The 144,179-nt window shown below is 39.2% G+C and overlaps 1 protein-coding gene and 1 pseudogene across 1 annotated transcript; both read right to left on the bottom strand.

The window, feature by feature from the left end:
- Window positions 1-4,793: 4,793 nt before the first annotated feature.
- Window positions 4,794-103,228, bottom strand: LOC105864411 (ubiquilin-1 pseudogene; annotated as a pseudogene).
- A 12,409-nt stretch (window positions 103,229-115,637) lies between these two features.
- OR14L1 (olfactory receptor family 14 subfamily L member 1) lies at window positions 115,638-116,609 on the bottom strand. The gene has a single exon (XM_012752282.2). The coding sequence runs from the start codon at window positions 116,607-116,609 to the stop codon at window positions 115,638-115,640; it is 972 nt and encodes a 323-aa protein (XP_012607736.2).
- Between the last annotated feature and the right edge of the window lie 27,570 nt (window positions 116,610-144,179).

Here is a 144,179-nt window from a genome sequence, read left to right on the forward strand (position 1 = left end):
ATTAATTACTTCTTTAATTGGTATCTCACAGGAAAGCAGAGCAGGCTCCTCAAACAGGTAAAACGTACTTTTGCGAGCTAGGAACACAGCCTGGCCTGGGTTTCTCAAAGAAAGCTACAGAATGGGCCAGAGTGAGAGTTATGGCAAAAGGTCAGGGGCGTCAGTGGTTCGAATCTTCTGCCATGGCCAGGAGGGAGCACCCAGGCTTGTCCAGGTGTGGTGCAGAAGAGGAAGAGGGACAGGTGAGGCTTTACCTCTCAGAAGTCAAACATGAAAAATGGAGTCTGACTACTCACTACAAGAACAAAAAAAAGTAGGAAAGAAAAAGTTTGCATGCACAATGGCTCTATTTTCACATAAAGAGCAGTAACAACTGAATGAGAAATTATTAAAACTTGTCATTTGCAGGTGGCTAACACGAGAGTGAACAATGAAGTGCTGGCAGGGAGTTTGACTTTCCTGTCTTATGGATTTTTCTAAACTTTGATTCAGAGGTAGCTCTTTACATATCATGGTTATGAATGTGTAAACCATAAAAAAAAAAAAACCTTTTCTACTCTCTAAAGTGTCAGGTAATATCATACTTTCCCTTCCACTTTATCTCGCAAAGGACAAGGGGTACTTTTAGGAATATGTAGCATGTTATAACACATTAGGGGTCTGAGATGAGTACATTAAATGTATTTATTTGGATTTTCAAGAATTTATATAACTTTTATTTTTCTCATCACTGTTAAAATAGCAATTCAATTGCCTCTGTAATAGTATAGTCTTATAAATTTGAACTTCTAGGGACATGCACATACAAAAACTGATGAAAAATTAAAAAATAACCCTGAAAACTTAAATATACCCATATCACATCTTGAGGTTCTCTTGTCTCACAAAAGCAAAACTTGTTATCATCCCACGTTCTCTTGCCTTACTCAAATCATCTCTCCTTAACCTCTCTTCAATCCTGTCATCCACAAAGCTAAAAATATTACATGATCACAAAAGGGACTAAAATTATAAAGTGCTTTGGGAAACTAGTGTTAAAAGGTAGTAACATTCAATTAAGGAATCCAAAGGAAAGAAATACAAACATTTAAATCAGCTCAAGTTAGAAGCCATATGCACAAACAGTTCACTAGAAAAAGCCATTCTGACAGGGGTAAGGCAATATCTCATTGTCTCTTGATGGAGTCTTTGGGATTTTCTAGATACAAGGCCATATCATTAGCAAACCATGAAAGTTTGACCCTCTCTTTTCCAATTTGGATACCCTTTATGTCTTTCTCCTCTCTGATTGCTCTGGGTAAGACTTCCAGCACTATGTTGAATAGAAGTAGTGACAGTGGGCACTCTTGCTTTGTTCCAGTTCTTTGGAGGAATGCTTTCGACTTCTCTCCATTCAGTATGATGTTAGATGTGGGTTTGTCATATATGGCTTTTTATAACTTTTACATATGTTCCTTCTATGCCTAGGTTTTTGAGGGTTTTATCATGCAAGGGTGCTGGGTTTTGTGGAATGCTTTTTCTGCATTGTTGAGGTGATCACATGGCCTTTGCTTTTGCTTCTGCTTATGTGGTGAATCACATTTATTGATTTACATATGTTGAACCATCTTTGCATCACTGAGGTGAAGCACACTTGGTCATGGTGGATTATTTTTTTGATGTGCTATTGAATTCATTTTGCTAGTATTTTATTGAGGATTTCTCACATTATTTTAATTTCTTCTTCAACTGTCAAGTTAATTTATAGTACATAGCATCCAAATTCATTCTACTCGTTTTCTCTCAGACCTGATAGACTATGCAACCTAAGTAAATCTCACCTCTTCAGCTTACTGTGGCTAGTAGAGCAAGATGACTGAGGTAGTACTGTAATGATTGAATACAGACAGTGGATGCATGTACTTACAGCTTTAGAACAATGCTGAGGTTTCAAGGTAATGTAGGTGAAGGTATAAAAGCTTTCCTAATTCATTTTGTACTGTTTATCACAATCTAACAGGTCCTAACAGTTTAAAGCCAAAGAATATTTGCAACTAGCCTGAGTGTTTCTTTCATGAGGAAGAGGGAGACCAGCAAGTAGAGCTCAGTAGACATACCCCATCTTGATCTCCTGACTGTGATCTGGTATGTTTGACTATGAATACAACCTTTGTCGTTTGTGGTGCTCAGGGTTAACTGCAGCGTCTATAATATTTATGTATCAGGATACTTCATTTCAGGAAGCCTCTAACATAGTCACCTGAGGGATATTTCACTTGTCAGGAAATACAGACTTGACAAAAAATGACCACTTCATTTTATGAGGACAATTTAAGACTGCAGACCTTCACCACCAAAATTTAGCAGAGGAATTAAGACAAAGAATCAGATTTTGCTGTCTGACTCTCCCAAATAGGATATTGTAACCCCTATTAAGTTTTCTAATTGTTTTGATGATATAAGCAATCAGAAGGCATCAATCACAGGCCAAGCAAAGTGAGGTTGGGTACACCAAGGACTGATTCTTAGACCCGTCCATTCTGAATTAATGTCATACTTTCTGGCTCAGGGTAATAGATGAAGATTCTAAGTGACATGTGGGCTATCACATACAACAAGGGGACATTTGGATTTTGAAATACATATTTTATACTCAGATATTTTCATGTCTTATACAACACTTGCATAACATGACTCATAAATCCAGGTTTGTTGACCAGGGATAGCCTATGAAAGGAATTCCAAGATAAAATCCCTCCTTCTAGTAAATTTTTTAAGTCTATATACCTGAAGATTAAAAAATGACATTTTCCCCAAGGGCATGTGTTTGTAGGAATAGAAAGTAAAAAAGTTGCTTTAATTCCTTTCTCCCCACAGGGAAAAGATAGATGTCCATTGCAGAAGTGACCCATTTGATTAAAGTCCATCCCAGGAAAGGAGTGAAGAAAGATTTCCTTACAACCCAGATAATTTAGAGTCTGGTTCTCAAAAATGGTGAGACAGAAGGAAAGGCTATTGCTAGAAGGTAATATCCCAGCTTGGCAAAGTGAGCTCCAAAACAACACACTAAAGACATCGCTGCAGGCTAAGAAGCTCAGTCATTGAGAAAACTAACATAAAAGCCAAGAAACTCTTAGTGAACTTAACAAGTGCCCAAGTCCAAGGTGCTTAGAATTCTCGGACTTATATTTATACTTATTCTCCAAGTATACCAGTTTGGAAGAAAAAACAGAACAAACAAGAAACAAAATGCATAGTAAGAAATATACCTTGTTTGAGAGGAGGCCAAAGAATCCAGCTACAGTAGTTATCAGAAAAAAAAAAATCTGCTATTCCCCTACCAACCCATAACACAACAGGTGCTCTATCCTTCCATCCTCCTGAAATTGGAAGAAATGTCTGTCATCTCTTTGTGATATGGAACCAGCGGTGTTAGAAACTACTTTCTCTTCTCTTTTTCCAAATGCACAGAATTGACCACTTCGCCCTTCGGACACCACTGCAACTGCTGACAACTGGAAAAGCTTAGCGGCTCTGTACTTGCTCATTAACTCCACCTCGTTGGAAAAATGGCAGAGTAGGGGTGTCCTCCTGGCTCTCTGCCCCCAGAGCAAAAAGTGAAGAAAGCAGACAGCCACACGTGAGCAACCTGCACTTCCACAGGACCAGCTTCGCAAGCCTGCAGACATCCACCGGGAAATGGGGGGATAAGACAGTCTACAGCCGCAATTAAAGGTGAATCGGACATTCTTCCGCAAAAAAACCTGGGGAATCGGAAATATACAACAGGGAGGGAGCGAGGTGCAGTTTGAGCAGCTGCCAGCCGGCAGTGGCATCAGCCCTACCTGGCATTGGGAGACACCCGCCCCTCCACCGAGCTCCACACCCACGTAGGCCAGGAAGTGCTGGAAGTTGCTGGGAAGTGGTAGCACCATGCAAAGCTTTATAGAGAGGAGACTATAGCAGGGAACACTTTGAACTCTCCTTAGTGCCCAAAAGAGGCAATTTCCATTGGTGGAGGGTCTGAACCCAGCGGTGGCTCCCCCCCACTTGGCAGGAACGAGAGCCTGCTGCTGCATTTCTCTGCAGGGCACTTCCAGGTCCAGGTTGAGGAGAGCATACATGAAAGAAGGCTTTGACCTTGGATATAGTCAAGGTTTTGGCTGGCGCTGAGTAGACAGAGAGCGCAAAGCTAGGTTCCTTGATCTGTCGGGACTCTGCAAGTTGGGGGAAGTCCCTCTGTGCCTCCAACACCGATCCCATATCCCCATCCCTGCTCTTTGACTTGGACTTCGTGTTTGGAGGAGGGTGGTGAGGGAGTGGTGATATGCGCTGCTGCCCCACCAGACTGATATTGGACGGTCTCTCACTACACAAGTAGCCCACACTCTGTGTTCAGAGAGCAGAGACTGTCTGGGCAAAGTCGAGCTGCGAAGGAGCCTGCTTTTCTGTAACCTATAGCAACATTTAACATATAACCTACAGCAACATTTTCACCCACACCCTCCTGCGACTAGGGACTGGGCACTTTGTGCCAAAGGTTCCAACTTCTCCTTGGGGTGGAGCTGAGAATGAAACTGCTCCCATTCCTGCCACTTGTCTCCAATTCTGTATTTAAGGAAACAGAAGGCGGAGACTGGCAGGTCTGGCTATCCCGACAGTCTGATTTTGGACAGTCTCTCACTGCACAAGTCACCCGTGCTCTGTGGGCAGAAAGCAGAGCCCGCCTGGGCAAGGCCAAGCTGTGAAGGAGGCTGCTTTTCTAGATATAACCTGGAGAGACATTTTCACCCACACTGTCCTGCAACTTGGGACTAGGAGCTTTGCACCAAAGGTTCCAACCCTGCCTTGTGGCAGAGCTGAGAAAGAGACTGCTCCCATTCCTGCCGTTTGTCACGAATTCTGTGTTTAAAGGGGTAGAAGGTGGAGAGTGGTGTCTCATGCGGCTGCATCACCAGATTGATCTTGGGTGGTCTCTCGCTGCACAAGCCACCTGCGCTCTGTGTTCAGAAAGCAGAGCTGGTCTTGGCAAGGTGGAATGGTGAAGGAGATTACTTTTCCAGATATAACCAGGGGTGATACCAACACCCACAGTCTCCTACGACTTGGGTCCAGGCGCTTCACACTAAAAGGTTTGACTCTGCCTCTGGGCAGTGTTGAGAAAAGGACTGTTCAGCCTGAAACCCAGTTGCAAGACTGTCCCAGCTGGTGCTGGCCACAGAAAGGTGGCTCTAACAGCCTATTAGGACAGCTAATCAAACTGAGTCCCCTCTTTACTCTTTACTGTGGCCTGTTAGCTGGTGTCTACAGCCAAAGGGGAAGCTCCATTATCAGGAAATATAGAGGGGTGAAGGAATCTGTTGTCTGGACTGAGATTTTATGGGGCTGAAGAATATCCCTAGTGGTGACCAACCAACTGGGATTTTGTGCAGAAGGAACTGACCTTATCCTGGCAGGAGATAAGCAACGTGGCAGGTCTCTGTCTGGTTTGGGACTCTCAGAGTCCTCAGAAAACAAAAGAGAGAGTAATCTCAGATCCTATCATAGTGCCTCCCTCTACAACCTAGGGGTTGACAGCAAACTCACGCTCACATGAGTTATCTAACCTCTGAATCTCTAAGCAAGGGGCCTAACCTATAAATCTCAATAGACATAGGGTGAAGACATTAGATCAAAGATTACCCAACAGACTCAAACTCCTCTAAGACACTATAGGACCAGACCACATACTTCCAGCCCTTCCATAGATCAATCCTTAGGAATCCCAGAATTTAGCTTATAACCCAGTCCCAACAGCTCCAGTCCTCGACAAAACACCCAGATGAGAAAGAACCAGTGGAAGATCACAGGAAACATGAAGGAGCAGAGAGAAAATTCACCTCCAAAATATAATACTCGACCTCCATCAACTGACACCAACTTGCATGATATTATTAAACTGATATAGGAAGAATTTCGAATATGGATTGTCAGAAAACAAAAAGGAATTGAAGAGAAAATAGAATCACAACATAGAGAAAACACAAGAACAATCCAGGAAATGAATGAAAAATTATCCAAAGAAATTGAAATTATACAGAAGAAATAATCAGAAATCATGGCAATGAAGGAAACAATAAAGAATCTCCATAATACAGGACAAAGCATCAAGAACAGGATGGACCATGCAGAGGAAAGAATCTCAGAGCTTGAAGATTATGCCTATGTGCTAAACAAATCCAAGGAATAAAGGGAACACAGAAATAAGAGACAAAACCAAAGGTTACAAGAAGTGTAGGATTATGTACAAAAAGAACAAATCTCAGAGTGATCGGGATTCCAGAAGGGGGGAAGGAACAATCACCAGGGAGGGAAAACTTATTTCATGGAATACTCAAGGACAATATGCCAGGCGTGGACATAAATCTTGATATCCAATACGAGAAGCTCACAGAACTTCTGAGAGACTCAACATGAAAAGGCAATCAACCTCGTCACATGGTCATTAGGTTGACCAAAGTAAACATGAAAGTAGTAATACTCCATTCAGTGAGGTGAAAACAAAAATTAGCCTATAAAGGAAAACCTATCAAACTGACAGCAGACTTCTCATCTGAAACCTTACAAGCTAGGAGGGATTGGGTGCCTATCCTTAATCTTCTAAAACAGAACAAAGCCCAACCTAGAATTCTTTATCTGGCAAAATTAAGTTTCATCTATGAGGGAGAAATAAAGTCCTTCTCAGACAAGCAATCACGGAAGGAATTTGCAAAGTCCAGACCAGCCCTACATGAAGTTCTCTGAACCGCATTTCTAACTGAACAGGGCAATAGACACTCCTCCAAGTAAAATAGTCAAAGAATTAAAGTTTAGATCTCGAACTACATGATGGCTCAAGGACTAAGACAAAGCTACAAGTGTTCACCAACAATATGAATGGTAATCTTCCTCCAATTTCAATCCTCTCAATAAATGTAAATGGCTTAAACTGTCCTCCGAAGAGATATAGACTGGCAGAGTGGATAAAAATCCACAAACCTAATATCCGCTATCTACAGGAAATATATCTAACCCACAAAGATGCCTTCTGGCTGAAGGTCAAGGGATGGAAAGCTGCCATCCAGTATAATGGAAGTCAAAAGAAAGCTGGGGTATCTATTCTATTTACAGATAACATAAGCTTTAAAATATCAAAAGTGAAAAAGGAAAAAGATGGACATTTGATAATGGTGAAAGGGAAGATCCAACAAGAAGATTTAATAATTCTTAATATCTATGCACCCAATACAGGAGCTCCCAATTTCATAAAGCAAACCTTATCTAATCTAAATACCATGTTACATAACACTGCCATAGTAGCAGGAGACTTGAACACTCCACTGAATGATCTGGATAGATCCTTTAAACAAAAACTAACCAAAAAAATAATGGACCTGAACAGAACCCTTGATCAAAAAGGTCTGACAGATCTCTATAGAACAAATAAATTTGTTCCCTACCAAATAAAGTTGAATTTACATTCTTCTGAGCAGCCCATGGATCCTTCTCCAAATTTATCACATCATAGGCCTCAAATAAGATCTCAAAAAATTCAAGAAAATAGAAACCATACCTTGTATCTTTTCTGACCATAACGGTATAAAATTACATTTCAATTCCTATAGAAGCACTCAATGCTGTGCAAAATCATGGAAACTAAACAATCTATTAATGAAAAATTATTGGGTCAAGGAAGAAATTCAGAGGGAAATCAAGAGTTTCTTCAAACAAAATGATAACGGTGATACTAGTTACCAAAACCTGTGGGATACAGCAAAAGCTTACCTGAGAGGAAAACTAATAGCAATTAACACTCATATCCAAAAAACAGGAAGCTTACATACACACAACCTAATGAATAGGCTCAAAGAATTGGAAAAGAAGAGCAAACAATTTCCAATCCTAGTAAAAGAAAAGAAATAATGAAGATCAAAGCAGAACTTAATGAAATGGAGAATAAGAGAACTATATTAAAGATCAACATAACCAGAAGCTGGTTTTATGAAAAGATAAACAAATTTGATAGCCCTCTTGCTAGATTGACAAGGACTCGAAGGGAATGGACTCTAATAAACTCAATAAGAAATAAAAAAGGAGAGATCACAACAGATACCACAGAAATACAAAACATTATATTTGACTATTTGGGAAAAAAAACTATATGCACAAAAACTACAGAATGAAGATGAAATGGACAAATTCCTGGATTCGTATAACCTCCCTAAGTTTACCCAGGAGGAAAAAGAATTTCAGAATAGACCAATCTCAAGCTCAGAAATTGGAGCAGTAATTAAAAAGCTGCCCAAATGGAAAAGTCCTGGGCCAGATGGCTACACTGCAGAGTTCTACCAAACATACAAAGATGAACTCATACCTACATTGCAGAAACTATTCCACACCATTGAGAAGGATGTTATCCTTCCTAACTCTTTCTATGAAGCCAATATCACCTTGATACCAAAGCCAGGAAAGGCCACAACAAAAAAAGAAAATTACAGACCAATATCATGAATGTAAATGCAAAAATCCTAAACAAAATTTTAGCAAATAGAATTCAGCAGCACTCCAAAAAACATAATTCACCATGACCAGGTGGGCTTTATCCCAGGAATGCAAGGCTTATTCAACATACAGAGTCTATAAATGCAATAAACTGCATAAAAAAATCAAGAACAAAGTCCATATTATTCTGTCAATAGATGCAGAAAAAGTATTTGACGAACTCCAACAGAACTTTATGATAAAAACTCTTAACAAAATAGGCATAGAAAGATCAAACCTCAAATTTATCAAAAGCATATATGACATAAGGGGGTGGAGCAAGATAGCGGACGAATAACACCGCCAGACAGAGTGTCTCCGCAGAAAAGACAGATTCTAGCAGAAATTAGAGGAAAGAAGCAAGAATACGAGCATACAGCGGATGAGGGCCGGAAGGAGGGGTACTTGAGACCCCGGAAGACTCCACGGGAGGAGGCTGTGGAGGAGAATTGGAGGCTGATACCACCAGAGCAGCCCGGAGACCAGCAGCAAGTGTAGGTGGATTTGCTGTATCCCCTCCCCTGCATTTGGGGCTGCTGGTGGGCTCCACAGTGGGTAGAGAGACCTGCGGACACAAGCCCAGAGACCGCTGCCGCCAGCCAGTGGTGAGCCTGTAGCAGACGTGGCAACAGGTTCCCAACTTCCTCCGGGCACCTCCATGTGCACAGACCCGAGCCGCACGGCAGGCGCCATATTGCCTCCTCCTCCCCTCCGCCGACCCTACCCGCGGCTGCCCAGAGAGACAATACAGCCACCAGCCAGAGGCACCGCCAGGGAATGGGACCTTCCCTTTTGGGACCCTACAGCTAATTCAGGGGAACTAAGACTGTGAGCTCCCTAACCGCCCGCCCTCCCAGATGCTGCTGGCACCATGTTCCCAGGAGAACGGTGCCGATTCAGAGGCTCAGAGAAATAGACCCAGCTTGGGCTCCCTGTGGGTGAATTGGGACCGGAAATCCTCTCCCTGGTGGGGATACAGTTTGAACTCTGGGACCCAGAGGTCGGACCTGCAGACCACATGCCCTGCACCGAGGGCTAGCATTGCCCGGAGCACAGAAGGGTTATATGTGAACAGCCTACTGAGGTGTGTGTGCCTCCAGGGGCGGATCAGCATCCTAGAGGGCAACCCTCCTCCCAGGAGGAGGCCGAGCACCCAACCCAGGTGGCGTTCCTGAGAAGGGAACCTCCCCGCTGGCATCACAGTCTGGGGAGGCCTGGTGGCTTCTGGTTTGGCCTGCTGGCAGAGGCCCAGGAGTAGCTGCGGAGTTGGGAAGGGTGGAAAGAAGCGAGGCCCGCTACAGATTGCCTCAATATACAGGGAGTGGTCCAATTTCACCAACAGACACCACCTAACGCCTCAGAAACTAAACAAGGTGTGTGAATACCCAAACAATAACTTAAGGAAGAAACAACAACTGATCGACATGGGAAGAAATCAGTGAAAGAACACAGAAAATATGAAGAACCAAATGGTAAACACACCCCCAAAGAGGAGCACAAGCCCCCTAGAAACGGACACCAACCAAAATCAGGCAACCAATATGACAGAAGAGAAATTTCGTATGTGGATCATAAGAACACTCACCCAGCTGCAAACACAACTCAATAACCAACACAAAGAAACCACAAAAAACCTCCAGGATATGGGAAAAGAAATAGACCCAATGAAGAAAAGTGTAACCGAACTCCTGGAAATGAAGAATCAATTCAAGGAACTACAAAATACAGTGGAAAGTCTCAAGAACAGGGTAGATCAAACAGAAGAAAGAATCTGAGATCTCGAAGATAACACCCTCCAATTAAATAAATGAGTCACAGAAATAGAGCAGAGAAACAAGAGAAAAGAGCAAAGCCTACAAGAGCTGTGGGATTATGTGAAGAAACCTAATGTGAGGGTCATAGGCTTGCCAGAAGGGGAAGAAGACAATACTCAAGGGTTGGACAAGCTGTTTGAAGATATAATACAGGACAATTTCCCAGGCCTTGCTCAAAATCTTGATATAGAAGTTCAAGGAGCTCAAAGGACCCCTGGGAGATTCAATGCAAACAGAAAGATGTCACGACATGCAATAATCAGACTGACCAAAGTATCAACTAAAGAGGCCCTTCTAAGAGCTATAAGACAAAAAAAGGAAGTAACATACAAGGGAAAGCCAATCCAAATAACATCAGATTTCTCTAGTGAGACTTTACAAGCAAGGAGAGACTGGGGCCCCATTCTCATTCTATTGAAACAAAACAATGCCCAGCCTAGAATATTATTCCCTGCAAAACTAAGCTTCGTATATGAACGAGAAATAAAGACATTCTCAGACAAGCAAAGGCTCAGAGAATTCACCAAGACAAGACCAGCCCTACAAGAAGTACTTAAAACAGCGTTATGCACGGAACATCATAATAATAACCCACGAATATAAAAACAACCAAAACCCAAAGATATTAAAGGCCAGATATTACAATGGCTCAAGACAGAAATCATAGCAACAACATCCAACCCAACAGAATGATCAGTAATCTACCTTACCTATCAGTTCTCTCAATAAATGTGAATGGCTTAAACTCTCCACTCAAGAGACATAGGCTGGCTGAATGGATAAGAAAATACAGACCAAGTCTATGCTGTCTTCAGGAAACACATCTAAACTGCAAGGATGCATATAGATTAAAATAAATGTGTGGAGATCAATATTCCAAGCAAATAGAAGCCAAAAGAAGGCTGGTGTGGCAGTTCTAATTTCAGACGATTTAGTTTTTAAACCAACAAAAGTAGTGAAAGACAAAGAGGGTCATTATAATGGTGAGGGGCACAGTACAACAAGAAGAGATAACAATTTAAAATATATGTGCACCCAACTTAGGTGCACCCAGATTCATAAAGCAAACCTTACTGGAGCTAAGCAAATGGATTAATAGCAACTCCATAATTGCCGGAGATTTCGACATCGCACTGATGGCACGAGACAGATCCTCCAAACAGAAAATTAATAAAGAAATAATGGACTTGGACAGGATACAAGATGGCGGACGAATAACACCGCCAGACAGAGGGTCTCTGCAGAAAAGACCGATTCTAGCAGAAACTAGAGGAAAGAAGCAAGAAGACGAGCATACAGCGGACAAGGGCCGGAAGGAGGGGTACCTGAGACCCTGGGAGACTCCACGGGAGGAGGCTGCGGAGGAGAACTGGAGGCTGAGACCACCGGAGCAGTCCGGAGACCAGCGGCAAGGGTAGGTGGATCTGCTGTTACCACTCCCCTGCATTCGGGACTGCTGGTGGGCTCCCCAGCGGGTGGAGAGACCTGCGGACATCAGCCCAGAGACTGCCGCCGCCTGCCAACGGTGAGCCTGTAGCAGACGTGGCACCAGGTTCCCAACTTCCTCCGGGCACCTCCCTGTGCACGGAGAGCCGCGAGGCAGGCGCCATATTGCCTCCTCCCCCCCTCCGCCGACCCTACCCGTGGCTGCCCAGAGAGACAATACAGCCACCAGCCGGAGGCACCTCCAGGGAACGGGACCTTCCCGTTTGGGACCCCGCCCGCCCTCCCAGGTGCTGCTGGCACCGTGTTCCCAGGAAAACGGTGCCGACTCAGAGGCTGAGAGACATAGACCCAGCTTGGGCTCCCTGTGGGTGAATTAGGACCGGAAACCCTCTCCCTGGTGGGAATACAGTTTGAACTCTGGGACCCAGAGGTCGGACCTGCAGACCAGATCCCCTGCACCAAGGGCTAGCATTGCCCGGGGCACAGAGGGATTATATGTGAACAGCCTACTGAGGTCTGTGTGCCTCCAGGGGCGGATCGGCGTCCTAGAGGGCAACCCTCCTCCCAGGAGGAGGCCGTGCGCCCAACCCAGGTGGCATTCCTGTGCAGGGAACCTCCCTGCCGGCATCACAGTCCAGGGAGGCCTGGTGGCTTGTGGTCTGGCCTGCTGGCAGAGGCCCAGGAGTAGCTGCGGAGTTGGGGAGGGTGGAAAGAAGCGAGGCCTGCTGCAGACTGTGGGTCTCAGACAGCCCCACCCCCATACCCAGACTTTCTGGCTGAGCGGGACCATTCCAGCCCCGCCCTGACAGCAGAGAACAGAACTTTGACCCCTGCTAACGGCCTGAGGGCAGGCTTACCCAACCCAGCTCCGCCCAGAACGAGAGCTAATAACAGGACTCAAAATCAACACCATAGCCTGTTCCTCCAAGCAAACGCCACCTACTGACAGGGACGGGATCTTGCACAGCCTTTCCACGGCACCCACTGACTCAATATACAGGGAGTGGTCCAATTTCACCCACAGGCACCACCTAACGCCTCAGAAACTAAACAAGGTGTGTGAATACCCAAACAATAACCTAAGGAAAGAAACAACAACTGATCGACATGGGAAGAAATCAGAGAAAGAACTCAGGAAATATGAAGAACCAAACGGAAAACACACCCCCAAGGAGGAGCACCAGCCCCCTAGAAACGGACACCGACCAAAATCAGGCAACTGATATGACAGAAAAGGAATTTCGTATGTAGATCATAAGAACACTCACCCAGCTGCAACAACAACTCAATAACCAACACCAAGAAAACACAAAAAACCTCCAAGAAATGGAACAAAGGTTCAACAAAGAGATTGACACAGTGAAGAAAACTTTAACCGAAGTCCTGGAGATGAAGAATCAACTCAGAGAACTACAAAATACTGTGGAAAGTCTCAAGAACAGGGTAGATCAAGCAGAAGAAAGAATCTCAGAGCTTGAAGATAACACCTTCCAATTAAATAAATCAGTCACAGAAATACAGCAGAGAAACAAGAGAAAAGACCAAAGTCTACAAGAGCTGTGGGATTATGTGAAAAAACCTAACGTGAGGGTCATAGGTTTAGCCGAAGGGGAGGAAGACAACACTCAAGGGCTGGACAAGCTTTTTGAAGATATAATAGAGGAAAATTTCCCAGGCCTTGCTCAAAATCTCGATATACAAGTTCAAGAAGCCCAGAGGACCCCTGGGAGATTCAATGCAAACAGGAAGACGTCACGTCATGCAGTCATCAGACTGACCAAAGTATCAACTAAAGAGGACCTTCTAAGAGCTGTAAGACAAAAGAAGCAAGTGACATACAAGGGAAAGCCAATTCGAATAACATCAGACTTCTCTAATGAGACTTTACAAGCAAGGAGAGACTGGGGCCCCATTCTCACTCTTTTGAAACAAAACAATGCCAAGCCTAGAATATTATTCCCTGCAAAACTAAGCTTCATATATGAAGGAGAAATAAAAACATTCGCAGACAAGCAAAGGCTCAGAGAATTCACCAAGACAAGACCAGCCCTACAAGAAGTACTTAAAACAGCGTTATGCACGGAACATCATAATAATAATCCACGGATATAAAAACAACCAAAACCCAAAGATATTAAAGGCCAGATATTACAATGGCTCAAGACAGAAATCATAGCAACAACATCCAACCCAACAGAATGATCAGTAATCTACCTTACCTATTAGTTCTCTCAATAAATGTGAATGGCTTAAACTCTCCACTCAAGAGACATAGGCTGGCTGAATGGATAAGAAAATACAGGCCAAGTATATGCTGTCTTCAGGAAACACATTTAACCTGCAAGGATGCACATAGACTAAAAATAAAAGGGTGGAGATCAATATTCCAAGCAAATAGAAGCCAAAAGAAGGCTGGTGTGGCAGTTCTAATTTCAGACGATTTAGTTTTTAAACCAACAAAAGTAGTAAAAGACAAAGAGGGTCATTATATAATGGTAAAGGGCACAGTCCAACAAGAAGAGATAACAATTTTAAATATATATGCACCCAACTTAGGTGCACCCAGATTCATAAAGCAAACCTTACTGGAGCTAAGCAAATGGATTAATAGCAACTCCATAATCGCCGGGGATTTCAACACCCCACTGACGGCACGAGACAGATCCTCCTAACAGAAAATTAATAAAGAAATAATGGACTTAAACAAAACTCTAGAACAATTGGGTCTGACAGACATCTACAGAACATTCTACCCAAAATCCACTGAATATACGTTCTTCTCATCAGCTCACGGGACATTCTCTAAGATTGACCATATCCTAGGACACAAAGAAAATCTCAAGAAATTTAAAAAAATAGAAATCATACCATGTACCTTCTCAGATCACAGTGGAATAAAACTAGAAATCAACCCTAACAGAAACTCACATTTCTACACAAAAACGTGGAAATTAAACAACCTCCTACTAAATGATTACTTCGTAAATGAAGAAATCAAGACGGAAATAAAAAACTTCTATGAAGAAAACGACAATGGAGAGACAAGTTATCAACTCCTCTGGGACACAGCTAAAGCAGTTCTGAGAGGAAAGTTTATCTCCATAAATGCCTATAACCAAAAGGCAAGAAGATCACAAATAGACAATCTAATGAAACGACTCAAAGAGCTGGAAAAAGAAGAACAGACCAACCCCAAACCCAGCAGAAGAAGTGAAATCAACAAGATCAAATCAGAACTAAACGAAATTGAAAACAGGAAAGCTATTCAGGAGATTAATAAAACAAAAAGTTGGTTCTTTGAAAAAATAAACAAGATTGACACGCCGTTGGCTAAGCTAACGAAAAGCAGAAAAGAGAAATCTCTAATAAGCTCCATCAGGAATAAAAAAGGAGATATCACAACTGATCCCAAAGAGATACAAGATACAATTTATGAATACTACAAAAATCTTTATGCACACAAACTGGAAAATGTGGAGGAAATGGACAAATTTCTAGAAACACACAGCCTCCCTAGGCTCAACCAGGAAGTAATAGATTCCCTGAACAGACCAATATCAACAGCTGAAATAGAAACAGCAATTAAAAATCTCCCTAAAAAGAAAAGTCCCGGTCCAGATGGCTTCACACCTGAATTTTACCATACTTACAAAGAAGAACTAGTACCTATCTTGCAGAAACTATTCCACAACATCAAGAAGAACGGAAACCTCCCCGACACCTTTTATGAAGCGAATATTACTCTGATACCAAAACCAGGAAAGGATGCAACAAAAAAAGAAAACTACAGACGAATATCCCTAATGAATATAGATGCAAAAATTTTCAACAAAATCTTAGCTAACCGAATCCAGACACTTATCAAAAAAATAATCCACCACGACCAAGTGGGCTTCATCCCAGGGATGCAGGGATGGTTCAACATACGTAAATCTATAAATGCAATTCACCACATAAACAGAAGCAAAAACAAAGACCACATGATCCTTTCAATAGATGCAGAAAAAGCTTTTGACAAAATTCAACACCCTTTCATGATACGAACACTTAAGAAAATAGGCATAGAAGGGACATACCTAAAAATGATACAAGCCATATATGACAGACCCATAGCCAACATCATACTGAATGGGGAAAGATTGAAATCATTCCCACTTAGAACTGGAACCAGACAAGGCTGCCCACTATCTCCACTTCTGTTCAACATAGTGCTGGAAGTCTTGGCTACAGCAATCAGACAAGAAAATGGAATCAAAGGTATCCAAATAGGGGCAGAAGAGATCAAACTTTCACTGTTTGCTGATGATATGATATTGTATCTAGAAAACCCCAAGGATTCAACCAAGAAACTCCTGGAACTGATCAATGAATTTAGTAAAGTCTCAGGATACAAAATTAATACACAGAAATCAGAGGCATTCATATACGCCAACAACAATCTAATTGAGAACCAAATCAAAGACTCAATTCCCTTCACAATAGCAACAAAGAAATTAAAGTACCTAGGAATATATTTAACCAAAGAGGTAAAAGACCTCTACAGGGAGAACTATGAAACACTGAGGAAGGAAATAGCAGAGCATGTAAACAGATGGAAATCCATACCATGCTCGTGGATCGGCAGACTCAATATCATCAAAATGTCTATACTACCCAAACTGATCTACAGATTCAATGCAATACCTATTAAAATCCCATCAGCATTCTTCACAGATATAGAAAAAATAATTTTACGCTTCGTATGGAACCAAAGAAGACCCCGAATATCAAGAGCAATTCTAGGCAACAAAAACAAAATGGGAGGCATTAATATGCCAGATATCAAACTATACTACAAAGCTGTAGTAATTAAAACAATATGGTATTGGCACAAAAACAGGAATATTGACCAGTGGAACAGATGTGAGAATCCTGATATAAAACCATCCTCATATAGCCATCTCATCTTTGACAAAGCAGACAAAAACATACGCTGGGGAAAAGAATCCCTCTTCAATAAATGGTGCTGGGAAAACTGGATAGCCACCTGTAGAAGGCTAAAACAGGACCCACACCTTTCACCTCTCACAAAAACCAATTCACGCTGGATAACATACTTAAACCTACGATATGAAACTATTAGAACTCTAGAAGAAAAAGTTGGAAACACTCTCCTAGACATCGGCCTGGGCAAAGAGTTTATGAAGAAGTCCCCAAAGGCAATCACAGCAGCAACAAAAATAAATAAATGGGACATGATCAAACTACAAAGCTTCTGCACAGCCAAAGAAATAGTCATGAAAGTAAACAGACAGCCTACAGAATGGGAGAAAATTTTTGCATCCTATGCATCCGATAAGGGACTGATAACTAGAATATACTTAGAACTCACGAAAATTAGGAAGAAAAAATCAAATAACCCCATTAAAAAGTGGGCAAAGGACTTGAACAGAAATTTTTCTAAAGAAGACAGAAGAATGGCCAACAAACATATGAAGAAATGCTCAACATCTCTAATCATCAGGGAAATGCAAATCAAAACCACAATGAGATATCACTTAACCCCAGTGAGAATGGCCTTTATCAAAAAATCTCCAAACAATAAATGCTGGCGTGGTTGCGGAGAGAGAGGAACACTCCTACACTGCTGGTGGGACTGCAAACTAGTTCAACCTCTGTGGAAAGCAATATGGAGATACCTTAAAGCGATCCAAGTGAATCTACCATTTGATCCAGCAATCCCATTGCTGGGCATCTACCCAAATGATCCAGTGACACTCTACAAAAAAGACACCTGCACTCGAATGTTTATAGCAGCACAATTCATAATTGCAAGGCTGTGGAAACAGCCCAAGTGCCCATCAATCAAAGAATGGATTAATAAAATGTGGTATATGTACACCATGGAGTACTATTCAGCTCTAAGAAACAATGGTGATATAGCACACCTTATATTTTCCTGGTTAGAGCTGGAACCCATACTACTAAGTGAAGTATCCCAAGAATGGAAAAACAAGCACCAGATATATTCTCCAGCAAACTGGTATTAACTGAGTAGCACCTAAGTAGACACATAGGTGCTACAGTAATAGGGTATTGGGCAGGTGGGAGGGGGGAGGGGGGCGGGTATATACATACATAGTGAGTGAGATGTGCACCATCTGGGGGATGGTCATGATGGAGACTCAGACTTTTGGGGGGAGGGGGTAAATGGGCATTTATTGAAACCTTAAAATCTGTACCCCCATAATATGCCAAAATAAAAAAATAAAATAAAATAAAATAAAAAAAAAAAAGAAATAATGGACTTAAACAAAACTCTAGAACAATTGGGTCTGACTGACACCTACAGGACATTCTACCCCAAATCCACTGAATATACGTTCTTCTCATCAGCACACGGGACATTCTCTAAGATTGACCATATCCTAGGACACAAAGAAAATCTCAAGAAATTTAAAAAAATAGAAATCATACCATGTACCTTCTCAGATCACAGTGGAATGAAACTAGAAATCAACCCTAACAGAAACTCACATTTCTACACAAAAAACGTGGAAATTAAACAACCTCCTACAAAATGATTACTTCACAAATGAAGAAATCAAGACAGAAATAAAAAAATTCTTTGAAGAAAATGACAATGGAGAGACAAGTTATCAACTCCTCTGGGACACAGCTAAAGCAGTTCTGAGAGGAAAGTTTATCTCCATAAATGCCTATAACCAAAGACCAGAAGATCACAAATAGACAATCTAATGAAACAATTCAAAGAGCTGGAAAAAGAAAAGCAGTCCAACCCCAAACCCAGAAGAAGAAGTAAAATCAACAAGATCAAATGAGAACTAAACAAAATTGAAAACAGGGAAGCTATTCAGGAGATTAAAAAAACAAAAAGTTCATTCTTTGAAAACATAAACAAAATTGACACTGCATTGGCTAAGCTAACGAAAAGCAGAAAAGAGAAATCTCTAATAAGCTCCATGAGGAACAAAAACGGAGATATCGCAACTGATCCCAAAGAGATACAAGATACAATTCATGAATACTACAAAAATCTTTATGCACACAAACTGGAAAATGTGGAGGAAATGGACAAATTTCTAGAAACACACAGCCTCCCTAGCCTCAACCAGGTAGAAATAGATTCCCTGAACAGACCAATATCAACTGCTGAAATAGAAACAGCAATTAAAAATCTCCCTAAAAAGAAAAGTCCCGGTCCAGATGGCTTCTCACACGAATTTTACCACACTTACAAAGAAGAAATAGTAGCTATCTTGCAGAAACTATTCCACAACATCGAGAAGAACGGAAACCTCCCCGACACCTTTTATGAAGCGAATAATACTCTGATACCAAAACCAGGAAAGGATGCAACAAAAAAAGAAAACTACAGACCAATATCCCTAATGAATATAGATGCAAAAATTTTCAACAAAATCTTAGCTAACCGAATCCAGACACTTATCAATAAATAATCCATCATGATCAAGTGGGCTTCATCCCAGGAATGCAGGGATGGTTCAACATACGCAAATCTATAAATGCAATTCACCACATAAACAGAAGCAAAAACAAAGACCACATGATTCTTTCAATAGATGCAGAAAAAGCTTTGGACAAAATTCAACACCCTTTCATGATACGAACACTTAAGAAAATAGGCATAGAAGGGACATACCTAAAAATGATACAAGCTATATATGACAGACCCATAGCCAACATCATACTGAATGGGGAAAAATTGAAATCATTCCCACTTAGAACTGGAACCAGACAAGGCTGCCCACTATCTCCACTTCTGTTCAACATAGTGCTGGAAGTCTTGGCTACAGCAATCAGACAGGAAAATGGAATCAAAGGTATCCAAATAGGGGCAGAAGAGATCAAACATTCACTGTTTGCTGATGATATGATATTGTATCTAGAAAACCCCAAAGATTCAACCAAGAAACTCCTGGAACTGATCAATGAATTTAGTAAAGTCTCAGGATACAAAATCAATACACAGAAATCAGAGGCATTCATATAAGCCAACAACAATCTAATTGAGAACCAAATCAAAGACTCAATTCCCTTCACAATAGCAACAAAGAAATTAAAGTACCTAGGAATATACTTAACCAAGGACATGAAAGACCTCTACAGGGAGAACTATGAAACACTGAGGAAGGAAATAGCAGAGCATGTAAACAGATGGAAATCCATACCATGCTCGTGGATCGGCAGACTCAATATCATCAAACTGTCTATACTACCCAAACTGATCTACAGATTCAATGCAATACCTATTAAAATCCCATCAGCATTCTTCACAGATATAGAAAAAATAATTTTACGCTTTGTATGGAATCAAAGAAGACCCCGAATATCAAGAGCAATTCTAGGCAACAAAAACAAAATGGGAGGCATTAATATGCCAGATATCAAACTATACTACAAAGCTGTAGTAATTAAATCAATATGGTATTGGCACAAAAATAGGAATATTGACCAGTGGAACAGATGTGAGAATCCTGATATAAAACCATCCTCATATAGCCATCTCATCTTTGACAAAGCAGACAAAAACATACGCTGGGGAAAAGAATCCCTTTTCAATAAATGGTGTTGGGAAAACTGGATAGCCACCTGTAGAAGGCTGAAACAGGACCCACACCTTTCACCTCTCACAAAAACCAACTCACGCTGGATAACAGACTTAAACCTAAGGTATGAAACTATTAGAACTCTAGAGGAAAAAGTTGGAAACACTCTCCTAGACATCGGCCTGGGCAAAGAGTTTATGAAGAAGTCCCCAAAGGCAATCACAGCAGCAACAAAAATAAATAAATGGGACATGATCAAACTACAAAGCTTATGCACAGCCAAAGAAATAGTCGTGAAAGTAAACAGACAACCTACAGAATGGGAGAAAATTTTTGCATCCTATGCATCCGATAAGGGACTGATAACTAGAATATACTTAGAAATCACGAAAATCAGGAAAAAAAAATCAAATAACCCCATTAAAAAGTGGGCAAAGGACTTGAACAGAAATTTTTCTAAAGAAGACAGAATAATGGCCAACAAACATATGAAGAAATGCTCAACATCTCTAATCATCAGGGAAATCCAAATCAAAACCACAATGAGATATCACTTAACCCCAGTGAGAATGGCCTTTATCAGAAAATCTCCAAACAATAAATGCTGGCGTGGTTGCGGAGAGAGAGGAACACTCCTACACTGCTGGTGGGACTGCAAACTAGTTCAACCTCTGTGGAAAGCAATATGGAGATACCTTAAAGCGATACAAGTGAATCTACCATTTGATCCAGCAATCCCATTGCTGGGCATCTACCCAAATGATCCAGTGACACTCTACAAAAAAGACACCTGCACTCGAATGTTTATAGCAGCACAATTCATAATTGCAAGGCTGTGGAAACATCCCAAGTGCCCATCAATCCAAGAATGGATTAATAAAATGTGGTATATGTATACCATGGAGTACTATTCAGCTCTAAGAAACAATGGTGATATAGCACATCTTATATTTTCCTGGTTAGAGCTGGAACCCATACTACTAAGTGAAGTATCCCAAGAATGGAAAAACAAGCACCAGATATATTCTCCACCAAACTGGTATTAACTGAGTAGCACCTAAGTAGACACATAGATGCTACAGTAATAGGGTATTGGGGAGGTGGGAGGGGGGAGGGGGGCGGGTATATACATACATAATGAGTGAGATGTGCACCATCTGGGGGATGGTCATGATGGAGACTCAGACTTTTCCGGGGAGGGGGGAAATGGGCATTTATTGAAACCTTAAAATCTGTACCCCCATAATATGCCAAAATAAAAAATAAAATAAAAAAAAAGTGGGCAAAGGACTTGAACAGAAATTTTTCTAAAGAAGACAGAAGAATGGCCAACAAACATATGAAAAAATGCTCAGCATCTCTAAACATCAGGGAAATGCAAATCAAAACCACAATGAGATATCACTTAACCCCAGTGAGAATGGCCTTTATCAAAAAAATCTCCAAACAATAAATGCTGGCGTGGTTGCGGAGAGAGAGGAACACTCCTACACTGCTGGTGGGACTGCAAACTAGTTCAACCTCTGTGGAAAGCAATATGGAGATACCTTAAAGCGATACAAGTGAATCTACCATTTGATCCAGCAATCCCATTGCTGGGCATCTACCCAAAAGATCCAATGACACTCTACAAAAAAGACACCTGCACTCGAATGTTTATAGCAGCACAATTCATAATTGCAAGGCTGTGGAAACATCCCAAGTGCCCATCAATCCAAGAATGGATTAATAAAATGTGGTATATGTATACCAATGGAGTACTATTCAGCTCTAAGAAACAATGGTGATATAGCACATCTTATATTTTCCTGGTTAGAGCTGGAACCCATACTACTAAGTGAAGTATCCCAAGAATGGAAAAACAAGCACCAGATATATTCTCCAGCAAACTGGTATTAACTGAGTAGCACCTAAGTTGACACATAGGTGCTACCATAATAGGTTATTGGGCACGTGGGAGTGGGGAGGGGGTGGGTATATACATATATAATGAGTGAGATGTGCACCATCTGGGGGATGGTCATGATGGAGACTCAGACTTTTGGGGGGAAGGGGGAATGGGCATTTATTGAAACCTTAAAATCTATACCCCCATAATATGCTGAAATAAAAATATAAATAAATTTTTAAAAATTATTAATTAAGCTAAAGTCTTTGTTTTTTTTTTTTTTTTTTTTTTTTTTCAGACAGAGTCTCGCTTTGTTGCCCGGGCTGGAGTGAGTGCCATGGCGTCAGCCTAGCTCACAGCGACCTCGATCTCCTGGGCTCAAGTGATCCTGCTGCCTCAGGCTCCCACGTGGCTGGGACTGAGGGCATGGGCCTCCATGTCTGGCTAATTTTTTTTGGTACATATATTTTTATTTGGTCAATTAATTTCTTTCCATTTTTGGTAGAGACAGGGTCTCGCTCTTTCTCAGGCTGGTTTAGAACTCCTGACCTTGAGCGATCTGCCCGCCTTGGCCTCTCAGGGTTCTGGGAGTGCAGGCGTGAGCCACCACGCATGGCCAAGCGAAAGTCTTTACTTAGGCCGGGCGCGGTGGCTCACGCCTGTGCTCCTGGCACTCTGGGAGGCCGAGGCGGGTGGATTGCTTGAGGTCAGGAGTTCGAAGTCACCCTGAGCAGGAGCGAGACCCCCTCTCTACTATAGATGGAGATAAAATTAATTGGCCAACTAATATATATAGAAAAGAATTAGCCGGGCATGGTGGCGCATGCCTGTGGTCCCAGCTTCTTGGGAGGCTGAGGCAGGAGGATTGCTTGAGCCCAGGAGTTTGAGGTTGCTGTGAGCTGGGCTGACGCCATGGCACTCACTCTAGCCTGGGCGACAAGGCGAGACTCTGTCTCAAAAGAAAAAAAAAAAAACAACTATTTCAGCTTTGGCCATTAGGAGCTCTTCTGGATTGGCTTCTGTATCTTTTTGCTTTTTTATTTTTCCTTGAGGCAGAGTCTTCCTCTGTCACCCTGGCTAGAACGCAGTGGCGTCACCATAGCTCACTGCAACCTCGGGCTCCTGAGCTCAAGCCATCCTCCTGTCTCAGCCCCTCCCAAGTAGCTGGGACTAATTTTTCTACTTTTTGTAGAGACGGGGTCTTGCTCTTGCTCGGGCTGTTTTTGAACTCCTAAACTCAAGCAGTCATCATGTTTGGGCCTCCCAGAGTGCTAGGATTACAGGCATGAGCCACTGTGCCCACTCCTGGCTTCTATACCTTTTTGACATGTTCCCATTCTGGCACGAGATGCTCCAGGCTCATCTTGTATTTTCCTTGTCTCATCCCTGGAATCAATCACTTCTCCAGGGAGCCCTCCTTCTTTCTATTTAAGACTGATATTTGGAAACCAAGATCTGGGCACTAAATATGATCATTGATACTGATATCGCTGCTTCTAGGCCCTCAGGAGACAGAGCTAGGACCATGTGTACTAAGCCACATATATATATATATATACACATCTATATTTATTTCTATATCTATTTGTCCATATATTTTTAAAACATGGGTTGATACTGAGACTTTGCATGTTTATATATATGGTTTCATACTATAAATATTTTTCTGCAATCTGGTATTTTTTGTTTGACATTTGCTTTCTAAATTTAACCATATTGATATATATAATTCTAATTGTTCATTTTAACAATTATCTTAATAGTAGTCTTTTGTATGATTCATCCTCTGTATTATTTCTAAGAGCCATAGAGCTGCCAATTGTAAAGATTATTGTTAGTCACTCACAGTTATTTGTAGGTAGTAGGCAGTTGGAAAAAGGAAAGTTGGTTGCCCTGGTCTCACTCTAGGGATATTTTAATTGTCAGATTCATAGGGTGACCCTCTCTTTTGAGGAACACAGTAATAGAGTTTTGTTGAATGGCCAACCACCCTATTCCTCCAGTCACAGTTCTTTGTGAATGATACTTGCATGTTGTATAACTGCACTAAAATGGAGTTAATGAAAAAAAAAGCATATATGACAAACCCACTGCCAATATCATTCTAAATGGGGAAAAATTGAAATCATTCCCTCTTCAAACCGGAACTAGACAAGGATGCCCACTATCTCCTCTTCTATTCAACATAGTGCTTGAAGTCCTAGCTATAGCAATCAGGCAAGAGAGGATTATTAAGGGCATCCAAATGGGAACAGATGAAATCAAACTTTCGCTCTTCACTGATAATATGATATTTTACCTAGAACACCCCATGGATTTATCCAAGAGACTGCTAGACTTAATGAATGAATTTGGTAAAGTATCAGGTTATAAAATTAATATACACAAATCAGAAGCATTCATATATGCCAAGAACCATCAAGCAGAAACTCAAATCAAAAATGCAATACCTGCCGGGCGTGGTGGCTCACGCCTGTAATCCTAGCACTTTGGGAGGCCGAGGCGGGCGGATTGCTCAAGGTCAGGAGTTCGAAACCAGCCTGAGCGAGACCCCATCTCTACCAAAAATAGAAATAAATTAATTGACCAACTAAAAATATATATATAGAAAAAATTAGCCAGGCATGGTGGCACATGCCTGTAGTCCCAGCTACTCAGGAGGCTGAGGCAGTAGGATGGCTGAGCCCTGGAGATTGAGGTTGCTGTGAGCCAGGCTGACGCCACGGCACTCACTCTAGCCTGGGCAACAAAGTGAGACTCTGTCTCAAAAAAAAAAAAATGCAATACCCTTTACTATAGCCCCAAAGAAAATTAATATCTAAGAGTTTACTTAAGGAAAGAGACAAAAGATTTATACAAGGAGAATTATGAAACACTAAAGAAAGAAATTGCAGATGATTTAAACAGATGGAAAAACCTACCTTGTTCATGAATTGGTAGAATCAATATCATTAAAATGTCAAAATTACCTAAAGTGATCTACAGAATTAGTGCAATCCCCATCAAAATACCACCAGCATTCTTTACAGATCTAGAAAAAATAATTCTTCACTTTGTATGGAACCAGAAAAAACCTCGTATAGCCAAAGCAATCTTAAGTAAAAAGAACAAACTGGGAGGCATCAGTCTTCCTGACTTCAAGCTGTTCTATAAAGCAATAATAGTTAAATCAGCCTGGTACTGACACAAGAACAGAAGCATAGATATCTGGAATAGATCTGAGATACCAGAGATGAAACCATCAGTATACAGTAACCTAATCTTTGATAAAGCTGACAAAAATATACATTGAGGAAAAGAATCTCTCTTCAATAAATGGTGCTGGGAAAACTGGCTAGCTACATGCAGAAGAGGAAATCAGGATCCCTACCTCTCACCTCTCACAAAAATTAAATCAAGATGGATAACAGACTTAAACTTAAGGCATGAAACCTTAAGAATCCTAGAAGAAGATGTTGGGAAAACCCTATCAGACATTGGCCTAGGCAAAGAATTTTTGAGGAAGACCCCTAAGGCAATCACTGCAGCATCAAAAATAAACAAATGGAATCTGATCAAATTAAAAAGTTTCTGCACAGCCAAGGAAACCATCAGTAGAGCAAATAGACAACCCACAGAGTGGGAGAAAATATTTGCTCTCTACATCTCTGATAAAGGTTCAATAACAAGAATCTATCTAGAACTTAAAAGAATTAACAAGAAAAAATCAAACAACCCCATCAAGAAATGGGCAACAGAAATGAACATAAACTTCTCCAAAGAAGACAGAATAATGGCCTACAAACATATGAAAAAATGCTCAACATCTCTAATCATCAGAGAAATGCAAATCAAACCCACAATGAGATACCACTTAACCTCAGTGAGAATAGCCTGTATCAAGAAATCCCAAAACAACAAATGCTGGCGAGGATGTGGAGAGACAAGAACACTCTTACACTCCTGGTGGGACTGCAAATTAGTGCAATATCTGTGGAAAAGAATTTGGAGATACCTCAAACAGCTAGAAATAGAAATACCATTCGACCCAGCAATAACATTGTTGGGCATCTACCCAAAACAGCATAAGACCTTCTATTATAAAGACATCTGCACTCAAATGTTTATAGCAGCACAATTCACTATTGCAAGATCATGGAAACAACCTAAGTGCCCATCAATTCATGAGTTAATAATTAAAATTTGGTATATGCTTACAATGGAATATTACTCAATTCTAAGAAATGACAGTGAGCTAGCACCATTTATGCTATCCTGGATTAAGCTTAAGCCTGTATTCAAATTGAAGCGACACAAGATCTGAAAAATGGGCTCCACATCTACTCTCCATCAAATTGATATTGACTGATTAAAACTATGATGCTCAAATGGTGGTAGTGTTCACCAGGGATTCGGGGGGGATACCCACATCTTAGGATTGGGTGAGCATTGTGGGGGTGGGGGTAAGGGAACACCTGTAACCCTTCTTAGGGAGAGGCAAAGATATGCAATGTAACCAAAATCTAAAAAAAAAAAAAAAAAAACCCTTAAAAAAAAAAACTTTATGTAAACAGAAAAAAAAGAGAACTCTTCCTAAACTCTGATTTTAGATTATGATGATGTCCTACATGTTTACTTCTCAAAGTATTATACTTTTATGACATACTTAATATTCGTAGTTAATTTTTAAACAGTGTGAAGTAGTTCAAGGTTAACTTTTTGTATATGAATGTCTAAATATTCCAACACCAATTGTTCAAAATGGTATCCTTTCTCCATTGAACTGCTTTTATATCTTTGCCCAAAATGAAATGGCCATACATGTATGTGTCTGTTTCTGGACTCTCCATATTTGCCCATTGTTCTTTTGGTCTGTCTCTTCATTAATACCACAAACTCCTAATATTATGCCCTTATAGTAAGTCCTAAAAATGGATAGAGTGATCTCAATTTATTATTTTCAAAATTATTAGGCCTATTGTATTTTCATTGCCTTCTACATGTAAGTTTTACAACTAGTTTGTCTAGATCTCTAAAAAATACCTTTGTACTGGAATTCTGCTAAACATAGAGACAAATAATATAAAAATTTACATCTTTGTTATGCTGTGTTTTGTAGTCCATAAACATGCTAGCTCTTTCCATTTGATTAGTCATTTCATATTTTTCATCAGTGTTTTGTAATTTGCATCAGATGGATCTTGTACATACTGCATTTAGATATTTGCCTTAGCATTTCATTTTTATTCAGTTTTATTATTAATTCTATTTCTCTTTTTTTACTTTAGATTCCTAATTTTCATTGCTACTATGTAGAAAAATGATATATTTTTGTGTTTTGATCTTGTATTTTGTGAAATTGATAAACTTTTTTATTGATTTCAGAAGATTTTCTTTCTGGAGTAGATTTTGGGGATTTTCTATATTCAAAATCTTGTATTATGTGAATAGGGGCATTTTTAGTTCTTTACATCTTTATGGATTTTATTAATATGACATTTCTTGCCTTGTTATAATCCTATCCATTATAACAATTCTACCCTTGTTATAATCCTACCCATTGTAACAAGGTGAGAAATGTCATAAAACCCAAAAAGAATAGCCAACCATGTCAATTCCCACCAAGGCAAGCAGAGAAAATTGACATCCTTGGCTTTTCTCTGTCATAGGAGGAAAACATTCAATCTTTCACTAGTAAGCAAGTTGTAAATGAATTCTCCCTTCCTGCTCATTTCCAACAAGGAACCTGGAGCATGACAGCTGTGAAACTTCTTTTTAATTAGTTCAAGTGTTAGCTACTCAATAATGGTAAACTCTCTTGGTCTATTTTCCTGCATTGGTTTTACTTTCCAAGCTCATTTACTTTTCTTACTATGTGCCCCAAGCCCCAATTTTTAAAATTATTTTTTAATTGACACATCATAATTATACATATTTATGGGAACAGTGTGATATTTTGAAACGTGTACACTGTGTTACGATCAACTCATGGTATTTAGCATATCCATCACTTCACACATTTATCATTTATTTGTGGTTAGAACATTTAGAATCCTCTCTTTTGGTCATTTTGAAATATATTCTCTAATATTATTTACTATAGTCACCCTACTGTGCTGTGGAACTACACCTAACAGTAGTTATGTGTCTCTTGACCAATCTCTTCCATCATCCCCTGCCCCCACACATCCGTCAGCTTCTGGTAACCACTATTCTACCCTGAACCTCAATGAAATCATTTTTTTAAGATTTCACAGATCACTGAGATATGCAGCATTTGTCTTTCTGTGCCTGGCTTATTTCATTTAATCTATGTGCTCCAGGTTCATCCATGTTGCCACAAATGAAAAGACTTCATTATTTTTAATAGCTGGGTAGTATTACATTGTGTATATACACTACATTTTCTTTATCTTTTTGCCTACTGGTGGACACTTAGGTTGATTCCATATCTCAGTGCTGTGCTAAACAAGAGAATGCAGACATCTCTTTGACATACTGATTTCATTCCCTTTGGATAAATATTCAGGAGTGGAATAGCTGGATCATATGGTATTTTTGATTTTTGAAACACTTCCATACTGTTTTCTATAATGGTTATATCAATTTACATTCCTACCAAAAGTGTATAAAGGTTCTCTTTTTACCATATCCATGCCAGCACTTGTTTGTTTTTTCTCTGTTTGATAATAGGCATTCTAACTAGGGTAAGATGATATCTCATGGGTTTTGATTTGCATTTACCTGATGATTAGTGATGTTAAACATTTTTTTCATATGCCTTTTGGTCATTTGTATGTCTTCTTTTGAGAAATGTTTATTCAAGTTCTTTGCTCATATTTAATCATATTATTTGTTTTGTTTTGTTTTGTTTTTTGCTATTGAACTGTTTGAATTCCTTATATATCCTGGATATTAATTTCTTCTCAGATGCATAGTTTATAAATATTTTCTCCCATTCTGTAGGTTGTCTCTTTAGTATATTGTTCCTTTGTTGTGCAGAAATTTTTATTTTGATGTAATCCCACTTATCTATTTTTGCTTTTGCTACCTGTGATTTTGGGTTCCTATCCAAAAAAATCCTAGCTCAAACCAATGTCATGCGACATTCCCCCATGTTTTCTTTTAGAAGTTTTATAGTTTCAGGTCTTACATTTAGGTCTTTAATCTATTTTAAGTTGATTTTTGTATATGGTGAGAGACAGGGGTCTAGTTTTATTCTTTTGCATGTGGATATCCAATTTTTCAAGCACCATTTATTAAAGAAACGGTCCTTTTCCCAATATGCATTTTTGGTGACTTTGTTAAAATTCAGTTGGTTGGTTGTGAATTTATTGCCATGCTCTCTATTCTGTTTCACTGTTATGTGGGATAGGGAACCAGCAGGCTCTGCTCCATAAAGAGTCACATACATAGTGAGTGAGATGTGCACCATCTGGGGGATGGTCATGATGGAGACTCAGACTTTTGGGGGGAGGGGGGGAAATGGGCATTTATTGAAACCTTAAAATCTGTACACCCATAATATACCAAAATAAAAAAAAAATTAAAAAAAAAAAAAAAAAAGAGTCATAAGACGCAAACCAAGGTCTCTGATACAACAGGAGGCAGTAGAGAAACTGGCCAAAATCAGCTAAAACCAAAATGGCCACAAAAAACGACCTCAGGTTACCCTCACTGCTCATCATACCCTGCTTATAATGTATTAGCATACTAAATGGAACTCGCATCAGGGGCATGCCAGTTTACAAATGCCATGGCAATTCTCAGAAGTTACCCTTTATGGTTTAGAAAGGAAAAGGACCCTCAGTATCAGAAACTTTCCACCCCCTTCCCAAAAATCTTATGAATAATCTTCCCTCCACTTAACATAAAATTAAATAGAAAGTATAAAATAAGACACTGGAAAATCACAAAGTGCTACTCTCTTTTGCTCTGAGAGATAGCCACTGCTCTACCTATGGAGCAAGTCTTCCTTTTATTTCTTTGTTACTTTAATAAACTTGCTTTTGGTTTACTCTGTCAGCTTGCTCTTGAATTCTTTGCTATGTGAAGCCAAGAACCCACTTGGCCTTCAGCCCAACCCCCCATTGGGGGTCTACTTTCCTGTATTATATGAGTTTATTTTTATGCCAACATAATGCTGTTTTGCTTAGTATATCTTTGTGGTGTACTTTGAAGTCAAGTAGTGTGATGCCTCTAGCTTTATTGTTTTTGCTCAAGATTGCTTTGACTTTGTGGGTCTTTTGTGGTTCCATACAAATTTTAGGATTTTTTTTTTCTAAATCTGGAAAGAATGTCATTGGTATTTTGGTAGGGATTGCATTGGATGTGTAGACCAATTTGTGTAGTATGGACACTTCAGCAATGTTAATTTTTCGAATCCATAAACACAGAATATCTTTCCATTTATTTGTGTTCTCTTCAATTTCTTTCATCAGTGTTTGATAGTGTTAATTTTAGAGATCTTTCACCTCCTTCATTAAATTTATTTCTATTTCCTTTTGTGTAGGTATTGTAAACGGGATTGATTTTTTTATTTCTTCTTCAGGTTGTTCATTATTGGCATGTGGAAACACTACAAATTTTTGTATGTTTATTTTGCATCCTGTAACTTTACTGAATTTGTTTATTAGTTCTAACCATTTTTTGGTGGAGTCCTTAGGGTTCTCTATGTATACAATCATGACAATCGTGGAGACAATTTGACTTCTTCCTTACCAATTTGGATGCTCTTTATTTGTTTCTCTTGCCTAATTGCTCTTGTTTAGGACTTCCAGTACTATGTTTAAAGGAATTGGTAAAAGTGGGCATCTGTGTCTTTTTTCAGATCTTAGAGAAAAAGCTTTTAGTTATCCCCCATTCAGTATAATGTTAGGTGTGGGTTTGTCATATATGGCCTTTATTGTGTTGAGATAAGTTCCTTCTATGCCTAATTTATTGAGAGTTTTTATCATGAAGGGATGTTGAATTTTATCAAATGTGTTTTCTGTGTCTATTGAAATGATCATACATTTTTCTGTTTGATTCTGTTAATGTGATGTATTACTTTTATTGATTTGCATATGTTGAACCATGCTTACATCCCTGGAATAAATTTTATTAATACTTGGTCATGGTGAATTATCTCTTTAATGTTCTGTTGAATTTGGTTTGCTAGTATTTTTTGAGGATTGTTACGTCTATGTTCATCAGGAATGCTGGTCTATAGGAAATTTGAACAGACCAATTATGTGTAATGAGTTTCAGTAAGTAATGAAAAGTTTCCCATCAAATAAAAGCCCAGGACCTGATGGTTTCACTGCTGAATTCTACCAAACATTTAAAGAAGATCTAATTTCAATGCTTTTAAAACTATTCCAAAAAATTGGAGAGGAATAAATTCCTCCATTCTCATTCTGCAAGGCCAGTATCACCCTGATACCCAAACCAGACAAAGATACAACAATAGCAAAAAAGAAAACTATAGCCCCATATTATTTTATACAGTAAATGTGCCTCATATGGCATGTTTCCTGTCTGGACTCATGCTTCTTGGGACCTTCCCTTGGGATATATGACTTTAAGATTTATTATTCCTGAATTTATCTTAATTTTTTTTCTTTTTATTTCTTTGTGAGAATCATCAGAACCATCTCAAAATTTTGTCAGTTCAACTACTTTCCATAAAAGCATTTCAGTAGTAGCTAAAGATCAGGGATTATTCTAAATTTTAAATTAGGAGCTTAAGTTTACCCTAATAGTCATGATCTTGTTTCATTCTTGGCTAGCATTTTTCTAAATTACTGTATAAGTTTTAACATTTATGTTGGTGACTTTGAGACTATTTTAGACACCCTCAGTTAACTTAGTTTAGTGAGCGTTAAGCACATTGATTCAGTTTTACTTACATATTGCTTATTTTACCTTATTTACACACAATTTTTAGATAAATTTATTTAAGCATTGAATCACCTCTGACCCAGAAACTATTATGGAAAACTTGTGCTCTTGAGAGGAATCTTACAAATTCCTATCCTTGGGTTATCTTTTAAAGTAGCCTATTATCAATCTAATTAATCTTAATAGATTGCCCAAAGAACTGTGGAAACAAGTTATTGAAGGATCCTTAGCTTTCCATGAGACTGCAATTACTATTTCCCCCGAGGCTTACCAAAGATACAAGTACTACAGTGTCCTCCTCAAAGGACATTTCTTCATGTGGCTAAGAATGAAAATACACTTGTGAGAAAGAACCTTCTGGATCACACTCACTGAAGAAGACTGAATAATGGCATTGGGCTTTATGCCAGTGTGTCTTTGTGGGAGACACTGATGTGCAAGAGAGACCTCACCTGGCAGTCCTCAAGTATGTCTGTTTTTTATGTTGCTGTTCATTCCTTTCTGAGAATATATTTTTATTTTTACATCCCATTGACAAAACAAAAAGTTTTCTAATGCATACTGATGTTATTCAATGTTGTTAGAATATTTTTGTTTTCCTATATCTTGATGCTTTTGTTCACTCCATAAGAACACTAAATTAAATAACAATCGTATATAAGGAATACGTTTTTAAATTCAATAAGCCAATTCATTTCCAATGTTGTTCTTTCTCCATTTTGTTTATAACATCATCTTATCACTTTATCCATTGACTGCAGATTACCACAGCATATTAGCAGACATGGGCAACCTCACCATCTTCACAGAATTTATTCTCATGGATATCTCAGGCTCCCAGGAACTCCGGGCCTTGCAAGGTCTATTGTTCTTAGCAATTTATCTTGGATCCCTGGTTGGAAATCTTCTGACCATTGTTGTCATTGTGATAGACTCACGACTTCACTTCCCAATGTACTTCTTTATAGGCAATTTATCCCTTGTAGATTTTGGTTACATTTCAGTTACTGTTCCCAAATCAATTGTGAATTCCCTGACAGGCAGTAAATGGATTTCTCTTCCAGCATGTGCCACTCAGACTTTTCTATTTATCTTCTTTGGATCCACAGAGTTCTTTTTCCTTGTGGTCATGTCCTACGACCGCTATGTTGCCATTTGCCACCCTCTGCACTATGGGCTCACCATGACTCAACATCTGTGTGCACAGGCAGCAGGTGGCTCGTGGGCCAGTGGACTGATCTATTCCACTATCCATACAGGAACCATATTCAGACTTCCCTTCACAGAGTCCAATGTGGTCCATCAGTATTTCTGTGATGTACCTCAAGTCATGAGCATCTCTTCCCAGGCTGTGCAGTTTTCTGAGTCTGTGGCCCTTGCTGTGAGTGCTTGCATGGTTTTATTCTGTTCTGCTATCTTATTCACCTCGTATGTTCACATCTTTTCAACTGTGCTCAAGATGTGCTCTTTAGAGGCCAGGAACAAAGCCCTGTCAACCTGTTCCCCTCAAATAGTTACTCTTATTCTATTTGTACTGTCATCACTGTTTGTTTGTTTGGGCCCTGTCTCACATGCACCCAGCGTTCAGGGCCTCCTCACAGCCATGTTTTACACCATGGTGCCCCCCTTCATGAATCCCATTATCTTTAGTCTGAGAAACAGAGAGATTAAGAGTGCTCTGGGCAGAATGTTTAATAGATTGTCCCAGTTCCTCTGAAAAGCTTTTGTTTGTTTGATTTGAAATTAATATTTTAATAATCAAAGTGGAAAAATAATTATTCATAAAATGGTACCACAAAATTGAGAAAAATGTCAAATATTAGTCATCTGGTCATTTTGATAAATAAAGGAGCTAGATACATAAATAAATGCACCACAATTAATCATTTGAACAAAAGCTTAGCTTGAATAAGTTATTATTTCTTATACTCACCCTTTTTGTATGGTTAACTATGATGTGTTTTATAGTGAATTTCTTGTACTGTTTCTGTTGTGTTCTAATTAGAGGAAAGTCTTGAAAGATAAATAATTTTCCTACATACACACTGGGTACAAAGCTGGAATGAAATCTCAGTTATGTCCAATTCTAAAAATATATACTACTTTTCTTAACATGTAACTGTTTTTTACGGTTTCATAATTATTTTTTGATATAAAGAAAGTTTATATCTAAATATACAAACAATAATATATATACAAATACATATAGCATAGTACAAATAAGACTTATACAAGAAATTATATGCAAATGTTCATATGCAAACAATAATTGCATAAGGAGTTTTTAAGGGTATTGAGAGTAAAATCTACTTTCTCTCTGACAGGAGTCATTCAGGTTCAAATTCTGTTTCTTTCCTATCTGTTTTCATCACTAGCTACCAGTTTTTCATGAACAGGATTTCCTTTATCTCAGCCCATCGCATCTTACTCATCTCCCAAGTGCAAGAATGTCAGTAGTTGAATTCAGCCATTTTATCACCATGTTCCTAATCTTTGTCTCTCTATATGATTTATATTCCTACTAATTGTTAAACCTTTATTAGTAAGATCTGTTACTATGTTAGATATTATTATGTATTGTTCATATCTATTTTTTTCATGACCACAAGATAATAATCCCAGCCTCCAATGTTGTGCATGTATCAATTATCTTTCATTTGTGCTGATAACTCTCTGATAGATTGCATCTCTGACACAGAATTTAACTTGTACATGTTATGGATGTGGATGGACTTATCCATAGATATAAGTATTTTTCTGTAATTAATAAAATTGAAGATTATATATTAATAAACTGTATAGGTATCAGAAATAAAGGCTTATGTATATGTGTGTATATATAGCTTATACATTATAAGCATTTAGATGTATACCTAGACTATATAGAGACTATATATCTATATATCTAAAGCACATAGAGAATGGCAAAATTATAGAAAAAAATCAACAGATCTAACAGTTGTACTTTTGAAAAATTAGACAAAATCAACACACCCTTAGCTAGACTACTAAGAAAATAAGAGGAAAGACTCAAAAAATTAAAATAAAAAATGAAAGTGGAGACAATACAATGAATGACTCAGAAATAGAAAGTATCCTAAAGGACTATTATGAAAAATTATATGCCAACAAATTGGATAACTTAGAGGAAATGAATAAATTGTTAGAACCATACAACCTACTAAGACTAAATCAAGAAGGAATAGAAGCCTTAAGAGTCTAGTAACAACAACAACAAAAAGAAATGGAGGTAGAAAAAAATCTCCCAACAAAAGTGCACAGGTCGAAAAATCAAGTTGTATATATACATTTAAAAAGTGAAGGGGGTGGGGTGTCATGGGCTGGGGGAGGTGTGGTATAGAGCTAAGGCGGTGATGCATGGCCAGTTTCCTAACAGACCATGGACCAGCAATGGGCCAGAGGGTTGGGGACTGCAGTCCTAATCCCACCAGGCCAGGAGTAAACCCTGGAATGAAGCCAGAGTTCCAGTTGCTAATTCTGTGAATCCTGTTGAATCTGTAACACGGCCTGCATTGCTCAGAGTTTAACACTGTCAGGATTCTGCATCCATGCAGCAAGGTCAGGGTTCTGGCTTAGTAACTGCATCATGCTTCTCATGGAAAGGGCAGATCACATGTTTTGCATAAATTGTGGGTTTTCAGTTATTTGTTGCAACAAGCTCTGCATTTCTGGCGTGTTGAACATAACTAACTTGTACTCCAGACAACACATTTGGCACACTGGTACTCTGCCCCAAGAGCCACCCAAAGTTGCTGGCAGTGTTGCTGGAAGCTGATGAACTCTGGGAGACCTGAGGAGCCCATGGATTAGGTAACAGAACTCTACTTTTCTGTGTGGGAAGATTGACTACCTTCACCTGAGGATGTACTGCTCATTAAGGGAGAAAATGGATTATCACCTAACTGCTTTTGCGCAGCAGTCCTGAATATCCCTGTCCATGTACCTTAAACATTGTATTCCCCAGGGTTGCTTTCTAGATTTCTCAAGGATCAGTCCTGGTTTCTCATCATTTCCTGCATCATTGCCGGATTCCTGGCAAGTTCCAACATTTGTTTCATTGTATCTGGGTTATTCAGCATATAACTAACTTCTGGGTTTCTCTGTATAAACTACTGCATTTGTGGATTGACCACAGTTAATTGTCTTATCAGGTCAGGATTTGAGAGCATGCAAGGAAGAGATTTTTCATGATCTGGACCATCATTTCAGGGATGAACAAAAGTTGTTGCCACATCTGGCTCTATGGTTCAGATAAGTTGGTAGTATGCAAACACAAGCTACTCAGACCTGCAAATCCTCCAAGGCCACTGAAAGCAAGAGGGTTACTAGTAGCAGAACCAGCTATGGAGTTACTATTAGCAGTTGATGACATGATACTAATGCTTCCAGCGCTATTTGTTGGCTAAATCTGATTGATCCAGAGGCCTGTCTTGCATTTTGATGACAGGGTGAACAGTAAATCTATGGTGAATTACATGCTGATTCAAGGGGCCACACAGTTGGTGTGGGCCTCAGCACAGGTCCAGGATGGGTGCTCCCAGCCAGCTGGGAGCAGTGACATCCACAGCCACCTCTTCCTCCTCCCCGCCCCCGCCAATCTTACTTAAACTCTCTCAAGAAACTGAAGTAGAAAGAGTACTTCCAAACTCCTTTTACAAGGCCAGCATCACACCGATACCAAAGCCAGCAACTACACCACAAGGCAAGACAACTATAGGCCAATATCTTTGACAAAAATAGTTCGGTGTTTGTTTTATTTTTTTCTATTTATTTATTTTCATTTTTTTAAATTTCAGAATGTTGCAGGGGCACAGACATTTTGGTTACATGTATTGCTTTTGCACAGTTTGAGTCAATGTTATAAGTGTGCCCATTGCCCAAATAGTGTGCTGTTAGGTGTGTATTTACCCAACCCCGCCTCACCTCTCCCACCCGCTTGATTTCTGTTGAGTTTTACTTCCATATGTGCAGATAAGTGTTGACCGATTAGTTCCAGTTTAATAGTGAGTACATATGGTGTTTGATTTTCCATTCTTGCGATTTCACTTAGAAGAATGGTCTCCAGTTCCACACAAGTTGTTACAAGGTATTAGTTCCCCATTTTTCTTTTTCTTTTTTTTTTGGCTGAGTGGTACTCCATGATGTTTGTTTTAAATATAAGTTCATATCATCTGCAGAGATAATTTTGTGTCTTCCTTTCCAATTCTAATGTCTTTTAAATTTATTTTTCTTGCCTAATCGCCCTGGTAGGATGTCCAGTACTATGTTGAATAAAAGGGGTGAGAGTGGGCATCCTTATCTTTTTTCCAATCTTGGAGGGAAAGTTTTCAGGTCCTCACCATTGTGTATGTTGTGTTCTTGTCATGTGTGGCATGGTTATGTTGGGCATATTCCTTCTATACCAAATTTGTTAAAAGCTTTTAATCAGGAAAAAATGTTGGATTTTGCCAAATTTTTTCTTCATCTATTAAGATGATCGTGATTTTTATCCTTTATTCACTTAATGCAGTGTATCTCATTTATTGATTTGCATATGTTCTACCACATTTGCATCAAATGTGCAATCCACCTTGATCATAGCAGAATTGATTTGCTGTTGGATTTGATTTGCTTATATTTTGACACATCTTAGAGATGTGGTGAACATTGTGGAGGGGAAGGGCATACCTCTAACCCTTCCTAGGGAGAGGCAAAGATATAAAATGTAACCAAATTGTCAAAGAAAAACCCATATTTATCGGGTATCGGCCAGGTGTGAGGGGAGGAGGGGATGGGTATATACATACATAGTGAGTGCGATGTGCACCACCTGGGGGATGGACACACTTGAAGCTCTGACTCAAGGGGGGAGGGGAGGCAAGGGCAATATATGTAACCTTAACATGTGTACCCCCTAATATGATGAAATAAAAAAAAAAAGCAAGCATGATTACCCTGACCTCCAGAATGTTCCAGATGCTAATCATTATGGTAACTTATAATAAAAAAATACTGATGAAAGTGGGAAAAAAAAGATTTTTACATCTATTTTCATCAGGGGTATTGCCTGTACTTTGCTTTATTTGTTGGCCTTGCAAAATGAGTGTGGAATTGCTCCTTCCTCTTCAGATTTTTAGAAGAGTTTGAGAATGATAGGCGATGAATCTTGTTTATAGCTGGTAGAATTCACCAGTGAAAACATCTGACCTAGGCTTTCTTTATTGGGATATTTTTGTTTAATAATTCGTTCTCCATTAATAAGTAATTTAATTTGTCTGTTCATATTTTCTATTTCTCATGATTCAGGCTTGGTAAGTTTTGTTTCAAGGAATTTATGCATTTCTTCTAGGTTAACTGATTTGTTCATGTATAATTGTCATGTAAGGTTTCTTACAACCCTTTGCATTTCTTTAATATCAGTTATAATATATTCTCTTTCACTTAAATTTATTTATTTGAGTCTTCATTCCTTTTTTCTTAGTTTACCTGAAAGTTTATCAGTTTTGTTTGTCTTTTAAAAAAACCAATCATTATTTTTATTGATCTTTTCAATTTTATGTTTCTGCTCTAACCTTTATTATTCCCTCCCCTGCTTCTGCTAATTTGCGCTTGGATTCGCCTCCTTTTTCTAGTTTCTTGAGGTGTAAAGTTAGGTTGCATGGTTTTTGTTGTTTTGTTTTTTGAGATATTTCTTCTATTTTAATGTAGGCATTTATCACTTTGAGCTTCCTTTGTCTTACTGCCCTAGTTGCATGCTGTACATTTTGGTGTGCTGTTTCTATTTTCATTTGTCTCCAGATGGTTTTAGGTTTATTTTCCATTTCTTCTTTGGCCCACTGGTTTTTCAGAATTGTGTTGTTTGATTTCCACATATTTGTGAATTTTTCTCCTGATACTTAGTTCTAGTTTCATGACAGTGTGATTGGAAATGTTACTTGATAAGATTTCAGTCTTCTTAAATTGGTTAAAACTTGTTTTGTGGCCTAACAGATGCTCTATTCTGGAGAATATTCTGTAAGTATTTGAGAAGATTTGTGTTCTGTTGCTGTTGTATGGAATCTTTTCCTCATGTCACTTAGGTCGATTTGACCTACACTGTTGTTTAATCCACTGCTTTTTAAAATTTACTTTCTGTCCAGATGATTTATCCATTATTGAAAGTGGGATATTATAGTCCTCTACTATTATTCTCTTGCTGTCTATTGTTCTCTTTAGTTTTGTTAAATATGATTTATACATTTAGGTGTTCCAATGTTGGGTGTCTATACATACATATATAATTGTTATGCCCTCTTGATAAATTGACCCTTTTTATCATTATATAATGAGCTTTGTCTCTTGTGACAGTTTTTTGGCTTAAAGTCTGTTTTGTCTGATATAATTATAGCCCCCCCTGCAGTCTTTTTGTTACCATTTTCATTGAAAGACTTTTCTATATTCTTTCATTTTCAGCCTCTCTGTGTCCTTAAAGCTACAGTGAATCTCTTATATGCAGGATATAGTGGATCTTTTTTTGTCTTTTTTGTAAAAATGTCACTTTTTTGAGTCTTTATCTCTTTCAATTGGAAAATTTAATCCATTTACATTAAATTAAGTATTGCTTAGTAAGCACTTGATACTTCCATCTTGTTCATTTTTTTCTAATTTTTGTAGTTCCTTGGTTCTTTTCTTCCTCTTTTCTGTCTTCCTTTGTGTTTTATGATTTTTGTAGTGGTTTTCTTGATGCCTTTCTATTTATCTTTTGTGTACCTACTGAAGGTTTTTCCTTTGTTATCTTCAGGCTTATGTAAAACATCTTATAACAGACTATTTTAAGTTGATAACATCTTAACTTTGATCACTCAAAAAAACTCAACCTTTTTACTTTCTCCCCACACACATTTTATGTTATTGGTGTCAATAAAACTAGAAATCAGTAACAGAAGGAAAACCAAAACATTCATAATAGGTAGAAATTAAAACAACATGCTCTTGAGCAACTAATGTGTCAAAGGACAAAGACAAGAAGCATATCAAAACTTATCTATACTAAGAAGTAAAGAGTGAAAATTCACATAAATAAAATAATGATGAGAGAAGAGACATTTCAACTCATGACCCAGAAATTTAAAAAAAACTCATAGACTATTATGCATAATTATACACCAAAAACTTAGATAAACTAGAAGAAATGTATAAATTCCTATAAACATACAACCTAGTAAGACAAAACAGACTTTAAGCCAAAAAACTGTTACAAGAGGGCATAACAATTATATATGTATGTATAGACACCCAACATTGGAACACCTAAATGTATAAATCATATTTAACAAAACTAAAGAGAACAATAGACAGCAAGAGAATAATAGTAGAGGACTACAATATCCCACTTTCAATAATGGATAAATCATCTGGACAGAAAGTAAATTTTAAAAAGCAGTGGATTAAACAACAGTGTAGGTCAAATCGACCTAAGAGACATGAGGAAAAGATTCCATACAACAGCAACAGAACACAAATCTTCCCAAATACTTACAGAATGTCCCTATCTGACCAGATGCCTTCACCATTTAATGAAGAATTAATACCAATCTTTCTCAAACTCTTACAAAAAATTGAAGATGATGGAATATTTACAAACTCAATTTATTAGGTCAACATTGCCCTGATATCAAAGCCAGAAAGAAAATAAAACTATAAGTCAGTATCACTGTTCTTTGAATTTTCACTTTATGTAGGAAATTTCTTGGGCTCTTTGGATTGAGAATCAATGCTTAATAACTACATTCAGGGGTGAGTAATTGTCCTCTAAAGGATGTTTTAATTTATTTAAGATCCCTATTTAGAATCCTCACTTTCCATTTCAGTATATGTCTTCTGACAAGCAAGTGCTTCAGTCATGTTTGCTTTTTGAGATCCACTTCTCTAGCGTTTATCAGATGATTTGTCCATTTAACTTTTCTTTATTTGCATAGTATTTTCAGGGAATAAAATTAAATTAATCCATATATAAACTATAACACACAGACACACAACTAGATGGAATATGAAATGCACACATGCACACAAACACTCAGAATACATTATTGGGGTAGCACTTTGTACATTACGGGTGACTATGTCTGAAGATGAGCAAGAGATTAAATTTTATCATGTTAAACTGATATATTTAAAATTTTATTTATTGTTTTTATTTTTTATTTTTTTGCTGAATAAATTTTAAGGTGTGCAAAATAATGTTTTGGTATACATATACATAGTGAAATAATTGCTAAAATCATGTAAATTAACATACCCATCATCTCACATTGTTACCTTTTTTGTGGCAAGAAAAAACAAAATCTATACTCTTAGCAAATTTCTGGTACACAATGAAAATAGTTTGTACACTATAATCTATACAAATTATTAACTGTAGTCCTCATGATGTAACATTAGATCTCTAGACTTAATCATATAACTACAACTTTGTACCATTTCACTAACATCTCCCCATTTCTCCTGTACTCTGCTCCTGGTAACCACCATTCTACTCTGTATTTCTAGGTTGTTGTTGTTTTACATTTCACATACAAGTAAGATCATGCCATAAATTGCTTTCCATGTCAAGCTTCTTTCTCGTAGCATAATGTCATTCAGGTTAATCTATGTTGTTGCAAATAGCAAGATTTCCTTCTTTCTGGGGGGCTAAAAAATTTACAATTAGATACATCAAACTAAATTCATGCCATTCAATAAAGTTAACCAATATAAACACCAGTGCAACTCGACCCACTGGCAAGGTATTGCATAATATCATCATCCTAGAGAGGCCCCTTGGTTTTTTGTAGTTAATCCTCACCTCCTCATACAGGAAATTCATCCTCATTTCCTTCATACAGGAAATTTCTAGATTGTTTATCTTTGTTTTACCAGTCTATTTTTCTTGTTATAGAACATTATAAATATTGCATCATGCAGTCTGCATTTCCATATCAAGAATCTAGAATAAAAGAAAATAAATCTCCAGTAAATAGAAGAAAAATAATAATAAAGAGTAGAAGTCAATGATGTAAGAAATAGATAAATTAAAGGAAAATGTGACAAAAACCAAAAGTTTGCTTTTAAAAGATCAATAAAATTAACTCCTATGTAGATTCATCAATTTTTAAAAGGTCAGTCAAATTAATTAACTCCTACCTAGATTCATCAAGAATAACATGGATTAAAAGTAAGACATACCTGTCAGAAATAAATAGGGATTATTCCTAACAGGCAGACTAGAGGTAATTGGATTTTGGGGCTTGGCAGACATTTTTTTCAAAAATGAATGAAGTGAAAACCACATACAAAATGAGTTATTCGTGACAACGTTTGAGTTTCAAGTCAAAATTAGAATTTTAGAAATTTGTATTCCCCACATGAGCTTGAAATTTTCCCAATACTTGAATACTTTCTGATGAGATTACTAGTAATATTAATAAATATGAATTATTTGAGCATTGTATAATGAAAGGGGTTAGGTTAGGAAGATCCACTCTGTGAACCAGTATTTTCCAGCTGATCAATATATGATGTCACATAATCATGTTTGTATAAAAGGTACAGTCGGAGTGCTAAAGAGATTTAGGTCAGAATATGAAAAGTTCATTAATATAGTTTTAAATGCCAAATTGCAACTATTCTTTTAAAAATAAAACAACTTGTTGAGTTTTGCTGAGTATCAAAGAAGATTAACAATTAAAGTAATACTAAAATAATTCTTATCTTTTATAACCATATGCTATGTAGGGCTAGGGTGTAGGGGTGTGAGTGCACACTACCTTTGGCCCTCTAAAGATTTGTTAATAATCAACCCACAAAAGGTAGTTTAAGCGGGAAAATGTATACAAATTTGTTTAATGTGTGTATACGGGAGCCTTCAGAATGAAGATCCAAAGATACAGGGGAAATAGACCCCTTTTATCCATAGGCTTGGCAAAATATAGACAACCATGTAGAAATATGATTGGACAAAAAGGGTATGATCTAATGCTCATAGACTGAGTGGGTAAACCCAGGAAGGCCTGCCTGTTTAGATTCTTCTTGGCCTCTTTGTGTAGCATCGTTCCTTCTGGATGAGGGACTGGACCCTCTCTGGAATGGTGATATAATGACCTACAAACAAGGCAGGTCAGATAATTTCCTTATGGCTAGTGTTTACAAAGAAGGTTGGAGACAAAGTTAGAATAAATTTGTAGGCTTTATGGCTGGTTTTGGAGAAAAGGGGTTCTGGTTTCTATCACCCACCTTGGGAAAGGAGGATTCCAGTTTCTATAGCTACCTTGGGGGAGAATGGGAGGCAGGAGAAGGTCAGAGAAAAACTTTTGCTTCTGAGGCCTTCTTCTTGGAGTATTGTTTTCTGAGCCCCAGCAACTCTATGAGGCACATTTCCTTCATACACTTACAACAAAATAATATATTGCAAAGAGGTAATGAAGAATCAGGTATAAAAATCTACTTTTTTTCCTCCTAAGCATTACATTAAAGATATTTGCAAAATGTAAAACAATGTCTCCTCACTGATTTAATTTTTGTTTTGTGAAATAATGTATTTTTTCATAATAATGTTTTATTGCATTAAACAAAAATCTGATTTTAAAGAATAAAGTAAATATTTTAAATAAGCATCAGTTTATTTTCTAATATGGTAAAAATATCATAAGTGTAAGCCATGTAGACATATAGTCTTGTGTGTCTTCAAATATTTTGAAGGGTATAAAAAGTATCAGAATATCCAACCCCCCAAAAAACAAGGGCTAAAGAATTATATAAATTATATTTGAAATTCAGTAGTCAAAAGAACCTCAGTATATAATTTGGTATATATTTTTTACCATAGTTTTTCTCTTTTAGTTGCTATGTTTTTATCAATACAAAAACATCACAGTTTATTTAGTTCCCATGACAAGACTTTCCTTCTTACTCATTTCAAGTTGGCAAATCTTTCCAGTTGCTTATGCACTCAAGTATAGTGTGAATTTTCCCTGTAAATCAGGGAGAGTTTGCAAACTCTGTCAATGTGAGCAATGTGAGCAAAGAGTGTTACTTTGTGCCCAAATAGTCACATGCATAGACTGATCACATGAACCAGTGATGGAGGATAGATATAGATCTGCTTGAGCTCTATGAAACCACTGTTAAGTGACCCCAATTCTGGTGAGGCCTCAAATGTTCTATCCTTAGCCAAGAGGACTTAATGATTCTTTGTCAATTTGGACTTCTTACCTCTTTCAAAAAAATTTGGAAAATTTCCTGTGGAGTTTCCTAGCTATGATGACATTATTTAGTTGGATTATAGATACTTTGATTTTTGAGTCTTCATTTTCTAGACTTTTTACAATATCCTCAAGCTTCTTACTCTCTCCTTTATTCTTCTGTTAAGATTGGCAGGTCTTAAGTAGAACTTTGAGAATACAGTCAATGTAGCTGCTTCCTAAGAATTGCTGCTGGTATCTAAGGAGTATCTAAGAAGTACTAACATTACTGGCCACAGGAATGAGCAAGGATCTGTTGCAGAGGGGTGGAGCAAGATGGCGGATGAATAACACCGCCAGACAGAGTGTCTCTGCAGAAAAGACAGATTCTAGCAGAAATTAGAGGAAAGAAGCAAGAAGACGATCATACAGCAGACGAGGGCCGGAAGGAGGGGTACCTGAGACCCCGGGAGACTCCACGGGAGGAGGTTGCGGAGGAGAACTGGAGGCTGATACCACCGGAGCAGCCCGGAGACCAGTGGCAAGGGTAGGTGGATTTGCTGTTTCCCCTCCCCTGCATTTGGGACTGCTGGTGGGCTCCCCAGCGGGTGGAGAGACCTGCGGACACCAGCCCAGAGACCGCCGCCGCCAGCCAGTGGTGAGCCTGTAGCAGACGTGGCACCAGGTTCCGAACTTCCTCCGGGCACCTCCATGTGCACAGACCTGAGCCGCGCGGCAGGCACCATATTGCCTCCTCCTCCCCTCCGCCAACCCTACCCGCGGCTGCCCAGAGAGACAATACAGCCACCAGCCAGAGGCACCTCCAGGGAACGGGACCTTCCCTTTTGGGACCCTACAGCTGACTCAGGGGAACTCAGACTGTGAGCTCCCTACCCGCCAGCCCTCCCAGGTGCTGCTGGCACAGTGTTCCCAGGAGAACAGTGCCGACTCAGAGGCTGAGAGACATAGACCCAGCTTGGACTCCCTGTGGGTGAATTGGGACCAGAAATCCTCTCCCTGGTGGGGAGACAGTTTGAACTCTGGGACCCAGAGGTCGGACCTACAGAGCAGATCCCCTGCACAGAGGGCTAGCATCGCCCAGGGCACAGAAGGGATACACATGAACAGCCAACTGAGGTTTGTGTGCCTCCAAGGGTGGATCGGCATCCTAAAGGGCAACCCTCCTCCCAGGAGGAGGCCATGGGCCCAACCAAGGTGCCCTTCCTGTGCAGGGAACCTCCCCGCCAGCATCACAGTCCGGGGAGGCCTGGTGGCTTGTGGTCTGGCCTGCTGGCAAAGGCCCATGAGTAGCTGCGGAGTTGGGGAGGGTGGAAAGAAGCGAGGCCCGCTCCAGACTGCGGGACTCAGACAGCCCCATCTCCAAAACCCAGACTTTCTGGCAGAGTGGGACCATTTCAGCCCTGCCCTGACAGCTTTCCCTGGAAGCAGAGAAAGGAACTTTGACGCCTGCTAACTGCCTGAGGGCAAGCTTACCCAACCCAGCTCCGCCCAGAACAAGAGCTGATAACAGGACACAAAATCAACAGCATAGCCTGTTCCTCCAAGCAGACGCCACCTACTGACAGGGACGGCATCTTGCACAGCCTTTCCACGGCACCCAGTGACTCAATATACAGGGAGTGGTCCAATTTCATCCACAGACACCACCTAACGCCTCAGAAACTAAACAAGGTGTGTGAATACCCATACAATAACTTAAGGAAAGAAACAATAACTGATCGACATGGGAAGATATCAGCGAAAGAACTCAGGAAATATGAAGAACCAAATGGAAAACACACCCCCAAAAAGGAGCACCAGCCGCCTAGAAATGGACACCAACCAAAATCAGGCAACCAATATGACAGAAGAGGAATTTCGTATGTGGATCATAAGAACACTCACCCAGCTGCAACAACAACTCAATAACCAACACAAAGAAACCACAAAAAGCCTCCAGGATATGGGAAAAGAAGTAGACACAATGAAGAAAAGTTACACCGAACTCCTGGAAATGAAGAATCAATTCAAGGAACTACAAAATACAGTGGAAAGTCTCAAGAACAGGGTAGATCAAACAGAAAAAAGAATCTCAGAGCGTGAAGATAACACCCTCCAATTAAATAAATCAGTCACAGAAATAGAGCAGAGAAACAAGAGAAAAGAGCAAAGCCTACAAGAGCTGTGGGATTATGTGAAGAAACCTAATGTGAGGGTCATAGGCTTACCAGAAGGGGAAGAAGACAATACTCAAGGGCTGGACAAGCTGTTTGAAGATATAATAGAGGAAAATGTCCCAGGCCTTGCTCAAAATCTTGATATACAAGTTCAAGAAGATCAGAGGACCCTTGGGAGATTCAATGCAAACAGGAAGACGTTATGACATGCAGTCATCAGACTGACGAAAGTATCAACAAAAGAGGCCCTTCTAAGAGCTGTAAGACAAAAGAAGCAAGTAACATACAAGGGAAAGCCAATTCGAATAACATCAGACTTCTCTAAAGAGACTTTACAAGCAAGGAGAGACTGGGGCCCCATTCTCACTCTTTTGAAACAAAACAATACACAGCCTAGAATATTATTCCCTGGAAAACTAAGCTTCGTATATGAGGGATAAATAAAAATATTCTCAGACAAGCAAAGGCTCAGAGAATTCAACAAGACAAGACCAGCCCTACAAGAAGTACTTAAAACAGCGTTACGCATGGAACATCATAATAATAACCCACGAATATAAAAGCAACCAAAACCCAAATATATTAAAGGCCAGATATTACAATGGCTCAAGACAGAAATCATAGCAACAACATCCAACCCAAGAGAATGATCAGTAATCTACCTTACTAACAGTTCTCTCAATAAATGTGAATGGATTAAATTCTCCACTCAAGAGACATAGGCTGTCTGAATTGATAAGAAAATACAGGCCAAGTATATGCTGTCTTCAGGAAACACAACTAACCTGCAAGGATGGATATGGACTAAAAATAAAAGGGTGGAGATCAATATTCCAAGCAAATAGAAGCCAAAAGAAGGCTGGTGTGGCATTTCTAATTTGAGATGATTTAGTTTTTAAACCAACAAAAGTAGTAAAAGACAAATAGGGTCATTATATAATGGTGAAAGGAACAGTTCAACAAGAAGAGATAAAAATTTTAAATAAGGCCGGGCGCTGTGGCTCACGCCTGTAATCCTAGCTCTTGGGAGGCCGAGGCGGGCGGATTGCTCAAGGTCAGGAGTTCAAAACCAGCCTGAGCAAGAGCGAGACCCCGTCTCTACTATAAATAGAAAGAAATTAATTGGCCAACAGATATATATATATAAAATTAGCCGGGCATAGTGGCGCATGCCTGTAGTCCCAGATACTCGGGAGGCTGAGGCAGAAGGATCACTCTAGCCCAGGAGTTTGAGGTTGCTGTGAGCTAGGCTGACGCCACGGCACTCACTCTAGCCTGGACAACAAAGCGAGACTCTGTCTCAAAAAAAAAAAAAAAAAAAATTTTAAATATATATGCACCCAACTTAGGTGCACCCAGATTCATAAAGCAAACCTTACTGGAGCTAAGCAAATGGATTAATAGCAACTCCATAATCGCTGGAGATTTCAACACCCCACGGACGGCACGAGACAGATCCTCCAAACAGAAAATTTGTAGAGAAATAATGGACATAAACAAAACTCTAGAACAATTGGGTCTGACTGACATTTACAGTACATTCTACCCAAATTCCACTGAATATACGTTCTTCTCATCAGCTCACGGGACATTCTCTAAGATTGACCATATCCTAGGACACAAAGAAAATCTCAAGAAATTTGAAAAATTGAAATCATACCATGTACCTTCTCAAATCACAGTGGAATAAAACTAGAAATCAACCCTAACAGAAACTCACATTTCTACACAAAACCGTGGAAATTAAACAACCTCCTACTAAATGATTACTTCAGAATTGAAGAAATCAAGACAGAAATAAAAAAAATTCTTTCAAGAAAACGACAATGGAGAGACAAGTTATCAGCTCCTCTGGGACACAGCTAAAGCAGTTCTAAGAGGAAAGTTTATCTCCATAAATGTCTATAATCAAAAGACAAGAAGATCACAAATACACAATCTAATGAAACGACTCAAAGAACTGAAAAAGGAAGAACAGACCAATGCCAAACCCAGCAGAAGAAGTGAAATCAACAAGATCAAATCACAACTACACAAAATTGAAAACAGGGAAGCTATTCAGGAGATTAAAAAAACAAAAAGTTGGTTCTTTGAAAAAATAAACAAAATTGACACTGCATTGGCTAAGCTAACGAAAAGCAGAAAAGAGAAATCTCTAATAACCTCCATCAGGAACAAAAACGGAGATATCACAACTGATCCCAAAGAGATACAAGATACAATTTATGAATACTACAAAAATCTTTATGCACACAAACTGGAAAATGTGGAGGAAATGGACAAATTTCTAGAAACACACAGCCTCCCTAGGCTCAACCAGGAAGAAATAGATTCCCTAAACAGACCAATCTCAACAGTTGAAATAGAAACAGCAATTAAAAAGCTCCCTAAAAAGAAAAGTCCCGGTCCAGATGGCTTCACACCTGAATTTTACCACACTTACAAAGAAGAACTAGTACCTATCTTGCAGAAACTATTCCACAATATCGAGAAGAAAGGAAACCTCCCCGATACCTTTTATGAAGCGAATATTACTCTGATACCAAAACCAGGAAAGGATGCAACAAAAAAAGAAAACGACAGACCAATATCCCTAATGAATACAGATGCAAAAATTTTCAACAAAATCTTAGCTAACCAAATCCAGACACTTATCAAAAAAATAATCCACCACGACCAAGTGGGCTTCATCCCAGGGATGCAGTGATGGTTCAACATACGTAAATCTATAAATGCAATTCACCACATAAACAGAAGCAAAAACAAAAACCACATGATTCTTTCAATAGATGCAGAAAAAGCTTTGGACAAAATTCAACACCCTTTCATGATACGAACACTTAAGAAAATAGGCATAGAAGGGACATACCTAAAAATGATACAAGCCATATATGACAGACCCATAGCCAACATCATACTGAATGGGGAAAAATTGAAATCATTCCCACTTAGAACTGGAACCAGACAAGGCTGCCCACTATCTCCACTTCTGTTCAACATAGTGCTGGAAGTCTTGGCTACAGCAATCAGACTGGAAAATGGAATCAAAGGTATCCAAATAGGGGCAGAAGAGATCAAACATTCACTGTTTGCTGATGATATGATATTGTATCTAGAAAACCCCAAAGATGCAACCAAGAAACTCCTGGAACTGATCACTGAATTTAGTAAAGTCTCAGGATACAAAATCAATACACAGAAATCAGAGGCATTCATATATGCCAACAACAATCTAATTGAGAACCAAATCAAAGACTCAATTCCCTTCACAATAGCAACAAAGAAATTAAAGTACCTAGGAATATACTTAACCAAGGATGTGAAAGACCTCTACAGGGAGAACTATGAAACACTGAGGAAGGAAATAGCAGAGCATGTAAACAGATGGAAATCCATACCACGCTCGTGGATTGGCAGACTCAATATCATCAAACTGTCTATACTACCCAAACTGATCTACAGATTCAATGCAATACCTATTAAAATCCCATCAGCAATCTTCACAGATATAGAAAAAATAATTTTACGCTTCATATGGAACCAAAGAAGATCCCGAATATCAAGAGCAATTCTAGGCAACAAAAACAAAATGGGAGGCATTAATATGCCAGATATCAAACTATACTACAAAGCTGTAGTAATTAAATCAATATGGTATTGGCACAAAAATAGGAATATTGACCAGTGGAACAGATGTGAGAATCCTGATATAAAACCATCCTCATATAGCCATCTCATCTTTGACAAAGCAGACAAAAACATACGCTGGGGAAAAGAATCCCTTTTCAATAAATGGTGCTGGGAAAACTGGATAGCCACCTGTAGAAGGCTAAAACAGGACCCACACCTTTCACCTCTCACAAAAACCAACTCACGCTGGATAACAGACTTAAACCTAAGGTATGAAACTATTAGAACTCTAGAGGAGAAAGTTGGAAACACTGTCCTAGACATCGGCCTGGGCAAAGAGTTTATGAAGAAGTCCCCAAAGGCAATCACAGCAGCAACAAAAATAAATACATGGGACATGATCAAACTACAAAGCTTCTGCACAGCCAAAGAAATAGTCGTGAAAGTAAACAGTCAACCTACAGAATGGGAGAAAATTTTTGCATCCTATGCATCTGATAATGGACTGATAACTAGAATATACTTAGAACTCACGAAAATCAGGAAAAAAAATCAAATAACCCCATTAAAATGTGAGCAAAGAACTTGAACAGAAACTTTTCTAAACAAGACAGAAGAATGGCCAACAAACATATGAAATAATGCTCAGCATCTCTAGTCATCAGGAAAATGCAAATCAAAACCACAATGAGATATCACTTAACCCCAGTGAGAATGGCCTTTATCAGAAAATCTCCAAACAATAAATGCTGGCATGGTTGCGGAGAGAGAGGAACACTCCTACACTGCTGGTGGGACTGCAAACTAGTTCAACCTCTGTGGAAAGCAATATGGAGATACCTTAAAGCGATACAAGTGAATCTACCATTTGATCCAGCAATCCCATTGCTGGGCATCTACCCAAATGATCCAATGACACTCTACAAAAAAGACACCTGCACTCGAAATTTTATAGCAGCACAATCCATAATTGCAAGGCTGTGGAAACAGCCCAAATGCCCATCAATCCAAGAATGGATTAATAAAATGTGGTATATGTATACCATGGAGTACTATTCAGCTCTAAGAAACAATGGTGATATAGCACATCTTATATTTTCCTGGTTAGAGCTGGAACCCATACTACTAAGTGAAGTATCCCAAGAATGGAAAAACAAGCACCAGATATATTCTCCAGTAAACTGGTATTAACTGAGTAGCACCTAAGTGGTCACATAGGTACTACAGTAATAGGATATTGGGCACATGGAAGGGGGGAGAGGGGCAGGTATATACATACATAATGAGTGAGATGTGCACCATCTGGGGGATGGTCATGATGGAGACTCAGACTTTTTGGGGAGGGGGGGGAGATGGGCATTTATTGAAACCTTAAAATCTGTACCCCCATAATATGCCGAAATAAAAAAAAAAAGGATCTGTTGCAAGTACTTTTGAGGAATAAGAAACTAACTCTGATAGAGAAAATGTGATGTACTAATAGATACACCATAGAATACTACTCAGCCATAAAAAAGAATAAAATAATGTCTTTTGCAGCTACTTGGATGGAACTGGAGGCCATTACCTGAGTGAAGTAACACAAGATTGGAAAACCAAATATAACATGTTCTCACCTGTTAGTGGGAGCTAAGCTATGGGTACACAGGGCCATATAGAGTGGTACAATGGGCAGTGGATACTCAGAAGGGACGAGGTGGGAGGAGGTTGAGGGGTGAAAAACTATCTATTGGTACCATGTACAATATTCAGGTGACAAGTACACTGAAAACCCAGAAATCACCGTTGTATAATTCATCTATGTAACCAAAAACCATTTATATTCCTAAATATTTCTAAATAAGAGAAAAAAAACCCACTCTGTGCCATGATTTCTTTGTCTTATTCTTTCTTTCTGTTAAAAATCCATTCTAAAATGTTACCCAGTTTTCATTAATAGCCATTGATTAGTTGTGGGTATTTAAATATTTTTTAGTTAATTTTAAATTATATATCTTTAACTTTTATGCAATAATTTCAGTCTAAACCTTCAAGGACGTACAATTTTATTAGAAGTTACACAATTTCATAAATTTACCCTAATGTAAATAAATTACTTTTCTAACCAGACATTAATTTGAAAATATATTGAATCTTTCATGACATTTTAGAGTACTTCTCTTTTGTTAAGTGTCATTAAAAAAGTATTTGTTAATTTTAGTGCTATAACACATTATTGCAATGTAGCTGATCTCTGGGATGTTGCCAGAGAATCTTCACCAACCAGGCATTGGAGGGAAGCTGGCCTGTGAAGGTTGAGTCACCAGTTCCCACAGGCTGGCTAGAAGTACAACCCCTACATGTGCTTTCTAAAGAATGACATTGCTTATACAGAATCCCAAAACAAATGTTCATGCGATTTAGGATAAACATCAATCTCCCTGAGAATTATCGCCTTGAGTTTTAGTCACTGAAGAAAGAGGTAGGATCACAGATTTTATTATGTCATTTTAAATTGTGCAAAAGTAATATTCTTGCTATACAAGGATAAATTCATTATTTCATGTGAAGCACTTTTGTATGTCTTAATTTATGTATTTCTTTAAAATTACTAATGAATAATTCACTAAAATAGCTGTAATATGTCTAAGGATTATTTTCATACTTCATTATTCCTATCCCATATGATAAATATAATATATGCTCATCAAATAGACTAAATCCTGATCTTAGTGTTTATTTTAGGTGATTTGTTTTTGTTTTTGTTTTTTTTTTGAGACAGAGCCTCACTTTGTTGCCCAGGCTAGAGTGAGTGCCGTGGCGTCAGCCAAGCTCACAGCAACCTCAAACTCCTGGGCTCAAGCGATCCTCCTGCCTCAGCCTCCCGAGTAGCTGGGACTACAGGCATGTGCCACCATGCCCGGCTAATTTTTTGTATATATATTTTTAGTTGGTCAATTAATTTCTTTCTATTTTTAGTAGAGACGGGGTCTCGCTCAGGATGGTTTCGAACTCCCAACCTCGAGCAATCCGCCCGCCTGGGCCTCCCAGAGTGCTAGGATTACAGGCGTGAGCCACTACACCCGGCCTAGGTGATTTGTTTTTAAAAGTGGTATCTGATCCTCTGTTTGGGACATATAGTGTGGGATAAAGGGTTGACCCACAATAATTCATATACTCACACAATAGTTACATAGGAATTAAAATATTGCAGGTACAATAAATGAAATATTCTTGAACTGGATTTTAAAGGATAACTCTGATGTCTACATGCAATTGTTTGAAATATTGAAATGAATGACAAAATATCCTGTATAGTTTTTACTATGAACAATTTGTTATATTTCCTGCATATTATCGTCCACGGATGCTTCATGCCAATCATTTTAATATGTTATTATATTTTATCTGTTTAACAATCAACATGAAATTAGCAATATCACTTATACTATTGTTGACCACCCTTAAAATTATGAGGAAACTAATTTCTAAGTATCACTAAGATAATAAGGAACAGGGAAATATACTGAAGTTTCTCTTAGGCTCAAGAATATGCTTTTTGCATTTAACCACTATGATACATTCTGAAGGAGAAGATGTAAGGTAACCTTAGTATAAGGAAACTTGAGAATTTGTGTAAACACAGAAGAAAAAAACATGCTAACTGAAGAGAGGGAGCCTGGGAAAAGACTTCTAATGACCAGTAGCTGATGTGTAGTTGACAGAGCAAATAACAAATAACTAAGAACGCTGCACCTCAGTAGCCACACTATGGGTCAATAGCATCAATTAACTGCTGAGTATTACATTTTGATAGTTTATAGCATTCTCCCTTTAAAAGTTTTGTCTTCATTAGTAAAATGAGAATAATCAAAGAAATCACAAATAACTAAACAGACTTACTGTAGAAAAACAATTGGCATAGTTTTGCAAAAACATCATTAAAAGTCATATGAATATTAACAATGCAAGCAGTTCATATTTATTATACAAATAAAATGGTTGTATAAATTGTAAAATATTCTTATAATGACACCTGAATTATATATAAATAACAATAGAAAGATGCAGTTTTTAATATTTTAAAATTATAACTCACAATTCTAGTTTTTTATAGAAGGAAATTAAATAGTACTAAAATTAAAACTAACCCCCAAATTAATTTTCCTACTGAAAGGATAATCAAAATTAAAACAATATTTTTTTTTTTTTTTTTTTTTTTTTTTTTGAGACAGAGTCTCGCTTTGTTGTCCAGGCTAGAGTGAGTGCCGTGGCGTCAGCCTAGCTCACAGCAACCTCAAACTCCTGGGCTCAAGCGATCCTCCTGCCTCAGCCTCCCGAGTAGCTGGGACTACAGGCATGTGCCACCATGCCCGGCTAATTTTTTATATATATATCAGTTGGCCAATTAATTTCTTTCTATTTTTATAGTAGAGACGGGGTCTCGCTCTTGCTCAGGCTGGTTTTGAACTCCTGACCTTGAGCAATCCGCCCGCCTCGGCCTCCCAAGAGCTAGGATTACAGGCGTGAGCCACAGCGCCCGGCCAAAACAATATTTTTTTAAAATCAAAATACTACAACACAAGCCTCCCCCCAAATGGGCCAAGGTCAGAATGTTGAAATTTTAATTAGGAGATTTCAGCAAAATTTAGGAAAGCATGTAGAGAAGACGCCTGAGTAGATATTTAGCACTTCATTAAGTACTTGAATACATTCCTGGCAGAAAGAATAACATTTTTTACTGGAGCAGAGTCAGGTGGAATGTTTTTCTTAACTATAGTGCCCAGGAGAAGAGGTGAAGTAGAGCCCAGCGAAGGCAGTGGCCACACACTGCCAACAGGAAAACACAGTTTTGTTGTGAATATGATCACGCTTTTTTTTTTTTTGCTAGACTGAAACAAACAAATGATCACGCTTTTTATAGATGGCTTTGCAAAGGAAGAAAAGAGGGCTCATATCCATGTCTTAGAGCAACAGAAATGAAAAACTGCTGAGATATCACCTGTCTTATCTCATTTGAATTAAAACGATTATCAGAGGAAGCTCATTCATTGACCTTGCTATGTAAACACTTTAGATCATCTTGTCAGAGAAGGGGACAGAACAAAGTCATTCTAGGCCCCTAGAGCAGACAGAAGGCTAGTTGGACCTACTGGGCTGATACAGAACCTGTCATAGAGCAAGTCTAGGAAGACCAGTATTGAAGGAAATGAGAAAATGATCCCTGGGTGTATCCCAGCAGAGTTTGAAGAACATTCTAGAGAAATAATATAAATGTGCTCAATAGCTAAAAGGTTATAGGGTCTTGATCTCATTTTAAATCTTTAGGTGCTTAACTCTCTGATCCTATGATTTTTAAAATGAATGTGCTATCTCAGTCAGGTTGGAAAGGAACCTCATAAAGAAATATGCTCATTCATTCATTTCAAAATACATTGTATCCATTTCTTCTATCTTGATTTTCTGGTTAGAAGCCATACACTGATGCTAATAGCTGCCTTTATTTATAGGTGTTATTTATAGGTTGTCTGCATTCATGTTTTTTGTGGCTTTTTTGCCTCATCTTATCACTTTGTGATTCTTCATTCCAGGTCACTATAGCATATTAGCAGACATGGACAACCTCACCATCTTCACAGAATCCTCCTCACAGACATCTCAAGCTCCCAGGAGCTCCAAGTATTGCAAGGTCTGCTGTTCCTAGTTATATATCTGGGAGCCTTGACTGGGAATCATAACTGGTACTGTCATTGTGATAGTCCCACATCTTCATTCTCCAATGTACTTTTTTGTGAGCAATTTATCCTCATAGACCTTTGCTGCGTCTCAGTAACTGTTCCCAAATTGATTGTGAATTCTGTGACAGACAGTATGTCAATGTTGACATTGTCACTCATAGAATGTGCAGCTCAGATTTTCTTCCATATTTTCTTTGCATCTATAGAGCTCACTCTCCTTGTGGTGATGTCCCATGACTGCTGTGTTGCCATCTGCCACCCTCTGCACGATGGGCCGACTGCCAGCCCACATGTGTGCACACAGGCAGTAGGCGGCTGTTGGGCCGGCGCCTGGTCTATTCTGCAACCCACACAGGCAACATGTTCAGGCTTCCCTCTACAGAGTCCAATGTGATTCAGCAATACTTCTGTGATATACCTGAAATTATGAGAATATCATCTTCAGATGTCCAATTTTCTGAATCTGTGATCCTTGCTGTAAGTGCTTGCATTGTCTTAGCATGTTTTGCCTTTTTGTCTGTGTCATACAGTAATATATTCCAGCCGTGCTCAGGGTGCATTCTGTGGGAGCCCACAATAAAGCCTTAGCCACTTTATTCCACAGTTGGCAATTTTTGTTTTGTTTGTAATATCTGGATTGATTGCTGTCTTAGGTCCTATTGCAAATAAAGCATCCTTTAAAAATCTTCTGACAGCCACGTTCTACACCATAGTGCCCCCTTTCATAAACACTATCATCTACAGTCTACGGAACAGGGAGATTAACTCTGCTTTAGGCAAAATGTTCAACAGATGTTTTGCATTCCTAAACAAGGATTTTTCTTGGTTAAAATGCTTAAAACAAAACAATCTGAGATAAGTTTAAATTGTTTTTAATGTATGTTCTTAAATTTTGTTTCATCATTATTAATTTTCAAGTGTTAGTTGTCTTCATACATTGTTGTTGTCTTCCTGTGTCCACTTACGTGATAGTGAGCTACAAGTCTGTGTTAGCTTTCCTTGCTTAAAACTGTATTATATAATTCATTTTTGTTTCTTGAAAACACTACAAGCCTGGTCCATACTCACAAAGTGTTTCAGAAAATGATTAGAATAACTTTGAGCTAAGCACGAAGAAGGGCATCGTATGGAGAGGGCTGTGCCATGTGTATCAGTACATTAATAGGTGCCTGTACACTGGAGAGCTCGGTGTACTCGAGGTACTGCCAACCTGAAAACAATGTCGAGTTCTGTTAGAGAAACCCACTGTTTAAATTGTTCTCTGTGCATTTACTCTTAAACAAAGCTGGGCAAATTAATAAAATGATTAAAGTTTAAGAGATAACTGGGGACACAGAATCCTTGAAGATTTGCTTCACTGGGTGAAATGGTAGGCTAAAAACCACTAGCCTTCCACACAGAAAATGGTTTAAATGCAAAAATGTGTGTCATGGTTTATTCATTGGAAATTTCTGCATGATGAAGAAAAAAGAATGAGCAGCTTCACAATGGAGTGAGATACAACAATAAACGGTACTGGATTTAATCTTTAAAAAACTCTCATATTTCTTATATTATGTGATATAATTTTCTCAACAAATATGACATAAAAACTTACTCTCTCAAAATGGAAACTTTTATTTTTTTCATTTTCAAAGGCTAAGTAGACCTGGAAGCAAGATGGCGGACGAATAACACCGTCAGACAGAGTGTCTCTGCAGAAAAGATAGATTCTAGCAGAAATTAGAGGAAAGAAGCAAGAAGATGAGAATACAGCGGACGAGGGCCGGAAGGAGGGGTACCTGAGGCCCCGGCAGACTCCACAGGAGGAGGCTGTGGAGGAGAACTGGAGGCTGAGACCACCGGAGCAGCCCGGAGACCAGCCGCAAGGGTAGGTGGATTTCCAGTTTCCCCTCCCCTGCATTTGGGACGGCTGGTGGGCTCCCCAGCGGGTGGAGAGACCTGCGGACACCAGCCCAGAGACCACCGCCGCCAGCTAGCAGTGAGTCTGTAGCAGACATGGCAGAAGGTTCCCAACTTCCTCCGGGCACCTCCGTGTGCACAGACCTGAGCCGCACGGAAGGCACCATATTACCTCCTCCTCCCCTCCGCCGACCCTACACGCGGCTGCCCAGAGAGACAAGACAGCCACCAGCACCTCCAGGAAACGGGACCTTCCCTTTTGGGACCATACAGCTAACTCAGGGGAACTCAGACTGTGAGCTCCCTACCCGCCCACCCTTCCAGGTGCTGCTGGCACGGTGTTCCCAAGAGAACGGTGCCGACTCAAAGGCTGAGAGATATAGACCCAGCTTGGGCTCCCTGTGGGTGAATTGGGACCGGAAATCCTCTCCCTGGTGGGGATACAGTTTGAACTCTGGGACCCAGAGGTCGGACCTGCAGACCAGATGCCCTGCACCGAGGGCTAGCATTGCCCGGGGCACAGAAGGGTTATACGTGAACAGCCTACTGAGGTGTGTGTGCCTCCAGGGGCGGATCGGCGTCCTAGAGGGCAACCCTCCTCCGAGGAGGAGGCCGTGCGCCCAACCCAGGTGACGTTCCTATGCAGGGAACCTCCCCGCCGGCACCACAGTCCAGGGAGGCCTGGTGGCTTCTGGTCTGGCCTGCTGGCAGAGGCCCAGGAGTAGCTGCGGAGTTGGGGAGGGTGGAAAGAAGCAAGACCCCCTCCAGACTGCGGGTCTCAGACAGCCCCAACCTCACACCCAGAATTTCTGGCTGAGCGGGACCATTCCAGCCCCGCCCTGACAGCTTTCCCTGGAAGCATAGAACAGAACTTTGACCCCTACTTCTTGTAGGGCTGGTCTTGTCTTGTTGAATTCTCTGAGCCTTTGCTTGTCTGAGAATGTTTTTATTTCTCCTTCATATACGAAGCTTAGTTTTGCAGGGAATAATATTCTAGGCTGGGCATTGTTTTGTTTCAAAAGAGTGAGAATGGGGCCCCAGTGTCTCCTTGCTTGTAAAGTCTCTTTAGAGAAGTCTGATGTTATTCGAATTGGCTTTCCTTTGTATGTTACTTGCTTCTTTTGTCTTACAGCTCTTAGAAGGGCCTCTTTAGTTGATACTTTGGTCAGTCTGATGACTGCATGTTGTGACGTCTTCCTGTTTGCGTTGAATCTCCCAGGGGTCCCCTGAGCTTCTTGAACTTCTATATCAAGATTTTGAGCAAGGCCTGGGAAATTTTCCTCTATTATATCTTCAAACAGCTTGTCCAGCCCTTGAGTGTTGTCTTCTTCCCCTTCTGGTAAGCCTATGACCCTCACATTAGGTTTCTTCACATAATCCCACAGCTCTTGTAGGCTTTGCTCTTTTCTCTTGTTTCTCTGCTCTATTTCTGTGACTGATTTATTTAATTGGAGGGTGTTATCTTCACGCTCTGAGATTCTTTTTTCTGTTTGATCTACCCTGTTCTTGAGACTTTCCACTGTATTTTGTAGTTCCTTGAATTGTTTCTTCATTTCCAGGAGTTCGGTGTAACTTTTCTTCATTGTGTCTATTTCTTTTTCCCATATTCTGGAGGCTTTTTGTGGTTTCTTTGTGTTGGTTATTGAGTTGTTGTTGCAGCTGGGTGAGTGTTCTTATGATCCACATACGAAATTCTTCTTCTGTCATATTGGTTGCCTGATTTTGGTTGGTGTCCGTTTCTAGGGGGCTGGTGCTCCTCTTTGGGGATGTGTTTTCCGTTTGGTTCTTCATATTTCCTGAGTTCTTTCACTGATTTCTTCCCATGTTGATCAGTTGTTGTTTCTTTCCTTTAGGTTATTGTTTGGGTATTCACACACCCTGTTTAGTTTCTGAGGTGTTAGGTGGTGTCTGTGGGTGAAATTGGACCACTCCCTGTATATTGAGTCAGTGGGTGCCGTGGAAAGGCTGTGCAAGATGCCGTCCCTGTCAGTAGGTGGGGTTTGCTTGGTGGAACAGGCTATGCTGTTGATTTTGTGTCCTGTTGTCAGGTCTTGTTCTGGGCGGAGCTGGGTTGGGTAAGCCTGCCCTCAGACAGTTAGCAGGGGTCAAAGTTCTGCTCTCTGCTTCCAGGGAAAGCTGTCAGGGCGGGGTTGGAATGGTCCCGCTCAGCCAGAAAGTCTGGGTGTTGTGTGGTGGGTGACTGAGACCCGCAGTCTGGAGTGGGCCTCGCTTCTTTCCACCCTCCCCAACTCCACAGCTACTCCTGGGTCTCTGCCAGCAAGCCAGACCACAAGCCACCAGGTCTCCCCGGACTGTGATGCTGGCGGGGAGGTTCCCTGCACAGGAACGCCACCTGGGCTGGGCGCATGGCCTCCTCCTGGGAGGAGAGTTGCCCTCTAGGATGGTGATCCACCCCTGGATGCACACACACCTCAGTGGGCTGTTCACCTATAACCTTTCTGTGTCCCGGGCAATGCTAGCCCTTGGTGCATGGGATCTGCTCTGTAGGTCCGACCTCTGGGTGCCAGAGTTCAATCTGTATCCCCACCAGGGAGAGGAGTTCCGGTCCCAATTCACCCACAGGGAACCCAAGCTGGGTCTATGTCTCTCAGTCTCTGAGTCGGCACCGTTCTCCTGGGAACACCGTGCCAGCAGCACCTGGGAGAGCTGGCGGGTATGGAGCTCACAGTCTGAGTTCCCCTGAGTCAGCTGTAGGGTCCCAAAAGGGAAGGTCCCGTTCCCTGAAGGTGCCTCTGGCTGGTTGCTGTCTTGTCTCTCTGGGCAGCCGCAGGTAGGGTCGGGGGAGGGGAGGAGGAGGCAATATGGCGCCTGCCACGCGGCTGGGGTCTGTGCACTCGGAGTTACCCGGAGTAAGTTGGAAACCTGGTGCCACGTCTGCTACAGGCTCACCGCTGGCTGGCGGCGGCCGTCTCTTGGTTGGTGTCCGCAGGTCTCTCCACCGGCTGGGGAGCCCACCAGCAGTCCCAAATGCAGGGGAGGGGAAACAGGAAATCCACCTACCCTTGCTGCTGGTCTCCGGGCTGCTCCGGTGGTCTCAGCCTCCAGTTCTCCTCCGCAGCCTCCTCCCGTGGAGTCTCCTGGGGTCTCAGGTACGCCTCCGTCTGGCCTTCCTCCGTTGTATGCTCGTCTTCTTGCTTCTTTTTTCTAATTTCTGCTAGAATCTGTCTTTTCTGCAGAGACACTCTGTCTGGCAGTGCTATTCATCTGCCATCTTGCTCCACCCCCCTATTTCTGTATTTTTTATTATAGCTATCCTATAGGATAAGAAGTAATATCTATTTGTGGTTTTGATTTTTCATTTCCCCAATGGCTGTGATCACAAGTACATTTTGATTTATTGATTTATTATTGATCATTAGTATATCATTATTGGGGAAATATATGTTCATGATATTTGCTCATTTTTAATTTTTTCCTTTTCAGTAGTGAGTTATATTATTCCTTTCTATATTTGAAATACAAATTCCCTATCAGATATATGATTAGCAGATAGTTTGTTTTCTTCTAATAGTTTTATAGTTTCAGCTCCCACAGTTAGGTCTTTGATCCACTTTAAGCAAGCTTTTGTATATGGTGTGAGATAAGGTTATATTTTTTTTCTTTCATATGTGTATATTGAGTTGTCCTGGCACCATATTGTTGAAAAGGCAGTTATATCCCCCAATGGATTTTCTTGACACCCTTGTTAAATATCAGCTGACTGTAATGTGAAGAATTATCGCTAGATTCTCAATTCTATTCAACTGATCTGATCTATCCTTTGGCCAGTACCATACTGTCTTGATGATTGTAGCTTTTAGGTAAATTTTGAAACTGGAAAGTATGAGTCCTTCAACCTTGTTCTTTTACAGAATTATTTTGTCTATTCTGGGTCCCTTGAATTTCTATAGGCTTTTTTTATGATTAGTTTTCAATTTTTTAAAAAAAAAATGCCATTGGGATTTTGATTGGGATTACCTTGAATCTACAGGTCGTTTGGGGAATCTTGCCATCCTAACAATAAATCTCCAGATCCTGGACTATGAAATGTCTTTCCATAAAAGTTAGATGTTCTTAAAACTTTTCAAATAACATTTAGTAGTTTTACAGAATAGGTTTTGTGCATTAAAAATTGTCTATTTTATTTTCTTTAATGCTATTATAAGTGGAATTGTTTTATTTTAATTTCATTTTCAGTTTGTTCATTGCTGAACACGTAGAAATGCAATTGATTTTTGTATATTGATCTTATATGCAGCATGCTTGCTGAACTTATTTGCTAGTTGAAACTTTTTTTGCATTCCTTAGGATTTTCCATATACATAATTATTTCATATGAAATTAGAGAAAGTTTCATATTTTCCTTTCAAATATAGATGCTTTTATTTTACTTTCTTGCCTAATTGTCCTGCAATCATCACTGTTCAATTTAAGCATGTATTGGTATATTTTCTTATAGTATGTGGCTTTATCAAACACCAAAACTTTGTTCTATAATAATAACACAAAGAAAAATAGTTTATCATTAGATTATGTTCTGACTGTTAGAAATCCAGAACATGACCACATAACAGAAGAAAATAGATATTAAAAATTATGAATTATTATGCAATGTATATTAGAGATAATACCAATACTCATCCAATGGATGACAATTTCAAAGAATGGAAAAAACTTCTGAAAATATTTCTTTCTCCAAAAATATTTAAAGTATAATATTCTTAATAATTAATATTTTATTAACTATACATTTGGGAATAATTATGAAAAATTAAACCAAAGCAATTAAGTTATTTTTGAAGTTTTCATGGTGATGTAATTATAAGATTCTTGTCAACAAATTTTCTTCTGTTGTTTGTGTGTGATGTTAAGTTCCATAAGTGCCAAAGGACTCCATTCTGTAGTACTATGCTGGATTCATTTAATAAATTATTCTATCATGAATAAATGAGAGTTATTTAAACGTATATCTGAGGTGGAATAACAAGCTTAACAGTGTTACATTTCATATTATCAAAGAATGATATAATTTCAGAAACAGAATTAGCTTACACTGAAAATATGAATCTTTTGGAAATATTTAATGAGTTTTGCTGCTGTTGTGGCATCACAGAAAAACAATAAGCCCTCTGTGTCAGAGACATGGAAACATGTCAATATAATTTCTCAAATTATGAAGAGTCTAGTTGCTGAAGGCAGTGTCAGAATTTACCTATCTACCTGAGTTCCTCCCTTGTAAAAAGATAACAATTCTAAATTTTCTTAGAACTAAAAATATTGTACAAGATATGCCATCTTCTTCCCATTTTTTCCAATATTTATCTCAATTATGAGGAATATTTTGAAACTTCTTAATCAACCTAGCTGCTGAAGTCAGTATGTGGAGAAAAACAGAGATGAGTAAGACCCATTACATTGCAAAGTCATATGTGTTCACCTAGAGACCTTGTTGTATATATTTAGATATTAAATATTGCCAAACTTATGTCTTTCCAACTCTTGGCCCCTATTAATAGTCTGAAAATTATTTTTAATTATCAACTATTGACAAAAATATTTCTATGAGTCTATTTATGAGATATCAGTCTATAAAAGATTGATCAGTTCCTAATATGGATTTTATGATTGTATAAAACAATACTGGGATGTTCAGCAGACATAATACATAATACTGTATCATTTTAAAGCCATTCATTATTTTTCAGAATTTTTTTATTGAAAACCCACTAATTACCATACAGTGTGCATACTTGGCCTCTGGCGCTGCAGTCACAATTGATAGGACTCATGATTGTGCAAACAAAAACATCAAATGTAATAAACAGAGGACTAGTTGATTGCATAGCTGAGTAGATGATTTTATTGAGAAAGTAAGGCATGAAATGATGAATTAAGAGTCTAAATGTTGACCTTGATTTTCACCTATTTTGATCCCTTATATCCCAGATCTGTATATTATATGTATTTTACAATCTTTTCCTAATAATTATAACCATATTCTTACTATAGACAAATTTTCCTTTGTTTCTCCCCTCTTACCTTCTCCTGTATTTATTTATTTATTTATTTTTAAGCAAATGTACTTTTTTGGAGGGAGAGGGGGACAACATTATGGAGATATGATTACATATTGTACAATATACCCATTAAAAGTGTACGATTTAATTATTGTTGTATATTTACAGTTATGAAGCCACCACCATCAGCAATTTTAGAGCATTTTTATCACTTTATTAAAGGGATTTGCTCTGTAAAATCTGGATTCAGTCAAAACGCAACTCAAGGATCCAGAAGGCCACATGTGGCCCCAGGCCACAGGTTCCTCCCTCTAATAGTCACCCTCCACTTCCTTCATCTAGCCCACGCCCTAGGCAACCACTCATCTTTCTGTTTCTACTGATTTGCCTATTTTGAATATTTCATACAAATGAAATCATATATTACATATAATCTTGCATATATGCATTGTTTTATTCAACATTTAGTTCCTGAGTACCCACTATAAAACAGAGACAATGCTAGGCTTAGGGAAACACAACTTTGAAAAAAGTAGACCTGGTCTCAGGCTACATTCCTTTTAAAAATTAAATTGTATTGTTTATAAGGTATATAATATGTTATAAAGTATATGTGTATGTATGTGTGTGTGCATATATATATATATATATATATATATATATATATACTTACTATAGTGGAAACAATATAGTGGAATTAACATATCCATCATCTCATTTACTTATCTATTTCCCCTGCCCCATGATTAAAACAGCTATAGTGTAATCATTTAGCAAAAATCCTAAATACAATATATTATTATTGATTACATTCCTCATGTTGTATATTAGACCTTTTTTGTCTCCTCTGCCCCCTGTACATTAGGTCTTACTGACATATTTTCTGCTTTGTATCCATAAACCTACATTTCCCCATTTCCTCCTTCTCCCCTCGATCCTGGTAACTTCTGTTTTATTCTTTGTCTCTATATATTTAACACATTTTTTAGATTCCACATGTAAGTGAGGTAATGCAATTTTTTTTTCCTGTGTCTGTTTTATTTCACTTAGCAGAATGTCCTCCAGGTCCAACCATGTTGTGGTAACTGACAGAATTTTCTCCCTTTTTAAGGCTGGATGCCACTTCATAATGTGTGTATTTGTGTGTATGTTTATGTATAAATTTAATATATATACTACCATTTCTTCATCCATTCATCCACTGATGGACACCTATGTTGTTTTCATATCTTGGTTATTGTGAATAATGCTGCAATAAACATAAGAGTGCAGATATTTTTACAAGGTAGTGATTTCATATCTCTTGGGTATATACCCAGAAGAGGGATTGCTAGGCCATATGGTGGTTCTATTTTTAATTTCTTTAGTAACTTCCACACTGTTTTCCATATGAGAACACCAATCTACATTCCCCAATGGTGTACCAGGGTTCTCTTTTCTCCATCCCTTTGTGAATACTTGTTATATATATATATATAAAAAATATATATATAACATATATATATATATATATATATGTATGTATTTGTCATCCCAACAGGTATGAGGTGATATCTCATTGTAGTTTTGATTTGCATGTTCCTAATGATTAATGACGTTGATCACATATTTATATACTTACTGGCTATTTGAATGTCTTTTTATGAGAAATGTCTATTCGTGTCATTTGCCCACTTTTTAATTGGATTATTTGATTCTTTTTTCGCTATTGAGTTGTATGACTTTCTTATTAATTTTGGATATCAAACACTTATTGGATAGATGGTTTGAAAATATTTTCTCCCATTCTGTTGCTTGCCTTTTCATTTTGTGGATTGTTTCTTTTGCTGTGCAGAAACTTTTTAGTTTAATGAAACTTCATTTGCCTATTTTTGTTTTTGTTGCTTGTGCTTATGGTGTTGGATCCAAAAAATAATGTCCTAACCAATGTCAAGGAGCATTTCTCGCATCATTTTTTTAGAAGTTTTAAGGATTTAGGTCTTACATTTAAATCTTTAATCCATTTTAGTTGATTTTGCAAATGATGTAAAATAAGGTCCAATTTTATTATTTTTGCATATAGACATCCAATTTAATTAACATCATTTATTTAAGACACTGTCCTTTCTTTATTAAATATTCTTGATACCCATGTTGAAGATTAGTTGATAGTAAATCCATGGGCTTATTTCTGGGCTCTTAATTCTGTTCCATTGGCCCACATGCCTGTTTTATTCTAGTACTATATTATTTTAATATCTTTCTAAGATAATTTGAAATCATAGCGTGATGGCTCCACCTTTGTTCCTTTTGTGATCAGTTGGGTTTTTGTGTTGTTGCTGTTGTTCCATATGAATTTTAGAATTTTTTTCTATTTCTATAAAACATTGACAGAATTTTGACAAATATTGCATTGAGTCCTTATATAACTTCGGGGAATATGAACATTTTAACAATATTTAACTTCTAATTCATGAACATGAGATATAACAATTGTAAAAATATGTGTATATAACAGAGCAACTAAGTATATAAAATAAATATTGACAGATCTCAAAGGAGAAACTGAAGGAAGCATAATAAGTAGGAGATTTTAATACCCCACTTTCAGTAATAGATAGAACATCCAGACATAATCTCAATTAACAACAGTCTTTTTTTTTTACTATTACAGGGGTACACATATTCTGGTTACATGAATTGCTTTCGTACTGCTTGCGTCAAAGTTATAAGTGTGCCCATCACCCAGAGAGTGTACATTGTACCTGTTAGGTATGATTTCACCCATCCTCTCCTCCCCCCTCCCACCTGCTTGATTTCCATTGAGTTTTACTTCCATCTGGACACATGAGTGCTGATCAGTTAATTGAAATTTAATAGTGAGTACATGTGATGTTTGTTTTCCCATTCTTGGGATACTTCATTTAGGAGAATGGTCTCCAGTTCCATACACATTGCTGCAAAAGGTATTAATTCATTTATTAAGGCTGAGTAGTACACTATGGTATACATATAATACATTTTATTAATCCACTCATGAATCAATGGGCACTTTGGTTGATTCCACATCTTTGTGATTATGAGTTGTGCTGTAGTAAACACTCTAGTACAAGTGTCTTTTTGATATAATGTCTTTTTTATCCTCCTAGCAAATACCCAGTAGTGGGATTACTGCATTGAATGGTATGTCTACTTTTAGTTTTTTGAGGACTCTCCATACAATTTTCCATAGAGATGCACTAGTTTACGGTCCCACTAACGGTGTATAAGTGTTCCTTTGTCTCTGCATCCATGCCAGCATCTGTTATTTAGGGACTTTTTGATAAAAGCCATTCTCACTGGGGTTATGTGATATCTCATTGTTGTTTTGAATTGCATTTCTCTGATGATTAGTGACACTGAGCATTTTTATATGTTTATTGGCTATTAGTGAAACAAACCCACAGCAAACATTGTACTGAATGAGGAAAAGTTGAAAGCATTCCTCCTAACAATTGGAACAAGACAAGGGTGCCCACTGTCACCACTTCTATTCAACATAGTGCTGGAAGTCCTAGCCAGACCAATCAGCCAAGAGAAAGAAATAAATTGTATCCAAATCAGGGAAGAGAAGTTCAAACTATCACTTCTTGCTGACTATATGATCTTGAATCTAGAAAACCCTGAAGATTCCACCAAGAGTCTTCTGAAATTGATAAATAAATTCAGCAAAGTCTTGCCAATGTACATTAAATCAGCAGCATTTCTATATACCAATAACAGTCAAGCCAAGAGTCAAATCAAAGACTCAATGGCATTCACAATAGCTACAAAGGAAAGAAAGTACCTAGGAATATACTTAACCAAGGAGGTGAAAGACCTCTACAAGGAGAAATACTACACTCTGGGAATGAAATTGCAGAGGATACAAACAAATGGAAAAAGATATCATGCTCATGGATAGGTAGAATCAACGTTGTTAAAATGTCCAGACTACTCAAAGTGGTTTACAAATTCAATGCAATCCCCATCAAATTATCAATGTCATACTTCACAGATCTAGAAAAATTATTTCTAGAGTTTTTTTGGAACCAAAAAAAGAGCCCTGAATAGCCAAAGCAATCTTAAGCAAAGCAAAAAGAACAAGTCTGGAGGCATCATATTACCAGACTTCAAACTATATTACAAGGCTGTGGTAACCAAAACAGCATGGTATTGTACAAAAGTGGAGATATAAACCAAAGGAACATAACAGAGATAGAACGGATAATAGAACCACCCATCTACAACCAACTGATATTTGACAAATCAGACAAAAATATACACCAGGGAAAAGAAGCTCTATTCAAAAAATAGTGCTGAGAAAATTGGATAGTCACATGCAGAAGAATGAAACATGATCTCTACCTCCCAGCATTCACAAAAATGAATTCAAGATGAATAAAAGACATAGATCTAAGGAATGAAACCATAAGAATTCTAGAAGAAAATGTAGGTAAAATTCTTCTACATATCAGCCTAGGCAAAGAATTTATGACTAAGATCCCAATGGCAATCATGGCAACCACAAAAACTGTATTCATGGGATTTGATTAACCTAGAAAGCTTCTGCACAGCTAAGGAAACAATCAACAGGGCAAATAGACAACTTACAGAATGGGAGAAAATATTCTCATACTACACATCCAATAAAGGGCTAATATCCAGAATTTACAAAGAACTTAATCAAATCAGCAATAAAAAACAACCCTATTAAAAAGTGGGCAAAAGGAGTGAACATAAGCTAATCCAAAGAAGAATGACAAATGGCCAATAAACACAAGAAAAAAGGTTCAACATCACTAACCATCAGGGAAATGTAAATTAAAACTACTTTGAGATATCACCTTATCCCAGTTAGAATTTTTTTTTATTTTTATTTTTTTATTTCAGCATATTATGGGGATACAAATGTTAAGGTTGTGTATATTGCTTTTGCTCCCCTCCCCCCTCAAGTCAGAGCTTCAAGTGTGACCATCCCCCAGACGGTACGCATCACACTCGTTATGTAAGTATACACCCATCCCCTCCTCCCCCATCCCACCTGCCCGACACCTGATAAATGTTACTCCTATATGTCCACTTAGGTGTTGATCAGTTAATACCAATTAGCTGGTGAGTACATGTGGTGCTTATTTTTCCGTTCTTGGGATACTTCACTTAGTAGAATGGGTTCTAGCTCTATCCAGCAAAATACAAGAGGTGCTAGATCACCATTGTTTCTTATAGCTGAATAGTACTCCATGGTATACATACACCACCTTTTATTAATCCACTCATGTATTGATGGGCACTTCAGTTTTTATTAAAACATCTATTGTTTTTTGACTTTTTAGTAGACTTGTCTTTATTAAAAGGTCAAAAAACAATAGATGCTGGCAGGGATGCAGAGAGAAAGAAATACTATATACTGTTGGTGGGACTGCAAACTAGTACAACCAATATGGTAAAAAGTATGAAGATTCCTCAAAGAACTAAAAGTGGACCTACCATTCAATCCAGCAATCCCACTATTGGGTTTCTACCCAAAATAATGAAAGACTTTTTATCAAAAAGACACATGCACCAAATGTTTATTGCAGCAGAATTCATAATTGCAAAGAAGTGGAATCAACTCAAGTGCCCATTAATTCATGAGTAGATTAACAAAATGTGGTATATGTATACCATGTATACCACTCAACCATAAAAAGATGAATTTACACTATTTGCAAAAATTGGGATTGAACTGGAGACAATTCTCCTAAGTGAAGTATCTCAAGAATGGAAAAATAAACACCACACATACTCACTATTAAATTGTAACTAACTGATAAGCACACATGTGCACAGAGGGAAGTAAAACTCAGAAGAAATCAAGCAGGGGGAGGGTGGAGGAGGGGATGGGCAAAAACCTACCTACTTGGTACAATGAACACTATTTGCATGATGATCACATCTATAGCCATGACTTAAGCATTCAAAAAATGATCCTTGTACCTTAAAACTTTTGTACTCCCTTAATATTTTGAAATAAATAAATAAATATAATTATGCAAAGGAATTCATTCTCTGATTTTAAGACAATTAATTAATAATGGTAAGTCACCTCAATTTTTGCCCAAAAGCAATCAAAATTTCATAAAATGAATTAAAACTATAGTTTAAATTTTTAACTCAAAGTGCTTTAAATTACATTTTAATGAAAGGGAATGTTGTCACAAGTAAAAACAGAAATGAGAAGTATCATGGATTCTTCTAAAGGAAACTTAAAATTTATCGGGGTATTTTAAACAAAGTAAAGGAAACACAAATAAATTAGCAAAATCATATGATTATTTTTCTATTAAGTTACCTGTTCCCCTGGGTATGAATCTGTAATGGTCCTGCGGTTGGATCAGCCCAAATTATGAATCTAGAGATAATGAAAAGTGATGGGGATGGGGTAAGAGGAAATCAATAATGCTTTACATGTCAACTGTCTCAGATAGGTTCATTATGTCTCTTCAGTCAGGCACAACCATTCTCATAACAGTTAGAAGGAAAGGTTGTTGTGTGTGTGTGTGAGTTTGAAGAGTTATACACTGAGACAAGGATTTTAAACAATCCTAACAAATACTATTATTTCTATTATGAGTGTCATGTTTTTCAGGTCAATGTTTTTTAACTGTCCATAGAAAATCAGATAATGTTATTAATTCAACCTTCTTATGATGGTCCATCATTATAAAAAAGAATTTTTTAAGACTTGAACCATTGACTTGTGCCGGGAATTGTAAACCCCTGAGCATTTCTTTAAGCTTTGCAGCTAGATAAATTTTGTATTTCAAAGTCCCAACATGATGGCCACCAGGGGAATCACTCAGTCTCCTAAGTGCTACCCATCATGAGGGAAAGTCATTCCAGGTAGTCACAGGAATTAAGTACTATTCTGCTATTATTATTATATATCATAGGTTATTAGTATTTTACCTGTTATTAGTAATGGGATCATTCCTGGTGTAGAAATAAGTAGAAAATATAAATCCACTCGAATGGTCTGCATCCATGTATGAGAACACACACTTTTCCAGTCAGAGTTCAGTGCAGAAGAATAACTCCTGTTGAGCACAGGATTTTAAGGAAGGAAAATTTAAATTAACTGTTTTCACAGCTATTAAAGGACTGGAGAATAAGGCTTTAAGACTGTCACAGAACAATAAAGAATTGACACACAGGAAACCATTCCCTTTAAGACCACCATTAATCATTGATTTTAAGAACTTGTGTCTGTGGATGAATTCAGATTTCAGGAAGATGACAGAAAAGCCACTTCCCTCAATGACAGAACCACAACTGCCCTTCATGCCCAGAATCTGGAGAACGGACACCGGAAAATTGTTGCTGAATAACTACACCCATTTCTGACTTTGCATGTCAAAACAGGAAGTCAGCCAAAAGATATTAATGTAGAGGGATGTCACATTTCCACTTTTAACTCTGGCACAAGTGCACCTACTATTTATTTTCTCAGGCTCAAAAAGGCCGTAGAAATTGAGGATGACAGCTTTCAGTTAGTTAGAATAATGTACAGAGCAATTATGCCAAAATGTGATATTAAAGAAAATCAGCTATGATTTTCAGTATGTTTATCCCAAAACACCAGTTTTTCAATTCAATTATCTATTCTACATTTTCTTCTATTTCCTAATTTATAAAGTCAATTTATCCAATTCTTTTAAGAAATTAAATGTTTTAGTAACTTAACATTGTTATTGAAATTATACAAAAGTTACAGCAATGTAACCACTGCCCATGCCATAATATAGAGCATTACCAGCTGCCAAAGGCCATTCTTTTACTGCTTCCTGGACAGCAAACCTTCAAAAATGAACTCTCCTGCTGTCTCTTACAATGGATTGGTTTTGCTGAAGCTTGCACTATATAAAATGGAATCTCACTGTATATCCTCCTTGGTGTCTAATTTTGTCACTCTATAAGATCCATTCTTGTCAGTGCAGTGTATGAAGATGTATTACTTTTCTGAGTCTTTCAAGAAAAATATGCCAATATAGGAATAAATGAAAAGGAATTTTATTAGCAAAAAAACCAGTGAGAGAGAATGGGAAGGGATTGACAAAAGTCAGTGTTCTGACACCACAATGTAAGTACGGCCCCAAATGAAGGATAAAGGTATGGAAGGTCGGACAAAAGAGTCCTAGTCTGCCAGCCACATGCAGCCTAAAGAAGATTCAGCAAGGTGTCAACGAGTCTCTGAGTCAAAGTTGGCCATAAAGAGATGCCCTGTGTCTCCCGGGAAGATGCCTGCCTAGTTTTCCTGCCACACTCAATAACTGGTGAAAAGCAGCTCATGGAAAGCATAGCCTTGGTGCAAATTCAGTGATGGATTTTAGAGCTCAGCAGTGGAGACCCCGGGCCCAGGGCCAACTCTGCTGCCTGAACTTGTACCTGCAAGAGAGATCTGCATAGCGCCACAAAGAGTAGTAGGTCAATGCTCAAGGTATTAACGTTTTATGAAGAGGTCACAGGTTGTTTCTCCTTCCTGTGGTGAAGGGATTAGGCCTGTTTCCAGTTTTGGAAAGTTTCTTCAATCATGAAGAAATTCCATGCTATGCTAATTCTTGCACATGAATTTTAGCACATGTATGTACTCATTTGTGTTCATTCTATACCTAGAAATGTCACATGGCATAGGTTCAGATGTAGTAGAGGCTACCAAACACTTTACAAAAATGATTTCATGAACATAGACTCCTTCCAGTGGTATATGAGGATTCAAGTTGCTTCAACTCATCACTTGGTACAGAGTAAGCACTAGTGTTAACTAAATAAAAAATAAAAATAAATTTACCTTATTTTATCGGAAACTAATTCCACTGCTCAATTACCTATATCTCTATGACCTGTCTACATTATCATACTATCTCAATAGGATAAATTAGCCCCTAGTGAGTGCTGACTCAGAAGACCCTGGAGATGACTTCTATTCAACAGAGCTGCTGGGCACAATTTTCTCTCTTTTTACTTCTCTGGATGCCACATTTTTCCCTATGCCACATAGTTAGTTACATTTCATGCTGCCCTTTTTCTTAAAGTTTTCACTGCAATAGAAAGAGAAGGTGTTTTCCTTCTTTATGTGTATGTCGCTGTGTGTGAGAGAAAGAAAAATAGACAAACAGATCAAGGCTATGGGAAAGTTAAATGAGAATTTGTTACTCTCACTAATAAGGCATGAGACACAAAGACATTGACTCATTTTAGTGACTCTTCATTACGAAGAAGAGTTATAGGACTATACAATTTTATTTTTATGATATGCTTTTCTGTGGTTTTTTAAAAATTATAGTAAAATACACATAACATAAATTTATTATATTAAACATTTTTAAGTGTACAGTTCAATAGTGTTAAATACAAATTGTTGTGCAATCAATCTCCAGAACTCTTTTCATTGCACAAAATTAAAATCCTATAACATATCAAACAATTCCTCATTTCTCCCCCAGCCTCTGGCAACCACTGTTCTATTTTCTATCTCTGTGAGTTTGACCACTCTAGTACCTCATATAAGTGGAATCATATAGTATTTATTTTTTTGTGATTGGTTTATTTTTCTAAGCATAATAACTACAATGTTAATGTATGATGTAGCATGTGTCAGAATTTTATTTCTTTTTAAGGTTGAATAATATTTCATTGTATGTAGATACCACATGTTATTAATCAATTCATCAATTGATATATGCTTCAGTTGCATCTATTAATACATTTTGACTATTGTGAATAATGTTGCTATGAATGTGGCTGTAAAAATATCTTTTAAGACCCAGCTTTCAAATTAGTTGGGTATATACCCAGAAGTAGAATTGCTGACTCTTATGGTAATTATATTTTTAATGTTTTTAGGAACCACCATGCTGTTCTTTATATTGACTGCACCATTTTACATTCCTGCCAACAGTGCACAAGGGTTCTAGTTTCTACACATCCTCTCCAACACTTGTTATTTTCTGTTTTTTTTTTTAATAGTAGCCATCCTATTGGGTGTGTGGTGGTATTTCCCTGTTGTTCTGATTTGCATTTCCCAAATGATTAGTTATGTTTAGAATCTCTTCATGTGCTTCTTAATTATTTGTGTATCTTCTTTAGAGAAATATTTCTTCAAATCTTTTACCCATCTTTGAATTCAGTTTTTTGTTGTTATTGTTTTGTAGTAGTTCCTTATACATATGCATATTAACTCCTTATCATATATAATGATATGCAGATATTTCCTCTAATTTTGTAGGTTACCTTTTCATTCTTTTGATATGCAAAAGTTTTAACTTGGATTTAGTCCAATTTATCAGTTTTCTTTTCTATACTTTTGGTGTCATATCCAAGAAGTCATTGTCAAATCTAGTGTCATGAAGATTTACTTCTTTGTTTTCTTCTATGAGTATTTCTTTTTTTGAGTTTTTGATTGGCATTTTATTGAATCTGTGGAGCAATTTGGAATAATTGATATACATATAACAAGCCAGCCAATCTACAAAAACAATACATCATATAATTTATTTGGATTTTCCCTAATTTTGCTCTTTAATGAAAGAAATGGAGATTTTCTCAGTAGATTAGATTTAGTTCTAGATACTAGATAATTTTAATTCTATTATAAATTATATGTTTGTTTTATTTTCTGTTTATTGCTAATACAAAGAATCATTTGATTATATAATCAATATAGTTGATTTTCAATGTTGATTTCTTATCCAACCACCTTGTTAGATTCTGCTAATTTGTTCATTCTTTTGGATTTTCTGTGTACGCACAATGACAACATTTGTGAACAGCACTTTTTAAATTTTTTTTATTTTTATTTCAGGGTATTACAAGGGTACAAACATTTTGGTTACATTTTATGTCTTTGCCTCACCCAAGCAAGGGCTAGAGGCAGTCCCTTCCCCTCTACAAAGCTCATGGTGTCCTTTAGTTGTGAGTTTGCCACCCCCAACCCCCTAAATCCCTGGAGGATATTACTACCATGTGAGCACCATAGTGTTAATCAGTTAATGCCAGTTTGATGGCAAGTACAAGTGAAGCCCATTCTTCCGATTTTGTGATACCTCACTTCGGATTATGGGCTCAAGCTCTATCCACACAAATATAAGAGGTGCCAGATCACTGTCATTTCTTATAATTGAGTAATATTCCATGGTATACATATACCAAATTTTAATAATCCACTAATGAATTGATTGGCACTTGGGTTGTTTCCACGTCTTTGCAACAGTGAATTGTGCTGCTGCAGGGGAGTAGTAGTTGAGGCAGGCCCATGAGGAGATTAGCTACTTCTCCCCACAGAGCCAAGTCCCTAAGATAGGGGTAATCACAGAGGATAAGGAAATTGATAGGCAACAGAGAGAAATAAAAGAATACACAGAGATTGAAGTATAGTTTATAGTTTTACAGATATAAAAAGATCAGCTATAACACAAGGGGAGTAGCTAGGAGACTGACGTATCTCCATAAACACCAGCAATATGGTTAGATTCATACAGCTTTTTATAATCACAGACATCAATTACCAGTTGTCAGGGCAACATATTTGCATATCAGGGAATGCAGTTGCTAGGGGATACAGGTAGTGGGTTAGAGTCAAAAGTCCTCTCAACAGGCTTCTAATCTATCTAGGTGAACAAATAGGTACAAAGTCTTACAGGGGCTAGCTTCTAAGTACTACGAGGTAGTTGTCAATTAACAGAGGTAAAACAAAAGTCTATAGTGACTCAATATTTCTTTGATTAGTTATGGTGGACTTAAAGGTAGACAGACAGGAGACAGCAGAAAGCCCATCTCTATAAAACAGGTTGTTTATAACCACCTGGGTGCATCTCGGGGCAAAGTGCACTCATTGTCTCTGGCTCCCATCCTGTGGGCCATATTTGCCTTGTCTTGTGTTTCAAGACACAGGGAAGCTCACAGATTTTGAGATCCCTGGAAGCCTTCCTGGAAAACATCCCTACCAGAGATTTGAGAGCTCTCCTATGATAGCAGCCTCTAATAAGTGAACCATTGAGTTCACACATTACTTCAGGGCAAAACCTTGCAAATGTCTGTTTCTGTCTTTAACATAATAATATTGGGTTATATAATAGAATAATGATATTATGAGCCACATCTCATTAATTCCTCAATCATATTTCTCAACATGCTGCCATAAACATTCAGGTTCAGATGTCTTTATTACATAATATTTTATGCTCTTTTGGGTAGATGCCTAATAGTGCTATTGCTGGATCTAATGCTATTTCTATTTTTAGCTCTTTGAGATATGTCCAAATTCTTTTCCACAGAGGTTGCACTAATTTGCAGTCCCACCAGCAGTGTAAGACTGTTCCTGTATCTCTACATCCTCGCCAGCATTTGTTGTTTTGGGGTTTTTTGATAGAGGCCAATCTCACTGGGGTTAGGTGATATCTCATTGTGGTTTTGATTTACATTTCTCTAATGATTAGAGATGTTGAGTATTTTTTTTATGTTTGCTGGCCATTATTCTGTCTTCTTTTGAAAAGTTTTTGTTCATTTCCTTTGCCCATTTATTGATGGGGTTTTTTGATTTTCTCTTGCTGATTTTTTTTAAAGTTCTAGGTAGAGACCTGAGACCCCGGGAGACTCCACGGGAGGAGGCTGCGGAGGAGAACTGGAGGCTGAGACCACCGGAGCAGCCCGGAGACCAGCGGCAAGGGTAGGTGGATCTGCTGTTTCCCCTCCCCTGCATTCGGGACTGCTGGTAGGCTCCCCAGCGGGTGGAGAGACCTGCGGACACCAGCCCAGAGACTGCCGCCGCCTGCCAACGGTGAGCCTGTAGCAGACGTGGCACCAGGTTCCCAACTTCCTCCGGACACCTCTATGTGCACAGACCCGAGCCGCTCGGCAGACGCCATATTGCCTCTCCCTCCCCTCCGCCGACCCTACCCCCGGCTGCCCAGAGAGACAATACAGCCACCAGCCGGAGGCACCTCCAGGGAACGGGCCCTTCCCGTATGGGACCCCGCCCGCCCTACCAGGTGCTGCTGGCACCCTGTTCCCAGGAAAACGGTGCCGACTCAGAGGCTGAGAGACATAGACCCAGCTTGGGCTCCCTGTGGGTGAATTAGGACCGAAAATCCTCTCCCTGGTGGGAATACAGCTTGAACTCTGGGACCCAGAGGTCGGACCTGCAGACCAGATCCCCTGCACCGAGGGCTAGCATTGCCTGGGGCACAGAAGGGTTATACATGAACAGCCTACTGAGGTCTGTGTGCCTCCAGGGGCGGATCGGCGTCCTAGAGGGCAACCCTCCTCCCAGGAGGAGGCCGTGCACCCAACCCAGGTGGCGTTCCTGTGCAGGGAACCTCCCCGCCAGCATCACAGTACGGGGAGGCCTGGTGGCTTGTGATCTGGCCTGCTGGCAGAGGCCCAGGAGTAGCTGCGGAGTTGGGTAGGGTGGAAAGAAGCGAGGCCTGCGGCAGACTGCGGGTCTCAGACAGCCCCACCCCCACACCCAGACATTCTGGATGAGAGGGACCATTCCAGCCCTGCCCTGACAGCAGAGAACAGAACTTTGACCCCTGCTAACGGCCTGAGGGCAGGCTTACCCAACCCAGCTCCACCCAGAACCAGAGCTGATAACAGGACTCAAAATCAACACCATAGCCTGTTCCTCCAAGCAAATGCCACCTACTAACAGGGACGGCATCTTGCACAGCCTTTCCACGGCACCCACTGACTCAATATACAGGGAGTGGTCCAATTTCACCCACAGGCACCACCTAACGCCTCAGAAACTAAACAAGGTGTGTGAATACCCAAACAATAACCTAAGGAAAGAAACAACAACTGATCGACATGGGAAGAAATCAGCGAAAGAACTCAGGAAATATGAAGAACCAAACGGAAAACAAACCCCCAAAGCGGAGCACCAGCCCCCTAGAAACGGACACCGACCAAAATCAGGCAACCAATATGACAGAAGAGGAATTTCGTATGTGGAACATAAGAACACTCACCCAGCTGCAACAACAACTCAATAACCAACACCAAGAAACCACAAAAAGCCTCCAGGATATGAGAAAAGAAATAGACACATTGAAGAAAAGTGTAACCGAACTCCTGGAAATGAAGAATCAATTCAAGGAACTACAAAACACAGTGGAAAGTCTCAAGAACAGGGTAGATCAAACAGAAGAAAGAATCTCAGAGCTGGAAGATAACACCCTCCAATTAAATAAATCAGTCACAGAAATAGAGCAGAGAAACAAGAGAAAAGAGCAAAGCCTACAAGAGCTGTGGGATTATGTGAAGAAACCTAATGTGAGGGTCATAGGGTTACAAGAAGGGGAAGAAGACAACACTCAAGGGTTGGACAAGCTGTTTGAAGATATAATAGAGGAAAATTTCCCAGGCCTTGCTCAAAATCTTGATATAGAAGTTCAAGAAGCTCAGAGGACCCCTGGGAGATTCAACGCAAACAGGAAGACGTCACGACATGCAGTCATCAGACTGACCAAAGTATCAACTAAAGAGGCCCTTCTAAGAGCTGTAAGACAAAAGAAGCAAGTAACATACAAGGGAAAGCCAATTCTAATAACATCAGACTTCTCTAATGAGACTTTACAAGCAAGGAGAGACTGGGGCCCCATTCTCACTCTTTTGAAACAAAACAATAAACAGCCTAGAATATTATTCCCTGCAAAACTAAGCTTCGTATATGAAGGAGAAATAAAAGCATTCTCAGACAAGCAAAGGCTCAGAGAATTCACCAAGACAAGACCAGCCCTACAAGAAGTACTTAAAACAGGGTTATACACGGAACATCATAATAATAACCCACGAATATAAAAACAACCAAAACCCAAAGATATTAAAGGCCAGATATTACAATGGCTCAAGACACAAATCATAGCAACAACATCCAACCCAACAGAATGATCAGTAATCTACCTTACCTATCAGTTCTCTCAATAAATGTGAATGGCTTAAACTCTCCACTCAAGAGACATAGGCTGGCTGAATGGATAAGAAAATACAGGCCAAGTATATGCTGTCTTCAGGAAACACATCTAACCTGCAAGGATGCATATAGACTAAAAATAAAAGGGTGGAGATCAATATTCCAAGCAAATAGAAGCCAAAAGAAGGCTGGTGTGGCAGTTCTAATTTCAGACGATTTAGTTTTTAAACCAACAAAAGTAGTAAAAGACAAAGAGGGTGATTATATAATGGTGAAGGGCACAGTCCAACAAGAAGAGATAAGAATTTTAAATATATATGCACCCAACGTAGGTGCACCCAGATTCATAAAGCAAACCTTACTGGAGCTAAGCAAATGGATTAATAGCACCTCCATAATCGCCGGAGATTTCAACACCCCACGGACGGCACGAGACAGATCCTCCGAACAGAAAATTAATAAAGAAATAATGGACTTAAACAAAACTCTAGAACAATTGGGTCTGGCAGACATCTACAGAACATTCTACCCAAAATCCACTGAATATACGTTTTTCTCATCAGCTCACGGGACATTCTCTAAGATTGACCATATCCTAGGACACAAAGAAAATCTCAAGAAATTTAAAAAAATAGAAATCATACCATGTACCTTCTCAGATCACACTGGAATAAAACTAGAAATCAACCCTAACAGAAACACACATTTCTACACAAAAACGTGGAAGTTAAACAACCTCCTACTAAATGATTACTTCATAAATGAAGAAATCAAGACGGAAATAAAAAAGTTCTATGAAGAAAACCACAATGGAGAGACAAGTTATCAACTCCTCTGGGACACAGCTAAAGCAGTTCTGAGAGGAAAGTTTATCTCCATAAATGCCTATAACCAAAAGACAAGAAGATCACAAATATACAATCTAACGAAACGACTCAAAGAGCTGGAAATGAAGAACAGACCAACCCCAAACCCAGCAGAAGAAGTGAAATCAACAAGATCAAATCAGAACTAAACGAAATTGAAAACAGGAAAGCTATTCAGGAGATTAATAAAACAAAAAGCTGGTTCTTTGAAAAAATAAACAAAATTGACACACCATTGGCTAAGCTAACGAAAAGCAGAAAAGAGAAATCTCTAATAAGCTCCATCAGGAATAAAAAAGGAGATATCACAACTGATCCCAAAGAGATACAAGATACAGTTTATGAATACTACAAAAATCTTTATGCACACAAACTGGAAAATGTGGAGGAAATGGACAAATTTCTAGAAACACACAGCCTCCCTAGGCTCAACCAGGAAGAAATAGATTCCCTGAACAGACCAATCTCAACAGCTGAAATAGAAACAGCAATTAAAAATCTCCCTAAAAAGAAAAGTCCCGGTCCAGATGGCTTCACACCTGAATTTTACCATACTTACAAAGAAGAACTAGTACCTATCTTGCAGAAACTATTCCACAACATCGAGAAGAACGGAAACCTCCCCGACACCTTTTATGAAGCGAATATTACTCTGATACCAAAACCAGGAAAGGATGCAACAAAAAAAGAAAACTACAGACCAATATCCCTAATGAATATAGATGCAAAAATTTTCAACAAAATCTTAGCTAACCGAATCCAGACACTTATCAAAAAAATAATCCACCACGACCAAGTGGGCTTCATCCCAGGGATGCAGGGATGGTTCAACATACGTAAATCTATAAATGCAATTCACCACATAAACAGAAGCAAAAACAAAGACCACATGATTCTTTCAATAGATGCAGAAAAAGCTTTTGACAAAATTCAACACCCTTTCATGATACTAACACTTAAGAAAATAGGCATAGAAGGGACATACCTAAAAATGATACAAGCCATATATGACAGACCCATAGCCAACATCATACTGAATGGGGAAAGATTGAAATCATTCCCACTTAGAACTGGAACCAGACAAGGCTGCCCACTATCTCCACTTCTGTTCAACATAGTGCTGGAAGTCTTGGCTACAGCAATCAGACAGGAAAATGGAATCAAAGGTATCCAAATAGGGGCAGAAGAGATCAAACTTTCACTGTTTGCTGATGATATGATATTGTATCTAGAAAACCCCAAGGATTCAACCAAGAAACTCCTGGAACTGATCAATGAATTTAGTAAAGTCTCAGGATACAAAATCAATACACAGAAATCAGAGGCATTCATATACGCCAACAACAATCTAATTGAGAACCAAATCAAAGACTCAATTCCCTTCACAATAGCAACAAAGAAATTAAAGTACCTAGGAATATATTTAACCAAAGAGGTAAAAGACCTCTACAGGGAGAACTATGAAACACTGAGGAAGGAAATAGCAGAGGATGTAAACAGATGGAAATCCATACCACGCTCGTGGATCGGCAGACTCAATATCATCAAACTGTCTATACTACCCAAACTGATCTACAGATTCAATGCAATACCTATTAAAATCCCATCAGCATTCTTCACAGATATAGAAAAAATAATTTTACGCTTCATATGGAACCAAAGAAGACCCCGAATATCAAGAGCAATTCTAGGCAACAGAAACAAAATGGGAGGCATTAATATGCCAGATATCAAACTATACTACAAAGCTGTAGTAATTAAATCAATATGGTATTGGCACAAAAACAGGAATATTGACCAGTGGAACAGATGTGAGAATCCTGATATAAAACCATCCTCATATAGCCATCTAATCTTTGACAAAGCAGACAAAAACATACGCTGGGGAAAAGAATCTCTCTTCAATAAATGGTGCTGGGAAAACTGGATAGCCACCTGTAGAAAGCTAAAACAGGACCCACACCTTGCACCTCTCACAAAAACCAACTCATGCTGGATAACAGACTTAAACCTAAGATATGAAACTATTAGAACTCTAGAGGAAAAAGTTGGAAACACTCTCCTAGACATCGGCCTGGGCAAAGAGTTTATGAAGAAGTCCCCAAAGGCAATTACAGCAGCAACAAAAATAAATAAATGGGACATGATCAAACTACAAAGCTTCTGCACAGCCAAAGAAATAGTCATGAAAGTAAACAGACAACCTACAGAATGGGAGAAAATTTTTGCATCCTATGCATCCGATAAGGGACTGATAACTAGAATATACTTAGAACTCATGAAAATCAGGAAGAAAAAATCAAATAACCCCATTAAAAAGTGGGCGAAGGACTTGAACAGAAATTTTTCTAAAGAAGACAGAAGAATGGCCAACAAACATATGAAATAATGCTCAGCATCTCTAGTCATCAGGAAAATGCAAATCAAAACCACAATGAGATATCACTTAACCCCAGTGAGAATGGCCTTTATCAAAAAATCTCCAAACAATAAATGCTGGCGTGGTTGCGGTGAGAGAGGAACACTCCTACACTGCTGGTGGGACTGCAAACTAGTTCAACCTCTGTGGAAAGCAATATGGAGATACCTTAAAGCGATACAAGTGAATCTACCATTTGATCCAGCAATCCCATTGCTGGGCATCTACCCAAATGATCCAGTGACACTCTACAAAAAAGACACCTGCACTCGAATGTTTACAGCAGCACAATTCATAATTGCAAGGCTGTGGAAACAGCCCAAGTGCCCATCAATCCAAGAATGGATTAATAAAATGTGGTATATGTATACCATGGAGTACTATTCAGCTCTAAGAAACAATGGTGATATAGCACATCTTATATTTTCCTGGTTAGAGCTGGAACCCATACTACTAAGTGAAGTATCCCAAGAATGAAAAAACAAGCACCAGATATATTCTCCAGCAAACTGGTATTAACTGAGTAGCACCTAAGTGGACACATAGGTACTACAGTAATAGGGTATTGGGCAGGGGGGAGGGGGGCGGGTATATACATACATAATGAGTGAGATGTGCACCATCTGGGGGATGGTCATGATGGAGACTCAGACTTTTGGGGGGAGGAGGGGAAATGGGCATTTATTGAAACCTTAAAATCTGTACCCCCATAATATGCCAAAATAAAAAAAAAATTTAAAAAAAGGGGGCAGAAAAAAAAGAACAAAAAAGATAGAACAGTCACATAGATATGGGACTGTGCAAAGCAAACTAACATAAGTATTATAGGCATCTCTGAGGGAGAAGAAGAAAGCTAAAAGTATGGAAAATCTTTTATAAATAATTTGAGGGAATTATTGAGGAAAACTTCCCTGGTATCACTAGAGATCCACACATTCAGATACAAGATGGTCATCAAACACAGGGACGATTCATAATAAAAAAACATCTCCAAGACACATAGTAGTCAACCTGGCCAAAGTCATAATGAAGGAGAAAATTCTACAAGCAGCAAGACATAAGCAGCAACTGACCTATAAGGGGAAAACCATCAGGCCAGCTGCAGACTTCTCAGAAGAAACGTTATAAGCCAGAAGGGAGTGGGGCCCCATCTTTAGTTTTCATAAACAGAACTACAGCCAGCCTAGAATTTTGTATTCTCCAAAATTAAGTTTCACAATTGATGGAGAAATTAAATCTTCCAGACAGGCAAACACTGAAGAAATTTGTCATGGCCAGACATGCTTTTTAGGAAATACAAGTGCATATACATGAATCATCAGAATAGATACCCACCTAAAACATAAATCTGAAACACAAGAATACAGACAGACTCAATATGAAAGGATGGAAAAAATTATTCTGTGCAAATGGAAACAAAAAGTGAATTTTCGTATCAGACAAAATTGACTTTAAATCAACAATGGTAAAGAAAGACAAAGATGGTCATCATATAATGATAAAAAGAGGCATTCAAAAAGACAAGGAGACCTACCAGTCCTAAATATATACACTCCAAACAGAGGAGTTCTCGGATACATAAAACGAATTCAACTAGAGCTAAGCAAAGAAATAAACAGTAGTATTGTAATTGCTTGGAGACTTCAACATTCCACTGGCAGAGCTGGATAAATCATCAAAGCAGAAAATAAAGAAACATTGGACTTCAATAGGACCCTAAAACAAATGGACCTAAGAGACATTTACAGAACATTCTACCCAAAACTACTGAATATAAATTATTCTCATCAGCACATAGGATGTTCTCTAAGATCGTTCATATCTTAGGCTGCAAACCATGGCTCAACAATTTAAAAAAATCAAAATAATATCATGTATCTTCTTATACCATAATGGAATAAAATGAGAAATCAATTCCAAGAGTAACATTCAATTGTACAAAAAATCATGGAAATTCAATAACCTGCTACTGAACAATTATTGGGTTAATAATAAAATTAAGATGGAAACTATAAAATTCCTTGAACTGATTGACAAGGAGACACAAGCTATCAAAATCTATGAGATTCAGCAAAAACAGTCCTAAGAGGAAAACTGATAGCCTTTTCTGACATCAAAAAGTCAGAAAGTGTTTCTCTTGGAATTGATCTCTGATTTTATTCCACTGTGGTCTGAGAAGATACATGGTATAATTTCTATTTTTTTTTTAATTTGTTGAGATCTGATTTGTGGCCTAGGTTGTGATTAGGTAATTTGGAGATATTTCAAAGAACTAAAAATAAACATATCAATTGTCAAAAATGGCAGATTAGGGATGACCTTCTGGCTCTCTGCTATAAGAGTGGGAGGTGAAGAAGGCAGCCTGAATCACTCGAGTGGGTAGTTCTCCCACAGGATTGGCTTCATGAAATTGCAAGGAAGCTTCGAGGGGCAGCAGTACTGGGAAAAGGAGGAAAGTGACTCTGGATTTGCTGTGAAGTTCTGAGAATCCGAGTGGTACAGCAGGGATTGGAGTGCAAGCTGGCTGTGCTCAGCAGCCAGCCAAACAGGACTATGTGATCCATCCCACAGGGGGACGACTTCTCCTTCACCAACCTCCACACCCACACAAGCAGGGAAGTGCCTTCTGAAGACAGTGTGAAGAGGTAACACGAATGGGCAGGCAGTTTGGAAAGGAGGCAGTTTTTACCCCTCAGTGGAGATTCTCAGTGGTCCCTGGCAGCTCAAGAGCCACTGGTGAGGGGGAAGAAGAGGGAAGGAGCTCACTCCTTGGTGAAGCCTCCTGGCACATCCCAGTGCCTCAAGTCCCACCAGGGAGGGGAGGGAAGAGGGAGAGATATTGTTCCCCAGGTGGTGTCCCCAGGTGAGGTCAGGCAGTTCCCCATCCCACCCAACCACCTCTGCTTTGCTCCTAATGAAATAGAACATGCCCTAACAGGGTGGAAATAGGAAAGAGAGCCGTTTTCCAACTCTTACATGGGACAACTGTACCCCCAGCACATTCTGGGGTTTTGAGATAGGTCCTTCTCTCCAAAATTACAGACTCTACCCCTGGGCGGAGTAGTGAAACAAACCATTATTCAAGCTGAAACCAGAGGCTGGACTGCTATCTCCTATTGCTTAGTATCCATTGCTGGCCTGTTTTTGCCAAAGACCCAGACCCCTCCCCTGAAAGGGTTTAGTAACAGCCTCTCTAGACTGATACCCAAGCTGAGACATGAGCCCATATCCTGGAGGCAACCTGGAAGACAGGGTCTTCAGCCAAAGGATCAGCCCCCAGCCCTGGAAATACACAGTAGTGAGGGAGTCTGCTTTCAGGGCTAAGGCCCACCTGGGTTGCAGAAAGTCCTTCTCTGTGACCAGGTCACTGGTATTCTATAGGGAAGGGCCTGACCCCTCATATACAGGACCAGAGTTGCCAGGCAGGTCGCTCTCTGTTCTGTGTCCCTCAACATCCCTGGGCAGGACCTCTTAAATAGCCCTGAGCCTTTTACTTAACACCATCCAGATAAATTCCATCCTTGAAGGAGTGGAGTAAAAAGAGTTGATGCCCTACTACAGCTAGTTGGTTTGGATCATCTGTTAAAAGCAGAATACAAGGGCTTATACTTGGTATCCAGGCAGTTGCCAAATTATAGACTTGTGTTCTGAGAAGGAACATCTCAACAAGAATCCCTAACAATTGCACCAAAAGACACTTCCCACCAGGAAGCTGCCACACATATGCAGCAAATGATCTCTGAATAACTTTATCAGTTCCCCTCTAGCCACAGATCAAGCAACCTCTGAAGTATAATCTCTTAAGCTGGGCGATACCTATTGCTTATCTCATCCCAACTAAATAGGTAACAGGGCCCAAGGATCCCCTGGGAAAGGCACAACACTCTCCAAAGGCTTAGAGTCCTGTAATCCAGTCCCTGCACCTCCGATCCTCAATAAAGCACCCACATGAGAAAGAAGCAGTGAAAGTTTACAGGAAACATGAAGGAGCAGAAAGAAAAGTCACCTCCAAAGCAAAATACTCATTCTGCATCATCTGACACTAACTTACACGATATGAGTAAACTGACAGAGGAAGATTTCTGAATATGGATTGCTGCAAAACTAAATGGAAATGAAGAGAAAAGGGAATAACAACATAGAGAAACCACAAGAACAATAAAGGAAATGAATGAAAGATTCTCCAAAGAAATCAATACTATCAAGAAAAACCAAACAAAAATTCTGGCAATGAAGAAACAATCAAGGATTTTCATAATTCAGTGGAAAGCCTAAAGAACAGGATGGACCATGCAGAGGAAAGAATATCAGAACTTGAAGATTATGCCTAGGTTCTAAACAAACCAGAGGAAGAAAGGGAACACAGAAACAATGGACAAGACCAAAGTTTACAGAAAGTGTGGGATTATGTTAACAAGCCGAGTCTCAGATTGATTGGGATTCTGGAAGGAGAAGAGCAACATTCACAAGGGCTGGAAAACTTACTTCACAGAATACTGGAGGAAACTATGCCAGGCCTGGCCAGAAATCTTGATATACAAATACAAGAAGCACACAGAACTCCTGGGAGACTCAATGTGAAAGGCAATCACCTCACCATGTGGTTTTCAGGCTGACCAAAGTAAACGTGAAAGAAACAATTTTCTGTGCAGTGAGACGAAAGCAGCAAATGACCTATAAGGGTAAGCCTATCAGACTGACAGCAGACTTCTCATCTAAACCTTACCAGCCAGGAGGGATTGGGTGCCTATCTTTAATCTTCTAAAACAGAACAAAGCCCAACCTAGAATTCTTTATCTGGAAAATTTAAGTTTCATCTATGAGGGAGAAATAAAGTCCTTCTAAGAAAAACAATCACTGAAGTAATTTGAAAAGACCAGACCATCCCTACAGGAAGATCTCAGACCTGCATTTCTAACCGAACATGGCAGTAGACACTCCTCAAAGTGAAATCGTCAAAGAATTAAAGTTTAGCTCTCAAAATACATGATTGCTCAAGGAGTAAACCAAAGCAACAAGTCTCTACCCAACAATATGAATGGTAAACTTCCTCCAATTTCAATTCTCTCAATAAATGTACATAGCTTAAACTGTCCTCTGAAGAGACATAGACTAGCAGAGTGGATAAAAATTCACAAGCCTAGTGTCTGTGTCTACAGGAAACACATGTAACCCACAAAGATGCCTGCTGGCTGAAGAAAAAGTGATGGAAAACTATCATCCAGTCAAACGGGAGTCAAATGAAAACTGGAGTAGCTATACTATATGCAGATAATATAAGCTTTAAAATATCAAAAGTGAAAAAGGATAAAGATGGACATTTGATAATGGTGAAAGGGAAGATCCAACAAGAAGATTGAACAATTCTTAATATCTATGCACCCAATACAGGAGCACCCAATTACTTAAAGCAAACCTTGTCTAATCTAAACACCTTGTTACACAACACTGCCATAGTAGCCGGGGACTTCAACACTCCATTGAATGATCTGGATAGATCCTCCAAACAGAAAATAAGCAAAGAAATAATGGACCTGAACAAAGCTCTTGATCAAAAAGGTCTCACATGCTGGAGACTCAGACTTGTCGGGGGAAGGAGGAGAATGGGCATTTATTGAAACCTTAAAATCTGTACCCCCATAATATGCCAGAAAAAAAAAAGGTCTCACAGATCTCTATAGAGCATTCCATCCAAATAAACTTGAATTTACTTTCTTCTCAGCAGTCCATGGATCCTACTCCAAAATTGATCACATCCTAGGCTGCAAATCAGATCAGAAAAAATTCAAGAAAAGAGAAATTATACCTTATATCTTCTCTGACCATAATGGCATAAAATTACCATCCAATTCCTATAGAAACACTCAACCTTTCACAAAATGATGGAAATGAAACAATCTATTATTGAAAAATTATTGGGTAAAGGAAGAAATTCAGAGGGAAATCAATAATTTCTTTGAACAAAATGATAACGGTGATTCTACTTACCAAAACCTGTGGGATACAGCAAAACTTAACTGAGAGAAAGACTAATAGCAATTAACGCTCACATTCAAAAAACAGAAAGCTTAGATACTGACAACCTAATGAATAAGCTCAAGGAATTGAAAAAAGAAGAGCAAACAATTTTCAATCCTAATAGAAGAAAAGAAATAATGAAGATCAAAGCAGAAGTGAATGAAATGGAGAACGAGAACTATACTAAAGATTAACAAAACCAGAAGCTGGTTTTTCGAAAAGATAAACAAAATCAATGGCCCTCCTGCTAGATTAACAAGGACCCAAAGGGAAAGGACTCTAATAAACTCAACAAAAATGAAAAAGGAGAGATCACAACAGACACCACAGAAATACAAAACATTATATTTGACTATTATAAAAATCTATTTGCTCCAAAACTATAGAATGAAGATGAAATGGACAAATTCTTGGATTCATACAACCTCCCTAAGTTCACCCAGGAGAAAACAGGATTCCTGAATAGACAAATCTCAAGCTCAGAAATTGGAGCACTAATTAAAAACCTCCCCAAACGGAAAAGTCCTGGGCCAGATGGCTGCACTTCAGAGTTCTACCAAACATACAAAGATGAACTCATACCTATACTATGGAAACTATTCCACACCATTGAGAAGGATGGTAGTCTTTCTAACTCATTCTATGAAGCCAATATCACCTTGATGTCAAAGCCAGGAAAGGATGCAACAAAAAAAGAAAATTACAGACCAATATTCCTCATGAATTTAGATGCAAGAATCCTAAATAAAATTTTAGCAAATAGAATTCAGCAGCACACCAAGAAAATAATTCATCATGATGAGGTGGGCTTTATTCCAGAGATGCAAGGATGGTTCAACATACACAAGTCTATAAATGCAAGTCACTTCAGAAATAAAATCAAGAACTAAGAACATATGATTCTGTCAATAGATGCAAGAAAAGCATTTGACACAGTCCAACACAACTTTATGATGAAAACTCTTCACAAAATAAGCATAGATAGCTCATACCTTAAATTTACCATATCCATCTATGACAAACCCACAGCCAGTATCATTCTAAATGGGGAAAAATTGCAATCTTTCTCTCTTTGATCTGGAATTAGACAAGGATGCCCACTATCTCCTCTCCTATTCAACACAGTGCTTGTAGTCCTAGCAATAGCAATCAGTCTGGAGAAGGGTATTAAGGGCATTCAAGCGGGGGAAGATGAAACCAAACTCTCTCTTCACCGATGATGTGATACTATACCTAGAAAACCCCATGGACTCTTTCAAGATTTGATAACTGAATTTGGTAGAGTTTCAGGTTACAAAATCAATATACACAAATCAGAAGCATTCATATATGCCAAAAACCATCAAGCAGAAACTCAAATCAAAAATGCAATACCTCTTACTATAGCCCCAAAGAAAATTAAATATCTAGGAGTATATGTAATGAAAGATACAAAAGATTTATACAAGGAGAACTATGAAACACTAAAAGAAGAAATTGCAGAAGATTTAAACAGATGTAAAAATGTACCTTGTTCATGGATTGGTAGAATCAATGTAGTTAAAATGTCAATATTACCTAAAGTGATCTATAGAATTAATGCAATCCCCATCAAAATACCATCAGCATTCTTTACAGATCTAGAAAAAAAATAATTCTTCACTTTCTATGGAACCATAAAAAACCTCATATAGCCAAAGCAATCTTAAGTAAAAAGAACAAACTGGGAGGCATCAGTCTTCCTGACTTCAAGCTGTTCTATAAAGCAATAATAGTTAAATCAGCCTGGTACTGGCACAAGACCAGAAGCATGGATATCTGGAATAGATCTGAGATACCATAGATGAAACCATCAGTATACAATAATCTAATCTTTGATAAAGCTGACAAAAATATACAATGAAAACTTGTTAGCTACATGCAGAAGATTGAAACAGGATCCCTACCTCTCACCTCTCACAAAAATTCACTCAAGATTGATAACAGATTTAAACTTAAGGCATGAAACCTTAAGAATACTAGAAGATGATGTTGGGAAAACCCTATCAGACATTGGTCTAGGCAAATAATTATTGAGAAAGACTCCCAAGGCAATCACTGCAGCATCAAAAATAAACAAATGGGATCTGATCAAATTAAAGAGTTTCTGCACAGCCAAGGAAACCATCAGTAGAGAAAATAGACAACCCACAGAGTGGGAGAAAATATTTGCTCTCTACACGTCTGATAAAGTTTCAATAACAAGAATCTATCTAGAACTTAAAAGAATTAACAAGAAAAAAATAAAACAATCCCATCAAGAAATGGGCGACAGAAATGAAAAGAAACTTCTCCAAAGAAGACAGAATAATGGCCTGCAACATATAAAAAACGCTCAACATCTATAATCATCAGAGAAATGCAAATCAATACTACAGTGAGATACCACCTAACCTCAGTAAGAATGGCCTATATCAAGAAATCCCAAACAACAAATGCTGGAGAGGATGTGGAGAGACAGGAACACTCTGACACTGCTGGTGGGACTGCAAATTAGTGCAACCTTTGTTGAAAATTATTTGGAGATACCTCAAACAGCTAGAAATAGAAATACCATTCGACCCAGCAATAGTATTGTTGGGCATCTATCTACCCATAAGAGCATAAGACATTCTATTATAAAGACATCTGCACCTGAATGTTTATGGCAGCACAATTCACTATTGCACGGTCATGGAAACAACCCAAGTGCTCGTCAATTCATGAGTGGATAATTAAAATGTGGTATATGCTCACAATGGAATATTACTCAATTCTAAAAAACGACAGTGAGCTAGCACTGTTTATGCTATCCTGGATTAAGCTTTAGCCTGCTGTCCAAAGTGAGGTGACACAAGATGTGAAAAATTGGCCCCACATCTACTTGCCATCAAATTGGTATTGACTGATTAAAACTATGGTTCTCAAATGATGGTAATGTTTGCCAGGGATTCGGGGGAGGGGGAGAAACCCAATACTAGGGATGTGGTGAGCATTTTGGAGTGGAAGGGCATAACTCTAACCCTTCTTAGGGAGAGGCAAAGATATACAATGTAACCAGAATGTCAAAAAAAACTGAAAGGATTTTTCAGGTGGTGGGCAGGTGGGAGGGGAGAGGTGGGGAGGAGTGTATACTTACATGATGTGTGCAGTGCGCATCACCTGGGGATTGGACACATTTGAATCTATGGCATGTTGGGGGGAGAGGGAGGGCTGGGGCAATATTTGGAGCCCTAACAATATTTTTACCTCCATAATATGATGAAATAAAAGGAAAAAAAATAGACATACCGTTTGATTCAGCAATCCGACTACTAGGTCTCTACTCAAAGGAAAAAAAAAATACATTCTATAATAAAGACATTTGCACTCAAATGTTTATGGCAGCACAATTCACAATTGCAAAGATGTAGAAACAACCCAAATGACCATAAATACATGAGTGGCTTAAAAAATGTAGTATATGTATACCAGGGAATACTACTCAACTACAAAAAACAATGTGAACTAGCATCTCTTATATTATCCTGGATAGAGCTTCAGCTCATCCTTTGAGGTAAAATATCACAAGAATGGATAAAAAAAAGCACCACATATATTTGCAATCAAATTGATGCTAACTGATAAACACTATATGCATTGGGTGCTGGTCAGGTGGGGGGGATAATGAGTGTGGGTAAACTCACAACTAACTAATGGGTGCGCTGCATGGGGACAGGGGATGCTTGTAGCTCAGGCTTGGTGAGGAAAAGGCATTATATGTAACCAAAATGTTTGTACCTCCATAATATTCTAAAATTAAAAAAAATATTTAAAAAGATCACAAATTAACAACATAATATCACATCTCAAGGAACTAGCAAAGGAGCAAACCAAACCCAAACCCAGCAGAAAAAAAAACAAATAAAGGTCAAGGCATAATTAAATGAAATGGAAAACAAAGAAAAATACAAAAGATGAGTGAAACAAAAACTTGGTTCTTTGAAAAGATAAACAAAATTGGTAGATCTTTTGCTAGATTAACCAGGAATAGAAGGAGCCGAATTAGTGTAAGCAGAAATGAAAAAGAAGATATTTCAACTGATACCACAGAAGCATAAAACATTATCTGTGAATACTGTGAAAATCTCTACACACATACACTAGAAAATGTATAGGAAATGAATATACAACCTTGGAAATATACAACCATCTAAGACTCAGTCAGGAAGAAACAGAACTCTTGAACAGAGCAATAATGACCAATGAGATTGAAGCAGTAATAAAAAATCTTCCAACAACAACAACAAAGCTCTCGAGCAGATGGAGTTACAGCCAAACTCTATCAGACCTACAAAGAAGAGCTGATATTATTGCAGAAATTATTCCATAACGTTGAGGAGACTATCGTCACCAACTTATTTTATGAAGCCAGTTTATGTTCATGACCATTGCCCACTTTTTGATAGGGCTGTTTGATTTTTTCTTGCTAATTTTCATGAGTTCTAATTAGATTCTAGTTATCAGCCCCCTATAAAATGTGTAGGATGTGAAAATTTTCTCCCATTCTGTAAGTTGTCTGTTTGCTTTCATGTCTGTTTCTTTGGCTGTGCAGAAGGTTTTAATTTGATCAGGTCTGATTTATTTATTTTTGTTGCTGCTGTGATTGCCTTTGTGGTCTTCTTCATAAATTCTTTGCACCGGCCAATGTCTAGGAGAGTGTTTCCAACATTTTGTTCTAGAATTCTAATAGTTTAATACCTTAGGTTTAAGTCTGTTACCCAGAATGAGTTGATATTTGTGAGAGATGAAAGGTGTGTATCTTGCTTAAGCCTTCTACAAGTGGCTATCCAGTTTTCCCACCACCATTTATTGAATAAGGATTCTTTTCCCCAGTGGATGTTTTTGTCTGCTTTGTAAAAGATTAGATGGCTATATAAGAATGGTTTTATATCAGGGTTCTCAAGTTGTGTTCCACTGGTCAATATTCCTATTTTTGTGCCAATACCAAACTGATTTAGTTACTACAGCTTTGTATTATAGTTGTAATCTGGCATATTGGTACCTTCCATTTTGTTTTTATTGCCTAGAATTACTATTGATATACGGGGTCTTCTCTGGTTCCAAATGAAGCATAAAATTATTTTTTCTATATCTGTGAAGAATGATGTTGGTATTTTAATAGGAATTGCATTGAATCTGTAGATCAGTTTGGGTAGTATAGACCTTTTAACAATGTTGATTCTGCTGACCCATAAACATGGTATGGATTTCCATCTGTTTAAATCCTCTGCTATTTCCTTCCTCAGAGTTTCCTAGTTCTCCCTGTAGAGGTCTTTTACCTCCTTAGTTAAATAGATTCCTAGGTACTTAATTTTCTTTGTTGCTATTGTGAAGGGTATTGAGTCTTTGATTGGTTCTCAATTTGATTGTTATTGAAGTATATGAATGCCTCTGATTTCTATGTATTGATTTTGTATCCTGAGACTTTACTAAATTCATTTGTCAATTCCAGGCATCTCTTTGTTGAATCCTTGGGGTTTTCTAGATACAATATTATATCATCAGCAAACAGTGAGAGTTTGATCTCTTCTGCCCCAATTTGGATACCTTTAATTCCACTTTCCTGTCTGATCAGTATAGCAAGGACTTCTAGCACTATTGTTGAATAGAAGTGGACATAGTGGGCAACCTTGCCTGGTTCCAGTTCTGAGTGCTTTCAATGTTTCTCCATTCAGTGTGATGTTGGCTATTGGTCTGTCGTATATGGCTTGTATCATTTTAAAGTACATCCCTTGTATGCCTATTTTATTAAGTAGTCTCATCATTAAAGGGTGTTGGATTTTTTCAAAAGCTTTTTCTGCATCTATTTAAAGAATCATATGGTTTTTGTTTTTGCTTCTGTTTATGTGGTGAATTACATTTATAGATTTACATATGTTGAACCATCCCTGCATCACTGGGATGAAGCCTGCTTGGTTGTGATGGATTATTTTCTTAATAAGCATCTGGATTTGGTTAGGTAGGATTTTTTTTTAATTATTTTTTTTATTTTGGTATATTATAGGGGTACAGATTTTAAGGTTTCAATAAATGCCCATTTACCCCCTTCCCCTCAAAAGTCTGAGTCTCCATCATGACCATCCCCCAGATGGTGCACATCTCACTCACTATGTATGTATATACCCGCCCTCCTCCCCCCTCCCACCTGCCCAATACCCTATTACTGTAGCACCTATGTGTCCACTTAGGTGCTACTCAGTTAATACCAGTTTGCTGGAGAATATATCTGGTGCTTGTTTTTCCATTCTTGGGATACTTCACTTAGTAGTATGGGTTCCAGCTCTAACCAGGAAAATATAAGGTGTGCTATATCACCATTGTTTCTTAGAGCTGAATAGTACTCCATGGTGTACATATACCACATTTTATTAATCCATTCTTTGATTGATGGGCACTTGGGCTGTTTCCACAGCCTTGCAATTATGAATTGTGCTGCTATAAACATTCGAGTGCAGGTGTCTTTTTTGTAGAGTGTCACTGGATCATTTGGGTAGATGCCCAACAATGGGATTGCTGGATCAAATGGTAGATTCACTTGTATCGCTTTAAGGTATCTCCATATTGCTTTCCACAGAGGTTGAACTAGTTTGCAGTCCCACCAGAAGTGTAGGAGTGTTCCTCTCTCTCCGCAACCACGCCAGCATTTATTGTTTGGAGATTTTTTGATAAAGGCCATTTTTTGTTGAAAATTTTTGCATGTATATGTACAAGGGATATTGGTCTGTAGTTTTCTTTTTTTGTTGCATATTTTCCTGGTTTTGGTATCAAAGTAATATTCGCTTCATAAAAGGTGTCGGGGAGGTCTCCATTCTTCTTGATGTTATGGAATAATTTATGTTAGATAGGCACGAGTTCTTCTTTGTAGGTGTGGCAAAATTCAGGTATGAAACCATCTGGGCCAGGACTTTTCTTTTTAGGAAGATTTTTAATTGCTATTTCTATTTTGGCTCTTGATATTGGCTGTTCAGGAATTCTATTTCTTCCTGATTGAGCCTAGGGAGGCTGTGAGTTTCTAGGAATTTGTCCATTTCCTCCTCATTTTCCAGTTTCTGTGCATAAAGGTTTTTGTAGTATTTTTTTTTTATTTTGGCATATTATGGTGGTACAGATTTTAAGGTTTCAATAAATGCCCATTTCCCCTCCTCCCCCCAAAAGTCTGAGTCTCCATCATGACCATCCCCAAGATGGTGCACATCTCACTCATTATGTATGTATATACCCGCCCCCTTCCCCCCTCCCACCTTCCCAATACCCTATTACTGTAGCACCTATGTGTCCACTTAGGTGCTACTCAGTTAATACCAGTTTGCTGGAGAATATATCTGGTGCTTGTTTTTCCATTCTTGGGATACTTCACTTAGTAGTATGGGTTCCAGCTCTAACCAGGAAAATATAAGATGTGCTATATCACCATTGTTTCTTAGAGCTGAATAGTACTCCATGGTATACATGTACCACATTTTATTAATCCATTCTTGGATTGATGGGCACTTGGGCTGTTTCCACAGCCTTGCAATTATGAATTGTGCTGCTATAAACATTCGAGTGCAGGTGTCTTTTTTGTAGAGTGTCACTGGATCATTTGGGTAGATGCCCAGCAATGGGATTGCTGGATCAAATGGTAGATTCACTTGTATCGCTTTAAGGTATCTCCATATTGCTTTCCACAGACGTTGAACTAGTTTGCAGTCCCACCAGCAGTGTAGGAGTGTTCCTCTCTCTCCGCAACCACGCCAGCATTTATTGTTTGGAGATTTTTTGATAAAGGCCATTCTCACTGGGGTTAAGTGATATCTCATTGTGGTTTTGATTTGCATTTCCCTGATGATTAGAGATGTTGAGCATTTCTTCATATGTTTGTTGGCCATTCTTCTGTCTTCTTTAGAAAAATTTCTGTTCAAGTCCTTTGCCCACTTTTTAATGGGGTTATTTGATTTTTTCTTCCTAATTTTCGTGAGTTCTAAGTATATTCTAGTTATCAGTCCCATATCGGATGCATAGGATGCAAAAATTTTCTCCCATTCTGTAGGTTGTCTGTTTACTTCATGACTATTTCTTTGGCTGTGCAGAAGCTTTGTAGTTTGATCATGTCCCATTTATTTATTTTTGTTGCTGCTGTGATTGCCTTTGGGGACTTCTTCATAAACTCTTCGCCCAGGCCGATGTCTAGGAGAGTGTTTCCAACTTTTTCCTCTAGAGTTCTAATAGTTTCATATCTTAGGTTTAAGTCTGTTATCCAGCGTGAGTTGGTTTTTGTGAGAGGTGAAAGGTGTGGGTCCTGTTTTAGCCTTCTACAGGTGGCTATCCAGTTTTCCCAGCACCATTTATTGAAGAGAGATTCTTTTCCCCAGCGTATGTTTTTGTCTGCTTTGTCAAAGATAAGATGGCTATATGAGGATGGTTTTATATCAGGATTCTCACATCTGTACCACTGGTCAATATTCCTGTTTTTGTGCCAATACCACAATGTTTTAACTACTTAAGCTTTGTAGTATAGTTTGATATCTGGCATATTAATGCCTCCCATTTTATTTTTGTTGCCTAGAATTGCTCTTGATATTCGGGGTCTTCTTTGGTTCCATACGAAGTGTAAAATTATTTTTTCTATATCTTTGAAGAATGCTGATGGGATTTTAATAGGTATTGCATTGAATCTGTCGATCAGTTTGGGTAGTATAGACATTTTGATGATATTGAGTCTGCCGATCCACGAGCATGGTATGGATTTTCATCTGTTTACATCCTCTGCTATTTCCTTCCTCAGTGTTTCATAGTTCTCCCTGTAGAGGTCTTTTACCTCTTTGGTTAAATATATTCCTAGGTACTTTAATTTCTTTGTTGCTATTGTGAAGGGAATTGAGTCTTTGATTTGGTTCTCAATTAGATTGTTGTTGGCGTATATGAATGCCTCTGATTTCTGTGTATTGATTTTGTATCCTGAGACATTACTAAATTCATTGATCAGTTCCAGGAGTTTCTTGGTTGAATCCTTGGGGTTTTCTAGATACAATATCATATCATCAGCAAACAGTGAAAGTTTGATCTCTTCTGCCCCTATTTGGATACCTTTGATTCCATTTTCCTGTCTGATTGCTGTAGCCAAGACTTCCAGCACTATGTTGAACAGAAGTGGAGATAGTGGGCAGCCTTGTCTGGTTCCAGTTCTAAGTGGGAATGATTTCAATCTTTCCCCATTCAGTATGATGTTGGCTATGGGTCTGTCATATATGGCTTGTATCAGTTTTAGGTATGTCCCTTCTATGCCTATTTTCTTAAGTGTTAGTATCATGAAAGGGTGTTGAATTTTGTCAAAAGCTTTTTCTGCATCTATTGAAAGAATCATGTGGTCTTTGTTTTTGCTTCTGTTTATGTGGTGAATTGCATTTATAGATTTACGTATGTTGAACCATCCCTGCATCCCTGGGATGAAGCCCACTTGGTCGTGGTGGATTATTTTTTTGATAAGCGTCTGGATTCGGTTAGCTAAGATTTTGTTGAAAATTTTTGCATCCATATTCATTAGGGATATTGGTCTGTAGTTTTCTTTTTTTGTTGCATCCTTTCCTGGTTTTGGTATCAGAGTAATATTCGCTTCATAAAAGGTGTCGGGGAGGTTTCCGTTCTTCTCGATGTTGTGGAATAGTTTCTGCAAAATAGGTACTAGTTCTTCTTTATAAGTATGGTAAAATTCAGGTGTGAAGCCATCTGGACCGGGACTTTTCTTCTTAGGGAGATTTTTAATTGCTGTTTCTATTTCAGCTGTTGAGATTGGTCTGTTCAGGGAATCTATTTCTTCCTGGTTGAGCCTAGGGAGGCTGTGTGTTTCTAGAAATTTGTCCATTTCCTCCACATTTTCCAGTTTGTGTGCCTAAAGATTTTTGTAGTATTCATAAATTGTATCTTGTATCTCTTTGGGATCAGTTGTGATATTTCCTTTTTTATTCCTGATGGAGCTTATTAGAGATTTCTCTTTTCTGCTTTTCGTTAGCTTAGCCAACGGCGTGTCAATTTTGTTTATTTTTTCAAAGAATCAACCTTTTGTTTTATTAATCTCCTGAATAGCTACCCTGTTTTCAATTTCATTTAGTTCTGATTTGATCTTGTTGATTTCTCTTCTTCTGCTGGGTTTGGGGTTGGTCTGTTCTTCTTTTTCCAGCTCTTTGAGTCATTTCATTAGATTGTCTATTTGTGATCTTCTTTACTTTTGGTTATAGGCATTTATGGAGATAAACTTTCCCCTCAGAACTGCTTTAGCTGTGTCCCAGAGCAGTTGATAACTTGTCTGTCCATTGTCGTTTTCTTCATAGAAGTTTTTTATTTCCGTCTTGATTTCTTCATTTACGAAGTAATCATTTAGTAGGAGGTTGTTTAATTTCCATGTTTTTGTGTAGAAATGTGAGTTTCTGCTAGGGTTCATTTCTAGTTTTATTCCAGTGTGATCTGAGAAGGTACATGGTATGATTTGTATTTTTTTAAATTTCTTGAGATTTTCTTTGTGTCCTAGGATATGGTCAATCTTAGAGAATGTCCCATGAGCTGATGAGAAGAACGTATATTCAGTGGATTTTGGGTAGAATGTTCTGTAGATGTCTGTCAGACCCAATTGTTCTAGAGTTTTGTTTAAGTCCATTATTTCTTTATTAATTTTCTGTTTGGAGGATCTGTCTCGTGCCGTCAGTGGGGTGTTGAAATCTCCGGTGATTATGGAGTTCCTATTAATCCATTTGCTTAGCTCCAGTAAGGTTTGCTTTATGAATCTGGGTGCACCTAAGTTGGGTGCATATATATTTAAAATTATTATCTCTTCTTGTTGGACTGTGCCCTTCACCAGTACATAATGACCCTCTTTGTCTTTAACTACTTTTGTTGGTTTAAAAACTAAATCGTCTGAACTTAGAACTGCCACACCAGCCTTCTTTTGGCTTCTATTGGCTTGGAATATTGATCTCCACCCTTTTATTTTTATTCTGTATGCATCCTTGCAGGTTAGATGTGTTTCCTGAAGACAGCATATACTTGGCCTCTATTTTCTTATCCATTCAGCCAGCCTATGTCTCTTGAGTGGAGAGTTTAAGCCATTCACATTTATTGAGAGAACTGATAGGTAAGGTAGATTACTGATCATTCTGTTGGGTTGGATGTTGTTGCTATGATTTCTGTCTTGAGCCATTGTAATATCTGGCCTTTAATATCTTTGGGTTTTGGTTGTTTTTATATTCGTGGGTTATTATTATGATGTTCCGTGCATAACGCTGTTTTAAGTACTTCTTGTAGGGCTGGTCTTGTCTTGGTGAATTCTCTGAGCCTTTGCTTGTCTGAGAATGTTTTTATTTCCCCTTCATATACGAAGCTTAGTTTTGCAGGGAATAATATTCTAGGCTGGGCATTGTTTTGTTTCAAAAGAGTGAGAATGTGGCCCCAGTCTCTCCTTGCTTGTAAAGTCTCATTAGAGAAGTCTGATGTTATTCGAATTGGCTTTCCCTTGTATGTTACTTGCTTCTTTTGTCTTACAGCTCTTAGAAGGGCCTCTTTAGTTGATACTTTGGTTAGTCTGATGACTGCTTGTCGTGATGTCTTCCTGTTTGCGTTGAATCTCCCAGGGGTCCTCTGAGCTTCTTGAACTTGTATATCCAGATTTTGAGCAAGGCCTGGGAAATTTTCCTGTATTATATCTTCAAACAGCTTGTCCAATCCTTGAGTGTTGTCTTCTTCCCCTTCTTGTAACCCTATGACCCTCACATTAGGTTTCTTCACATAATCCCACAGCTCTTGTAGGCTTTGCTCTTTTCTCTTGTTTCTCTGCTCTATTTCTGTGACTGATTTATTTAATTGGAGGGTGTTATCTTCCAGCTCTGAGATTCTTTCTTCTGTTTGATCTACCCTGTTCTTGAGACTTTCCACTGTATTTTGTAGTTCCTTGAACTGATTCTTCATTTCCAGGAGTTCGGTTACACTTTTCTTCAATGTGTCTATTTCTTTTCTCATATCCTGGAGACTTTTTGTGGTTTCTTGGTGTTGGTTATTGAGTTGTTGTTGCAGCTGGGTGAGTGTTCTTATGTTCCACTTACGAAATTCCTCTTCTGTCATATGGGTTGCCTGATTTTGGTCGGTGTCTGTTTCTACGGGGCTGGTGCTCCTCTTTGGGGGTTTGTTTTCCGTTTGGTTCTTCATATTTCCTGAGTTCTTTCGCTGATTTCTTCCCATGTCGATCAGTTGTTGTTTCTTTCCTTAGGTTATTGTTTGGGTATTCACACACCTTGTTTAGTTTCTGAGCCGTTAGGTGTTGCCTGTGGGTGAAATTGGACCACTCCCTTTATATTGATTCAGTGGGTGCCGTGGAAAGGCTGTGCAAGATGCCGTCCCTGTCATAGGTGGCGTTTGCTTGGAGGAACAGGCTATGGTGTTGATTTTGAGTCCTGTTATCAGCTCTCGTTCTGGGCGGAGCTGGGTTGGGTAAGCCTGCCCTCAGGCCGTTAGCAGGGGTCAAAGTTCTGTTCTCTGCTTCCAGGGAAAGCTGTCATGGCGGGGCTGGAATGGTCCCGCTCAGCCAGAAAGTCTGGGTGTGGGGGTGGGGCTGTCTGAGACCCGCAGTCTGCAGCAGGCCTCGCTTCTTTCCACCCTCCCCAACTCGGCAGCTACTCCTGGGCCTCTGCCAGCAGCCCAGACCACAAGCCACCAGGCCTCCCCGGACTGTGATGCCGGTGGGGAGGTTCCCTGCACAGGAACGCCACCTGGGTTGGGTGCACGGCCTCCTCCTGGGAGGAGGGTTGCCCTCTAGGACGCCGATCCCCCCCTGGAGGCACACAGACCTCGGTAGGCTGTTCACGTATAACCCTTCTGTGCCCTGGGCAATGGTAGCCCTCGGTGCAGGGGATCTGGTCTGCAGGTCCGACCTCTGGGTCCCAGAGTTCAAACTGTATTCCCACCAGGGAGAGGTTTTCCGGTCCTAATCACCCACAGGGAGCCCAAGCTGGGTCTATGTCTCTCAGCCTCTGAGTCAGCACTGTTTTCCTGGGTACACGGTGCCAGCAGCACCTGGGAGGGCGGGCTGGGTCCCAAATGGGAAGGTCCGTTCCCTGGAGGTGCCTCCAGCTGGTGGCTGTATTGTCTCTCTGGGCAGCCGCGGGTAGGGTCGACGGAGGGGAGGGGTAGGCCATATGGCGCCTGCCGCGCGGCTCCGGTCCGTGCACACGGAGGTGCCCGGAGGAAGTTGGGAACCTGGTGCCACGTCTGCTACAGGCTCACCGTTGGCAGGTGGAGGCAGTCTCTGGCCTGGTGTCCGCAGGTCTCTCCACCCGCTGGGGAGCCCACCAGCAGTCCCGAATGCAGGGGAGGGGAAACAGCAATTCCACCTACCCTTGCCACTGGTCTCCGGGCTGCTCCGGTGGTCTCAGCCTCCAGTTCTCCTCCGCAGCCTCCTCCCGTGGAGTCTCCCGGGGTCTCAGGTACCCCTCCTTCCAGCCCTTGTCCGCTGTATGCTTGTCTTCTTGCTTCTTTCCTCTAGTTTCTGCTAGAATCTGTCTTTTCTGCAGAGACCCTCTGTCTGGCGGTGTTATTCGTCCTCCATCTTGCTCCGCCCCCCTACCCCTTTAAATGAATGGTTAGCTCAAAAGCCTTGTCCTCAAGTTCTGAGACTCTTTCTTTTCATTGGTTTAGTCTGTTGCTGAAGATTTCCACTGTGTTTTGAAGTTCTCTAAAGGACTCTTTCACTTGTTTAAGTTCTATTCTATCCTTTCTTATGTTATCTAGCTCTTAATGGCTTATTCACTAATTTTCTGAAATATTTTTTTACTTCTCTTTGTTGGTTTTCATCTTTCTCTTCAATTCCATTCATGTTATTTGCCACACACATTCTGAATTCAATTTCTACAATTTCCTTATGTTTAAAGTTCACTACTGTAGCTCCATTGTGATCCCTTTGGGGTGTTGAACTCTTTTGTTTTTTGATGTTGCCAGGGATATTTGCTGGTTTCTTCTGATCTGAAACCTTTTTCTCAACTTAGGGCTAATAGGTTTGCAGAGCAACCGTTCTTTGCTGGGAACTCTCCTGCTTAATTAGAAGAAGGGGAGTTCCCTAGATTCCACTTGTCTCCTATCCTAGAATGTTGATGTGGTAGGAAAGAGGCATATGCACTAGAAGCCTATAGTGCAGCTGTTCTGATTTGTCCTGTTCACCTGTGATTGCAATTGTTCAAGTGTGTGCTCGATGATCTTTGTGCTACATGTTGGGTTGTTTCCCAGAGAGTTGTAAGAAGCTTGAGTTGGGAACTGAGCAAAACTCTCTCAATGAAGGTTGGAACTGTAGGGATTGCTCTGCCCAAGGTCTCCCTGCACAGGTGACAGTGGCAGCTGTGGCAGGTGGGTGAGGCTATCCAGGCAATGGTTGTGGTTTTCAGGCCATAGATGTTTGCTCATACTAGGTTCGAGTGTACTAATGGCTCAAGGCTGGGTGGTTCCTGGTGGGGTGTTGGACGTTGGAATAGTTCTCCTGGCCCTGCAGCAGTAGTGGAGGCTCAGGGGTGAGGTCTTATGGTCCATGTGCAGCTCTGGAATCTCAGGGGCAGTGTCCAAAGCCTAGAAGAAGCTCTGGAACCACAGGGGCTGAGTCTTCAGCTCCTGTATGAGAGCCTCAGAGCCAGGACTAGGTGAAGCCAGAAGCATGACTTCTGATCAGAGCCTCAGATGTGGAGGCAGGGCCATACTGACTGTGGGATGATACAATCTGGAGGGTGGAACCAGGGCTGAGGAGGTGACAGAGTGTTATGCAGGCTTGAGGACACCAAGGATGCCAAGTCATAAGAGACTGAGATTGTTTTCAGCTGCCGAGGGACCACAAATTTCTCCCTGCTCCACCTCCCACCCTGGACCCACTGAAGCAGTTGCTCAATGCCTCTGAGGTCAAAGTCTGCAGCACCTCAGTCAACTCCTGTGTTTAGATCCTGATGTGCTGTAGGGGAGGGGTTCTTGGCTTTCCCACAAAGGGCGTGGCTCAGAGGAGCTTCTGCTTTGTCTACTCCCTCACCAGTTCAGTAGGGACAATATGAAGTCCACCATACCGAAGCTGAGTCCCATGCTGACTTGGCACTGTGCAACTGAGAGCACAGGAAGCCTGCAGCTTCAGGCATCTGGGAATGGCTACCTCCCAATCCTGTGTCTGTTGTCTGATGCAATGAATCCATATAGACTTTAGGCAGGTCCCAGGTCCGTCCAGGCAGAGGCCTGTGCTGGTGGAGGGAGCTCTCTCACAATTCGGCCACAGTGCCTGTGGGGTGAGCATGGTGCCCCATCACTCTAGCCTCCTATTCTTCCCCATGTGTAGATGCCTCCCCATTGTATCATCCCATCACCACCTTTTTCACACTGAGTGTCCCTCATTGCTTCTCTGTGATTTCACAATGTTCCTTCTGAGAAGATCTGTCCTTTCATTAATCTTCTTTGAATGACTGATAGTACAGAGATTCTCCCAAAGAGTGACATCAGCAAGGTGGTGGAATAGGACTTTCCAACCCTCAAGCCCTCACAGAAACATCAATTTGAAGAACTATCCACACGTGAAAATACCTTCCCAAGAGCTAAGAGGTGAGAGATTACAGCACCTGGGTATAGCACACAAAAAAGAAAAGATACATTAAAGAAGGTGGGAAAAGTAGATTCATATTACCTGCATTACCTCTTCCCCTCAACCCCAGGTAGCACAGCAAGAGAAAGATACCCTCTCCTCAGGAAAAAATGAGGAAAGTGGGCAGAGGATTTGGCCTTGGATCCCAATATGGGAGCCACCACAGTAAAACCCAGTGCTTCTAGGCCCGGACCACAGGCTGGCCCCAGCGGCCATGGGCTCTTGACCACCCTCAGCAATGGGCTGGCCCTACTGCCCCAGACTTGAAGCCCATCCCACCAGGTGGCTGACCCTCACGGCCCTAGCAATAAGCTGACACCTTCAGATCCAGCCTTCATGCCCACCCCAGCACCAAGCTAGCCCCTGCAGCTCCAGGCTTCAGGCCTACACATCCCACAACCCAGGCTGGCTCCTGAAACCTCATGCTCCAGTAGACCAAGGGTCAAATTTTTTCCAAGAAGATGCCAACACCAGGTTGGCCCCCATAGACCCAGGCTCCAGGAACACTCCAGTGAACCCAGGTTCCAAAGCAGCGCCCACACACACACCAAGTTCCTAGCCTAGATCCCAGGGACCTAAGTTTCAGGCCTGCCCTAGCACCTGGTTAGACCTTATGTACCCAGATGTCAGGTTAGACCCACAGATACAGGCTCCAGGCCCACTCTTGTGCTCCAAGGCTTCAGGCCTAATCCCACAGACCCAGGTACCAGACCTGTCCACCAACTGGCCCAGACACTAGGCCATCCTGTCCAAAAACTCTAGGATCTAGCCCACCATGAACATGCCACATGGCCTACCCAGAATTTCTGGACAGGCTTATTAGTGAAGGGCTTTCCCAGCTGAAGCCAGTCTGGATATCTATGGATGTCCAATTGTTCTAGCATCATTTGTTGAAAAGACTATCTTTCTTCCATTCATTTGCATTTACCCTTTGTTAAAAATCATTTGGGCATATTTGTGGGGATATATTCTTGAGTTCTCTGTTTTGTTCCATTGATCTCTGTGTCTATTCTTACACCAATATCACCCAGTCTTAATTAAGGTAGCTATAAAATGAGCTTGTGATTTCAAATCTTCACAAAGAAAAGCAAACCATTTAGGCTAATATAACAGATGAGCATAATTAAAAGAGAATACTATAAGCAAAGGAGTCAAGGCATTAGCATCAGCCATAATTATTTCTTGCATTAAAAACAGAATCTAAAGAATTAATAAAGAATATAATAAATAATAATATAGATAATAAAAGTGCAGAATCTAGAATGGAATGTATCAGGATGTTAATAAAGGAGTTCAGGGAGCAGCTAGGTCAGCTCCTAAGATTTGCCAAATTGCTGAAAGTGGCAGAGAAATATTGGCTACTTTTACAGAAAAAACTAATTTGGAAAATTTATAGAATTGAAAATTTAAATAAGCAGGTCCAAATATGGTATAAATTTTATAATCAGTAATTTCCAGATTTAGATTGCAATGGAATCCACACTACTGGAGACATTTAGTCATGATGGGGAAAGCAGCAGATATGTAGAGAAGATGCATTTCATTCCAGTTTAATGGTTTTCTATGTGTCTTGAAAGATACATATGAATACTTGGTCAAAGAATAAATTAGAATAATAAAATTCAAACCACTATACCCACCAATTTACTTAAGAAATTGAATATTATCAACACATTTAAATGCTAGAGTTATTATGGTTCATTCATTTATACCAATTAATACATTCTCCACTGGAAGGTCATTTCAGTTGTATCTCTGCTTTTTGCTAAAGCAAACGGTGCCACGATAATCATTCCTATACATGTTTTCTGGTGTATGAGAGAGTTTTCTGAGGTGTATGCCTGCAAGTAGAATTGCTAGGGCATGGGTATAATGTAATAGACACTATACATAAGCTCACTCAGTCCTTACTTTAAACTCTTTCCAGCTTGTCTTACAATCTTCAGGGGAGAAGATTGTGAGAGACATGCAACTCTTCCTTCCAAATATACATTTGAAGAACATCTTGTACTGGTTCTTTCACAGTTAACCTCCCTGCATGTCTATGACCTAACTTATGTCAAGTAAACCATCGATGGAAGGTCTGAGGGCAAAAGTCACATGATGTGTGGGCTGACATGTGCAGGGAGATTGTCTTTTTTGCAAGCATGAGAGTGAGAGTGGCCAATTCTGTAGAATCAGATTTTTTCATGTACACACTTACAGCCACAAGTACAACAGCAGCTGTTGGACTTTGTGATAACAGTCTGTGTGATTTGAGATTGTTTGTTTTTACATATTCAATTCCTGGCAGTGTACAGTCCAAGCCCTCACATATGGATTGTCCACATATGTAAATTCAGTAGTCTGTTTCAATCAATTCTGTATGGATGGGCTATCTGTTATTTTATGCTCTTCAACTAAGATTATGATGAATATAATTCATGTTAAACATGATTGTATAAATGACAAAATATGTATCAATATCTTCACTTATAGCAGAGTAATGTTGTCCAAGCTGTCCTTAAGCTCTCCAACACTCGATGCTGTCAAATGTTCTAGAAAGCTTGCCCATATCACTGGAAAAATTATATTTTCTCTGCCAAAATATATTTTCTCTGAGATACTTCTTTAAGTATAATGCACATTTTTTGAGACGCTTTCTGTTTCTAACTGATTTAAGGAAGTAATCAATCCTTTTCAGAGTGTCAATCCTTTGGGGGTAGGTTTCCTTAAGTGTGTTTTTAGGAATTTCTTCACTTGAAGATGTCTTTAGATGAATGTAAAGCCTTGTTTTTAATAAAGTGGTAATTACCAATGTTTTACTTTAGAGTCTACACTTTTTTCATGATTTGAGTATGTCTTCCTCACTAAGCTTATTCACTACTAGCTTTTGATTTAAAGTGAGAGACATGCAACTCTTCCTTCCAAATATACATTTATAGGCCATCATAGGGTTTATTATTGTTGTATCTGAGGGAATAAGGTCTGAGGACAGGAAAAAAGATAGGAAAACAGTTGATCAATGGAGCAGTCACAACACATACACTTATCAATGAAGTTTGTCATCTTATATATGCACAGTATGTAGCATGCCAAAACAATGAAAATATTAAGAGTAGTAACACCAATGATCACTGACTACATATCATAACAGATATAATAATAATGAAAAAGTTTTTGTGAGAATTAACAAAATGTGACACAGAGATATAAATGACAGCATGCTATTAGAAAAATGGTGCCAAGAGACTTGGCTCTATGCAAGATTGCCACAAACGTTCAATTTGTAAAAAAAAAAAAATGCAGTATCTGTGAAGCAAAATAAAGCAAAATGCAAGAAAATGAGATATGTCTACATATATCCTCATGAAATGAAATCAGTATGCCAAAGAGATGCCTGCAAGTCCATATTCATTGTAGCATTATTCACAATAGCCAAGACATAGAATCAATCTAAGTACCCATCAATGGACAAATGGATCTTAAATATATGGCAGGGTACAGTGGCTCATGCCTGTAATCCCAGCTCTTTGGAATGCTGAGATGGGAGGATCACTTGAGGCTGGGAATTTAAGACCAGCCTGGGCAATGGAGTGAGGTCTCATTTATTTTTAAAAAAGTTAGCTGGGGATGGTGGCATATAGCTGTAGTCTTCAGCTACTTGGGAGGCTGAGGGAGCAGGATCCCTTGACCTGAGAGTTTGAGGCTGCCATGAGCTATGATCGCACCACTGCACTCCAGCCTGGGAAACAGAGACTCTGTCTCAAAAATAAATAAAAAATAAAATAAAATAATAAAATTAGTGATATATATATATATATATATATATGCTGGAATATTTATTTAGCCTCAAATAAACAGGAAAGTCTGTCATTTGCAATAATTAGGTGAACCTAGAGGACATTACCTTAAATTAAATAAGCCAGGCCCAGAGAGACAAATACCACATGATTTCACTTATATGTGGAATCTAAAAAAGTCCAACCCATAGAAGTAGAGAGTAGAATGGTAGTTACCAGAGGCTGGGGGTGGTGGTACATGAGAAAAGTGTATAAACTTCCCTCTGAATAAGTTCTGGTGATTTATTGCACAGCATGATAGTTACTATAGTTAATAGTTACATATATTTAAAAAGATATACATTGTAACCAAAATGTCTAAAAAAACTGTTAGCAGGAGGTGGAGAGATGGAAGGGGAGAGGAGGGGAAGGGTATGTACTTACAGGGTGGGTGCAGTGCGCACCACCTGGTGACTGGACATGCTTGAACCTCTGGCACAGCGAGGCGGGGCAGGAGGGGGAGAGGCAAGATATGTAACCCTAACAATATTTGTACCTCCATAATAAGAGGTAATAAATTAAAAAATATAATAAAAATATATAATTTTGAATTAAATTTTTAAAATTAACTTTCCAAATCATATCCTAAGAGAGGATTTTAAATATTTTAAATTATTTTTTTTATTTTGGCATATTATGGGGGTACAGATTTTAAGGTTTTAATAAATGCCCATGCCCTCCTACCCCCACAAGTCTGAGTCTCCAGCATGACCATACCCTAGATGGTGCACAGCTCACTCATTATATATATATATATATATATATATATATATATATATATATATATGTATATATATATATATACCCACCCTCCTCCCGCCTTCCCACTGCCCAATACCTTATTACTGTAGTACCTATGTGTCCACTTAGGTGCTGCTAAGTTAATAACAATTTGCTGGTGAGTATATGTGGTGCTTGGTTTTCCATTCCTGGGATACTTCACTTAATAGTATGGGTTACAACTCTAACCAGGAAAATATAAGATGTGCTATATCACCATTGTTTCTTAGAGCTGAATAGTACTCCATGGTATACATATACCACATTTTATTAATCCATTCTTAGATTGATGGGCATTTAGGCTGTTTCCACAGCCTTGCAATTAAGAATTGTGCTGCTATAAACATTCGAGTGCAGGTGTCTTCTTTGTAGAGTGTCATTGGATCTTTAGGGTAGATGCCCAGCAATGGGATTGCTGGATCAAATGGTAGATCCACTTGTATCGTTTCAAGGAATCTGCATATTGCTTTCCACAGAGGTTGAACTAGTTTGCAGTCCCACCAGCAGTGTAGGAGTGTTCCTCTCTCTCCGCATCCACACCAGCATTTATTGTTTGGAGACTTTTTGATAAAGGCCATTCTCAGTTAAGTTAAATTATATCTCATTGTGATTTTGATTTGCATTTCCCTGATGATTAGACATGTTGAGCATTTTTTCATATGTTTGTTGGCCATTCTTCTGTCTTCTTTAGAAAAGTTTCTGTTCAAGTACTTTGCCCAATTTTTAATAGGGCTATTTGATTTTTTCTTCCTGATTTTCGTGAGTTCTAAGTATATTCTAGTTATCAGCCCCTTATCGGATGTGTAGGATGCAAAAATTTTCTCCCATTCTGTAGGTTGTCTGTTTACTTTCATGACTCTTTCTTTGGCTGTGCAGAAGCTCTGTAGTTTCATGATGTCCCATTTATTTATTTTTGTTGCTGCTGTGATTGTCTGTGGGGACTTCTTCATAAACTCATTGCCTACACCAATGTCTAGGAGAGTGTTTCCAACACTTTCCTCTAGAATTCTAATAGTTCCATACCTTAGATTTAAGTCTGTTATCCAGCGTGAGTTGGTTTTTGTGAGAGGTGAAAGGTGTGTGTCCTATTTTAGCCTTCTACAGGTGGCTATCCAGTTTTCCCAGCACCATTTACTGAAAAGGGATTCTTTTCCCTAGCGTATGTTTTTGTCTGCTTTGTCAAAAATTAGATGGCTATATGAGGATGGTTTTATATCAGGATTCTCACATCTGTTCCACTGGTGATATTCCTATTTTTGTGCCAATACCATATTGATTTAATTACTACAGCTTTGTAGTAAACTTTGATATCGGGCATATTAATGCCTCCCATTTTGTTTTTGTTGCCTAGAATTGCTCTTGATATTCGGGGTCTTCTTTGGTTCCATACGAAGCGTAAAATTATTTTTTCTATATCTGTGAAGAATGCTGATGGGATTTTAATAGGTATTGCAATAACTCTGTACATCAGTTTGGGTAGTATAGACATTTTAATGATGTTGAGTCTGCCAACACACGAGCATGGTATGGATTTCCATCTGTTTACATCCTCTGTTACATTTCCTAACTCAATGTTTCACAGTTCTCCCTGTAGAGGTCTTTTACCTCCTTGGTTAAGTATATTGCTGGGTACTTTAATTTCTTTGTTGCTATTGTGAAGGGAATTGAGTCTTTGATTTGGTTCTCAATTAGATTGTTGTTGGCGTATATGAATGCCTCTGATTTCTGTGTATTGATTTTGTATCCTGAGACTTTACTAAATTCATTGATCAGTTCCAGGAGTTTCTTGGTTGAATCTTTGGGGTTTTCTAGATACTATATCATATCATCAGCAAAGAGTGAAAGTTTGATCTCTTCTGCCCCTATTTGAATACCTTTAATTCCATTTTCCTGTCTGATTGCTATAGCCAGGACTTCCAGCACTATGTTGAACAGAAGTGGAGATAGTGGGCAGCCTTGTCTGGTTCCAGTTCTAAGTGGGAATGATTTTAATTTTTCCCCATTCAGCATGATGTTGGCTATGTGTCTGTCATATATGGCTTGCAACATTTTTAGGTATGTCCAGTCTATGCCTATTTTATTAAGTGTTCGTATCATGAAAGGGTGTTGAATTTTGTCAAAAGCTTTTTCTGCCTCTATTGAAAGAATCATGTGGTCTTTGTTTTTGCTTCTGTTTATGTGGTGAATTGAATTTATAGATTTACGTATGTTGAACCATCCCTACATCCCTAGGATGAAGCCCACTTGGTTGTGATGATTTATTTTTTTGATAAGTGTCTGGATTCGGTTAGCTAAGATTTTGTTGAAAATTTTTGCATCTATGTTCATTAGGGATATTGGTCTGTAGTTTTCTTTTTTTGTTGCATCCTTTCCTGGTTTTGGTATCAGAGTAATATTCGCTTCATAAAAGGTATCGGGGAGGTTTCCGTTCTTCTCCATCTTGTGGAATAGTTTCTACAAGATACGTACTAGTTCTTCTTTGTACGTGTGGTAAAATTTGGGTGTGAAACCATCTGGACCTGGACCTTTCTTTTTAAGAAGATTTTTAATTGCTGTTTCTATTTCAGCTGTTGAGATTGGTCTGTTCAAGGAATCTATTTCTTCCTGGTTGAGCCTAGGGAGGCTGTGTGTTTCTAGAAATTTGTCCATTTCCTCCACATTTTCCAGTTTGTGTGCATAAAGATTTTTGTAGTATTCATAGATTATACCTTGTACCTCTTTGGGGTCAGTTGTGATATCTCCTTTTTTGTTCCTGGTGGAGCTTATTAGAGATTTCTCTTTTCTGCTTTATGTTAGCTTAGCTAATGGTGTGTCGATTTTGTTTATTTTTCAAAGAACCAAGTTTTTGTTTTGTTAATCTCCTGAATAGCTTCCCTGTTTTCAATTTCGTCTAATTCTGATTTGATCTTGTTGATTTCACTTCTTCTGCTGGGTTTGGGGTTGGTCTGTTCTTCTTTTCCTAGCTCTTTGAGTCATTTCGTTAGATTGTCTATTTGTGATCTTCTTGTCTTTTGGTTATAGGCATTTATGGAGATAAACTTTCCTCTCAGAACTGCTTTAGCTGTGTCCCAGAGGATTTGATAACTTGTCCCTCCATTGTCATATTTTTATAGAATTATTTTATTTCCATCTTTATTTCTTCATTTATGAAGTAATCATTTAATAGAAGGTTGTTTAATTTCGACGTTTTTGTGTAGAAATGTGAGTTTCTGTTAGGGTTCATTTCTAGTTTTATTCCACTGTGATCTGAGAAGGTACATTGTATGATTTCTATTTTTTTAAATTTCTTGAGATTAACTTTGTGTTCTAGGATATGGTCAATCTTAGAGAATGTTCCATGAGCTGATGAGAAGAACGTATATTCAGTGGATTTTGGGTAGAATGTCCTGCAGATGTCAGTCAGACCCAATTGTTCCAGGGTTTTGTTTAAGTCCATTATTTCTTTATTAATTTTCTGTTTGGAGGATCTGTCTTGTGCCATCAGTGGGGTGTTGAAATCTCCGGTGATTATGGAGTTCCTATTAATCCATTTGCTTAGATCCAGTAAGGTTTGCTTTATGAAATTGGGCACCTAAGTTGGGTGCATATATATTTAAAATTTTTATCTCTTCTTGCTGAACTGTGCTGTTCACTATTATATAATGACCCTCTTTGTCTTTCACTACTTTTGTTGGTTTAAAAACTAAATCGTCTGAAATTAGAACTGCCACACCAGCCTTCTTTTGGCTTCCAATTGCCTGGAATACTGATCTCCACCCTTTTACTTTTGGTCTATATACATCCTTGCAGGTTAGATGTGTTTCCTGAAGACAGCATATACTTGGCCTGTATTTTCTTATCCATTCAACCAGCCTATGTCTCTTGAGTGGAGAGTCTAAGCCATTCACATTTATTGAGGGAATAGAATGGTAAGGTAGATTACTGTTCATTCTCTTGGGTTAGATGTTATTGCTTTGATTTCTCTATTGAGCCATTGTATTATCTGGCCTTTAGTCTGTGAGATTTTGGTTGTTTTTATATTCATGAGTTTTTATTATGATGTTCCGTGCATAATACTGTTTTGAGTACTTCTTGTAGGGCTGGTCTTGTCTTGGTGAATTCTCTGAGTCTTTGCTTGTCTGAGAATGTCTTTATTTCTCCTTCTTATATGAAGCTTAGTTTTTCAGGGAAGAAGATTCTAGGCTGGGCATTTTTTTGTTTCAGAAGTGTGAGAATGGGGCCCCAGTCTCTCCTTGAGTGCAAAGTCTCATTAGAGAAGTCTGGTGTTATTCGAATTGGCTTTCCCTTGTATGTCACTTGCTTCTTTCATCTTACAGCTCTTAGAAGGGCCTCTTTAGCTGATATTTTGGTCAGTCTGATTACTGCATGTCGTGATGTCTTCCTGTTTGCATTGAATTTCCCAGGGGTCCTCTGAGCTTCTTGAACTTGCATATCGAGATTTTTGAGCAAGGTCTGGGAAATATTCCTCTATTATATCTTCAAACAGCTTGTCCAACCCTTGAGTGTTGTCTTCTTCCCCTTCTGGTAACCCTGTGACCCTCACATTAGGTTCCTTCACATAATCCCACATCTCTTGTAGGCTTTGCTCTTTTCTCTTGTTTCTCTGCTCTATCTCTGTCATGGTTTTATTTAGTTGGAGGGTGTTATCTTCAATCTCTGAGATTCTTTCCTCTGTTTGATCTACCCTGTTCTTGAGACTTTTCACTATATTTTGTAGTTCCCTGAATTGATTCTTCATTTCCAGGAGTTCGGTTAAACTTTTCTTCATTGTGTCTATTTCTTTAGTGAACCTTTGTTCTAAGTCCTGCAGCCTTTTTGTGGTTTCTTTGTGTTGGTTATTGATTTGTTCTTGCAGGGCGGTGAGTGTTCATATGATCCACATATGAAATTCCTCTTCTGTCATTTTGGTTGCCTTATTTTGTTTGGTGTCCATTTCTAGGGAGCTGGTGCTCCTCTTTGGGGGTGTGTTTTTCATTTGGTTCTTCATATTTCATGAGTTCCTTTGCTGATTTCTTCCCATGTCAAACAGTTGTTGTTTCTTTCCTTTAGGTTTTTGTTTGGGTGTTCACATGCCTTGTTTAGTTTCTGAGCCGGTAGGTGGTGTCTGTGAGTGAGATTCGACCACTCCCTGTATAATGAGTCAGTAGGTGCCGTGAGAAGGCTGCACAGGATGCCCTCCCTGTCAGTAGGTGGCACTTGCTTGGAGGAACAGGCTACGCTGTTGTTTTTGTGTCCTGTTATCAGCTCTTCTTCCTGTAGGGAGGCACTCTAGTGCCTCAGGTGGTCAGTGGGGCCCTGGGACTTCCAGGTGTGTCCTTTTCTCCCCCTCAGTGAGGGCTGGTCTAGGAGAGAGTCTGGGCAGAGCTGGGTTGGGTAAGCCTGCCCTCAAGCACCACCAATGCCGTTAGCAGGGGTCAAATTTCTGTTCTCTGTTTCCAGAAAATGCTGTCATGGAGGGGCTGGAATGGCCCCGCTCAATTAGAAAATCTGTGTGTGAGGGTGGGGCTGTCTGAGACCCGCAGTCTGGAGCGGGCCTCGCTTCTTTCCACCCTCCCCAACTCCGCTGCTACTCCTGGGCCTCTGCCAGCAGGGCAGACCACATGCCACCAGGCCTCCCCAGACTCTGATGCCACCGGGGAGGTTCCCTGCACAGGAATGCCACCTGTGCTGGGGGCACGGCCTCCATCTGGGAGGAGGGTTGCCCTCTAGGATGCTGATCTGCCCCTGAAGGCACACACACCTCAGTAGGGCTGTTCACGAATATCCCTTTTGTGCCCCGGGCAATGCGAGACCTCGGTGCACGGGATCTGGTCTGCAGGTCTGACCTCTGGGTCCAAGAGTGGAACTATATCCTCATCAGGGAGAGGAGTGCCAGTCCCAATTCGCCCACAGGGAGCCCAAGCTGGGTCTATGTCTCTCAGCCTCAGGGCTGCACCGTTCTCCTGGGATCACCATTCCAGCAGCACCTGGGAGGGTTGGTGGGGAGGGAGCTCACAGTCTGATTTCCCCTTAGTCAGCTGTGGGTTCCCAAAAGGGAAGGTCCCATTCCCTGGAGGTGCCTCTTGCTGGTGGCTATATTATCTCTTTGGGCAGCAGAGGGTAGGGTCGGGGGAGGGGAGAAGGAGGCAATATGGCGCCTTCCCTGCGGCTCTGGTCTGTGCACATGGAGGTGCCCCATGGAATTTGGGAGCCTGGTGCCGTGTCCGCTACAGGCTTACAGCTCGCTTGCGGTGGCCATCCATGGGCTGGTGTCTGCAGGTCTCCTATTTTAAATTTTAAATGTTGTCAACAACAAGAAATGATGAATATTTTAGATGATAAATATTTTACGTAGCTTGATTTCATCATTCTACATTGTAAATATATAGCAAACCATCATATTTTATACTATAAACAAATACAATTATTATTTATCAATTAAAAATAAAATTATAAAAACATCTTAAAGTATAACTACAGTATATTATTTATAATAGATTTAAATAGAATATTACCTCATAAAATAATACTACGTATTATATAAATACATATATAGAATATGCATAAAAGCCCTCAGAGAATGATACATAATAACTTTCAGATAGTATTTCCCTCCAGGCATGGAAAAAGGGAAGGGACTTTGAATAAGATTTTAGTTTAACACTATATAATTTTTAATTAAAATTAAATTAAAAGAACATTTCCTCATATGATCTTTTCTATACATAGCAGTACAAACCTATCTGTACCTTTATTCTTTGTCAAATAATTATATATCTTTTATATTATTTAGGTTTACAGTTGGCCTCCAATCACTAGTCTCTAACCTATTTGACCACACTTTCTAAAGTTGAAAACATTTTGAGCACACACCACCTTTTGTTTATTTTCAATTTGGTTGTTTGTAAAACATATAATCTTATTCTACCATGACTAATATACATATATTGTATTAATTCATTTTATAGTAGTAATTCACATTTGTATTAATTAATACAGTGTATTAATGAGTATAATATTCATATTAATTCATTTTATATTAGTAATAAAATATTTGTATTAATTAGTACAGTGTATTAATGAATATAATTTTAAATATAATTATATTTAATTATATCAACAATATAATTTTAAAAATTTTGAGGAGGATAAAACATGAAAATGAGTAAAAGCACGAATTCTAATATTTTAAACACTTAGAGTACCCTTCAGTGCATTCTAGTGTTGGATTCATCGAAATATACAGAACATTGCTAGACTACTGCTGAATTCCATTTAAAAAATCAAGAAAGAGTTCAGTGATCAATTGAAAATACAAACTCAGGAAGCTTAAACATTGCCCAGTTAGAACAAGAGTTCAGGAGTTCTGGTCCCTAATCAAGTTCTTCATCAGCATCCACACTGCCTTCTCAGGGCTGCCTTCATGTCCTTATTCCTCAGACTGTAGATGATGGGGTTCAGGGTCGGGGGAACCACTGTGTAGAACACTGACAGGAGAACATCCAAAACTGAAGGGGAATTTGAAATTGGCTTAACATAGGCGATGCTACCAGATATCATAAAGAGTGCTACAACCACAAGGTGTGGAATGCAGGTAGAAAATGTTTTTGATCTACCTTCCTTAGATGGAATCCTCATGATGACAGAAAAAATGTACATGTAAGAGAGAGTAATTGAAACAAAGCAGATTATCACAAGACTTGTAACAAAAACCATGACTCCAATCTCAATAATAATTACATTGGAGTCCACCAGGCTCAGGAGCTGTGGAATATCACAGAAAAATTGATGTACTCTATTAGGCCCACAGAATGGTAATGAGAATGTTGCTGTCACATGCATGAGTCCACATATCACTCCGCTGAGCCATGCCATGGCCATCATCTTCACACAAGCCCTCAGATTTATGATGACTTCATAACGTAAGGGCTGGCAGATGGCCACATAGCGGTCATAGGACATCACTGTAAGTATGGCTACCTCAGTAGTTGCCAAGTCCATGAAAAAGAAGGCTTGCAGAGCACACCCAAAGAAAGAAATGGAGGTGTCATGAGTCAAGGAACTGACAATAGATTTGGGAACTGTGACAGAGATGTAGCAAAAATCTAAGAAAGACAAGTTTCTCAAAAAGAAATACATTGGAGTTTGGAGGTGAACATCCAGAGTGGTGACCATGATGATTAGGAGATTCCCTGTGAGAGCTGCCAGGTAAACTAGTAAAAATACAATAGCATGTACAATCTGCATCTGCCAGGAGTCTGCAAATCCCATAAGGAGAAAGTCAGCAACTTCAGTTCTGTTATCATCATTTGTGGTCAGTCCATTTCCTTCTAAGAAGAGATTAGAGTGGATTATAGACATATCAAATATGGCTAGCCCAAATGATATTTCTGAAGCAATTAAAATTGTGACAATTACATAAATAGAAACAAAAACAAAGACCATACAATCCTTTCAATAGATGCAGAAAAAGCATTTGACAAAATTCAACATCTTTTATGATAAGAAAGCTTAACAAAATAGGCATAGATGTGACTTATCTAAAAATGATACAAGCCATATATGACAAACACACAGCCAACATCACACTGAATTGGGAAAAATGGAAAGCATTCCCACCTAGAACTGGGACCAGACAAGGTTGCCCTCTATCACTGCTTCTATTCAACATAGTGCTGGAAGTCTTAGCCAGAGCAATCAGACAAGAGAAAGAAATCAAGGGCATCCAAATAGGGGCAGAAGAAGCCAAACTATCGCTCTTTGTAACAATATGATCTTATATCTAGAAAACTCTAAAGATTCTGCATTAGACTAATGGAATTGATAAACAAATTCAGCAAAGTCACAGGTTACAAAATCAATGTACAGAAATTAGTAGTATTGCTATACCCCAACAACAGTCAAACTGAGAACCAAATCAAAGACTCAATTCCCTTCACAATAGCAACAAAGAAAATAAAATATCGAGGAATATATTTAACTGAGGAGGTAAAAGACCTCTACAGGGAGAACTACAAAACACTGAGGAAGGAAACAACAGAGGATATAAACAAGTGTAGAACCATACCATGCTCATGGGTCAGCAGAATCAACATTGTTAAAATGTCTATACTACCCAAAGTGATCTACAGTTTCAATGTAATTCCTATTAAAATACCAACATCATTTTTTGTATATCTATAAAAAATAATTTTACGTTTCGTATGAAACCAGAGAAGACCCTGTATAGCAAAAGCAATCTTAAGCAAAAAGAACAAATTGGGAGGCATCAATTTACCAGAATTCAAGCTATACTATATGGCTATTGTAACTAAAAAAGTATAATACTGGCACAAGAACAGAGACATAGACCAATGGAACAGAACTGAGAACCCAGATACAAAGCCATTCTGATATTATTATCTAATCTTCAACAAAGCAGACAAAAGTATACAATGGAGAAATAAATCTCTATTTAATAAGTGGTGCTGGAAAAATTAGATATCCACATGCAGAAGAATGAAAGTGGATTCCTACTTCTCACCTCTCACAAAAATCAACTCACATTGGATAACAGACTTAAGCCTAAGCTGTGACACCTTAAGAATTCTGGAAGAAAATGTGGGGAAGACTCTTTTAGACATAGGCCTAGGTAAAGAATTTATGAAAAAGACCCCCCAAAGCAGTTGCGGCAGCAACAAAAATAAACAAATGAGACCTGATCAAATTAAAAAGGTTCTGCACAGTCAAGGAAACTGTCCTTAGAGCAAACAGACAACCTACACACAATGGGAGAAACTATTTGCTTTCTACACATCTGATAAACAGCTGATAACAAGAATCTATATAGAACTTAAGAAAATCAATAAGAAAAAATCAAAGAACCCCATCAATAAATGGGCAAATGACATGAACAGAAATTTTTTAAAAGAAGACAGAATAATGGCCATCAAGCATTTTTAAAAGGGCTCAACATCTCTAATCATCAGGGAAATGTAAATCAAAACCACAATGAGATATCACCTAACTCCAATGAGAACAGCCTCTATCAACAAGTCCCAAAATAACAAATTCTGGATGGATGTAGAGAGACTGGAACACTTTTACACTGCTGGTAGGACTGCAAATTAGTACAACCCCTGTGGAAAGTAATTTGGAGATATCTCAAAGAGCTAAAAATAGAAATACCATTTGATCCAACAATCCCATTACAAGGCATCTATCCAAAAGAAAAAAAGACATTCTATAAAAAAGGCATTTGCACTTGAATGTTTATAGCAGCACATTCACAACTGCGAAGATTCAGAAACAACCCAAGTGTCCATCAATACATGAGTGGATTAATAAAATGTGCTATATGTATTCCATGGAGTTCTACTCAGCCACAAAAAACAATGGTGATCTAGCACCTCTTTTATTATCCTGGGTAGAGCTGGAGCCCATTCTACTAAGTGAAGTATCCCAAGAATGGAAAAACAAGCACCACATGTACTCGTTGTCAAATTGGTTTTAACTGATCAATACTTAAGTTCACATATAGTAGTAACATTCAACGGGTGTCAGGCAGATGGGAGGGGGGAGGAGGGGATGGGTGTATTCACACTTAATGGGTGTGGTACATGCCATCTGGGGGATGGACATGCTTGAAGCTCTGACTCAGGTGGCACAAAGGCAATATACGTAATGTAAATATTTGTACCGCTGTAATATGCTGAAATACAAAAAAATAAATAACAATAAAAAATTGTGACAATTATATAAAACAGTACATGCACTTATGGAGACTATATTTCTAAATCTAAATCTCAATTACATAATGATTTACACAAAACATATTCTCAATAAATGCATCCTGGTATGTGAGGTGTATAGAAGAGGCATAACCAAAATGCAAAATAGAAAGGGAGAAGGAATAACAAAATAGATAAAAGTATGCATATTTGGAGGAAAGTGAACATTAGTATTATTCTCACATTTTGAACATATATATTTATATTTTATTTATTTATTTATTTTTCAGCATATTATGGGGGTACAAATGTTAAGGTTATGTATATTGCCCTTGCCTCCCCTCCCCCCTCGAGTCAGAGCTTCAAGTATGTCCATCTCCCAGTTGGTGCGCATCACACTCATTATGTATGTATATACCCATCCCCTCCCCCCACCTGCCCAACACCCAATAAATGTTATTCCTGTATGTTCACTTAGGTGTTGGTCAGTTAATACCAATTTGCTGCTGAGTACAGGTGGTGCTTATTTTTCCATTCTTGGGATATTTCACTTAGTAGAATGGGATCCAGCTCTATCCAGGAAAATACAAGAGGTGCTATATTGCCATTGTTCCTTATAGCTGAATAGTACTCCATGGTATACATATAGCACATTTTATTAATCCACTCATGTATTGATGGGCACTTGGGTTGTTTCCACATCTTTTCAATTGTGAATCGTGCTGCTATAAACATTCGTGTGCAGGTGTTTTTTCATAGAGTGACTTTTGTTCTTTTGGGTAGATTCCCAGTAATGGGATTGCTGGATCAAATATTTATATTGAAGCATATTATTATTTGCTCCTTATGTGTTGAAGTATAACATTACAAATGGTTTCAATTAAAATTAAAGTGCTATAAATAATCTGAAAAGACTCATTTTATAACTATTTTATAACTCTTTTTTAACTCAGTGAGATTAGAATCACAACCTCTCAAAAAATATCAGGAGACATTTGTCAAACACCTCACTTAATAGGTATAATGATACACTCTTGGGGTAAAATATTTCTTAAAGAGTTCTTGAGTTCAAAACTTAATCAAATAGAAAACAAAATAAAGTAAAATACTAAGTGGAGTCTGATATCATAAACAATAACAGAACGGATAAGAAATAGTGATAATGTATTGCATCAGGAAAAGAGACTGGTTTTATTTTGCATTGTTACAGAATACTAGTAAAGAAGCATTATCTGAGCAAGGTCTTCAGAAGTATTTTTCCAAATGATTTTTCAGACTGGAATTTTTTTTCCTTTTTGATACAGGGTCTTGATCTGTCACCCAGGCTAGAGTGCAGTGGCATCAGCTTAGCTCACAGCAACCTCAAACTCCTGGGCTCAAGCAATACTCCTGTATTAGCCTCCCAAGTAGCAGGGACTAAATGTGTGCCAACATGCCTGGCTAATATTTCTATTCTTTTGTAGAGATGGAGTCTCGCTCTTGCTCAGGATGGTCTCAAACTCCTAGCCTCAAGCAATCCTACTGCCTTGGCCTCCCAAAATCCTGGAATTATAGACATGAGCCACCAGTTATAGCTGGAATTTTTAAAGAGAGCCACATAGTAAAATGCAGAGGAACAAAAGTATTTATGGCATGATTGTAATAAGGATATGTTTAAGGATCAGCCAGAAAACGTGCATTTCAGTAAATTCAATATTTTTCTGGTCTTCAGAATTCATCTTCAATGTTGAGATAAAGAAAAATAGAATATTGAGTACATATTCAAGACACTTAATAATATTGAGCAATTTCTATGATAATCTTTCCTACCATGTCACCCATTTTATTTGTTTTCTTAAATTTTGTCTTGTTTTGACATCGTCCACTAAAAAGCTGTCTAAGTTTGGCTCCCAGACTTCTACAGTGTGTCAAGCAAATTCTGAAATGGATTTTCCCCTTATTCATTTATGTAGCAATAATTTATACACAACAAACTGTGCCAATTTAAAGTTTAATTCAAAAAGTTTTGACAATTGTATATGCCTATGAAACCACCACCACAGTAAGAACACACTATTTTCATCGTATCTAAGATATTCCTTATTTTTTTGTATACAAAGCCTCTTTCTGCCACTTCTCACTCTAGGCCATCATTGATTTCCCTGCCTTTCTAGAGCAGGTCAACAATTAAACAGGGAAATAAAACCAAGAAGGAATCAACTGAGTGTCTCTCTCCTGGAAAATCTTGTATTTCTACTAGTCCTAGCTTTCTTATATTGGTTGCCTAGACAACCTGCTGTGGAGGGACAGAAGCAAATAAATGGAAAGAAAAATGCTTGCCTTGACCAATCATAAGAATTAACCTCATTTGGGGAGTCTTTTTGGCTGTAGTTTATCAAAGCAGCACTGATTAATACCTCTTTTATTAAAAAATAATTTAAAGTGTATTATCTGGTGATACTGATCAGGAGGACAGATATTGAGGACCATCATGTGAGGATTACTATGCAGAGTTGAGGAACAACACTAGGATTGCCTACATGATTATGAATTTTTAAAACTTCAATCAATACAAGCATTTCAAAATGTATACAGAATATCCCTTTGTTTCATACACACACACACACACACATACACACACACACACCAAAACTTGATATGCAGACTCATCCAATCCCACCACACATTGAAATTCATATTAGACAACTCTCCCTTTTCTTTCACAAACTTTCATGGATATGCACTGCTCACTCCCAGATCCTAAACCACTATCACCCAAATAAAAGAAATGGGTATGTATTCCAAAACTTATGATCCTTATCTGTACATTAGATAAGAACATGGTATCCAAATCCATAATTACAACCTATTAATTGAAAAATAAAGTAACATTTTTACAGTTTTCCACAGTTATGGTATTGAACTTACTGCATGGTGTGGGCTGATTTCTGCTGAAGTGGGTCATTGAGCAACTTTAATCATTCAAATTTTCAAACTCCTATTTATTTGTCTGAGAAGAAGCCTCAGTGTATCTGAATATATATCAGATCAAACTGAAAATGCCTTAATCTCATAAACACCGTAAGTATCGTTATCTTTTTCCTCATCCATAAATATAAACCTGATGAATACCACAGCTGGTTTCCCTTTTGCTATTATTCAGTCTTTGTAATGAAATGGTGGTTAGTAATTGAGATCTGGTGAGAGAAACTTTTCATAATTCTGAGGTCTCTGGAGATAAGATCCCTTGTATTTTAAATATGCCCTTTGGGAGCAAGAAGCAAAGCAGTACTAAGATTAATTCCAGTGCCTACCAATAAAGAAAAGGTTCCTTTTTGGAGGATGTAGGATAAAAGAATGTGACTTGAATAATAATCTTCCACACACCCAGAGACTCAATTAGATAAAGCACTTGTGCTGTGGATGAAAGAAAAATTGGTCAGCCATTACACACAGACAATAGGCATAAACCAAACTGAAATTCTAGGACTAGATTTCTATATTTAATATTATCATTCTTATATTCTTCCCTAATGAATATCTCCTTGCCCGTTTTATAGGCCTTCCTATCCCAAGTCAATTTAGTACACGAACTGTAAATTTTAAATGCAAAAACAATCCATTACTCTTGTTTTAAGACCTTCCTGGCATTGCTTTGATAGTAAAGGTAAAACTTGTTGTCATGTTCTGTGTCCCTGTGTGCCCTGACTTCTATCTAACTGTGTCTCATGTGATGCCGTTTCTCACTCCGGCATGGACGGAGCGGCCATCGGATTGCCTCTTTTGTGAGTGCTGTTCGAATACTGCCGCATTTAAAGCTGGGTTTATTCTTATTAGTACATAAGAATTATTTTTATATTATGAATACTAGTTCCGTATTGATAAAAGGTGTTATAGATATTTTTTTCTGTTGGCAATTTGGTGCTTCTCTTTATAGTGTCTCTGATAAATAGAAATTATTAACTTTAATGTAGTTTTTCTATGTATTCCTCACTATTAAAATTTGTTTTAGTTTCTGATTTTTCTTTTGTTGTTTAAGAAATTCTTCCATAAGAATGACATCAGTAAGATGGCAGAATGGAACTTTTCAACTCTCATCTCACAGAGACATCAATTTAAACAACTATTTATGCACAAAAATACCTTCAAAAGGGTTAAGGAAACCAGATGAGATACTGCAGCACCTGGGTGTAGCATAGAAATATTTTTAAAAGATGCAATAATGAATATAGAAAGGATAGTTTGATGTTATCTGAATCACCCCATTCTCAACTCCAGGAAGCAACATATGGAGAGAACCCTTATGTGGACGGAAAAAATCCAAGCCCTGAAATATTTGAAAGAAGTTTATTCTGAGCCAAATTTGAGGACCATGACTCGGAGCCATTCTCAAGAAGGCTTGAGCAAGTGGACTCGCTGTGGCTGGGTTACATACAGTTTGCTTTTTATACATTTTAGAGACAAGGGTTACGGGCAAAGCCATCAATCAATGTGTGGGAGGCGTACATTGGTTTGGCCCAAAAAGGAGGGCCATCTCAAAGCGGGAGCTTACAGGTTATAGGTGGGTTTAAAGATTCTATAGATTGTAATTGGCTAAAGACATGAAGCTTTGACTAAAGACCTGGAATGTTTGAACATAAACTGTTTACCAGAGATAAGCCACCATTTGTTGCAAATTGAGGGCCTGCAGGTTTGTCTTGCATACCCTTAGGCCTGTTAATGGGTTACAAAGGAAGTCTCCAAGAAGGGAGGGGGGCATGATAAGGCCTGTCTGACCTGCCTCCTCCTGGCAGGCAACTTTGCCCTTGAATATTCCGTTGGCCACAAGGGGGTCCATTCAGTCAGCCGGTGGGGGTGGTGGTGAGCATTTTAGTTCACACTTATGTGGGAGAAGAAAAGTGAAGTGAGCACCAAACTTTCCTTCAAACCCTAGTGTCAGGCCCACCCTAGTAAAACCCAGCTCCATGCCAGCCCCTGAGCCCCTAGTCTTCAAGTTTCCCAGGTAGACTCAATCTCCCGGCCTGTCCTACTGTCAGGCCAGCCCCATGAACCCCAGGCTTCAGACTGTTCCAGTGGCAGATTAGACACTGTGGTCCCAGACTTCAATCCCACCCCAGTGCCACATTAGCACCTGAAGACCCAGTCTTCAGGCTATCAACCATGGCCTCAGGTACCATCTCAGCACCAGCAGACCCAGTCTCACACGGACATGGGCTAAAGTCCCACCCAATGCCAGACCCACCTCCTTTGGCCCAGATTCTAGGCCAATATGTCTGAAACAAGCACTTAGTTCCACCCTAATCCCAGGTCATCATTAAGAAATCCCCTTCCCAGGCTGGCCCTTGTGGTCACAAGCACCCCAGGGTGGCACCCATGTATAAAACCTTCAGGATGTCCCCTGTGGTCACAGGCTATAGGCCTACCCAGTGCAGAGGCCACAAAACTCAAGCTAACCCAGGTCTATGCTATTCTAGCAGACCCATCTCAGTAGGACCCAGCATCAGTCCAGCCTCCACAGCCCCAGTCACCAGGCCAGCCCTCACAGACCAATCTTCCAGACCAGCATCTACAAAGTCAGCCTCCACACTGGCCCTTATGGAACCAGGCTTAAGGCTGGTCTCTCTGAGCCCAAGATCCAGGCCCACCCCAGAAGACCTAAGCTCCAGGTCTACCTCAGTGGACCCAGGCTCCAGGCCCAAATCTGTGGACCCAGGTGCCAGCCCAATACCTTGCTGACTCAGACACAAGGATAGCAAGTCTGTGGCTTGCTTGAGTACTACAGGAGCAAGCCACCAACCATGCGAGATGGCCTTCCCATAATCTCTGAATGGGATGAATGGTGAAGGGCTTTCCCTGCCAAAGACAGTCTGTAAGGACTTAAATAAATGCCCACTTTCAAATGTGAAGATACTAACACATAGTCACAAAGATCACAAGCAATCAGGAAAACATGAAACCACCAAAGGAAGAAAATAAAGAAATGGAGATTTCTAACCTAACCTACCCTAAAGAAATGGAGATAAAAACTGCCTAACGAAGAATTCAAAATAATCATCTTATAGAAGTTCAATGAGCTAGCTACAAGACAACACAAGTATACAAACAATTATCAGAAAAACAACATAAAAATGAGTTTCAACAAAGAAATAGAAAAAATTTAAAACAACAAAACAAATTTTAGAGGTGAAAAACACAATGACTAAACTAAAAAATTCCACAGATGGTTTCAACAGCAGACTCAATCAGGCAGAAAAAAGAGTCAAGAATGAGTGAACTCAAACTAGGTCATTTAAAAATACCCAATCTGGAGGGGGAATGGAGCAAAATGGTGGAAGAATAACACCGCCAGAGAGAGTCTCTCTGCAGAAAAGACAGATTCTAGCAGAAATTAGAGGAAAGAAGCAAGAACACGAGCATACAGCACATGAGGGCCAGAAGGAGGGGTACCTGTGACCCCAGGAGACTCCATGGGAGGAGGCTGCGGAGGAGAACTGGAGGCTGAGACCACCTGAGAAGCCGGGGACCAGCGGCAAGGTTAGGTGGATTTGCTGTTTCCCCTCCCCTGCATTCGGGAGTGCTGCTGGGCTCCCCAGCGGGTGGAGAGACCTGCGGACACCAGCCCAGAGATGGCCGCCGCCAGCCAGTGGTGAGCCTGTAGCAGACGTGGCACCAGGTTCCCAACTTTCTCCAGGCACCTCCGTGTGCACAGACCCGAGCCGTGCGGCAGGCACCATATTGCCTCCTCCTCCCCTCCACCGACCTTACCCGTGGCTGCCCAGAGAGACAATACAGCCACCAGCCAGAGGCACCTCCAGGGAACGGGACCTTCCCTTTCGGGACCCTACAGCTGACTCAGGGGAACTCAGACTGTGAGGTCGCTACCCACCCGCCCTCCCAGGTGCTGCTGGCATGGTGTTCCAAGGAGAACGGTGCCGACTCAGAGGCTGAGAGACATAGACCCAGCTTGGGCTCCCTGTGGGTGAATTGGGACCAGAAATCCTCTCCCTGGTGGGGATACAGTTTGAACTCTGGGACCCAGAGGTCGGACCTGCAGACCAGATCCCCTGCACCGAGGGCTACCATTGCCCGGAGCACAGAAGGGTTATACGTGAACAGCCTACTGAGGTGTGTGTGCCTCCAAGGCTGGATCGGTGTCCTAGAGGGCAACCCTCCTCCCAGGAGGAGGCCGTGGGCACAACCCAGGTGGCGTTCCTGTGCAGGGAATCTCCCCGCCAGCATCACAGTCCGGGGAGGCCTGGTGGCTTGTGGTCTGGGCTGCTGGCAGAGGCCCAGGAGTAGCTGCAGAGTTGGGGAGGGTGGAAAGAAGCGAACCCCGCTCCAGACTGAGAGTTTCAGACAGCCCTACCCACACACCCAGACTTTCTGGCTGAGCGGGACCATTTCAGCCCCGCCCTGACAGCTCTCCCTGGAAGCAAAAACAGAACATTGACCCCTGCTAACGGCCTGAGGGCAGGCTTACCCAACCCAGCTCCGCCCAGAACAACAGCTGATAACAGGACACAAAATCAATAGCATAGCCTGTTCCTCCTAGCAAATGCCGCCTACTGACAGGGACAGAATCTTGCACAGCCTTTCCACGGCACCCACTAACTCAACATACACGGAGTGGTCCATCTTCACCCACAGACACCACCTAACGCCTCAGAAACTACACAAGGTGTGTGAATACCCAAATAATAACATAAGGAAAGAAACAACAACTGATCGACATGGGAAGAAATCAGCGAAAGAACTCAGGAAATATGAAGAACCAAATGGAAAACACACCCCCAAAGAGGAGCACCAGCCCCCTATAAACGGACACCAACCAAAATCAGGCAACCAATATGAAAAAAGAGGAATTTCGTATGTGGATCATATGAACACTCACCCAGCTGCAACAACAACTCAATAAACAACACAAAGAAACCACAAAAAGCCTCCAGGATATGGAAAAAGAAATAGACACAATGAAGAAAAGTTTAACTGAACTCCTGGAAATGAAGAATCAATTCAAGGAACTACAAAACACAGTGGAAAGTCTCAAGAACAGGGTAGATCAAACAGAAGAAAGAATCTCAGAGGGTGAAGATAACACCTTCCAATTAAATAAATCAGTCACAGAAATAGAGCAGAGAAACAAGAGAAAAGAGCAAAGCCTACAAGAGCTGTGGGATTATGTGAAGAAACCTAATGTGAGGGTCATAGGTTTACCACAAGGGGAAGAAGACAACACTCAAGGGTTGGACAAGCTGTTTGAAGATATAATAGAGGAAAATTTCCCAGGCCTTGCTCAAAATCTTGATATACAAGTACAAGAAGCTCAGAGGACCCCTGGGAGATTCAATGCAAACAGGAAGATGTCACGACATGCAGTCATCAGATTGACCAAAGTATCAACTAAAGAGGCCCTTCTAAGAGCTGTAAGACAAAAGAAGCAAGTAACATACAAGGGAAAGCCAATTCGAATAACATCAGACTTCTCTAATGAGACTTTACAAGCAAGGAGAGACTGGGGCCACATTCTCACTCTTTTGAAACAAAACAATGCCCAGCCTAGAATATTATTCCCTGCAAAACTAAGCTTCATATATGAAGGAGAAATAAAAACATTCTCAGACAAGCAAAGGTTCAGAGAATTCACCAAGACAAGACCAGCCCTACAAGAAGTACTTAAAACAGTGTTATGCACGGAACATCATAATAATAACCTACGAATATAAAAACAACCAAAACCCAAAGATATTAAAGGCCAGATATTACAATGGCTCAAGACAGAAATCATACCAGCAACATCCAACCCAACAAAATGATCAGCAATCTACCTTACCTATCAGTTCTCTCAATAAATGTGAATGGCTTAAACTCCCCACTCAAGAGACATAGGCTGGCTGAATGGATAAGAAAATAGAGGCCAAGTATATGCTGTCTTCAGGAAACACATCTAACCTGCAAGGATGCATATAGACTAAAAATAAAAGGGTGGAGATCAATATTCCAAGCAAATAGAAGCCAAAAGAAGGCTGGTGTGGCAGTTCTAATTTCAGACGATTTAGTTTTTAAACCAACAAAAGTAGTCAAAGACAAAGAGGGTCATTATATAATGGTGAAGGGCACAGTCCAACAAGAAGAGATAACAATTTTAAATATATATTCACCCAACTTAGGTGCACCCAGATTCATAAAGCAAACCTTACTGGAGCTAATCAAATGGATTAATAGCAACTCCATAATCACCGGAGATTTCAACACTCCACTGACGGCACGAGACAGATCATCTGAACAGAAAATTAATAAAGAAATAATGGACTTAAACAAAACTCTAGAACAATTGGGTCTGACAGACATCTACAGAACATTCTACCCAAAATCCACTGAATACACGTTCTTTTCATCAGCTCACGGGACATTCTCTAAGATTGACCATATCCTAGGACACAAAGAAAATCTCAAGAAATTTAAAAAAATACAAATCATACCATGTACCTTCTCAGATCACAGTGGAATAAAACTAGAAATCAACCCTAACAGAAACTCACATTTCTACACAAAAACGTGGAAATTAAACAACCTCCTACTAAATGATTACTTCGTAAATGAAGAAATCAAGACGGAAATAAAAAAGTTCTATGAAGAAAACGACAATGGAGAGACAAGTTATCAACTCCTCTGGGACACAGCTAAAGCAGTTCTGAGAGGAAAGTTTATCTCCATAATGCCTATAGCCAAAAGACAAGAAGATCAGAAATAGACAATCTAATGAAACGACTCAAAGAGCTGGAAAAAGAAGAACAGACCAACCCCAAACCCAGCAGAAGAAGTGAAATCAACAAGATCAAATCAGAACTAAATGAAATTGAAAACAGGGAAGCTATTCAGGAGATTAATAAAACAAAAAGTTGGTTCTTTGAAAAAATAAACAAAATTGACACACCACTGGCTAAGCTAACGAAAAACAGAAAAGAGAAATCTCTAATAAGCTCCATCAGGAACTAAAAGGAGATATCACAACTGATCCCAAAGAGATACAAGATATAATTTATGAGTACTGCAAATATTTTTATTCACCCAAACTGGAAAATGTGGAGGAAATGGACAAATTTCAAGAAACACACAGCCTCCATAGGCTCAACCAGGAAGAAATAGATTCCCTGAACAGACCAATCTAAACAGCTGAAATAGAAAAAGCAATTAAAAATATCCCTAAAGTTCTAATAGTTCCCAAATGATCCAGTGACACTCTACAAAAAAGACACCTGCACTCGAATGTTTATAGCAGCACAATTCATAATTGCAAGGCTCTGGAAACAGCCCAAGTGCCCATCAATCCAAGAATGGATTAATAAAATGTGGTATATGTATACCATGGAGTACTATTCAGCTCTAAGAAACAATGGTGATATAGCACATCTTATATTTTCCTGGTTAGAGCTGGAACCCATACTACTAAGTGAAGTATCCCAAGAATGGAAAAACAAGCACCAGATATATTCTCCAGCAAACTGGTATTAACTGAGTAGCACCTAAGTGGACACATAGGTACTACAGTAATAGGGTATTGGGCAGGTGGGAGGGTGAGGGGGGCGGGTATATACATACATAATGAGTGAGATGTGCACCATCTCGGGGATGGTCATGATGGAGACTCAGACTTTTGGGGGGTGGGGGGGAAATGGGCATTTATTGAAACCTTAAAATCTGTACCCCCATAATATGCCAAAATAAAAAAATAATAATAATAACGAGGAAGGGCAAGGAGTATGACTCCTGTTGGGCACTACTGTTAGTTTGTGGTGCTTCTACTTGCAAGTATTTTCTGTAAATGAAAAGATTCAAAGGCCTGCCAAGTTTTCTAGGGCTCAGCTGGTTATAACTAATTCTTGTGCACAAGTTTTTTTTTTTTTTTCACTTTTTTTTTTATTTTTTTTATTTTTGCATATTATGGGGGTACAGATTTTAAGGTTTCAATAAATGCCCATTTCCCCCCCTCCCCCCAAAAGTCTGAGTCTCCATCATGACCATCCCCCAGATGGTTGTGCACAAGTTTTTACAAAGGGCAAATTACATCAAGGAAACTTCAGAGCTGAAATGGTCAACTTACCACCATAGAGTTAAAATGTCTCAAGCTATTTCTCTTCTTTTCTGGCTACTCTAAAACCTGCTAACTTTTTCTATTGATGTTAAGATAACTCACTGTTTACAGTATTTACAATTGAAAGGCTACCTGGAGACCCTGCAGCCAGTTCTATCTAAAATGCTAACATTGAAAATTCATTTTGAACTGAAGAAAAAAAGGGGGTAAGGGTTTTTAAAAATCAAACTGCCATGGAAACTGCTTTACCCAAAACTATGGCCTAATTAGGCCATAATTAGGTTACCACAGGCCTAATTAGGTTACCTATGAGGTCAACTAACGTTTGGCATGTGAACAAGTTTCAGTCTCATCAGAAGAAATTTGGATCCATTTATCTTCATTAAATGTTTTATTTTTTATAACATTTTGGTTAGATTTTATAATTTTGCCTTTATTTAGCAAAGGTTAGAGGTATGCCCTTCCCCTCCACACTGTTCACTGAGTCTCTCAGATGTGGGTCTATCCTCCCACCCCCCAAATCTCTGGTGAACACCACCACCCTTTGAGCACCATACTGAAAATCAGTACCAATGTGACAGCAAGTACATATGGAGCCCATTTTTCTCATCTTGTGTCTCCTCATTTTAGATAAGGGGCTTAAGCTCAATCCAGGATAATATAAGCCGTGTTAGCTCAGTGTCATTTCTTAGAATTGAGTAATATTCCATTGTAAACATATACCAAATTTTAATTATCCAGTCATGAATTGACGAGCACTTGGGTTGTTTCCACGTCCTTGCAATAGTGAATTGTGCTGCCAAAAACATTTGGGTGCAGATGTCTTTATAATAGAATGTCTTATGCTCTTTTGGGTAGATGCCCAACAATGCTATTGCTGGGTCAAATGGTATTTCTATTTCTAGCTGTTTGAGGTATCTCCAAATTCTTTTCCACAAAGGTTGCACTACTTTGCAGTCCCACCAGCAGTGTAGGAGTGTTCCTGTCTCTCCGCATCCGTGCCAGCATTTATTGCTTTGAGATTTCTTGATACGGGCCAATCTCATTGGGGTTAGATGACATCTCATTGTGGTTTTGATTTGCATTTCTCTAATGATCAGAGATGTTGAGCATTTTTTTTATAGTTTGCTGGCCATTATTCTATCTTCTTTGGAAAATTTTCTGTTCATTCCCATTGCCCATTTCTTGATAGGGTTGTTTGATTTTTTCTTGTTAAATCTTTTGAGTTCTAGGTAGATTCTTGTTATCAGACCTTTATCGGAAGAGTAGAGAGCAAATATTTTCTCCCATTCTGTAGGTTGTCTATTGGCTCTAATGATAGTTTCTTTGGCTGAGCAGAAGCTTCTTAGTTTGATCAGATCCCATTTGTTTATTTTTGTTGCTGTGGTGATTGCTTTGGGGGTCTTCAAAAATTCTTTGCCTAGGCCAATGTCTGAGAGGGTTTTCCCAACATCTTCTTCTGGGATTCATAGGGTTTCATGCCTTAGGTTTAAGTCTGTTATCCATCTTGAGTGGATTTTTGTGAAAGGTTAAAGATAGGGATCCTGATTCATTCTTCTGCATGTAGATATCCAGTTTTCCCAGCACCATTTACTGAAGATAGATTATTTTCCCCATTGTATATTTTTGTCTGCTTTATCAAAGATTAGGTTACCATATGCAGATAGTTTCATCTCTGGAACCTCAGACCAATTCCAAACATCAATGCTTCTATTCTTATGCCAATACCAGACTGATTTAATTATCATTGCTTTATAGTACAGCTTGAAGTCAGGAAGACTGATGCCTCCCAGTTTGTTCCTTTTACTTATGATTGTTTTGGCTATACACAGTTTTTTCTGGTTCCATACAAAGCAAAGAATTATTTTTTCTAGATCTGTGAAGAATGATGGTGGTATTTTGATGAGGATTGCATTAATTCTGTAGATGACTTTAGGTAATACTGACATTTTAACGATATTGATTCTACCAATCCATGAACAAGGTATATTTTTCCATCTTTCCAAAACGATAAACAAAATTGATAGCCCTCTGGCTAGACTGACAAGAATGCAAAGGGAAATGATTCTAATAAACTCCATAAGAAATGAAAAAGGAGAGTTCACAACAGACGCCACAGAAATATAAACCGTTATGTTTGACTACTATAGAAATTTATATGCCCCAAAACTACATAACAAGGAAGAAATGGACAAATTCCTGGATTCATACAACCTCCCTAAGTTCACTCAGGAGGTAAAAGAATTCCTGAATAGACCAATCTCAAGTGCAGAAATTGGAGCAGTAATTAACAACTTCCCCAAATGGAAAAGTCCCAGACCAGATGGCTACACTTCAGAGTTCTACCAAACATACAAAGATGAACTCATACTACAGAAATTATTCCACAACATTGAGAAGGATGGTATCCTTCCTAACTCATTCTATGAAGTCAATATTACCTTGTTACCAAAACCAGGAAAGGAAAAACAAAAGAATAAAATGACAGACCAATATCCCTCATGAATATATGCAAAAATCCTGAACAAAATTCTAGCAAACAGAATTCAGCAGCACTTCAAAAAAATAATTCACCATGACCAGGTGAGCTTTATCCCAGAGATGCAAGGATGGTTCAACATACACAAGTCTATAAATGCAATTCACCTTATAAATAAAAACAAGAACAAAGACCATATGATTCTCTCAATAGATGCAGAAAAAGCATTTGACAAAGTCCAACACACCTTTTTGATAAAAACTTTGAACAAAATAGGCATAGGCAGTTCTTATCTTAAAATTATCAAATCCATTTATGACAAACCCACAGCCAATATCATACTGAATGGGGAAAAATTGAAATCATCCCCACTTGGAACCAGAACTAAACAAGGATGCCCACTATCTCCTCTTCTATTCAACATAGTACTCAAAGTCCTAGCTATAGCAATTAGGCAAAAGAGGGATATTAAGGGCATCCAAGTGGGTGCAGATGAGATCAAACTCTCGCTTTTTGCAGATGATATGATATTATACCTAGAAAACCCCATGGATTCCTCCAAGAGACTCTTAGATTTGATCAATGAATTCGGTAAAGTCTCAGGTTACAAAATCAATATACACAAATCAGAGGCATTTATATATGCCAAGAACCGTCAAGCTGAAGCTCAAATCAAAAACGCAATTCCTTTTACTATAGCCTCAAAGAAAATTAAATATCTAGGAATATATCTAATGAAAGATATGAAAGACTTATACAAGGAGAACTACAAAATGCTAAAAAAATAAATTGTAGATTGTTTTTTAAAACAGCTTAATCTTGATCCTCATGTAAAAAGCATGTTACTACTTTATATCATTGTTTGAGTTGCTAATGATTGGTGCTGAAAGTTTTTTTTCCTCAGTCTACAGCCAGGTGATCTTATGTTCATGGGATTCAAAAAACTAACTTAAAGGTTTCAGAAGCAAAATTTTCTGACTTTGCCTGCTTCTTGTGCCAATTCTTCCCTGAAGCTAGCCATAAAACCTAAAATTATTCTATGTAATATGGCTATAAAAGTAATTTATCTGGCCTACTTTGTTTTTAATTTTTTTTTTACTGTAAAACTCTGTTCCAGAAAGGGCCTTGCCCTACACCATAAGGAAGAAATGCACACTCAGAGGCCAAGCAGAATCTAAATATAAAAAGCATTGCTGGTTCTGCCACTAAGACTGTTAGAATTAGCTCATACACTTTTTGTCCAATCATATTTCTACACAGCTGCCCGTACTTTAAACATAAAAAAATGGACAATTTCCCCTGCATCTTTGTATTCATTCTAAAGGTGTCCATGTATAAGTTTTAAGTCTTTCTCCTATTAATCCTATTAATCTTAATGTCAGTAGATACTCAGCAAGCCTTTATGAGAACAGTGAACTTTGCTCCCAAACTTTGGGGCCAGAGACACTTTAAGCCCTATATGTCAATAGATTTTGTTTGAGGATGTGATGTTTTAGAAGGATCTAATTAGCTAATACCTTTAAACAAGATATTCTAAAATGACTACTAAGTGTATAAAATTTAAAGTGATGTTATATTTGTTTAAAATAACAAGTCTTATTAAAATACTTACTGATTTTTTCTTGGTAAGATTTATGAGTTTGTGTTTTGGTCCCTGTTCTGTGTTATCTAATTTACAGGGTATAAAAATGGTTAATAAAAAAGTAACTTAAACTTTTAATAGCTAAGATCTAAGTGAGCTGCTAAAATAGATGAATTAAGTAAATATAAATGCAATAAATACAAATAAAGTTTTCATGTAATTTAAAATCTTAAAGTCATTATGTTAAGTTAAAAAAGATAATCATAAACTGTCATTATATGTCCCTTATAAATGAGTAATTTATAAGGTAAAATACTAGAACATCAGTTCTTAAATATAAATTTAGGCTTATACCTTGAAATCTTAGCTTTATATTTAAGAATACTAATAAAATTAGTGACTAACAGTTCAAAGTGACTTTAACTTCCTAGGTTTGTCTAAGAGTTGACATTATGATTAGTACATGTAATTGAAACTTCTAGATGAAAGGGAAACAACTCTATACAAAAATTCTTTTAATAAAAATGTTATAAGACGTATTAGTTTTGTTAAAAGTTAATTTTGTTTAATTTGTTGGTTTTTGAAAGTACTTATTCAATATGTAAATGATCATTAAAAATTAAGTGGATATAAAAGTTAAAGATTATAGAAGGTTCATAAAAGTCTTACCTTATAGTCAAATTGGTTAAAATTAGATAGATTTGTTTATAAGATTTTACTAAAATTAACTTTAATTAACATTGTAACTTTAATTAGCAATGTAAAATTAACAATAATACACTAATACACTAAATTTAGTTTTCTCTTTTGAACTAAATTGTCATATGATATTAGTAAGAATAACAAGATTTTTATTCACCTTTTAATAAACTGCAAAAAGAAAAAGAAAGACACAGATTCAGCCTCCTTATTAAATTGTACTTCAGTGTGTCTATTAGGTCTTATACTTATTTGAGAAACTGAGTCTCCTCAAAGAATAAGATTTTTGCATTTAAAATACATATATATATATATATAACCAGTTTAGCTATAATTTTATAATAACCTGCAATCTTGTTTCATGACAAGTGTCTTATGATGAACAATTCATGACTTCCTACTTTTTAAGCTTTCACTAAAATTTAAGGTTACTAAAAATAAGAATTCTAGTCAGTGCATGTAATTCTCTATATAAGAGATAAGATTTCTCTTATCTCTTAAATAATAATATTTTTAATAAGAAAAATTATAAAACACAATGTGTTCTTATTAAAATATATATAACTTGGTCTAATTTAAGGGTTATTTAAGGGTTGAATCAAAATAAAATTTAGAAAGAAAATAAAAACAAAATTCCACTTGTGAGTAAGAAAAAGATATAAAAAGGCAGTAGATATAGAAATATATTTTTGGTAAGAAAAGTTAAACAGAAAGAATAATCTAAAGAAAAAATCTTGCATAGTATTTTTGTCCTAAACTGACTGGTTATTTAGAAAAAGAGAATGTTAGGACAAAACCAAAAGTTTTAAAGTATGTTTTGTAGATGGTGTATAGTATGTACACATTGAGATAAAGTTTATAAAAGAGAATTTATTAAAGAATTTTCACTAACACAAAGATTTCTGTAAATATTAATTTGCCCTTAATGAAATGACATAATGTACTCATTTTGATTCTATAACATATTTGTTTTCTTTTTAATATAAAAAATAATATACTACAAAAGGTTTTTGTTTAATTTGGATAATTCACCTAAAAGAAACAAAGATTTTATGCTTTGTCAGATAATCCTTGTGCTCTCTTTATTAGATTTTGACTAACTAAAAAAACTAAACTTTAAAAGCGTTAAGATTTATACCCATATAACTTTATCATATTTAGATTTATTTGATGACTATCTCTCTTCATTAAATAAATTATTTTATAGTGGTTCGTGAATTATATATGAACAAATATTTTAAGCCTTTGATATTTGACAATCTTTCCAAAACTTAAATTCTAAATCCAGCCTTTTGACCTTAAACTAACTTTTTATACATTAGGATCACTAAAAGTCTAAGACAGAAATTAAATTTATTTGATGTGTCAAAACCATCCAGAGAACAATGTCAAATATGAAATAGTGTTTAACTTTCTTTGGGCTGTACTTGTATAAGTATGTTATTAATATATATTCTAGTATTGTAAAACATTGACATTGGTATATGTTATCAGTAATAATTAAATGGTTATTATGTAAATTGCTGTATGTCACAAAATAATCAATTTAGTTTGTCAACTGTCTTAACCATGACTAGTCGAGTTTTATCATCTTTTAAATTATTATTTTACTTTGATTCATCTCAGAAAGTGGTTCTTTCTGGCTAAGTCCAAAGTTGGCTTCTTCAAGTAAAGGTCATGGAAAGAACTGACAAATCCACTTGAATAGTGTTTTCTGATAACTTTAGAGATTATATACCACTGGACTAAAACAAACTTCCAGGACTTTAACTTTAATTTATAAACTGATATGACCATAAATATAGCTAACTCAAACCTCATGAGATGGAACTAAATTTTCATAAAAAGACTCTTTATTTAAAACATTACTAATTCTTTTGTTTTGTTTTCCAGAGTCCTGACAAATTTTAAGTAAATAGCAAGTTTGCATGATCTCTTGGACCTTAAAACCATGGAGTCTACCAAAGCCCTGTTCAAATATCCTCCCTCTAAGCCCAGGGAATATCGTGGAAGAGGGGGCGTGCCAGATTGTAAGGGCCAATTCTGAGGGATGGAATTAGTTTAGACCCTCCAGACCAAGGAGGGGCACACAGAAGCCTAAAGGAATACTAAATGAAATACTTTGTCTTTTCAGGCCACATGCTACAGATATCCATCCCAAACATACAAGTTTTTTCTCCTGCTTCCTATAGACTTAGAACTTACTAAGTATAATTTTTATCAATTATAGATATATATAAAAGGAAATATAATGAGTTATTTATTAGCCACCTTAGTATAAATTACTAAAGAGACTGAAATGTTGTGAAACAATAAAAATCTATAAAATTCCCTTAGCTTAAACGTTAATGATGCTTATATTTGCTACAAGTCTACCACTAAACCCAAGAATATAGTACCTTAATACTTGTAGGTAAATTAGTTTTGTAGATTTGCCTTTGATATTTTGCATTTTACTCTTATGTGATCTATAAAATTTTAGCGTATTAATGAGTGCCTGTCTACCTCCGTTCCTGTTTAGTTTATTTAATTGGCTGTAAGCCAATTTAGCTCTTCAGTCCTCTTGGCCACAAGGGTCCCACCGAGGGACTAGATGAACCCAGGGCAGGTAGCCACACCACCCTGGCAACAGATGAGACAAAATGAAAGTTTGGCCATAGATGCTGCCTCTGACGGATGTTGGCCAAAAGTAGGGGATTGTGAACTACAGTGAAGTAAAATTTTAAGGCTCACCCAGCCCACCGGTTGACTGGACCCCCTGGTGGCCAAAGGAATATCCTAAAATTAAATTGTCTGCCAGGAGGAGGGAGGTCAGACATGCCTCATCATGCCCCCCTCCCTTCTTGGGGACATCCTTTGTAACCCATTAACAGGCCTAAGGGTATGTAAGACACACCTGCAGGTCCTCAATTTACACAACAAATCTATGTCCCCTGGCTTATCTCAGGTAACAGCTCCTTATGTTAAAAACATTCCAAGCCTTAAGACAAAGCTTCATGTCTTTAACCGATTACAATCCAAAGAATCTTTAAACCCACCTATACCTGTAAACCCCCCCCCCCCCGCCTTTGAGATGTCCCACCTTTTTGGGCCAAACCAATGTATCCCTCCTACGTATTGATTTATGACTTTATCTGTAACCTTTGCCTCCCTGAAATGTATAAAAACCAAACTGTGACCTAACCACATCAAGTCCACTTGCCCCAGGCCTCTGGAGAGTAGTCCGGGTCATGGTCTTCAAATTTGGCTCAGAATAAATCTCTTTAAAATTATTTTACAGAGTTTGGCTTTTTTCCATTAACAAAATTTTCTGCATAGCAAAAAAAATAATCAACAGAGTTAATAGAGAATCTATAGAACAGGAGAAAATATTCACAAATTATACATCTCAAAAAGAACTAATATCCAGAATGCACAGGGAACTCAACTGAGGACTGAACTCTAATTTTTTGCTAAAAACTCTGTCCTAAGGAGGCCAGCAGGGTTAGGCTGACAAACAGTAAATTCCCACTAAGCGGCTTTTGTTAACCAAACGAAGCAGTGGTTTACTTCCTGACCTGATTCTGGTATGGCATTAACATCACCTAAAAGATAAGAAGCCCCTGTCTTAACTCAAGCATCCTAGCAGATGCCTATTCTTAAATTTAAACCATCTTAAAACATCCTAGCAGGCGCCTATTGTAAATTTAAAGTGTCCTCCTGTCTGGACCTCCCAGAGTGCTCATACCCTTATCTTAAAGTAAGCATATCCTTTCTGGTCTTCTAGATAAAGACTAACTCTCTCAGCCAATTGCCAGCCAAAGAATCTTTAAACCCACCTATAACCTGTAAGCCCCCGCTTCGAGATGTCCCACCTTTTTGGGCCAAACCAATGTATGCCTCTCATGTATTGATTTGTGACTTTGCCTGTAACCCCTGCCTCTCTGAAAATGTATAAAACTGAACTGTAACCCAGCCACAGCGAGTCCACTTGCCCAAGGCCTCTTGGCAGTGGCTCCGGGTCATGGTCCTCAAATTTGGCTCAGAATAAATCTCTTTAAAATTATTTTACAGAGTTTGGCTTTTTTCCGTCGACACAACTTAGAAAAAAAAAAACTATAAAAAGTGTGTAAAAGAAGTGAACAGGCATTTTTCAAAATAAGATACACAAATGACCAACAAATATATGAAAAACTTGTAAGTGGGAGCTAAATGAGAGATACACATGGCCACATAAAGTGGTATAAGGAACTTTGGAGACTCTGAAGGTGGGGAGGTGGGGGGAGAAGGATCAAAAACTACAAATCAGGTATAATGCACACTGTTCAAGTGATGAGCACAGTGAAAGCCCTGACTTCATCACTATAAAATTTATCCATGTAACAAAAAACCCCTGGTACCCCCAAATCTATTGAAATAAAATAAGTAAATAAATTAAGTCAACACACACACACTCAAAATGAAATAACATATCTATGACTCAGTTTTAGCTGATTGGTTCCTTGGAGAATTTGAGCCCAATACTATTTGAAATATTATGATTTTTAAAGTTGGTAACAATTTTGAAAAATAAAAGTGCATATGTTGAAAAACATGCTTAAATCCACCCAGTAGTGGGCCATTGGTTTGCAACCTCTAAGGTATTTGGAAAGCACTGTCAATTCTTGCGTCTTGGGGTTTATATGAGTTATTCTTGTGCACTCATCTTGATTGTACACTAAGTGCCTGGCACAGTGTCCTGCATATAAATACATATTGAATATATTACTTGCATGGACATCTCCATTCATAGTTAAATTTCTTCACTGTTATTCAATGTAATGGTTGGCAAAACATTTTTGGTTCAATCTTAGATTAGTTTCTGCTAAATATCTGCTATTGGTGTTCCAGCTGCTAAGTGTTGCTTCTTAGTACTGTGCTTTAAGGTTTTGTTAAAAATATTCTGCATACATCCTGCTTGTGTTAGATATTCCAGACATTGGTCATCATATGCCTTCAACTGTCTTATCATCACTTTTGTTTTCTGGCACTACCCTTTTCTACAACATAACATTCCCAGTGCATGGCAAATGGTTTCACTGTCGAAGGACTAGCCCAAGATCGTTTCTTCCCCATCAGAGGATCTTCCTTAAACCGTACAGCATAATCATGGAGGCAAAGATCACTGTTTCCAATGTTGCATTCATTCTTTCACTGTAAGGGACTGAAAAAAGAATTGAGAGCATACTTGTGTGCCTGGCATAAAGAAGAAAAGACAAATAAAATATAATCTTTTATTTCAAGGCAAGTAAAGCAGATTGGAATAGTATAATGTAATATAAGTTATAAAGAGAAGAAAACAGACATTTTATAAGAGAAGCACTGGGCCCCGTGTTTAAGAGCACAGGTCCTGGAGCAGACTTTCTAGGTTCCAAGCTTGGTGTGACTACCTGCCAGCTGTTTGGGCACATTATTTAAACTCCGTGGTTTGATTTTCTCATCTATAAAATGGAGAATCTCCATGATAGGATTTTTATAAAGAGAAGTAAATGATTATGTGTAAAATGCTTAGAACAGTGTCTTGGCAATAAGTAAGGACTCAATGATTATTATCTGCTACCATTATCTGCTAATGGTTAAGTAGACGCACTTCACCCTGTTTGTGGAGTTGGTGTGTGGAGGTAGGTAGGTGAGGAGAAATAAAGTCAGGAAGAATTTTCTGACATAATTATTGATTCATGTCTTGAAGATTTCCTCAACAAATATTCATCAGACATTTACTATGCACCAGGTAAAAAATACTTAACTGTAAAGTAACTAAAGTGTAAAGTTTAAGATAATAAGTTAAGGGTTGGAAATATAGAAGGAAAACTTCCCAGGCAATGTGAACAGCAGATTCAAAGTCACAAAGAAGTGAAAAGTCAAGGTGGGCTCTTGGAAATGTGAAGAGTTCAATGTGACAAAGAATAGGGTGAAAGCCAAGGAGGAGCAAGAGATGACAAGAGAAACCATGGAGGAGATGGTAATAGGCAGTTGTACATCTCCTATTATGACATTTGAAATATACTCCATAAACACTTCAAGGAGCCAAACAAAGGCTTAAGCAGGGGGTGATGGTAAGATTTATGTTCTTAAAACCTTACCGTGGTAATAATATTTATCTGAGCCAACTCAATTTTCCTTAGAAAGTGAGACCTACCTCACAACTCCTTAAGAGGGAGGGGTGGGACAGTTTTTCATGCAAACCAAAACTAATAGATTTTGAAATAAAAAGCACTTAAAAATTAAGATGTGAATGTGAGTCTCCTAAATATGCAGTAAGAATAATACTTTGATTTAGAGCATGAGGAATTTATCACGAAAAGAAACACCATTTGATCCAGTAATCACACTACTGCATATTTACCCAAAGGAAAAAAAGGACATTTTATTAAAAAGACATCTCCCCCTGAATGTTTATAGTAGCACAATTCACAATTGCGAAAATGTGGAAACAACCCAAGTGCCCATCAATACAAAAGTATATGTATAAAATGTGGTATATGTATACAATGGAGTACTACTCAACCATAAAAAATGGTGAATTAATACCTCTTGTATTAACCTGGGTAAAACTGGAGACCATTCTTCTAAGTGAAGTATCACAAGAATGGAAATGCAAACACCACGTGTACTCACTATAAAATTGGAACTAATCAATCAACACTTACGTGCACATATGGAAGTGAAATTCAAGGGAAATCAAGTAGGTGGGAGGGGGTAGGAGGGGATGGGTAAATTCACCCCTATACAGTGCACACTAACTGGATGAAGGACACAGAAGTTTGAAACTGTACAGAAGCAAAATATGTAACCAAAACGTGTGCACCCTCATAATATTCTGAAATTTTAAAGATTGCCACTATTTAGGCTGACAGGAAAATTATGCTGTCAGGGCAGATATCTGATAAACACTTCTCAATAGCTTAGCCAAATTTCAGCGTCCATGCTCTTCCTACATTTTCCTTAATTGAGCTTGCGGGTTTGGAATGCCCGGGTTTCTGCAGCCAGAGCAACAGACAGAGGAACCCGCTGCTGCAAATGCGTGCAGGGGCTGCTGCCACGGCTGCAGAAGCAGCCACTCGCGCTGGCAGGCTAGCGTTTGAGATTACTCAAGAGGTCGGGAGATTCTGAGGGCTTCCAAACAGCCACAGCATTCTGCAATATGCAACCCCATCCAGAGGTCTCGGGGCAGAATTGGGGGACTGGGTGTGGGGGTTCCCCTCTGCAGACCTGTGAAAGGGAGGCAGGCATCACTGCAACTCCTCCGCTCAGGCCCTCTGGTGCGCAGGCTGCAGCCGGGGCGCGGAAAGGGTGGAGCCAGTTGGGAGTGGGCAGGCAGGTGGGAGAGGCGCGTGCCGGTGCGCTAGACGCCCGGCAGGGCTAGACCGCGGCTGGGAGGGTCAAGTTTGGAGGAGGGCTGCAGGGGCGCGACACGAGCGGGGTGTGGGACGGGGCGGCACGGCGCGGCGCGGACTGCTTGTCCCCGCGGTGATGGCCTCTTGCCGGCAGTGCGGAGCTCAGGAAGAGGTTTGCGGCCGGACCTAGAGCTCTGCTCCCTGCCGAGCCCTGCAGCCGCGCCCATAGACACTACCCAACCCGTAGCCTCCTCCTGGGCTGGGATTTGCTTGAAGATTTTCTTCAAGAAAGCCGTGTCTTCTCAGCAGGAGACTCTAGGGGGGTGGCAGGGGCGCTCCTCTTACCTGACAAAAGCGTCTGGGACTGCCGTGGCAGAGGCTCCTGGAAGATGAGGCCCTTGAGCGGGACCTTGCCCTCCCCGCGCGCCCCCACTTCCCGAGGTCCCCCAGTCCCCGCGCGCCCCCAGTCCCCGAGGGCCTCCACTCCCCACGGGACCCCAGTCCCCACGCGCCCCCAGTCCCTGCACGCCCCCACTCCCCGAGGGCCCCCACTCCCCGCGCATCCCCAGTCCCCGCGCGCCCCCAGTCCCCGCACGCCCCCACTCCCCGAGGGCCCCCACTCCCCTCGCTCCCCCAGTCCCCGCTCACCCCCACTCCCCGAGGGCCCCCACTCCCCGCGGGCCCCCACTCCCCGCGGGCCCCTACTCCCCGCGCATCCCCAGTCCCCGCGCGCCCCCACTCCCTACGCCCCCACTGCCCGCATGCCCCAACTCCCCGCGCGCCCCCGACTACCCGCGTGCCCCCACTCCCTGTGCGCCCCACTCATCGCAGCCGCGCGCCGAGCTAGCGCTGCGGGGTTAACGCTGACGGCGCGCGGCCGGGCCGTCGTTGAGGCCCTCCCCGCAGTCGGCCTGCCTGGACATAGGAACAGGGCGCGGTTTCCACATCGCTCCCGGTGCGCCCGAGTTCTTCCTATGGAGAGTCTTAGAGCGCTTTATTTCGCGGCCTCCCAGCGGCCTCCATCTGCCCCGGAGTCGGCAGCCCACCTCCTCCCTTGGGGGAGCCCAGGCTGCAGCTGGGGACCCGGCCGTCCGTGTACTCAGCCCGGGCGCGACTGCCCCTTGGCGGGGCCAGCTCCGAAGTCGCGGCCGGCTGCGTCTGTCCAGAGCCGCAGCCCGCACCGAAACAGGTGGGCGGCGGGGCTGCTCCGCAGTAAGTTTTGGGGGTGGGGATTGGGGGTTCCCGCGCCTGGCACCCGGGGCGGACGGACTCCGCGTCTCCGAGGTGGTGGTCAGAGGTGGAGGTGCGGCCTTGGGATAATAACCATCGTCACCGCGGGGACGTGGAGGTTTGGCTCAGCCTAGCCCGGGCTGGAGGAGTGGGGCCCGGGTCGAGGGTGCGCTGTGGAGGGTGGCGAGGGCCGAGCGGGTGGAAGGCAGCCGTGGCCCTGCGCTCCTCCCCTGACCCGGCCCGGGCCGCTGGAGACGGGTCTGGTGTCGGTGTGGACATGGGGGCAGCGCTCGAGTCCCTGTCGAAGTCTTCCTGTGTGGACATATTGTTAGGTTTGTTGGGGGGGAACCCGAAAAATACCGTGTTTCCCCAAAAATAAGACAGGATCTTATATTTATTTTTCCTAAGCCCTAGAAGCCTAGAAGCCCTAGAAGACACCCTAGGGCTTATTTTCAGGGGATGTGTTACTTTTTTTAAGTACAGTACAACAGTCTACATTATTCAAATATATAGTAAGTCGTCTTCTTCTGGAACATCATCATCGCTCTCCAGAACCGGAATCCCATCCTGAATTTCTTGACTCTATTTCCTTTAGAACCATTGACCCCAATCTCTCATGTGGAGCAATAGAGCTCTCTTGGGGCAGATGAGAAGGGCTGGTCGTCTTCTTTCCCGCTCCACCACGACATGCAAAGGTTGTGCAGATGCACTCTGTAGCCACACCTGTCACTAGGGCTTATTTTCGGGGTAGGGCATATATTGTGCAAATGCTTAGAAATCTTGCTAGGGCTTGTTTTATGGGTGGG

The sequence above is a fragment of the Microcebus murinus genome, chromosome 13, assembly GCF_040939455.1.
Source record: "Microcebus murinus isolate Inina chromosome 13, M.murinus_Inina_mat1.0, whole genome shotgun sequence".
NCBI classification, from domain to species: domain Eukaryota; kingdom Metazoa; phylum Chordata; class Mammalia; order Primates; family Cheirogaleidae; genus Microcebus; species Microcebus murinus.

Bases quoted from the DNA above. Each gene is read 5' to 3' on its own strand.
- OR14L1 (XM_012752282.2), bottom strand. From the start codon at position 116,609: ATGTCTATAATCCACTCTAATCTCTTCTTAGAAGGAAATGGACTGACC.